This window comes from Phasianus colchicus, chromosome 9, assembly GCF_987193195.1.
Source record: "Phasianus colchicus chromosome 9, bPhaCol1.hap1.1, whole genome shotgun sequence".
Classification (NCBI taxonomy): domain Eukaryota; kingdom Metazoa; phylum Chordata; class Aves; order Galliformes; family Phasianidae; genus Phasianus; species Phasianus colchicus.
Window position 1 is genome coordinate 10498337 of NC_143444.1, and position 144179 is coordinate 10642515.

At 35.5% G+C, this 144179-nt stretch overlaps 2 long non-coding RNA genes across 5 annotated transcripts; one reads left to right on the forward strand and one right to left on the reverse strand.

Annotated features, from left to right (window-relative positions):
* The first annotated feature begins 5801 nt into the window (after positions 1 to 5801).
* LOC149916815 (uncharacterized) lies at positions 5802 to 119791 on the forward strand. Of its 3 annotated transcripts, none has more exons than XR_016468947.1 (3): positions 5802 to 5859; positions 56839 to 56982; positions 119654 to 119791. It is a non-coding gene; the product is annotated as an uncharacterized LOC149916815 (long non-coding RNA). The 3 variants fall into 3 exon arrangements; XR_016468948.1 differs by lacking the exons at positions 56839 to 56982; positions 119654 to 119791 and adding exons at positions 21526 to 21599; positions 22056 to 22146 and having other exon boundaries at positions 5811 to 5859; XR_016468946.1 differs by lacking the exons at positions 5802 to 5859; positions 56839 to 56982 and adding exons at positions 117138 to 117189; positions 117894 to 118063.
* On the reverse strand, positions 31756 to 38641 carry LOC149916816 (uncharacterized). 2 transcript variants are annotated; one of them, XR_016468944.1, is made up of 3 exons: positions 38558 to 38630; positions 32757 to 32800; positions 31756 to 31930 (listed from the first exon to the last, which is right to left on the reverse strand). It is a non-coding gene; the product is annotated as an uncharacterized LOC149916816 (long non-coding RNA). The 2 variants fall into 2 exon arrangements; XR_016468945.1 differs by lacking the exons at positions 31756 to 31930; positions 32757 to 32800 and adding an exon at positions 37216 to 37465 and having other exon boundaries at positions 38558 to 38641.
* Positions 119792 to 144179: the final 24388 nt, after the last annotated feature.

A 144179-nucleotide genomic window follows, 5' to 3' on the forward strand; every position in this document is an offset into this window, starting at 1 on the left:
AGCTAGAATTAATAATTAACTTATCTTGTTCAGCAAATCATAGAAGCTTGCTCAATGCTCTATTTTCAAAGTGATGTTTAAGAAAGGCTTAATATTGAAGCCACAGTATTTTTTTTGTCATTTAGTATTTGTACTCTATTTATCAAACAGTAACGCATGAGGAAACAGAAAATATCATGACAAGAAAGTTGTTGTAACTTAAGTAAAAACAACAAAAAAGAAACAACAGTTATCTCTGTAAATCTTACTTTAAAAAAAGTGATTTAGATATTTTTAAAAGGAATCCTGGTGTCACCAAAAATACATACTGAACTTTTAAATGCAATAAGTAATTATTATGCCTTAAACTTTTTTCCCCTGTTACTAGCTGATATACAGCACAGTGAATAACTGGATGTTAATTCATATCATGTCACATTGAAATTCCTGGGAGACTTCTTTGTGTGGTATATTTCAAACGCTTGCCAGCACCAAGAAGAGACTTATGATTAATATAATTCCATTTTTCATATGATGGGTCTAGCAATGACAAATGTTTCCACATGTAGCAATAGAAAGGTTCTGTGATAGTTTGAGCGCTGGTACCTGACACGTAATGCACAGCTACCTTCCCTTTGAAGGGGAACTCTGTGAGTGAACGCAAACGTTTGGGTATCGATATCTTCAAGGCTTAATTGCAGAATAGTTTTATTCTGTAGTAGAAATAATTTGGGAGAGATCAGTTTGGTTTTTTTTTTTTCCTGGTAGTAATAATTTGACATATAATCATTTTGCATGTACTGATGTGACAGGTTAACAAAAGCCTGGCACACTGGAAATGATGGCCTGTACAGAATCTTTTATCTCTGTTTAGTCTATGGTGAAGTTTTACAATGATGAATGGCTTTCAATTCCCACACTCTCCTTTCATGGCACTAACAAATTTTCATTCAGTGCCAAACTTTCAAGTCAGACAGATTGTACTTTTCAACCGAAAAACTTCCATTATGGGACTGTTTTAAAAACTATGCTGACAGTAGTAAACTTGCTAGATCGGTATTTGTAGCTTTTTTCATCTTTTTCTTTGCAATTAAACTCATGTAATTAACTCTTCTTCTGTAAGCAAGTCTGCAATAGCATTCCTGCTGCATTGTATACTCATATTCATGATATACTCTTGACCTGCTTTTTGTACTAACCAGTGTATTTTCTCTTAGAATAATAACCTCTAAAAATCTGCAGAGATACTTAAATCTAAACACCATGAAGGACTACAATTACTGTGGAAGCCTGGGGTACTTAAATACAGCCCTTATTGTTTAAGTACAAACTTGCACTGAATGTCTGTTAAATAATAGCATTAAAAATCCTTTAGGATAGAAGAAAAGATGGGGAAAATTAAGTATTGCCAAACTTCTGTTTTAGCAAATATTTGTAACAAGGGCATTAAATATTTTTGTGGGTCAAAATGGGAAGTGTTAAGAATAAAATACTTGAATGCAAAGATAATTTTGCAGCTACGTGTGAGGTTCTGTTTTTTTATTATTATTTTTGTTTAATCTGGAAAGTCTCATGTCTATCTTCTGTATAAAATGGTAGTATCACTATTTTTTTCTTATAGGAACAGATTCCTACTCTATTTATTCAGGCATATGTTATTTTCAAAGTTCTTTAGTCCATCCAATCACTAGTTAGTATCCTCTGTTGTTTTTCTGCCTCTTCAACTTATAATTATCAATTTACGTGATGTGGGTGTAGTATATAGCAAAGTTAGATGGGAGAGGGGAGGAGAAAATAGGAGGAAATAATTTGACAGACCCTAATTGTATTTTCTTCTCTCTTTTATTCTTCTTTAATAAAATCCTCAGAGTATTTTCTTTTTGAGGAGTCTCACAATGTGTGTGTGTGTGTGTGTATAATTTTTATTTCTTGAAAGCACGATAGGCCAGCAGCACAGTCTTGGTCACAATGTGAAAGTTGTTCTCTATAATATTCTGTTTCTAAAAGAAAAATCAATTGTTGTACAGTTGAGCACTTAAAAGTTAAGAAATGCTGACAGTGCAGTCTTATGCAGCATTAGGCCTTTAACTAGGACCACGTTTATCTACAGGGCTCCAGCATTATGAAGCAGAACTTTGCACCAGTAGCTGTATAATCAGTTTAGGCTCAGTGGATACAGAGGTTTAAAATGGTTTGAGAATTAACTCAGGCTTGTATAAATTGCCATTAGAGTAATGTTCTGATTTTTGCTCTTCTCTAACAAAATGTGATAAAATAATGAACGCCTTAATGTCTACTTTTTCTTTCAATCCCCCCCCCCCCCCGAGTTCTATTAGTGATGATGCTGTCTTATGTTATTTCCTTAACGTAACCAGGTAGGCATGAATAAAAAACATTCCTTCAGTGATTTGTTTGGCATTTTAGGTGTTACTGGGAGACATATAGGAAGCAATAAATGTTAGCTGATGATGTAGTTCAGTAGTTGCCCATGGTTTCACTCATTCTGAGGTGCCCAAAAGCAATGTCTATGCTATAAAGCCTGTCTGTTTGTCTGAGAACTTCTTCTGAGACTTCTATTCCAGTAACTTAGATTGATTCCTCTTCCTCCCAAGTTTTCTGTTGTGATTGACAAAGGCTGTGTATGCATCTATTCAGGATGCAGTATACTTATAAATCAACGTGTTGTCCAGAAAACAGGTCCAGATTGGCTAAAGTTACTTTTTCTGGTTTTTTTTGAAAGAGGAATAGTATAGTTGAAAATAAAATGATGAGATTTTTCATTGAGGTTTCCTTAAGAAATTGAAAGCACCATAAAGTGAAAGTAATCATAGAATGAATAAATAGCATTTGTCTTTTTCAAAAAATAAAATAAAATCCCAGATGAGATTTTTTTTTTTCCCCTGTTGGGGAACAAAGGGGAAAAAGCAGAGGAGGGGTGGTGGGTTGTTTGCAACCTTTTTTAACAGTCACAGGATTCAATTGCTATTGGAGGTTTTAACAACCCAGTAACGTGTTATAAGGAGATGGAGCAGAAAAAAAAAATATTGGATTTGTTGAATTTTCATACAAGGAATAATGCAATTAGACATAGGCTTTTGAAGATTTGACTGTGACTGATAAGATGAAATGTATTTAGGATGTCAAGGTTGAAGAGAATAATGAGAGCAAGTGTCTGGTAGCAAGTCACGATCCCTGAGATAGGAAGGAGGGAATAGCAGTGAAATAAAAACAATGATTTTAGTATGACATGCTCCATTAAACTCAGAATTGGTCAGTAAAGCCTCCTTAGAGGCTTCTTAAAGGCAGTAAAGAAAATGACACTCTCTCCAATTAATAATATTAAAAGCACAGATGCATACTCTCCCGTTACAGAAAAGAAGCATTAACTACATGAAATCACTCAAGCAAGGGTGATCTTGTTACCCATCTAATTCACTTCTCTTGAACCAATCTGCTGATTTGCTGCTCTAGTGAGCAAACTTGAGAACTTCTAATTTTATATATATGTGTGTGTATATACATATATATATATAGGGTCTGTGTATATATGTGTATAAATATATGCACGTATCCCTCTATGGACTTTTATGTTTGGAGGCAGCTATACCTGTTGAGATTTCATTTAACATCTGAATTTTCTTATCTGATTATCAGGCAAAACATAGGTCTTCACAGGGAGTGCACACTGGGTTATCTTGCTGTGGGTGGATAGAGCACCTTAGTATTAATAGCAAAAAGCAGCTAAGTGAAATTATTATGGTATAGAAGCAGTCAGGAAACTGTAAGTTCAGTGTTTTCATGAAAATTGCACGGAGATGCACTCACAGGTGCTTCAGCCTGCTCCCATTCTACATTTCCAAAAATGCTTTTAATGGTAGTTTAGATAGTCTCGAGAATTCTTGTAAGATATGCCGAGAATTCAAAATAGTCTTGTTACATTGTGGATATGAGTGGGGAGAGAAGGGGTTGGTAAATTGCTCGGTAGAAAAAAGTGCAGTTCATACTTCAGCCACAAAGGGAAGGTACGTGGTTACATGGGAAGGAACAGACAGCTAATTAGTCATTTTAGAAATAAAACTTGAAGCTGAGTTATCAATAAGACTTCTGAATGGGATAAATAAGTTGACCAGACTACATGTAAAATCAAACATAGGAATGTGTTAGCAGTCCTAAAGTACTTTACTGCTGCTGAGAAGCGGAGAAGGAGAAAACTTGCTGAGCATTATAGATGTCCTACTGTTTTCTTCAGGTTTCAACAAGGAAAAATGAGATTATATTTAAGAAAAAAAAGGGAGGGAGGGATTGTCAGAGGATCAAATAGTTAACTTCTCTATTGTTTTAAATACACTGTAGTAGCTTAAAAAGTGTGAATATAAAAATGCATAAGTATGTATTTTAAACAGCGTGCTATTACCATGGGATTGTCTTCAATTTAGTCCTGGTTCAATCAAAGTGAGCACAGCTGCATGTGTTTCAGTTCTGATAGGGAGCGTTGTGAATGCTAACAGAGGAAATGCAGAAAGTGAATTCTCATCCATCACTTTAACACACTTCACTATGGGCTGGACTGAGATAAGGAATTCTTGTCACACTGCAATTTCCAGCTTTCTGAAATACTCCTTTTGTGCTTTCTGCCTTCTGGGAGTTGGGGGGGCGGGGGGGAGTACAACATGAACATTTGTGGAAAGTTGAGTGAAATTGCTCTGAAGTTGCCTCTGATGTAGCTCCTTGATGTGTTTGTTTCATAAAGGATGAGCTTGGTTTAAAATCTGCTTTTAAAAGTTTGCCTTCCCATTTGAATTTTTTTTTTTTTAATTTGCTACTCGATGGTGGGATCTTCTCATTTCCAGTGACTTTGTATCATTTCACATATAAAAGAATTGTTGGAGTCCATTTGTGCTCCATTATGCAAAATCTTGTTTGCTTTTTACAGAAACTGTTAATAATAAGCCAAATAGCTGTACTGTCCCTTATTAGTACTTAGGTAATTTATGCTTGATTGTAGCAAGTGAAATTAGAGCACAGTATGTTAAAGACTTTGATGTGTCTGTATACTTAGAGGGTTGGGTTTTTTTTACTGATATTTCATGTAAGTAGTACCTGGAGGGCCTAAGTGGTTATCTACATTCAGTTACAGAAGGGATGAATCTGTGCTTTGTAAATACCTGATAGTCATCCTACTATTGTTCTGCATTAAAGCGAAACAAAGCTCACTCAATTTTCTATTACCAGGTCTTTATTTAAAACTGTAATACTTAATTTAAAGCAAGGCTAAGATTAGCAAGGTATTTTGTTGAAAGTTAATTACTTTGTTAAAAAGCTGCTTCTGTAAGCTTCAGATTACATGTAATGCAAAATATTTTAGGGAGCAAACATTATGCCCGAGAAAGAGAATCTTCTCTTAAATAAAATTTACCTATTGAGAAGGATCAACACTGTATGTGTTGTTATCCTTAACTAAATAGGATATTTGTCTCACATCCTGTAAAATATTTTCTAATCACGAGAACTGATCATTATGAAATAAATGTGTAATCCTCTTAATATCAAAGTGAAGTTCTGTTTTAAATATCCTTTAAAGATGGTCATGTTTCTCTAACCGCATTCAATTAGTATGAGTATTTTTCTTTTGCTTATTATATTTGTATAGGAACTGTTGAGTCATGGCCTCAAGCACTGATTGAGCACCTGGGGAAAGGACCTGGTCAGCCCTGGAAGCACAGGTGAAGGCAATTCAGCTGTGTGACCAGAAGGGGTGGGGCCTGGCTGTACCTCTCTTAAACCTCATTTAAGGGCTGACCCCCACTGGGGAAGGATTTGTGGTTGGAGATCCCTCCTTGGTGGAACTTTCTGCTGTGAACCTGGAATATTCTGATACAGGTGAGCAGTCTTCTTCCTTTCCTTAAAAGCACCTTTCTATTGTGCTGGTCCTTCTGTCATCGCGCCTTTGTTGTAACACCTTTCCCATTGTATTGATCTGTCCAATTGTTACAGTATTTTAAATGTAGTGCACTGCTGTAGCCATTCAGTTGAATTTGAGAAATGAAATCTTTTGCGAAATAAGTATTTTCTATACTTAAATGGATTTCTGAACATTACTTGATATTAAATCTGTCTACTTAAAAATAACAAAGCTTTGTCAGTGGCATAACTTTAGAAATATGAATGGTACTTTTGGGAAAAATAGGTCACTGTTGTATAATAGGCTAATAACATGCAAATATTTATTCAGGATTTTCTGGCTCTAAAAAAAAAAGAGATAAAAGCAATCAAAAACTAGTATTTGTTTATGAAGTGGTGTCTTCCATTGCAAGCTGGAACCTCTGCATATTAGGTATAGAAAGTATACAAGTATGTAAAAAAGTTCTGTTTATTTTTCAGGGTGAAATATGGTAATGTGATGAAATATAGTTTGGCCAAATTTTAAAAATGTAAAGCACTAAGATGAATTAAATTGTATAATATCCAGCCACGCAGTTTAGCAGCAAATTTTAATGTAACTATTAGTTTTTTGTTCTCCGCTTTGAAGGGTTTTTTTCCAGGAAGGATTTATTTTTTTTGTTTTAATAGGATTGTGGTCCTTTTCTATTTTCTTTTTTTTCAGTTTATGCCTTGTCTTCTTGTAGCCTTACAGCTCAACTCTATCATTGCAGAACCTTATGTGCGGAGATGCATGACATACATAGTAAAACGTGTTCAATATTGTAATAGGTAGCCATTGGCTGTTATCATCAAGGATGCTGTATGGCAGCAGGATTCAGGAATAATAACTTTATCAGTGTCCTTTAAGATAGAGCACCTGATAAAGAGGTTAAAACGTCAGTGGGTTTAATATAAATGGCACTGTGATACAAAGGGACAGAGAAATCTAAAATTAGGAGTACTATCCTGACATTAATTTTTCTGTTTTTATAAGTGCAAGCAACTACAGAGATTAAAAAGCTCTTTTTTTGAAAAATAAGAGGCAGAAGCACATTGATTTTCAAATTAATCTGGCTATGCCAGAATGGCATAGTGTTTATTCACTTGCTATTGTAGGATACATTTCATTTGTATAGTTTTCCCCATGGGCTTCTATTTCAAAGACATGTAGCTATAATGACAGCAATTTGTTATTCAGAAACTTTCCCACTAAACAATCAAGTCCTGATTTCCTTTCTTCTTTCTCGTTTGGCCAAAAGATCAGGTACTGTTTTCTTTCAATGAAAAAAGAAGAAATGTTGGAAGTAAAAGGAATGCAAACTTCCGTAGTTATTGGTAGAACTAATCTATTTTTTGTTTTCTTTCTTTGTTCTGCTCGTTTTCCACTTTTTCATTTCTTCCTTGATTAATTCAGTATTTTCACAGTAAGACCCTATGTTCTGTATAACTGCACTAAAATCACACAGGATAGATTTGGAGGCTTTCAGATTTCTGAAAGAATCATACAGAGCTGTATGTTGGCTGTTGTGAATGCCCTCTTTGCTTTTTGAATTTGTGTTCTTTAATTTCAGGATGAATGGCAGGCACTGTTTCGTCAGTATGAAACTAGATTGTTTCTGATAGGTGCATTAACACATTTCAAAACTTGAAGCGCATGTGATGATCTGTTAATAGAAAAATCTTAGGGACTTAATTCAAAGGTTCATTGCTAAAAAAGTAGAGAGAATTATCTGGAATTCAAAAATGTAGGATTTAAGCCAAGGAATTACAAGAGCACGTTACTATCTATTATCTGTTAATCTTGTGAAAGCTAACGAAGTGGTTGAGGTTGATAGGAATGTAAGAGGAGATGTATGTGAATCTGATTCTGCTCTTATTGTACTTTTTTAAGAACCTTGGCAGGGAATTAACATGACTTTACATTTCTATTAGATGGCATTACTAAAAAGCAAGTTGTCTTTCGTATTTTTCCATAGCTGAGCACTAGTGATGTGACTGTATAGCACAAATGCAACGAGCGTCCTCTCAGTTCGCCACTACAAAGTATTTCATCCATAATGAAATGATGATTATGTGCCCTGGGGTTCTCTGTCTTGCTACTTAATGCTCTTTCATGCCTGTAGGTTCTTTTAAAGAGGAGACAGTAACAGTGAAGCACCCTACTGCTAACTGCGTGGGAGTAGTTCAATAAATCTGTTTTTATAAACAAAACATCTGTCTGGAGAAAGGTGGGAAAGTTGCTTGAAAACATCTGTACTTCATCCTTTTAAAGAATGTAATGGGAATCTTCTGTAATATTTATGTAAGCAGCAACTGTGAGAGTGGATCAATAAGACTACAGATTTGCTACACAAGTTTGTGGTTTGCCACTAATTTAAAACGACTTAATCTTGCTCTGAATTTCATGGTTGTTACAAAGGATGGTATCTTTCTCTGTATTGTATGCTTACTGTTCATGCATAAACAGTTTTTTTTTTAATGGGAAACCTTGAGGCTTCTTAAATATTTTCTTGAGAATTGCACAGAACTCTAAATTTTTTACTTCCATCTATTCACTTTTTTACTTACACAGAAAAATCTTGAAGCTCTCTTCCAACCCCCACCCCTAACAGCTTAAGTGTTTGTTCTGAAAATCATTCTGATGAGCATTACTCCCGGAACCTCCTTGCATAAAGTAACTCTAAGTATACCTATGTTAGTAGCAGCAGTTTTAAAAAGTGTAGAGGATTGCAGAAATCTAATTTTTGTCAGTTTTAATCATGTATTTCCCTACTAGTACGTTGGGACTAGATGGCAAGTTTAACTGAGACAAATTTGTTCCTCTGTTAGATCTATAAGTTCATTAAATTAAACTGCATACACTTGTATGTAATTTAGTATTTCAGAATTAATGTCATCCCAACTGGTGTAAATGAGTAACTTGTGAATGATGTAGTTTGTAGACAATTGTAACTGTACGTAACTTTTGGGGAAAGTAATATCTTTACTACTCCAATAGTAAATGTAGTAAATGTGCTGAACATAGAGAAACACGCCTGAAATGATGCTAGATGCAATTGTGCTGGTTCTTTTAAACAATTGAGACCAGTGGTGCCTCCCAGTTTCAGCATGCTCAACTTTTGAAATTTGCCTCTGCCTCATCTGCAGGTATTAATTATCATCAATTTCCATTTACTACCTCTTCCATTGCCTGTCCTGCAGTATTGTGATCCATGTGAAAACTGCATCAACTGCTGTGCTTATGCTATCATCATCTTTACCCTGTCTTTCTTGCATCGGGAATCTACTTTTTTCTGTTCATGACCACCCCCACTACTGTGTTTATTCGGAAATGATGCTTATTTGGTCTGATTGGAAAACATCAACGTCCATAGAAATGCTTATTGGAATTGCATTTTAAACATAGACACGCTGACGCTGTTGTTTGGGAGAGCAAGTTTCTACCTCTACAAAAAAAAAAAAAAAAAAATTGCTGATGAGTGAAGTTCTTCATGCCAAAGCATTTCTTAAGAGGATAAGATACTTTAGTTACCAAGTCAGTCAGTTAGGTGAGTAGATGGTAGATAGCTTTTTTTGTTCACAGTTACCAGGATTGGTAGTTTTTTGTTTATTTTTCTCCTCTTGGATGTCTGGCTTATTCCTTTAGATTGTTATAGCAGGCAACTGGAATGATCTCTTCTATGAACACAGCCTGAAGCCAAAGCATATATTTAGATCACAGGTTAGGAAAACTGAAGATACAGGTATTCTGAGGAAAGGCAGTACATGATTTCCCTAGTGAAATGTATCTTTGGGCTGGTCTTCTCTGGAGATCTTTTCTGAAGGACTGGGCTTTGCAGCATTTCACTGTGCTTGTGTGACCACATGTTCTTATTAATTAACATTAATTAACACTTAGTGTTGTGGGCATATGACTGAACTGTATATTTGGTCTGCTGCCAGTTGAACCAAAACACTGGGTTACAGTTAGCCTTCCTACAGGCACACAGACCTTTCTGAACACGTGGGCTACAAGTTCTTCAACAAAACATGCTGCGAGAGGTGGGTTTAAATTGCTTTCTAAACCTTCACTCTGGATGCAAATAAATCATGCAGAAATATACCTCATCATGTACTTTCCTACATGCTCTAAAACCTGTTCTAGTATAGGAAGGCAGCTGACTTTGCAGAGTGTGGGCTGGGATATCTGTTCTTTCTTGATTCGTTCTTGAGTCTGCATATCTTCTCTAGTCTCTTCTTAGCTTTCAGCTGGTACGCTAAAACTACTTCTAAAGCTATCCAACAGTTAAGGAGAATGATTGTAGTCTTCAGTGCTGTGCCCAAGCAGGTGTGCATTCATATTTGAGGGCTGTTGTGAAAATAATGCCTCCTGCTTTATTATGCTGGCCCACGATGTCAGAGGTGAATGTTGGTGGTGTGGCAGTAGAGGTTAAACCTTCCTGCCAGTGTTCACAGGATCACAAAATCAGGAATTGGAAGGGACCTTGACAGATAATCTAGTTCAATCCCCCTGCTGGAGCAGAAATACCTCTCCCTTACATTTTGTTGCCATATGACAGATGGCAGCAGAGGGGCAATCTGACAGAATCACAGCTGACATGAATGTATGAAGCCAGGGTGTGTCATTTAATTCCTCCATGCGGAAAACATGGCACCCATTCATGTTCATGAATTCCAGATGAATGGTTATGGAGACCAAACAGTGTCTGTGAGCGCAGTGAGGCAGTGGGTGGTGTGTTTCAGCAGCAATGACAGTGGGTCACCTCTGCTGGTGCAGATTTTCATGAGCACAGCACTCAGGCTCTTGTTCATTGCTGGCAAAAATGGAGAGCTAATGGTGGTGACTGCTGTGAAAACTAGTGCTTTGTAGCCCTATCAAATGGTGTTATTGTGCCCTTCGTATCTATTGCGGTTTCCAGGAAAATAAATAGGAAGCATTACTTTCAGAGCAACCTATGCATGTAAATGATATTTCTAGTCTTAATTAAAACACAATGAAGTTTAACGTAGTCTTAAATTTTCTCCAGCACCCCTGATCACATTCTTTTGTTAACTATATGGAGCATATTACTGCTAAGTATTGTTGATAATTATGTTCCTAGAGATCATTTCTATAGAAGAGCCATATGGTGTGGTGTGTAATGTGCTTTTCAGTTGCCTGTGAGTGACTAATTTTGAAATGAAAGCGTCCTTATATTCATGCCTTGCATCGAGATTTCTTGGGTATGTAAAGAAATAACGGAAAACGATAGAAAGAAAATGCTTTTGTTTCTGTCACTTTCAGCAAAGAGAATCTATGGTTTGTTCAAACATGCACATGCGTCAGTTAGGAAATACTCAGTATTTAATGAAGTTCAACCAAAACGTCCTGTAGGTTGGATTGATAGAAATAAGTGTAAAAAGGAAAAAAGTGGAACAGTAACTCTTCTTCTGATTTATTCCTGCAGCTGTGGCAGGTAGTACATTTGATTGATTTTAATTTGGAGTTCATAAAAGTTTTGCCAGTAGCATACTTTCTTCTGTTTTTAGAAGCTGAGAGGGAATATTAGACTTCTGATAAGCTAGAAGGAAGGCTGCAGATGTGCCATCTTTGTTCACAAGAACATAACTTCAGTGTGAATGCTGAAGTGTAAACAGCTGAACAGTTATCGAAGCACCTTCGTGATCTATATTTTCCACTCATAAATAAGCAAAGCCACAACCCTTCAACTTTCTGATTTATTGTAATAGTCGCTCTTGTCTGTTTCCTGGATATTATTATTATAGCAACATACACAGGAAGTAAATGCTGCTATGAATTTCTTAGTCCAGTTTCTTTTTCTGCATTTCACTGTAATCTGTCTAGCCTAATGTGATGTATTCCAGATTAACTGAGCAGGAAGGTCATTCATTATAGCCAAAAAGGAGGGAGCTGAGTTAAAAGCCTCATTACTCAAGTAAATGAAAATTGTCTTTTTTTCTGATCACTTGCTGTTCGTGAAGCAGGGACAATTTCAGAGTCCCTTTTTAAAAAGAAAAGAAAATGGTTTCACTGTATCAATTAGAGTTGTTCAGGAAATACTAATTGTTGTCCTTTGCAGGAACAAACAAAAAAAGAGCACCTTCTTGTTGTTACCACGAACTTTGAATGGTGAAACTTCAAGTAGTAGTACTTAAGTTGCTTTCATATGGTATTCATAATACAACTAATTGGCAGCATTTAATAATTTACATTTGTTTAGTAACTTTAATATTTATTCAAATATTACTTCCAAAGCTGTCTTAGGCTCAGAAAAGGTCCAGTATAGCCATCTCTACAATGCAAGGATCACAGTGTCATTCTAGCTGGTTTTACTTGCTTGCCTTAACTGAAATCTTCCCACAAAATTAGTTTTCCAAATACAAGTTTTGAAGCGTGTGCCCTAATACTGGACTTCCCTTTCTCATTGGGAATGCTCATCTGAAATCTGAATAGAAATTAAGAACAAACCTTCACTGCATTCCTGTCATCTAGAAAGTAAAAGACAAATGTCGCTTGAATTTAGGCTTATTTATGCAAGAATTTAGTGGAAAGGAAACTGGCAACAGAGAAGCCTGGTCATGTTTTGGAAGTACACTGTATGTGTCAAATCCTTAGGAAAAATACTCCACAATCATGTTACCAGAAGTGATTTTTTTTTAAATTTACAAAGTAGATCTCTAACTCAGCAGAGTTCGGAACTGCTAATGAAAATGTGGGCACTCTTGGTACCTTCAGGAAGCAAATGGCACTTTTCTCAGCTTCAAAATTTGTTGTTACATGTTGAGATGACTGTAATTTTTAATGTATAGGTATATACTTTGCATCATTATGATAGAAATGTTACTGTTGAGATATAATTTCCAAGAACCTTCATGCTCACTGTGCATAACAAAAGCTGGCTTCAGTAAAATTAGCAAATCTCAGCAATGCTGAAGTTTGTTTAACTTAGGCAGTATAGCAAGAATGTTAGGATTGCAGCCACACCTGGCATGAAATAAGATCGCATGATCAAGATTTAAACATAAAGCGAATTAAGCTCTTCTGATCCCCACTTTCTTGAAAACATTACAGATTTCACCTGATTTTTTTTTTTTATTTCCTCAATACTTAGACTCTTGAATTTCTTTGTTTTCAAACTACATTTCTATCAATTTTTTTTTTTTAATACTTTGTATACAATAAAAGGAAAAATCATGTTAGGAACACTTGACTTCCAGAATTGGTGAAACGTAAAAACTCTGACTATTAGATAGGAAACAGTTGAAGCCACAGAGCAGCTTCTATTAGGAACAAGGGCTGTGGAAAACATAAGGGGAAGGAAAAGGGGAATTTCATGGGCTGTGAACCTGCAGTGAAGAGGAGAGGATTCATTTAGATAGCAGAGTCATTAGTAATGGCTCTGGCAGCTCCAGAGCACTTCTCGAAGCAGGGAGTTTTCCTTGTCACTTCTGTTATCCAGATTTTTTTGTTTTCCATTTTGCAAGTGCTGGTGGAATGGCAGAAAGACTTAAACAAAAGAGGAGAGGAGAAAGGAGGGTCTGCATCTGTGTTGGTGCAGATAAGCTCACTTAAAAAAACATTTGAGGTTTTCTTTGGAATTCTTTCCATTGTCTTAAATAATGCATGCTTAAATGTTGGTGTCAACAAAAAGGCTAATGTTCAGAAGAAGTAAAATAGACAGAAAAATCTGCAATTATGAGATTGTCTGTGATTAGATCCCTTTAACGTTCCCCTAAGATTAAAGTAAAAAGTGTTGGAAGAATAAATTATTCCCGTAGCTTATTTCTGCGTATGGTCATGGTTAAACACAGTCAGTAAGAACAGTAAACAGTGTTTGTTTCATTTTCTTTTTTCAGAGAAAAGTGTTCTTATAATCAGAATGAAAACTTGATCACCAGTGTTACTTTAATACATGACTGGTTTTTCAGAGTCTCTCCACTGCTTAAAATATATCATGTATGGTTCAGCAAAGTGAGCATCAGCTTTTTTGGTTGCTTTTTATTTTATTTTTTATTTTAATTACATATGCAAAGATTTGCAAACACAATCCAGTGTGTGAGTGTTCAGGATTTGGAGTGATACAGGTGACCTGTTCATATTTTCTGCTCCTTGGTATTCATTCAACGGAGAACTGACAGTAATTACGACTCGGTGTAAGATTACACATCCATTTATTCAGGTTTTTCAAAACAAGTTTAATTTGGAAACAATTACAGTAGTGACAGTGGTTGAATTGAAGAATAAAACTTGAACGGGATGAAGAAAAGCAGTAAGCCTCACTTTACAAATAAAGAGGGATGAGCAAAGTTTCCCAAACTTTTTAAACAGTTAAGTGATTGTTTTTTATTGGTAATTTTTCTGTGTAGATTTACCACTTTGCACCTCCCCACACTGTAATGAATTTGTGTTAAAAAGACCAATTTGTTACTTTTTAATCCTTGAGTTTATCAGGTAAAATAACAATGTCAAATACATTCTTTTAAAATAAATAACGCTACTTAAACATGAGCTTTTCCATCAGTATGTTACTTTAATGTTTGAACTGAGACCTGTGAATGAATCTGTCATACTGGCTATGCAAGTCTTAATACGTTAGCTTTCAGTTCAAACGAATACTAATAGCTAGTATAACTAATTCAGTTAAATAAGTTTGTTACTGAGAAATTGACAGTATGTGATTTATGCCAGTGATTCCTCACTCAGACATAAATGCGTGTCTTCATAAGGATGAAGTTTCACACGACATTTGTGCAACCTCTTTCTCTCTGGATTCTTGCACCAGCTTTCCTGCTCATTAGACTTGCTGATATTTAATTTCCTTACTGAGAGGGTTATGCACAGAAGGCAGCCAGCTTAGGAAAAGGTGTAGGATCACTTTGAGCTCAACGGTTTCACAGAAATTCACCAGGGGTTTGAAATAAAACTGAGTTGGTAGGGTACCTTGTGGCTCTAAGTTTGGGGCTGACTTCAGAAAGATTCTTTTCAAGTATGTATTTTACAGTGTGATGAAAAAGGCTCTTGTCTCAAAACATCGATCAGTGTCAGTTTTGAACTGTAAATTACTTGTAAACAACTGGCTGGAAAGGGTGATTTAACTAAAAAAACAAATAACTTAGATTTTCTTTTTTTCCTCCTAACTGCTAGTTTGTTATTGAATTAGGATTAATCACTTACTGAAACAGTTCAGTTATGCAAATCTCTTGATTGGTGTTCAATGGCACTGGACATCAGATTTGTCCCTAAGAATGAACATTACAGTTCTCCTTGTTTATATCCCAAACTCTTAGCACTTTGTACAAATGGGCAACTTTCATGAAGTCTTTTGATGGCTTCACTATTTATCAGCAATTTGATGTTTACTAAAAGAGCATTCACATGCTTCTGCCTCACGTTTTCTGTCCTCTTAGTTTAATTCAGCTTGTTTATGAACTGATCTGCAAAAGAAGTTTTTCTGTCTTTCTGTTGCAGTGGAAACTATGATTGTTTCAGGGTACATCAGGGACTCAGCTTGCCTTTTCCACTATTGCAGACTGTCAAAGCATATGTAGGTGCTCCACCTCCTGAATTTCTCTGACTATTTCAAAGGTGGCAGTGATGTTTTAGATGAAGGGCTGCAATAAATGTTTTTTTCTTTAGATATCTTGTGTTCTCTTTGATAAGCTTAGGAAAACTACCAAATGTTAGAACATCCAAGAAGTCATTGCATGAAAAACCAAGTACTTTTGTCTTCATAGAAATTAAATCCTTATTGCGCTGCTAGTGAAGGAATTCAGTGCAGCAGAAAGTGATCCAACACTATTAACTGACAAAATAAAAAGATATCAGTCCTGTCACTACATTTATTGTGAATAAGGTTTTCATTCACATGCATTATCTAATTATTACTGTGGGGAGAGTCGGTGAAACTACGAGCTACTAAGCCATCTAAACTGTAAACCAGTAGTGTTCTGAAAGTAGGTTCACTCAGCACTGTTGCTCTGCTATGTGCTTTTTCATTTTTAGTGATTTTGGTCACATAGGGGCTTGTCTTGGCTCAAGTACTTGTTCAGGACAGTTAGACTGAAGGAAGGACACGACTCAATCAGTAGCATTTCAAAGATGAACAGCAGTAGTTTTTTTTTACTGTAGTAAACTATTTAGAGTTAAATAAAGAAAATATTAGTTTTACATAACATACACAGCATAATTTTACATAACATACACAACAAAATTATGGACATTATATTGTTTATTGGAAGAATAGTAAAAATGCATCTAGGAAGTAATTGAAGGGAGTTAGTCCTACGATGGATCTGAAAGAAGTGTAAGTTTGTACATAAATTTCTATGTGTTCAGGGAGTTTTTATTTGGAGTTATATCTAAGTAGCGTATCTGTCAGCTATACAAACCTTGACTAAATCTAACATTTTCAAGGTTCTGAGCTCATTCCCTGCTGTTTAGTCTTAGGCTCATGTTGGCTTATTCTGTTGTTTGAATTTCTTTGGTGGTTTCAGATGGGTCTGAAAACCCAGTGCTCTCTGATCTTCCTCACCCGTTAAAATTGGGTTGAGTTTCCTCTGCTGAAACAAGAAGCAAAAAGAACAGGTTTTCTTGTTCTTTTATCTTGAGTGAGATCACTGAGGCTTCCAGCATGTCTTTTCTGTGAACATTGCAGGTAAAAAGCAAGTCTGTAGTAGTAGTAAGCCAAGGATTCTTTTTTTTTTTTTTTTTTTTCTGTAGGAGGAAGTAAAAATAGTTGTTATTCAAACTCATACTGAATTTCATTTCAGTTCGTGAGAGATGTGGAATTTAACAATTTTTCAAGTGAAAGATGCTTGTTTCCTAGGGAAATGAAATAAAATTATTCAGTAACTTTGAAAAACTAATTTCTGTACCGTGGGCTTCTTGTTTGTAAGGTCTGCACTGCAGTGTAAAACTGTAGACAAGCGCAGAACTGATGTTTATTCAAAGATCTTATTAATCTAAGTGAATTAGAGCATAGAGTAATTATTCTTACCCTTATGTAGAGATCACTGTAGCATCTGAACATAAATTGATAACAGGTGATAATAAGAAAACTTCAAGTATGTATGAAGTAAATGTCTGTATGAGTTTGAACTGCAATAAAGAGATTCAGAAAATCCAGAATGACTTGTGCATTTAAATAAAACAGAGCTGCAGGAATGCTCTGATTTTCTGAAATAAGTTCAGTTTTATGCAAAGTGAAAATATATCACAGAGAATGTTATGAGTAGTTGTTAGAATGACTTCCTTCTGGTAGTTGAACTGAGAGCTTCAGGTGACTTCAAGTTGGATGGAAATAGAGGGGATGGTGCTCTAAGGCAGATTTGTAGATATTCAAGACTTAGAATTTGGATCTGTTATAAACAAAACTGAAGTGGGATTTCATTGTCTCTAATGCCTTATTTGTATTGCATGCATTTTGATTTGCTAGGCTGCTAGTCTTGTTGGAAGTGTTCATGTTGCATTTTCTTTCATTTTTCTTAGAAACCATCCAGGTATCCGGTTATTGGAGGGCGGAGAGGAGAAATGAACTTGGACTTCAGTTTCTGAAATAAAAGCTTTGACTTAGGATAAAATGGAACAGTAGTATCTGTGTTGGCATGTTATTTATTTTTTCCTTTGCGTAGTTCACCATTGCCATTGGTGGTAGATTTCAATATTTAAATTTGAATTCTATTGATTTGGAACTGTCTTTTTCAAATCAAACTTTCTTAAGTAGTAGTATGAGGTTTTAACCTTGTAGTTAAATTGACTAAGTCAGAGCTCCTCCTGAAACCTGAAATGGCTATATTTACTATTCTCTTACTGAGAAGTTAATCGCTTCTTAATATGTTTATTTCCATGTGACCTTAATTCATGGTTTTCTACTGTCTTTTATATCACCTTAGTAAGATTATATGTACCCATGATTAGAAACCAGGCAGGTTTTGTATTCGGTTAGATGCTTCCGTCATCAGAAAGCTAATCTCATCTGAATAAGAGCTAAACTTCCCTAAACCCAAGAAATTCTGTGGATCTTGAAATGACACTTGTGACTTTACAGTAAGGCGCCATATGTGACGTCAAAGACAGATCTTTCAGTCAAGAGAAGGACTTAGGGCCTCACGTTTTGAACCTGTTATCTAATAGGAGTGAAGCTACTTACAGCAGTAACTGCCCGTGCATGAAAGGAAGCACAGTTTCTGTGATCCAAAAATGGATAGGCTGTCAGTGCCCATTGCTGCTATACCAAGGAAGCAAGCTACATGATGTTTTCTTTTCTCTACTTAGGCAAGTTGATTTGACAGCAATGAGGGTGCTATAAAGCTTAACTGCTTTTTCAGTTTCATAAGAAAATTGCATACCTTCTTGCGCTAATACAAAGTAGATAATGTATTTCCTATTTCAGAATCTTTTTTTTCTTCTGGTGTTTGTTTTGGTATTGATTTTTTTTTTTTTTTTCCCCAATCGTTATCAGAATTAACTCTAGTAATTCCATTTAGATGATGTATTTCTGGTAGAATTCTTGGAATCAAACTCATCAAATTGCTTTTTTAATGACAGTTTGCCTCCGAGGTATTAGTTGGTGAGGCTGTGCAATATGTTTTAGAAAATACATTACTTTCCCTGGGAAATGGTTTATTCATACAGTAATAACAAAAATGCATTTCATTGTCAGGGTCTGCATATAATTCAGATGTGGATCCTCTGCAAATCTTCTTTTGTACAAGCAGTGAGAATATGATCTACCAGCAAAATGACTCCTTGGCACTGGTAATTATGTAGCTTTTTTAGGTTTAAGCATTGAAAACATGCTCTGCTACTTGAAAACTGCATAGATAGAATTTTATCTCATGAGAATTTCAATAGATTAGGAAGATGATGGTAAAGGAATTGTGCTATATTTGTAGGTGTTGAGAAAATTCATAATTCTTTGTCCTGTTACTGGCCAATTTGTGTTTGTATTGGGTAACAGCTTTTCTGTTCCAAATATGAACAGGATAGAAGAGCAAAGAACTTACTTTGGTTATTGGTGCTTAGCAGGTCATGGCACAGCTATTAATGTACTTCTCAATAATGTGATGTACCGTACTAATTTTTGTTTCACACATTTTACGTATCCATTTGCAAAGGTCACTGGAAAAATCTGATTACTTTGATTATTTCATTAACAAAAAAGCTCATGTTATTACAGTATATATTTTTCTTTCTCTTTCACGCTTTGCTACATCCACAGAATGTAGCTTAACCTGATATCTTACAACTTGCCTTTATTCAAATGCAGTTATTTCAATTTGAAAATGCCATTGATGAATGAAATGTTATCTTATTATATTACCTGAATATTTTATATCTGTAGTGAGGATCCAGTAATAGTAATAAGTCTTAAGACTATTATGTATGACTCTCTTACTTTGATATATTCACTGGAATGTAAAATCAGTGGATGATTACTTCACTTGATGTGTGTGCATAGATCCTCTAGGGAAGGAACTTATGCTGTATTGTCTTAAATTTGCCCTTTAAGTTTTTGAGCTACGGATCTTCTTTAAGATATCCAGTGTGATTTGCATGTCAGTCTATGGACTTTTCCTCATATATTTGCAATCAAAACGAGCAGAGGGAAAATGATTGAACCATTTTTTTAAAAAAAGTGGGTTTTGTAGTTTGGTAGAACTTTTCAAGTTTGTTAGATAAGTTAAAAATGATTTTATTTGAAAAACAAACCCATTGCAACTATTGAATCTTGGAAATTTGAATCTTGGAAATTTGAATCTTGGAAATTTGAATCTTGGAAATTTGAATCTTGGAAATTTGAATCTTGGAAATTTGAATCTTGGAAATTTGAATCTTGGAAATTTGAATCTTGGAAATTTGAATCTTGGAAATTTGAATCTTGGAAATTTGAATCTTGGAAATTTGAATCTTGGAAATTTGAATCTTGGAAATTTGAATCTTGGAAATTTGAATCTTGGAAATTTTCAGAAGCACATTGGGTGAGGGGGTGTGGTTTTTCATGGATGTTTTTCTTTGTCAAATGTCCCAAAGACATGTGCAGATGTTGTGTAAGGGAACATGAGAGGAAGTCTAGAGTGCCCAGAACTGCTCAAGAGGTTAGAGGTCCAAAAAGTGATTTTCCTAAAGATAGCTGTCTTTTAAAGTAAAAAATAGGTGATTAAAAAGATACTTGAAACAAAGGTATCAGCTTTTAGAAGTTTGAAAAAAAAACATGAGAATGTGTAACTGCATCCAGCTGAAGGAGTGACAGGGCAGCAGGAACCTCATAGATATCTGTATGTGTCTCTGTGACAGCTTTTTTTAACAGTGCGTGAATAAGCAGGTTGCAGGAAGCAGCAGGCATGGCATAAAGCTGGAGTTTGTTCTTTTTATCTGTATCATCTGACTTCAGTGAAAGTTGCTGTCAAACTGAAACTCCCAAAATAAGCATTTGATATTGTCTTAATCTTAAAGAAAACAATAGGAATGTTCTGATTGATTGAGTTGATTTTTGACCATCTAAATCTGATTAAGTAGTCTGTAGTGGTACTATTTTAACTCTAATGCCAAGATGAGCATTTTTTTTTTTTCCAAGTCTGTAGTCTACTTAACTTTTAGTTTCAAGGTATCTCTGAGTGGCAAATCATATTTTTTTTTTAGTCTTTCTAAGGATCGTCTGTAACTTAACCCAAAGTACTTACAAAAAGTTAAGAAAAAATTTTGAGTTTTATTAGTTGGGATGGTTTTCCTTGTTACAAGGCTCTAACTGATAGAACAGGTTAGCTTCCTGGAAATGCTTCTTAGGGAGTTTTGTGGTTTAAAGCCATGATTTTTTCCTTTTATGAACAGCTGGTCTTATCATATCATCCTTACTATGGAGGATGAATTTCTTAGATTGAACATTGTTGCTATATAAATATTTGAATGAATCTTAGTTGAGGAGATATTATATGGTAGGTAGTCATATTTAAGATGCTAGAACAATAATTTTACATAGTCGTGTGCAGAATACATCTGTATCCAGAAAAAATAGAGCATGAATATTGTGTTTTTAATTAATTGCAAGTAAGAAATGAATGGAGTGCTGCAGTGGGTCTTTGTCAGTCCACTAAGAGATGGTCATTCCAGTCCTGAGTAATTTCTCTGGGGAGATATTATGTTGATTGGACAGGGATTAACCATCTGGCAGAGACGTAGTAAGAAAATTTGCTTCATAGATGTGTCTTTGTACTGATTAAACAAGTAACCCAATATACTTAAATTTGGAATTTTTTAGTGAAATATATTTTCATTTTTTTAAGATTACGCAGTATTATTCAAAGAAATTCTTATTTCAGACACACATATTTTTATCAAATTATGTTCAGTTTCTGGTCTGCAGAGACAAGAATAGAAAAAGGCTTGACTTGTAATTATCAATGTTCTGGGATGTGAGCTGTGTTCCCTTTCTTGCCCTTTTCCTTTTTGGAGGGGATGAATGCATGAAGAGAATGCATTGGGGGAAGCAGACTATTTCTGATATATCCATCCATCAAAAAATTGTCTTGTAATAATTTAGAATATATCTGCCCAAGTTGGCAAGAAACATTTGCCTTCTGCTGACTTAACTTTAAATTAGAGCTGCTATTGATTTTGATTTTCAGAAAATGTCTCTAATCAGCTGTACCGTTACAAATGTGATGGGGCAAAAAGTTTTAGGAATGGTGAGATAATGTTGGTGAGTTGACCCTTTTTGTGCATACACATCATTAGATTATTTTCTGAAATACAATTTTAAGGAATGTATAAGAAATAAGTTACTCAATATGCCAAGAACTTCTCCCAGTACTTTTTCCTTGTTTACCTGCTTCTTCTAACTCATAGTGAAACTCAGTTGTTTGGCTGCATACACAGAATGAGAAAATTGTTTCCTCATTTTGATGGACAGAACTATCAAAAGCAAGTTATTAATGTGGTATGTTTTCCCTAACAATTGCTTATAAAGTTATTGCTTTTCAATGAGTTATCTGTTGCTAGAATAGCTTTTAAATATGTACTAGAATGAAACTGCAATCTGATAAAAATTAGATAATAACTAGATTTTAAGTGCCTGTAAATTTGAAAGACAAATATTTTTAATTGTCTTTCACTGTGTTAGAAACAAATGCCAAATGAGTTGCATTTTTTTTTTCAGACTTGGAGATAATGGGGAGAGTATTTTCAGCGGAGAAGCAATTTCTCTAGAGAAAGAACTATCTGGAGGGTATGCTGCTTGGTTGATTTTTAAGTATGTAAGTTACAGTTTTGAGTCTAACAGCTGCTGACAGAATCAGGGATATTCAACTTTTTGTCAGTACAGCACATCAGCTAAAATTTCTCCAGGAGTGGAGGGGAGGGTTTGCATTGATTTTTTTTTTTTGTGTGTGTGTGCTGTCACAGTTAAATAGTAATTACTGATAGTAATAGTAATTGTGATCAAGTAAACAGGAGATAAAGCATTCTTGATTACTATTTTAAGAAGGTAGTACTTCCAGGAACTCTGGTAATGTTTTGTTACATTTTATTTTATTTGTTTTAATTTTTGTCATCTGTTGTGAAAGCAGAAGGTGTTTGAGTGTGCTGTTTGTTTGTTTGTTTTGTAACTGCTGAGTTGTTTACTTTTTTTGAGTTGTGTTGTTGGTATTAGTAAAAGTTCAAGGCCACGATCCACTGTTTTTTTTTAACACTGTGTAATTTATTGGCGATAATTGGGCTTCATCATTCTTCTTTTCTTCTTGGGACAGTCTATTTGTAAGGACACACCTTCCCAACATTCAGGACTCGTAATTCCTAATTACACAAACCTTTATATGCAGTGTTGTATCTCTGACACACAGAGAACTTGTCATGGTTATTTGAAGTGAAATTTCAGGAGCTGTTGTTGTATCAAACTTAGGACACTGTCATTAATGCAAGTGAGTCTACTGTACATGGTTGTTTTTTCACTGTAATTTGAATCTGAAATGCAAACCACAGTTGTTATTGAGACAGAAGCCTTAGTTTACATGCTTCAGTTAAATTGTTTTATATAAACAACAGAATTAAGAATAAACATTAGGAATGACAACAATCCTTTCATTTGTAGGAGACCATTAGTATTTACTGAAGATCTATGTAAGTTAAAATAGTGAATCGCAAATATATCTCTAATTTGGGAAACTTGAAACTGTTCTAAATTTAATTGATGGTGAATGAAATACGGCAACTAAGCAGTATTGCAAAAATTTAATGAGAACAAGATACAGCATTAAAAATAGTCTAGAAAAAAATAGCAAAGCTGTTTCTGTGCAACAATAGAATTTCAAAAAGAAATCCAAGTTGGCCAGCCATGCAGTAAATCAACATGAGATATGCATCTCGTTTGACACCAGTGAACACATACACTGTGGTACGGACTCCAGTCCGTGTGGCGAAAATGTAGACTGTAAACTTCTGTTTTTTAGCCCAATATTTAAAAATGTTTCACCCAAAAAGTATTATGGGTCAAATACTCAAGAACAACATAGAGATATTAATGGTTGTTTGATAGGAGTTTAGTCTAATTGCCAGAAAACACAGTTGAAATGAATATTTAGAGTATTATACAGCTTTTGGCTCTAAGCTGCAAGCTGTTGATAGCACTCCTGAGAATGTTCCAAGTTTTGCCAATTGGAGGTGCTCGTGCTGTCTCCAATGTTTGGCTCACCGAGGACTAGGATTCTCTAGGTGCACCAGCCCTGCCTTGGATGCTTCCCACTCTCACAGTCTGTCCCAGAAAAACCTTGAGCCATCTTACGTGGAAATTTCAGGCCCCTCTGCGTTTCTAGTCACTTCTGAAGTGAAAATAGTCTGCTCCCACATCTTCCTTGCTGAAGTCTTGTATATCTGTGATATGCTAAGCTAAAAGTAGCTAAGAAAATTGTCAGAACTTACTGTGTTAGGATAAATAATGGTTTGTTCTCTATGTTATGGAAAAGCATAGCTATTTATAGCACTTACGCTGTCCCAGAAAACTAGACTGCAAGCATCTGAATCTTATAAGCGGTTACACAAAATTGTGATGGAGACTGCACTTACTGTTAATCAGGTAATGAAGCAAGACAAATATTATTTTCTTATGATTTCTCAGGTTTAGAGAGAATGCAGAAATACTAATTTGACCATTCCCCAGGAGTGTTTTCAAGCCCTGTGTGCCCAAAGTGCTGTCAGGTAGAAATTTCTGAGAACAGTGCAGGAGAGCAGGGATTTGTTTGGCTGGAGGGATGAGAGTGCAGAGTTGGGTGGGGAAGGACAGAGACTGCATTGTACTGTGTACTGAGGGGCTGCTTAGTGGTGACCTGAGCTAGAACTGTAGCAGAAATATCATCCTTGGTTTAAATCTGCTAAGTTCCAGTTCTCTCTTATAGCTGAGCTGTGCATCTCTGTTTCACTCATGAGAAATCATTCTGTTGCATACATAAATCTGTTTGTTTGTTCTATTTTTTTTTTTGCATGCAGAGTATGACAACTTCAGCTCTCAAGAGAGAGGTTACCTTCAGAGGATCCTGAAAAAATGCATGTCAAAAACTTGTATGCTTTCCAAACTTTATTTTTGTTTAGTAACCGTAGTGTTGCTGTATGTTAGTTTGACTGTCATACTTAAATGTGGACTCCAAATCTTAATAAGCAATATGTAAAGACAAGTATGACATGACCGTAGCGCCTTGTGCCCCAAAGCACTTGAGAAATGAAGCACTAGCGCAAGGACAAGTGAACTCCATCATATTGTCTTGGTTTCAGAAAGCACTGAATCATAAATCACATGAGTCAGAGTTAAGGTGTGATCATGATTTATTTCAGATGATTCCTTGAACCTTTTGTTCATTTGCGCACGTAATTGAAAATCAGCCCTTTTTTTAAAATGACATTTTGAAGTGCTTGACATTAAGTCAAGGTGACCACAAGCAGCTAAATTCTCAAAAATCAATAATGCAAATAGTGGTCTGTTAGGAGAAATATCAGTGTGAGGTCATCTTTAAAAATGAAACTCACTTTACTTGCATCATTGCTTCTCCCTTTGTGAAAAGAGAAAAAGTCACTGGTTTAATTAATATCTATGCTATGTGACACTGAAGTGACTGCTTGTAGAGGCAGTCTGCCAGTAAGAGCTCGTTTTTTTTTTTTTTTAATATGGAGGAAAAATAGTCTAATTTTAAGCTTGCGTACTCATCTTCTGTTAGCAGCAAAGCAGTCAGCATAATAAATAAAAGCAAAGATGGCAGGCTTGAAACAAATGATATGAATTGTGTATCAGCAGGCGTAGTGTAATGTGGTCGAACTATTTAACAAGACTGTTTCTAGCATAGGAGAGTAAGAAAAATTCTTGTTTCCAGAAGTGAAAGTCTATATAGAAGGATTATGCTAAGGAAAAAAAGTACTGAGGACTGTGCAGTCCATAATTCTGGTTTTTTTTCCTGCTGAAAACTACTTTATCTTCAAATGTAACTTGCTTGGATTTTAGTTTGTGATAATTTTTCTAGTATTTATTAATGCTGCTGCAATAGTTTACACAAAAGCTTGTTGTATGCTATTAATTAAGCATCTATAAGAAGTTGCTTCCTGAAAGAGGGAAAACTTTTACAGAGTTTATGTGAGAGGATACGTGTACATTATATTATTTAGAAGCATCTGCTTTAGTTATGGTGAGAAAACGCAGAACTGAGAATCACCAAATACCCTGGGGATGAGCACAAAATGCAAAGTGTTTGAAGTGTTGTCAATTAAATCGTAGTATGACGAGTGGAGTGCTGGGGAAAATGAAATATCACATTTAATGTACGTGCGCTTTACATAAACTCTATGTTTAGATAAATGCAGGTAGATACTTAATAGAATCCCCCCCTTTTTTGAGGGATTTTTGAGGGAGCTTTAAGAAAATGAAACATCGCAGAGCCTTTAGCAGGCATTTGAAAACTGACAATTTTTATAGAGCTTTGACACATTTAAGTTGGTGAAGGCACATCTGCCTGGGAAGGCAGTGGAAAGATAACTGTTCGTAGTTTGTCTATTGAGTTATGTTGGTGTTTAAAAGTTTTAAAAGAACTTGCACAGTATCAGTCATTTTCTTAGTGCTGGTAAGCCAAAAGGTTAGGAAGAATAGATTAAATGCTAGTCTGTTAACAAAATATATGCATGGCACTGTGTTTTTTGCTGCACTCCTTGGTACTAACTTCCCAGAACTGTGCGTCTTTGTCAAGATTTCTAAAATGAATTGTCACTTGTGACCACTCAGCTGCTTTGTCGTAAAAGCCTTATTCAGTGAAGCTCTTGAACACCATTTAAGTACCTGCATAGCTTGTGGAAACTGAAGTTAGACTCAGACTGAAGCTCATCTGGCTCCAGAGAACGTAGGGGAAGCATTTACAGTAGATGTATTATGTTAGGAGAAATAGTCTGTACTCATATTTTCATCTGAAATAGTGAGTAGCTCTGCGGTAAAATTTCTCAGTCAGGAGTCTGGTTTCTGAAGCAAATATGATCGTCCTCATGAGCTGTGCTTTGCATTGCATCATGGACCCATGAGACAGAACTGGGCAGACATACAGTCAACGTCTCTCTCACAAGTGATGCTATTGAGTTGATTTCACTCCATGACAGCATATAACACTGAAACAGTTGAAGTGAAGTATACCATAGAACTGCTTTACGGAAAAGAGTTATCTCTTGTCAGGCCTGGGAATGATCCAATGGAGTAGTCAAAGAATTGTGAAAATGATTCCATAGCAATCATTCAATAGTAAATTCAATAGTGATTGTAAGTCTCATTCAGTGACGGTAGTTTCTTATGGTATTGGGAACAGCTCTATTTTCTTCCATTTTCATTTCTGAAGTTATCTCAGTAGTGGCTCAAGCAAAACTATATCTGTCAATACCTTGGCAATGTATGAAGCCTATGTGCTCCCCTGGTAGTGTTCCCAGCATCTCCAGAGCTGCTGAGACAGGTGAGCAGCTGTTCCTGCGAAGTGGTTGAGTGGTTAGCTGGCTCTGTGGTCTGCTAGCCACCAGCATGGCTGATGCCTTCTTGCAGGTTCTGCTGCTGAAGGAGGGCACATCCCACTATTGCCCATCTTATGTGACTTACTGCTGTTCGTATGAATAAAGCCAGGCATTATATGGTTCTGTGTCAAGAATCACAGAACCATTAAAACAAAACATCTTTTAGATAGAACACTCGAAAGCTTCATGGTGGCCCCAGTTTCAGTATCTTTTCCCAGAGGTTATGAAGACTAGAAATTTGTGTTTTTCTAACTACTACTTGAAAAAAAAATATCTGATATTCGCAACAGCTTACTGGTCTTCAAGGAGGAAAGAAAATCATGAGTTTTCTGATGTCCTTCATAAAACTGTAGGAGTTAGGATCATTGTGAATCAGGCTTGTGAATAAGTGATTTCTTCCATGTAGAACTGAAATGCATATAAAGGTGATTAAAGGTAGTCTGTTAGCATGGATGGACCATAGCAAGCGGGCTGTCACATATATGTGTGTGAAAGTGATGTTTTAAGACCTGCTTTGCAGTCCTGACTCAGGAATAATACCATGAGAAAGTCAGTCAACTAGATTTTGTAATGGCATGACTGAACAGTCTGCTCAAGTGCGCTGATATCTGCTGGGTAGTATTGTCACATTTCATAACAGCATTGGATAATATAGAATATGACTTCTTCAGTGGATGGACACCCTGGAGGTGGTTCAGCTTGTCATGCTAGATAAAATGTGTCCTTTGCCTCTGTATTAAAGTTCATCTGTATTTGCTCAAGTCTGATAAAATTAGACAAGGAAAGTTTAAAATAAAGAAGTCAAACAACTCAAATTAAATGAAAAACTATGTCATGTGACAAAATGAATAACATTTGATAATTGCATTAAAAACATTGAAATAATTGAATAAAAGTATATAAATATTATAAGCAATACATGACAAATGATGGACATTAAAAAGTTGATGGTAATTCCCTTTGTTCTTTGCTTTTTTTTTTAAATTGTTGCTATGAACAGTATTTAGGTTGAGGAGTTTAGTAAAGTTTTTGAATAGTAGATTTTTTTTTTCATTTTTCCACCTTATAGTGACAATTACGTTTGTCTAATGTTCTGTAGTTTTAATGGTCTTCTAATTTTCTCAACATTTGTCACTATTTTTAATCAGTCTCTATTAATTTTGGCATTCCTTTAGCCAGCCTTTGTCTTTCCAAGGCTTTATTTCATTGTCTATTAGAGTTCCATGTGATCGTACTGATGGCTTTCATTTATATAAGTGCTAGTGAGCTGTTCTCTCCAGCATTAACTATTGCTTTCTCTCTGTCTGCATGTGGTTTTCCTCATATTTTTTATTTGTATATGTATATGCCACAGTAAACATTCAGTACATAAGCAGAAGTGTTAAAATGCTGTGTTAATCCTAGGTTTTATGCCAGCTGTGTAGCTGCATGCTGTGGGTATTTTGAACAATTTAGCTTGATCAGTAATACAATTCTGACAGTTAGCACTAGGTGATTTTCTGAACAGGTAGAAAGCGTCTCCCTGATTATGTTACTTTATACTAGCCCTTGTAGGTTTTTTAGTGTTTTAAAAAAAGGTATAGTGTGTGTTATACACGTATTGATAGCTTTCATAGTCTTCAAAGCGTAGTTTATTCCAAATAATTTGTATGTGGCTTTCTAGGTGAACAAAACCATCACTTTCATAAATAACACACTGCTTGTGCTCAGCCTGGAATTCAGTGGCACTGCTTCTGATAGCTGGATTTGCAAACTCTGAATAACAATGTTTAGGCAAACTATCAAATGTGGGTTTGTATGTAATTCTCCATGTCCTCTTTTTAACCTGGTAGAGCTGAGGGCTACTGGGAGGGACACTGTTTACTGAATGTTTTCTCCTAAACATACTGTAATTATTTCTACGTTGACCCTTTGTCACAGTCTGTGATGTTTTGTAGTGTTCTGTCATTGGAAGAATCACCCTTCCTCCAGAAAGCCTGACATGAATGAAAGTGATTACTGTTTCCTAGAACACATTGCAGATAAGGGGAAATGTAATTGCTTCAGACTGGAAAGTTAACCATAACAAATGTTGTCATCTTTTATCAATGATAACAACAGGTGAAATAAGAACGACTAAGAAACATTTTCTAGAGATTATGCAGTGCGTATTGTAATTGTTTGTGACAGGCTGAACCTGAGGCTGGTACTGACCCTTTTTTATCTATGTGCTATGAGGAAACAAGAAAATAAAAGCCGTGACTTTCCATATTGGTAGCACATGCTTTGGGACAGTCCGGTTTTGTTTTGCTCATCTCATGAATAAATTTTCCTCATAAAGTAGCTCTATCAGGGTCAGACACAGACATTTATTTGCTAATCATCTAGCATGCTACTATATAAAAATCAACTCATTAATCTGTGGGTGAAAAGTGCTTCTATGGCGAAGTATTTACGGAATATCTAGTGAAGTAATTACGGTTGAGAGATACCATATAACAAGTCCTATTGGGTATGCTTTTTAAGGGGTAGATGTAGATATGGAAGAGATGATTTATAAGCTTGCAGCAAAAAGCAATGGCTTGAAGGTTTAAGATGGTAAATAATGCATAGAGGAGAAAAATATTTCTTTGGGGGGGGGGGGAATAAAAGAAATTACTTTACATTTTCATATAACCTGAAGTAACGCACTAATCTTGCTTTATAAATTACTTTCATTTACTATGGCTGTATAATCCCAGACAGATGAATTTTTCAAATATATAAATTGAAGAAACAACTTCAGAAATTCCATAATAGTATTGCATGGCTGTCTCCTTTTCTTCCTTGATAAAAACCTCTGTGTAAGATTTTATTGACTGGCTAATGGCATAGTTTAAGTTTTATGCAGTTGTCTTGTTTAGTGTCTGTTTAGAGAAATAACAAGACCTAGATACAACTACTACTTATGTAGTAAATCAGCATTATCACTTCTGAAATCAATACATATATTCTTAATGGCTTTAATTTTATATATAAAGTTTTCTTGCCTTTTCAACAATTTTCAGAAATGGGAAATACTTTGTAATTTCACTAACATTTCATGTCAAAAGTGAGGTCATTCCCAGATAGAATACATGGCTACCGTGTTTGTCATCAGCTAAGCTGTCCTGAAAGATTTCTGCATATTGATGATTACTAAAAACAATGCCAATATTATTTGATCACACCTCTCTTTTTTCTTTGGTTTCTCATGAAACAACATTTTTAACTGATCTGATTATGAGACCTGGCTTAATAGTTAAATAAGAGGGTCTGGCAAATCTCTTGACCTGTCTCGCCCACTTCAACTACATGCCAAATTTGGGCCGAAGTTTCTTGTAATCCATTCTTCTTATGAAGTCTGTAGAGGTATATCTCCAGATCTTTGTAAGGATTGGCAATGGCAAGTGATTTATTTACACAGGATTCTTGTTTATCTTCACTCATAAATACTAGTTTATCTGCAGCTGATGATTTGTACTAGAAAGTTCTACGTGGCAGTCAAATTCTGTGTATGTTAATCTAAAGTGAACCTTTGTACGAATCTAAAAGCTTTGGCAAATAAACCTCAGATATAATCTTGTTTATTCTTTATCATAAATTCTTTATATATAAAAGTGCATATAAATATATGTATACACATACACTTTTTTTTTTTTTTCATTGTTAGGGTATTACAACTAATGTGGCAGGAGAAATGCCCTGAACAGACATCTGGGAATAGATAAGAACAGCTAATTTATGTTTCTTGTTGTCAACACATTCCTCATGACCTTTAAGGATGCCATTTATTAAACTCATTGAGCAGAAGGCTTGTGATCTTTACGTTGGACGCTCTTTTAAAAGGTGTGACATAAACTCAAGAAAAATGTGTCACTGTGACACATTTAATTATTTTTATGATGGTTTGAGACTTCTTATGAATATTATAAGAATTATGTATAATAATTTGAATGATTATCATTACTGTGTAAAAAATCATACATAAAACTGAGATTTTTTTCCCACATCCCATCAAATCTCACGGCATCTTATCAGGCACTGTGTTACACTCGATGCGTAAGACTGTAAAAAGGGATGCAAATTCTTTATGTAAAATGACACAATTTATAAGAAAAGTAAATGTGAAGCAAGTACTTAACGTTGTGTTATCTACTCAGGGTTTTCTTGTGTTTATTTTAAGCCCAAAAACTCAGTTTTCCCAGTGAAAACTTTGGAAATGAAGATGAACTTGAATTTCATGGGAACAACAGAGCTCAGCATTAAATGCAATTCTATGTCCAGTTCAGTAGGTAAAAACTTTCCACCTAGGTCTCTAGTCCACTGCTATTGAAATGAGAGTACCAAGAATTGAGTTTTCTCAGACGTAACAGACAACTTCTGCAGTAGTTCCCCCCCCCTCCCCTTTTTTTCATTTTTAGTGAAAGATGTCTAACATAATATCCAAGCCTCCCCTCAAATTAATTCAGTGTTTTAGGATGTTGGTTGTTGGCACACTGCAGTGCCTTATCCGGTTGTAAGATGTATTATGCTTAATAGAGAACATATCCAATTTACGGGCCAACTGAAGCATTTTGTAGCATATTGGTTTTTGTTCAAATTCAGACAAAGATACAACTTAGAAAAATGATGAGACTATTTCATCTGGTTTTAGCTTGCTGTTCGTTTTACTGTTTGTTTTTGACAGAAACAGCATCATGCATAGTATATAATATGAAAAGTACTATAAATGCTTGTTCAGGCAGCAATTTAGGCAGTTGGAGAAAGTGCAGAGAGGAATGTAAATGAGGCAAACTTCCATTTTCAAGTTTATAACACTTTGATAAATTTGAACAGCATTCAAGTGATTTGCAGATTCTGCATTAAAATTCAAGCAAAGTTATATGTGAAGTTTTTTTGGGAAGACGAATTTGGATGCATCTGGATGAACTTGTAACACACAGTGTACCTGGCTGCAGGATTTTCTTAGAGGTCTGACACACCTACTGTCTCGCATCTTGCACTGTCCTTCTTTGACTGCGCAGTCGAGAAAGTAAGTTATTAATCATTGTTAATATTGGATCCTTACCAATTATTTCATACAAAGCTGATAATTGGCAAGCAAGACAGCGTGCTGATTTTGCTGCTTTCTGAATGCCTTTTTAGGATAGCCATTTATGTCTCACCAATGGGGAAGCACTAAGAAAAATCTGTACTACTTGTAGTTAGAAAGCATCAGGTATATGGTAAGGTAGTTGAGTGGGAATAAATAGTAGATCAAAGGAACAGAAGGGTCAAGCAGTTTTTCATTTGGATGTTGAGGCAGCAGGATCTCCAGGGCTCTATGCTCTTACTGCTGCTATTCAGTGAGGGAGGAAAGACTGAATGTTGTGGCAGACTATTCTGGCTATCTGAATGGTTTTTCTTGGTAATCAAAGCTAATCTATCTGCTAACAGTTGCACCACACCTCACTGTATGTGATGGATGATTAAATGGCAGAAAATTTAACTTTCACAAAGTCAGAGTAAGGCACAATCTGTGCAACAACACACTCTTAATTTAGCTATTAGAAAACAATTATGAAAATGTTTGCTCACTTGTCAGCACTAAAAATGTTAAATGAAATATTGAGCAGAAAAAGAGTGTTAGAAAAACCTTTAGATTCTGCACAGTGAAAATGGCCCTCTGTATGTGAGAAAGATTGTCTGAATATTATAAGTCTTAAGACCGCGTGTACGCAGAAGGATTATTTGTTTTGCTACTGTTACAAATGTAGAGAATATTTCTATTTCATTAGCTAAGCTTATATTCTCCACTATGAACTATGAAAATATTAGAGGGAATGTAACTCAAAATAAATACCGGAATCCAATGCTGGGTAACCATCTTTCTTGTTAGAGTAACACCTAAAATGGGAAAAAATACAGTAAAATGCCTGTAGTCAGCACATAAAACATTACTGCAACTGGATTGATACTGCAAGTAAAGAAGAAAAGTGATTTAAGTTAACAGGCGGTGAGGTGTTTTTCCATTCTTTAATGTTAAAGAAAATACTGCTTTAGGATTCCAGGAGGTCTGTCTGTCCTTTGCACAATACACTGAGATATTCATCTTGCGCACCAATGAATGCTGCTGGTAAAGCGGTTTCTAACATCACTTCCTTTACCATTACTATATATTTTGCACCTTCTTTTTTAAAATGAAAAATGAGAAAAATAAATAAGAAAAATAGGAAGCGAGTATAGCTCTAAGACTTCAGACGTAGCACACTGAGGAAGATGAAGTACTTCATGTATAATGAATAGAGTTGTTTGAAGTCTTGTTTTTCCTGCCCTTTTGTTTCCTGCCACGGATACTACACAGTATTTTGTTTTTAGCTCTAAACCCTCAAGCTAGAGATTTAGAAGATGGCTAATATCGTTAACGTTTCTTAAGCAATGAGTTTATGTAACGAAAAATTACTCGAAACTATATAAAAATGGAAAAGGAATGTCATAAAGAAAGAGCATATTTTTTTCCCTGAAAAATAGAGCTGCTACTTTTAAATGGTCTAAAGGTAGGCTTTAGAATGTATTAAGAAAATTAGTACTGAACTAAATATCTGTACAGCTAAAGCATTTGTAGGTATCTTGCACTAAAGCTTCAAAATCCTCAAGAAAAGCTCCAAGCTAATGACAGTACATGGAAATCTTGTCTCAGTAAAAGGCAGAAATTATCCACCCTGAATAGGCTAGTAAAATGAAGGTTAGATTGCAGATGAGACTGAGAATGTTGTCTCATTTTTCTGTGTGTGATGCACTGCACAGCTCATCTTCAGGGACCTGCTGTTTCTGCCACTCTTGATAATGGGCTGCTGGTGATATTGGATAATATTTCTAGAGACAGACCAATATTTGAATACAGTGCAGTAGGATCAGAGTTATCAGTAATTCAATGCATGTGTTTTTAATAGTAATGAAATGCAGTATTGAAATTAGTTTTAGTGCCATGGCTATGACCTTGCAGTTCTGATTATTGCTTCTCTGAGGCACTTCGCTAGTATTCCTGTCTTTTTTTACTATCTACTTTTTTTGTGTGCAGAAATAACCTTCCCTGCACACCTCCCCTTCTCCTCATTATATCACAGAGGCTACTCCATGACTTTAGTTGCACAAACCGGTGTGTGCAGAGTATGCAATGTAAGTAAAATTTTACTGCATACTTGCTGCATGGCAGCCAAAAAAAGGTGCAGAACCAAGTATACTGAAAAAGTGGATGTGCAGAAAGAATAAAAGTCAGAAAATCAACTGCTGCTGTGGGGGAAAAAAAAACATTCAGGTAGATAATACATAAGTCTCTTGTAAAATGAATTTAAGAAAACCTGTAGAGAACTGAGCTTACATATTCATGATTTCAGAAAACACTGAGTCTCCTGAGAAGTGAATATGAGCGGGATCCTTAGAAGAACATAATAAGGGTTGGATGTTCAGTGAATATCTGGTTATGCATTTCTATGTCTTTCAAGGCAAGGTCCTCTCTATAATTTTTAGCAGTGAGAGTTGGTTGATTTGATCTATAATTGCTTGAAGGTCTAAACAATCAGGGACAAGCAGAAAAAGACTGACCATGCTTAACAAACTGGTAAATATACCAGCAGGAGATGAGTGCAGAGTGCTTTAGACTCAGAAGTAAACAATTTATACAGCCTTTCCCACACACATCTTCAGTCCTCATTTAAAGCTCTTACATATTAGTCCTGTGAACAGCGTGACCAGATGGCAGTGATGTAGGACCAGTTTCCTTAAACTCAGATGATTGACTTTCCACAAACTATCTTGCATGGAATCACAGAATCACAGAATAGTTTGAGTTGGAAGGAACTAGAAGCTCATCCATTTCCACCTTCTGCCATGGGTGGGGACGCCTCCCACTACATTTGCTTGCCAAAGTCCATCCAGTCCTCGAACATCACCTTTCCTGGGTAGTCTGTGTGGGTGTCTTGCCAGTCTTATAGTGAAGAAAATACCCTTCCCTCAATAAAGACAGCAGGATCCTTCCCTCAGTAAAGAGAAAGATTTCAGTTATTTTTATCAGCATTTTAGTTGAATTTAAGACCTCGTAAGCAAGGAAAACTATATAGTTAACCCCTTCTACATGCACTGTTTAGACATGAAATCAGACCTGCAATATATGTTCATAGTGACTCTACACGTTTGGGCCTTTTATCTTCTTCTCGTTTAATTTGAGTGTCTTAATTACTCCTTGAGGCCAGTGATAGCAGGTAGATACACAGCATCTCCAGGCTTGAGTACTATGTTTCTTGGGACCTTACTCATTTGTAGTCCCACTCGTGCTGCTTATTAGATTCCTGGACTGTTCTGTTTATTGGTTTTTGATCAACTTAAGATAACTTTTTCCAAGTTATTTAGATGTGTAAATGGTAACTCTGGATTTTTAGAAGTATCTTAATTTCTTAACAGTCACAAATCCAATTAGGATTTGGATCTGTTTTGAAAAACTCAATACTTAATCTTGTTAATTTTTTTGAAAATTTGGCATTGTTACTCTTTATTTTGGGACTGTCTTGTGCATAACCGGAGGCATTTGAAAAGAGAATTTGTGAGCAGGCTGTTAAAAATATGAGGCAGTTAGATATTGATAAAGATATATGTGCAATAGATAACTAGGTTTTAATGATAGACTAATGTAAGGATTAGCATGCTCACTTCCCGTGATAAGATGACCAAAGAACTTTGGCTAGCAGGCTGATGCTAGGAGGAGGGAGGGAAATGTTAGCCTCTGCCCTGCCAGACCAGAATCATGATGTTGTTCACTTGACATCTAACAACAGCCTATTGCGTTGTTAGGATTGTATACCATCCCATGTCTGTGTGTTTCTGCTGAATAACAGAGTAGCCAGCAGTCCTGACTTCAGCAGTTCCTCCTGTGAAAGCCCTAGGGCTTTTGCTCACTGCTCAGTGCAGCTGTTTAGTAAACCATCTTGGTTATTGTATCGTGCCAAGGCCTTGAATCCCTGAAAGATGAATGGTATAGGGGAGGCATGGGGCTTACTGATTTGGAAGTTTTTCCTATCAGTAATAATCATAGCTACTACATGAACCGTAATATGTCATGGCATTAAAATATTCTAAAGGTTAGAGACAATCTGAAGCTTACTAAGTCAGTAGCCTAATGAGTTATGTTCACTTAACATATGGCCGTCGTACATTCTCACATTGTAGCAAACAGATGTGGATTTTTGGAGGAAGATTTCTTATTGCTGAGGTGCAGATGCATGAGCATCTCATCCTTCAGCTCATATTGAAGGTGCTGCTGGTCCTGTTTAAAATAAACAAACAAAGCCCTAGGGTTGCAAGGCTGAAAGCTGATGATTCAGAGCCTGGATGGCTAAGACCTTATGAAGAACTTAATTCAATAACTGTCTTCTGGCTAGAAAAAAAAATCCCAATTGTGTGATTGGAGAGGCCAGCCTCAGGTCTGAGGATGATACAGAATAATTTGCATGTTGGAGACTTAAAGAAGAAACTATTTAGACTTCTATCTTGCCTAGAGATTTTTTATTTCGCTTTATTATTTTTCATGCTACTCAGCTAGATGACTCATTGACTCCTAGCCAGTGCCAGCAGATTAGTGTTTTCAGTATCATGCTGCCTCTGACCCTGTCTTTGTTGCCTTTGTAAGTATTAAAAACTAGTAATTGCTCCTCTCTATTAATTTTATATTTATGCATCAAACTTACATTGTGTTTTAATGCATATAGTGTAAATTTAATAGTGACAGTTCCTAATCCAGAACTATTCAGATTACTAAGTAGAGGTTGTCTCAGATGTTTGCAATACTTTTTACAAGTAACTGACAGATACGTGGAGGGAGATGTAATCTAGTATGAGTTTCTAGTGGGCGAGTTGTGGCTGTTCCTGAGTAAGAAAATCATCCCTCTGACACAATTGTTGATTTCACTCAGCACTCTTTCGTTATTATGATTATAAAAAGGGTTGTGTTTTGAAAAAGTCTATTTCTCCACTGGAAAGGAGGGAACAAAATAGCACACAAAATAGTACAACCAAGCGCTTTGTGTTGGCTGACATGCATTTTTTCAGTGTTTCCTTGAGATGGTGTTTCTAGGTCTAAGGAAGACCTGTGAAGACTGAAACAGGAAATGAAGCATGGAGGAGCAGTTACAGTAAGAATCTGGAACCCAGAAAAATATTTTCTTGAGAATTGTTGAAAGTAGATCGGTAAAACGCTGCAATTAGAAGCACTGATGTGTGTTTTATGTTGTCTTCAGTATTTTCAATTGAGAAGCTATAACTGCAAGGAGTTAGCTTTTTATTTTTGCCCTGATTTCAAGTCATTATTATTGGTATAAGGTCCAGAGAGCTAATATTTAGCCAGCGTGTTTATAATTGTTGAATGCATATGTTGTTGATCCCATCAATATGGTGAGCTTATTAGCGTTTGCTCTCATCTCTTCTGTCTTCTGATGGCGGTGGTTTTTTGAGTTCAGTCGCTCCATGAGGAAGCACTGTTGTCTACTTGAGAACGTACTTCAGTCTTCGTTGTATATCAAACTACAATAAATCTCCTATTAAAGCATCTCTAATATTGATGTGTAACAGGCTTAGTGCAGGGGAGAGGGATGCAGGCAGAAAGATATTTTCAGAAGCACTTAAAAGCTTGCAGAAAATCCTCAAAAATGTTTTATTTGTTCTTGAACTCACACACATAACAGACTCCTGGATGTCTAACCCAGCAGTCCCAATGAGGCAGAATGTACAACAGCTCTGTCTGCCAGCTTGTGTTTCTACTTACAGATAATTAATAGACTAAGCTATAGAGAACATAAACTGTCAATGAAAAGTATAAAGGGACTCATGTTTCCTCAAACAAATAAGGACGGGCATGACTTTACAGGATGTTCCACATTAGAATAATCATTTGTAAATGAGCCTGAAACTTTAAGAAATCAGGGCAGACACTGAAGAAGGGGCAGCATGGCAGTGGCTGTTCTCTGTGCAGGTAATTAATCTTGCCGCAGGCATTCTGTGCCAGCCACAGTTTCCCCAGCATGTTCTGAAAGCAGTGGAGACTTATGCTGCAGTTCCTAAAGTGACAAACAGTCCCTGAAATGTCAGGCGTGGATGTGTACAACAATCTTCACAAGAGATAAATAGAAATGTATTTTTTTTTAAAGCTTCTGAATCTTGTTGCTGGGGTCTGTGATAAATGTGTTAACTACTTTGGACGGAGGGATATACAGACTGTTTAGAAAGGATTTTAGTTTTCTGGGATTAATAGCCATGGAGAAATTAATGAGGAATATGAATTTTCTAGGGAATGAACTTAATAGTGGAGCTGTTCCCTCCTGAGGATGGAAGTTGACTGTGCAAGGGCCAGTACCTGCTGTTCTGGGCTTCAAGCACACTGACAGCATTCCCAAATTCAGAGCCAATTCCCTCATTCCCCCACTCGAGCACCACACTGATCTGCTGATAACTTTGGATGGGTCTGGATGGGACCCAGAAGAAATGAGCAGAACTAGCAGGAAGCAGAGAAGCTTGGCTATTCGACAGGCATGCTAACTGAAAATTTTACATGCGATTTCACCTCCAATTAATAGCAACCGGTTCTGTCGGCAGAGCACCGGGAGCAGAGCAACTTACCTGCTCCCTGGGCTGCCCCATGGCTGTCGGATTGGGCTGCAGCCTTGGCACCGGGGTGGGCATCGCATGCGAGGTGACTGGGTGAGGCTGTTCCATCTGCTACGTTTCCTTTTGTGACAGCCTCCTCTGGCAGGTGGTGCCTTGTGACAATGAAGCGGTGTCACGTGAAATATTTATTTACAAGGAGCGTAAAAATCCTGAAATGCTTGACCAAAGTGATGTATATTGTTTGTCATTTCTTACAGCTTTGTTTAAGCTGCAGTAGATCAGAAATATATATAAAACGTTGTGTGTACATTATATACCTGAAAATTAACATTCTCAGTGGATGTGAAACTGGAATTGTGAATAGAAAGAATCCGCAGGATTTTACTGTGCATTTCCTGGAAGGATGCTAATGAAGTCCAGGAATTGAGCAGAGTTGTGAAATAGACTTTTCAGGTTTTATTTTTTCACCTTTGATGCAAAACCTGGTAGTACTTCTCTGTTTTGCTGTAGTTATTTCAGAATGCTTTGGAGCAGAACTCTGCAACAGTTTTCATTTGAGCCACACAAAAAGTAGTTCCTGCATAATTTTTTGCTTGGAGTCATGATTTTATAAATCTGAATATAAGCATATTTTAGAGTAGACAAAAATGAAATACTCCTGTTAACCACTAAAACATTTTTAACTGTAAATTCTATGCCTCGTGATTCAGTCTATTTGACTTTATCATGTCCAGACTTTCAATGAGTACAGGAGATGCTATTTCTAAAATTATGAGTAAGATAGAAAAAGGAAGTTCCTGATACCTGAGCTGCATCAGGTGAAACACACATGAAAGGCTTCCTGCAGCTCCACTTGAGGCCTTTCAAGAGCACCAAGTGGAAGTGCTCCCAGCCTCTGAAACACAGCAAAAAGAGCAATCACCAAGGATGCAGAGTTTCAGGTCTTCATTTGAAGTCTGGAGTGGAGTCATGCTTCTGGTCCTTTGGAGTGTGTTTGGTTCAGTTTTTCCTTAGAAAGAAATTGGTCACGCAGGAGACATTTGTACTCACAGTTGCTCTTGAAGCCACTTGAAACAATGTATCTTATATCTTTTTTTTTCACTTTAACAGGTAGTTCCTTTTTGTGGGGGGATTCATCTGCAAAGCAGGTAGTTGGTTTTACTGGTGCCATTTCTATGTGAATGAGGAAGTTATTTAGTCCCAAAATTTTGCTTATGCGTAGCCTAAAACACTAAGTAAGTTGGTTACAAACTTCTGGATTTAATGAGAGATTTTTTTTAAAAAAATCAAGTCGTACTTCAATCAATCCTATAAAAGAAAAACCCACATGAAATGTAAAAAGGTGAATAACTGTGTCAGCAACAGCTATTCTCAGGAAGTCCTGTGTGTTGGGAACTGTTAATTGGAAATTGAAGGTCAAGGAAGAAGAAACACTTCCCTTGATTTCTGCACATCCCACCACAACCTTGGTCTTTGGTCAGAGTCAAGGAGATGAATGAAGTACTTAGGGCTGCAATAATATTATTTAATAACATTTTGTGCAGTTAGAATTAAAGAGTATGTCACAACTATGATGAAATGGAGTTTGTAGAACAAACAAACGCCATAATATTAGAGGACATCTATAGTAACCTCTAAAAATGGTCTTTAAACTTTCTTCTATAGCCTTTTGGCTCAGCATTGCAGGTAGCTGCTGGAATCAGGGCTCAAGCAAACTCTGAGGTGGTGGTTTTGGCCTCAGCCCAACCTCTGTGCAGGTGTGCATGAGTGGGCTGGACAGGAAAGATTTCACAAGGAAAAGCTGTAAGTGAAGTTTATTAGAACAGTGTATATCCTCTAAACCTGAAGGATATATGGGAGACCCTGTGAAAAGACTTGAGCGTAGTAAATGAATGGCTGTATTTAGCAGTAGTCTAATTAGAGCAGCTTATGGGAAGTTATGAAATAGCTTGCTGCTGTGGTAATTGGGATGTAGGAAGTATAAATGAATTATTTGTGAGTTAGCTTAAGGAAAAAAAGCGAACCAAAAATCTCTTAAAATAAGCTTAAAAACTCTTAAAGAACAGCGTCTTTCAGAACAACCAGAAATGCATCAGGCTTTCAGATAAACAAGAAAGAAGCTTGCATGGAGAAATAAGGCCTGGATAAATGTGCCTGTGACAGTGAAAGCTGATGGCATTAATGGTGATTGCATTACCAGTACAGAACTGTGTGCTTTCATGTGCAAATTAAAAATGTGTTGGCTTGGCCTGAATACACTCTGTTTGGTCCAGCTTTCAGAGCACGTTTACACCTGCTGAGGAAGATATCTGTAACAAGCAAAATGGCAGAGGTCTTCTGCTTAACTTTGGCAATACAAAGAAACAAATGCCACAACATTAATTCTTTGGTAATGTAAGGAGAATTTTCTGATATTTTCTGATAAGTCCTTTTTTTAATTTTTCGATATAAGTAAACATGTTTTCACTGCAGACATAAATGTAAGGGTTTGGGCTTCTGATGCAGTTTAATGATTTGACAATGGTATCTGATTTTTGTCAAGAAAGAAAAAGACAAAATCCAGAACTACTTTCACCTGTTAGAAACTTTTTATAAATTTCAAATTAGGACATTGTTATATCTAATTTATATTTCTGCCTGCTTTTGTTCATGTGTTTTTGATTATGGGTGAATATATTGTAGGTTCTAAATTTAAAAGAAAAAAATGGTTTTGATTTTCCTGTAACAAAATTTAGTGCTGAAGTTCAGCTTCTATGATTTTCCTTGGCCCGCCCTTCATTTTTCAGCTTTCTGTCTCTGTCTGTCAAAAGATGCTTGCAGTTGAAAACTTCTGTTCTAGTACTCAGCTCGATTCAGTGCTTGTGCATTAGAAGTTGAACACCAGTTGTCAAAGACACACGGGTCAGTGAGTGTTACAACATGTCTGAAAGTAGGTAGTGTGTATCCCTCATGGATTAGTCTGTGTGCTGCCAATGATGGGTACCATTTCTAGAGTAAATAGTAAATACTAATTAAAAAAAATCTGGGTAACTGATAATACAGCATCTTTCACTTGAAACACAAGCACTTTGAGTACAGAATTCTGGATCTTTTGGGAAGACGTGGTGGATTGTATATAGGGAGGAAAGGTTTTCATACTCATGGCACTGCATACTTCCCTTCTGTCCTTTGCTTTCCTCAGCCTTGACCCATCTGCTCATGTATTTCTTCATAGCACAATTAGCATTTACTTTGTGTACAGTTGCTATTAATTTTGTTTTTCTGGTGAATTTACATAGGAAAAGTGCACTTTGGGAGACTCTACCCTTGACTAGAATGTAAATCTTCCTTTGGAGGAAAGAGTATTGACTGATGCAGAGGAATTTATGCAGAGGTGGTTGTGGTTCTTGTAGCTGTTATTTTGTCTGGATAGCTTGTGCAGCAAAACTCAAGTATATATGTTGAATAAATATGTAGATAAAGTAAAGGGAGGTTAGCATACAGAACAGTAAATACCTGATAAGTTTTACTGTGCACAAGAATTGTTCCTTCTGGTGTTAATACAGTTATGCTGATAATACATGTAGCTAAAGCTTGTTTTCAATTTTATTCTGATCAATGTTATTAAGCTATGGAGTGTTACTTCAGTCTTTAATGTCTCTTAGCAATTAGAGTTTATCTTCATAGAGTGAAATCTAGCAGTTACGTTTTCTGTAAACTTTGTTTTCTCTGTGAAGGTGTTGGACTGCAGCTTCTCTTGATCCATGTAGTAGCAAAAGATCTCAAATCTAAGTCTGAAGAGTCACTTTTATGCAAGTTTGAGCTGAGTCCCAGCTAATAGTGATTGAAGTAAGGTGTTCTCAGATAGCTTCCTGTTAACCTGGGGCCTGCAGACAGTACATGCGTGCTGCTGCTTTGTCAGCCCTTGCTAGGGGCCTTACTTGTGACCTTCAAATCCCCATTTCTAAAAAGGCTTAGGAATATGTCTGATCACCAACTTGTGAGATTGTTAACTCTGTGAGACTTTTCACCTTATTAAGGAGGTTATTTGTATGCTTAAGATTTGCCATTTTTGTCAAGATCTTTTGCTTAAGTTCTTGACATTTAAAAGAAGTAAAGTAAACCCAGAGATAGAGATAATGGCTACGAATGACTTATGGAGGACATATGGATACTAAAAAGAGCACCATCAAATGATTTGGCAAAATAAAAAGTAGAAAACCTTGTAATATTATAAAGTGTTACTTGTAGGAAAGAAATTTCTTGGACATCCAGGAATTTTTTTTTTGATTTTTAAAATTAATCGTTCATTGAAAAAAGACAGATTCACTTGATCTGTCCTTCAGTTTGACTCTCATTAATTTTATGGGCAATAAAAAAAACCTCTTCAGTTAATGCTTGCTATTATTTCTCTGTGTAGGGCATCTGAACGTAAATTTCTGCAATTAGAAATGCCATGACAAGCTTAATTCTTGTGCTTCGGTGATTCTTCAAGGTGCAGAAAAACTTCAGCTCTATAAACCAAATTTGCAGCCTTTGGAATTGAGCCCATTTATTGTCAAACATCTCTGGATAACCTGGAACCTCTTAAGAAAAGAAGTGAATGATCTGTCTTGTTTCGTGAAGTAATGACTAGGTAAAATTTAGAACAGGAACAATTCTAAGGATTTCAATGCAATTTTTATCCTTGATTGTAGTTCAGTTTTAGAAAACTGGTCAGAACTCTGAAAGATATAACCTCCTAATACAAGATTGCCTTGTAGTAAAACAAAAAGTCCTGCAGGACTTCTTGCAAAGCTTGAACTGGTTCGATATGTTACTTCTGTGGGTTATGTATTTTTTAAGCTTGCCTAATGAGTAGAAATGTAGGTTGTGAATGTATATATTATTTATGTATTTATATTAAAAAAAAAAAAATACAAATACAGAGCAGTAGCAAAGACTTGGGTTCTTTCTTTCCATTCTGCTCTATTTACCTTCTGTCTCCTCTTTCATGAAAAATAATGTAATTAGATGATGAGAATTACTTATGCTACCAGCTGTGGCTGTGACAATTTGGTGTTACTTGGTTGACAGAAGGTTGGCCAAAATGAGGCTCTATTTTCAATAGGCTTGCTTAGAGACATACTTGCGTGTGTTATTCTTTGAATAGACATTGACTTTTAGGAGGTTGAATATAGATTTGGAAATCTCAGCCATAGCAGTCATCCAGAGTTTTGTAACCAGTGTTGGAAGCTGTGATTGCCTTCTGAGTTCATACTGTCTCACGATTTCCACTTAATACAATTTTCTACTCCATAAAAAGGAATAAAATGTTTTTCTGAATGCCTATACTTAATATAAAAAGAAATGAAAAGTGTTCTTTGACTATTAGATAGCTGAAGCATTCATGAAATCAACACAAAGCCTTTCTTTGTATCCTTTCAGCTGTAGCAGTTGCAGTTAATTGCTTACACTTTTCCCAGAGGTGCATTGGCAGAAACACTCATTATGGTGGTGCATCAGCATTGGAGTGTGCTGAAATGTTTTCTTATATGCTGGTTAAAAAAAGAAAATAATAGGATTTTAAAGAAAAAATATGTTGCTGCTAACTAGATACGGCAGATGTGGAAACATAAAACCTTGTAGGTAAGTTAAATATTTGGCTTCAGGATTTCTATGAGAATATTATTATAGAAAAGGTAAAAAGGAATTTAATCACAGTTTAGTGAGGACTATGAAAAGTAATTCAGAAACAATTCTGGATGGTGAAGATGCAGAAATATGAACAAGTTTATGATAAATAGGAATTGTTATGTTAGTTTTCAGATGAAAGAGGTTACTTCAGATATAAGCAGATAAAGGCCAGTGCCCTGTACAAAGAACTTATAAATACTTAAAGACATAACATTACTTGGTTTCTGCTATCAATATAGGTGGAGCTACACTACTCTGTGATGTGTTATAGAATCATAGAATGGTCTGGGTTGAAAAGGCCCATAATGATCACTTAGTTTCAACCCCCCTGCTACGTGGAGGGTCGCTAATCACAATGGTGATTATACCTGGGAAGGAAGTTTGTGTTGAGTTTGTGTAAAATATATAATATAAACTGAATACCAGCACTGTGTCGTATAATGACACAGCATTTTATTACTTAATGCTCAGTATTTCATTATTTGTGATCGTTTAATATTCAGCAATGTATGTCATCAGATCTCAAAAATAAAGTTCAAGGCAATATTAACAATACAGGATTGCCTCCACTGAAAAGTACTTCCCCTTAAAGTCAACAAAATGGTCACACAATTTCAACATCTCCTTGTCCTGGGTTAAATTCTTCCCTTGAAGCATAATATAAAATAGAACGGATAGAAATATTATAATTATACTTACAAATGACACATGCTTTGCAGACTGTCTGTTTATTTAACCGATCTCAATGTCAATGTTCTTTTAAATATTATGAATTTAAAATTGTAGTAGGTTAAGGACAGGTGAAGAAAGAGGCAAGTACAGCCCAACAACTGCTGTGATAGAGTTTTCAAACTGTTTGCTTAATGCTTGAAACTTAGATTGAGTAAAGAGAAGTCTACTCTAAATGTATGACATCAGCTAAAAAGACTTTTGACATAAGTGACTGTTGAGAATTAGGCAGTGTCCAGATCAGTTACTCAGACTGCCACAGCAGGCTGGGATGAAGCTGCCTGTTCATTTGTTCAGGTAACCACTGATTTCCTTGTGTCTTTTCAGAAATTTATTTAGTATGAAATTTTATATCGTGGATATGGTACTCCAACGATGTAACTATACACAAGATGTATTTTCTTATGTGTATTTACTATCAATTAATGTGTTTGAGAATCGTATTTGGTTATGAATAGTCAACATAAATATGCAGTCACTGCTGTTAGGGGTTGTAGTTAGGGATATTGTTAGTAGTTGACTGATGCTATGAACTCAAATAGAAATATGGAAGTGTAATTAAAAAAGAGAAACTGTACCATCCGCTTGATACACGTGCAAGCATGCAGAGTGATTGTGTGTATTCTATATTAAGTTGCTTTCCTGGTTATATGAAGACTTGATCATTATGCATTGAAAAACAGTGCAGTGAGATGGAAGCATGTTAAGCTTCCTGAGCTTTCTGGCAGTGAATGCATTTGCTCCTGTCCTGCCTCAGGAGACCAGAAATTCAACTGCAGTGTCACTAAATACGGTGCTCCTGTTTTTCTGGTGCTGCTGCTCACTGCACTGGGCTAAGAATGGAAAGGGTCTGCTGTCATTTCAAATAATCATTTTAGACATCCAAACTTTAGCTCCCTTGTGCTCAGCGTCTGCAAGTGTATCTCCTCACCATGTGTTTCTCCTCATCTTAAAAAACCTTGTGCCCTGATGTAGGGTTTCCCCATTCTGGTAGCAACTGCATCAGAGTCTGATGGACCTGCCTCTTTTGCTCCCTCCTGTGCCAGCAATTGCAAGGAGTACAGTCAGTGAGTGATGGGCAGAATTAGTACCCTGTGCATCTTTGCAGTGATACAAGAATTCAGCGATGTGGACTGTGACAGAACATAGTTATACTCAGAGAAGTCATTGTATAAGTGTGTGACCTATATCTGTGAAAAGTTCTGATATCCTCTCTTTTTTCCTCACTTCTGGTTTGACCTTGAAAGTACTTTCTATTATTCAGTGTACTCAAAAATAGATTCCTCTTGGTCAGGTGTGGTTGTGGCAGAGCTCCTTGTTTCTGTTCAGTGATTCACTAAAGAATCCCTTGGATTTGATGTGGAAAAGCAGAAGAGCTAGTGAAGTATTCACTGGTCTGAAGTATTCAGCATGATGGATCAAATGAAGAGATGGTAGATTACAATCTTTATAAGGTTTTTGTCTTACTTTACAGGCTTAAGGGATAGCGTGTTGTTTAAAATGTTCTGAGGCCTTGATAGCAAGCCCCATAACACAGGGCAGGTAAATGTGAAACGTTTTTAAATATAACAGATGAGAAGTGCTTGGGTATTTACTTTTTATTATTATTATTTGAAGCATTGAAAATGAGAGGAAAAAAACATACAAACGCCATATTACAGGCCAGCTTCAAGAGGCAAGTTTTCTTCGAGTGTGCCTTGGGTTCTAATCTAGATGGGCTCCCCTCGACAAAAACGGTTTGAATAACTTCATTTTATCCATAAACTGGCAAGAAAAAGGCCTCCAAAAATAGCTGTGAATTTGAATTAAGTAGAAAATGCCCCAAACTTTTTCTGTTCTGCTGCTTGCTATTTCAATTCCAGTTTGTGTATTCTGAATTTCAGATTTGGCCACAGAACCAAAATCGTGAATCTTCTGCTGAGAGCTGGAAGCTTAATTTAGCTACCGCAAATTGCTGTTCAAAATTCATGATGTTTCTTGTTCATACTGCTAGGCTATTTTATTTTGAAGTTTACAGAAAAGTGATTGAAATCCCTAAAATTCTAGTTCCAAACATCTCACTTCTTTAAGCACATGGCCTTTGGTGTTAGATTACAGCCATCTGAATAATTTTGCTATGGAAACAAGATTGTGTTTTAAGAATCTTGAGAAGAGCATCACGCAAATATTTGAGCAAGAGAATGGATGTGATCTTCAGCAACTTTTTTTCAGTATTGTTCTATTTTGGTCCTAGAGAGTGTGTGGATTGTCATTTGCTTCTTTGAGTGCTAGAGCCTCCTGTCACGGATGTGTCAGTCCACATTGCATTCAGCAGCTCCAGTGGAACAGTGCTGCAGTAATGACTGTACATTAAGTTGTTTTCAGAAAATGTTCTGAAACCTAATGTGATTGTGTGTAAAATTCAGATTGTTAGTGTTCTTATGAGAAGAACCTGATTTTTGAAGTGGTGTTGCTCAGTTTTGTTTTTAATTGCTATTGACACTGTGTAATGTTTCCCTTCTCTAAGTGCTATAAGCAGGCTTCAGTCCTTTATTTTACTTCCTTTGTTCTACAGTGAACAATTAAACTTGCATAATAAGAAGAACATGTAAATTTTGGGTCCCCTGTGCCTTTTTTGGCACTGACTGGGCATCCTTCCCCTGAAATCTCTTCCTTTTCCTCCTCTCCTAAAAAAAAAAAAAAAAAAAAGCCTAATGATATTTGTTTTTTATTGGATTTTAATTGGATGTCCTTGAAATGTCAAAATACCATTGTTTAATCCACAAATGGAAGTTTATGCTCTTGAAACTAGTAACCAAATTCCTACTGATAGCTGAAATGTTTTGAATAGGGAATAAGAAGGGAAGGAGAAAGTGTTTTAACAGATCATAAGATGACTGAGACAGAAGTTTATTATCTATTCAGCCGGGGTACTTTCACAAAGAAAGAAGTGCAATTGTATAAAGAGTTGGTGAGAATGTCATGGGGTACTATGACTGTCTCTGGTTGCTCAAGATCAAGGCATACGAATTCAAAGAAGATTGAGTGTAAAGTGCTATTCCTGTGAGGTTAAGAGACAAATATGCAGCAGGGAAGATGGGGGAATGAAAAATGACAAAGAGAAGGGAGGTTTGGAGTGCTGATGCATCACCTAAGTGTGAATTGGGTTGTGCCTGTTCTTTGTGAAAATTAAAAGTGGGAACCTCTTGAAAAAAATGCATTGTTACATGAGATCTTTGAAGTGTGTGTGTGTGACTTGAATAGTATAACCATAACAGTGTAAAATATTCACATTAAATTTTCTGCTAATGAACCTCTGAAGTGACTTCATCTTTTGCAGATGTTTTTATACCTTTATATATTTTCATGTTTTGAATAAGTAGCCTTTGACATACTCATTTAATCATGAACTGCTTAATTTTGTTCACTTGCTATTTTACTGTATTGGATTGGTACTTAAGTAATATACTGTAGCTTCCACTAGCTTGGTAGTGTTCTCAATAGCAGTAGAATATAGCCAATATTTAAAATTATTTAAATCACGTATTTCTAATGTGAGATTATATCATCTAGAGGTACACTGAAAATGTGAATTATATCTTACTGCATTAATTACTACTTTATATTGGCGAAGCTTAACTGGATGCAAACAGAACAGAATAGAATTGTAAACAAGGTCAGACTATGAAACAATGTGAAAATCATTAATTTCCAGAGGAAAAAAGGAAGATGGCTTGTTATTCTCCTATAACATATTATTTAAAGGAAATTATTATTATGGAGCTGTGTTTCTTAAAAGGAATTTATGAATCAGAATACCCTAAACATGCAGAAGAATTGTTCCATTATATTTAAATATCAAGTCATCTAGATATCTATGCAGGTACCTGAAGATACCATTCAGTTTTCTTGCTGTCAAATGTCAAGACAGCTACTCTTGTTGTTTCCTTTTACACTTACTTTGACCTATTATTGTCCTTTATAGGTTTATTCCATTCTCAACATTTTAAGAAGCAGTTACATCTGCCTGAGCAGAGCTGGTTTCTCCAAGGAATCTGGCGATCTGTCTTGCTCCGATTTATAGGAGGGAAAAGAAGTTCTTTTTAATATATGTATACCCGGCGTGAGATTAAGAAACAACGGTTCAAATGTTGGTCCAACCAGTTTATTAGAGATCTCAATCAGGGAGATGGGGAAAGGGAGGATGGACACTATTATAAATTAGGTGATGGTAAAGGGAAGGAGGGTGATTAAAAAAAAAAAAAAAAAAAAAAAGATAGGAAAGAAGAAACAAAGAGGAAGCGAGAGGGAGATTGTCACCACTATGGATCCAGCATGATTCGTTGTTCAGTCATTGATCTTCAGTAGTGGTGGGTCATCAGGCATTGTTGTTCTATTGATGACGATGGTGACCACGGTGATGATGGCCACTTTTAAATGGTAGTACCAACTTATTTATAAGTCCAAAGTGGTAGAGTCAGCTCTCTTTGGAGTGGCATCTTCTAGCTCTGGGATCTCAGCAGAAACTCCTTAGTTCCCATCTTCTGGGCCGTGCCAGCAGATAAGAGGGAGCAGGGATGCCCACCTGCATCCTGTTTTTCACAGGACATGATGGTATCATTCCCCAGTTTTCCCATACCAAGCTGGAGCTGTTTAGTTATAGGCCAGATCTTCTGCCAGTAAATACTCCTGAGCACTCTCTTCCAGAGGCAAGCAGGAAGGAACAGTCAAGTAAGTAACTTCCCTACAGTCAGACATTATGGCAAGAAGAGCAGAAATGAGATGTCGCTATACCATGCACAGAGCTATGTGAAATGTATTCAAATATTATGCCCAATAGAGAATAGTGATCACTTAATTTTTTTTTTTTTTTTTAAAGATTTGTAATTGCATATTGTTTTTTTACTATTTTATTTCTGTTAAATCATTTATATTTATTCTCATCTAGCCATATTCCTTTATTGGTCTTCCTTTTAAGTAGCTACAAACAAGTTGTTTACTTCTGATAAAGGAGAGAATGAAAACAGCATGAAATTCAGAAAATATAACTTCAATAAAATTTGTGAACTTCTTTCTCTTAGCTAGAGGGGCTAACTAAAAGTATTGCAGTTCTTTGACTCTAATTGCAGTCCTGATAAGTTTTAACAGCGTTTTGCTGAGCCTTTTTATTTTTATTTGCTGTTTTTTGACTGTGAACTATGGCAGTGTTTGTATTTCACAGAGTACTTTAGGCTGATATACTGGGGTTTGTGCTGAAGTAGCTGTTAGTTTGGATCATTGTGGTTCAAGATCTGCCTGTAAGAAGATAATGTGGAAGAGTATATAAATAACTGCCTCTATATACATTATATGCGCGTTTCTGTGTTAGTGTGTGCATATATAGGTATATAATCATCTTTATCATAATGAAATTGAAATAAATTGTGAATGCCTTTTCTTGGAAGACAAATTTGTTATGGGAATGCATAGTACATATCCTAAAATCAATATAAGAGTGTTAGAAACTGATTTAAGTGCATTTCCGTTTTGGGGAAAAGCAAAGATTTGTTTGCCAGTTAGAGAGGGCAGAAGCTTATTACAATTGGTTCCTCAGATATATATGCAGTAGTAGTCCAAGTATCTCCATGACAATATTGACCATATCTGCACATCTCAATTCCAACTGATTTACATGCTTTGTATTTAGAATAATCTGTCAAGCTGACGCTGAGTGAAAGTTGTAAATGGATGACTTGGTGTGTGTATGAGGTGTTCATCTGTGTCGAAGATATTGACCTAAGTATTTTTTAGATCAGGGAACTTTCTATTCATATCACCTAACACACCTACTAAAGTTGATAACTAGAGGAACTTCAGTGCTGCAGCAAAAAAAAAAAAAGTCTTCTCATCTACAGGCTGCATCATATAAATTTGCAAGATTTTTCTTACAAATGAACTGAATATCAGTATAGAGTTGTCATGCATATCTCTTTCCTCTCAAAAGGAAAAGAATGACGTAAAGCTTTGTTCATTCTGTGAAAATGAAGTCATGGTAAATGGACTCTTGTGGTCACTATGGCACTTGTAACTTCTCTGTTTTGAGGTGTTAAAATTGAGCTCCAGGAAAAGGAGGAGGTGGAGAACACGAATCAGAAGTGAGAAATGATGTTCAGTGTTTTAAAAGAATGGGATAGTGGGGTGTCCTCATATGGTTGTTTATGGGTTTATGGCCAGGAACTCAGCATAATTTCACAGGTTGATGCCACGGTCCCATATTTTGATCTTCTCAGTTGTCTCATACAGGTTAAGGTATTGTAATGAGTCCTATTGAAAACTAACAGACTTGCTGATGAATTAATGTTATCAAATCCTGTTTTCATCCTTTTTTTTTTTTTTTCTTCAATTGATGTGAGTTTTGGTTGGAGAACTTCTAACGAAGTGAGCAAGAAAAGTTTAGGTTCTTGAGTAAAAAAAAGAATTTCAGTTTAATATCCTCTAGGCAATAATGATCATATTTTCAATGTTGATAATGAAAAGTATATGTGCTCCAAATAGAAGTTAAAGCTTGAGAATTTCGTTACCAGTACCACTGTGTAAATGTGTGTAAACTGACAGATAATGCAGTGCCGTTCATGGGAGTTAATGTAGTTAACTGTTGTGCTGGAAACCTTAAACCCAGAAGAGCATTGTAGTACCTTTCTAATCATTCCTTTCACTCGTGCTTTAGCTTGTCTACTAACTGTTCCTTGGTGATGGATGAAGTTGCAGCAAAAAATGGCTTTTAAATGAATGAGAAAAAATAGGATTTGAAAAAATAAAGGATCAGTTGCTGAATATCCTTCTCAGCTGTCCTTTGTTAGTCTGCATGCCTTTTAGACAGGGTGCCAGTGCAGAAATAATTTTATAATCCCTATTCTTAATTGATCCAAAGTAAGGGAAATTGAGGTAGATAAGGGAACTTGCCCAGTGATTACATGAAACAAATTTATTCAAGATGCTGGTTATCTGTTTACAGGATGTTGAACAGTAAATCCTGCTTAGTTTGTTTATGAAAAAGAAAATGTTTTGTAAGAAAACTGTTCATGAGATCCCAGAAGCTCCATAAAGCCTGTGGGATAATATAACCTGAAAGAAAATGAAGTACTTCAGTGTTCAAGTTGTTATATAGCTAAGAAAGTACTTCTGTCGTTTGTGTACACCCAAATTGTGATTTTCTTAATCAAGACCTTGCTGCTCTAAGCTGTGTTATTCTTAGAAGCAGTGTTTCCAGGAAGAGAAGAAGGGAAGGTTGAACATGCTCATCACCAGTGCTTGCCTGTTTTTTGTTTTAGGAAGGAAAGTTCTGAGAATACCAACATCAAATGAGCAGAAGTTTACTTAGCTGAGATACGAGAAAAGTGGAATGAATACTTTTGTCCTGCTGTGAATGTCTGTTTTCTTTTTATATGTTGCCGTTTTTATAAACAAAAAAACAGCAAAACAAGCACAAGAAACCTAAACAACTAAATAAACAAACAAACCAAAACCAACCCAAACCAGCCAAACAAAAGCCCTATCTTCTATGTAACTGTGAGGAAATACAAGCTGCAGCGAACTTGTTAAACCTTTTACTCTGTCTGGCTGTGGATGTGTGAGACAGTTACCATCTCTGTATGTCTTCTGCAGAGATGGTTGTGGGCTGCTGCATGTAGCTGCTATTAACTGTGTGAAAGGAATTGGAGTACTGAGGGTTAACTACACTTTCCTCGTTTGCAAAGATATTCTCTGCTCCATCTCCTGCATTTAAGCTATTAAGAGGTTAGTTTTATATTGATTATCAGTATTTTTATGTTTTGTTGCACTGTGTCTGTATTATATGTACTCTATATTTTTTTTTGCCCAGAATTAAGACTGGTAAATGTTATGACCTGAGTATGTTTTGTCCTTCAGTTGCTGTCATTCATCCTTTCTCATTTCCCTTTCTAATGAATCTAAAACAGTTGAAACTACCTCTTTCTTCATTGGTTGACATAGAAATCTCCTCAAACTCTGTTAAAGTGATTAGGAAAGTAGCTGCAGCCTTTTGGTTATGTATGTGAACATCTTACTTATCTCTTGGTCTCTGCTTTTTCTCTGATTTCTCTTTTACCAACTGATGAAACAGCTGAGAAATGTGTGTTCCCAAGCTGAGTGATTTGCCACCCACAAATCCACGACTGCTTGAATTTGATCTGTTTTCTGTGATGCAGGCACAGAAGTGGTGTTCTTATATGTTGTAATGGAGATCTTAGGGACATTTCTAGGAAGAAAATCAAAAGGCTTTCCACAATTTTCCTGAAGCAAGAAGTGCTGTCTTTTTAGGAGGTTCTCAGACTTGGTAATTTTCTTAAATGCCAAAATAAGCAATAAATGTTAAGTGGGATTTACTCAAAACAGTTGAAGTCCATCAGTTGCAGAATAACCTACAGTGAGGAATGCTGGGTATACCTGACTTGAAAATAACTCTGGAATTGCTGTATTTTTCAGCTTTTCAAAGAAATGCATTCAATTTTCTGTTGGAAATGACATGGAATATTAGCTGATGCTTTAATGTTATGAAAGAAACATTCACGTCTCTGGTTTAAAAGGGTTTCAAGTGTTGTAGGTTTTGTCCATTAACTGAACAGTCAGTGACTGTACCCATGCTTTCATGCTCTGATAAGTCCAGTTATTAATTGGCATGCTCACATAATATTAACATAATAGCTTAGTCATTGAAGTGCTTCTGGTTAATTAAATTGTGAGAAAATGCATGTTTTCATATGCTTTCAATGCAGCACGTTGTCCTTATGTGCATCTGCAGTCACTCATTTAGATATCTAAGTATGCAGCATTTTCCAAAGAAGAATCAAGACTCTTAAAACATAAAATAGTGAAAGAGGGTGCATTTTTAATGTCAGAAGTATAGATCACATTTCTGCGTTTTAGTTGATTTTTAATATTTGATATTTTAGGGTGATTATTCATCACGTTATCATCGTGTTTGTGGTACACTGAATTTTAACACAGTATTTTTAATCTGAATGCATTGGTTTTGGCAAGGTTTTTTTTTAATTTATTTTCAGTATATATAGAGATCTTCCTTGCTGCTTTGATTTAAGAAAAAAAAATAAAAATCAGGTAGGAGCAAGAAATGAGCTTGGAGTAGTTTGAAGGGTTTTTTTTTTTCCATTTCATAGAATGCTGTTTACACCCTATGCTGTTTTCTTCTTATATTTAGTTGATGAAAGGAATGATCTGAAAGCAGTTTTACCTCTGTTCCACGTTTGTTCCTGGCATGAAGCACCAAAGGAGGAGATAAGGGCATGAGGTGAAAAGCTAGAGATTGTACTGGGATGGCTCAGATATGGAATGGCAATTGCCTGGAGTGTAAAGTAAACATAAAATAAATGAAAATAATCATTTTCACTGGGAAGGAGGAGCTTCTCAGGGGAGTATTAAGTGACTTCAGAGTGAATGAGTTTGTGGTGGTATTTCTCATGTAAACCAAATACTGCTGTCTTCGAAAATAGGGTTTTGTAGTCTGTTTCACCTATTCTCTAACAATACTTAGGAATTTTAAATAAATTCTTTAAAATGCCTTTCAGATATAATATTTTTTAATTTCCCGATGGCAGGTCGACAACTTAAGGTATTGTGCAATATTAGCATAGACTTAGAAAAACCTTGATTGTACAATAAAGCAGAGAGAAATTCCCTTGGATGATTTTATTTAACTCGTCTGCATTATTAAAGATATCCAAAGCAAGGTGCTTAGATTGCAGAAATAATGCAAATGTTGCCCCCCTTACTTGTCCTGTACTTTTTCCTTTCATTTTTTCCTTTCTTTAACTTCAGTGTATGTGCCGTTAGTATCAAGCAGTACAGTTCTTTCAGATGTATGAAGCGAAATTGTTGAAATTGTTCTTCTGTATCACTCAGTATGGATGGAAGTAATTGGAATAGGATTTTTCAAATGAGTAAGGGTTGCAGAACTGAGCAATTTTCTAATCCTGAATCAAAATTGAGTGCTTATTTTTTTTTAATGTTCATTTAGATTTAGCTATGTGCAAATAAGACCAAAGCTTGGAAACACAAAACCAGAGACAAGTGTTAGACTATCTCTGCCCCTTCTGTGTCTGTGAGGTAGCATCATTCAGAGGTTTACACTTAATATCAGTTGTGGTGTCTCGCTCCGATTTATAGGAGGGCGACGAGGTTCTTTTAATATCCGTATACCTGGTGTGAGATTAGGAAACAACAGTTCATATGTTAGTCCAACCAGTTTATTATAAGTCCTAATTAGGGAGACGGGGAAGGGAAGGAGGGCGATAGAAAAGACAGGAAAAAAAGCAAGAATGCTGTAAAGCAGGGATAGTCACCACCAGGATCCAGCAGCGGTCCCGCTGCACGACGTTCCGAAGGTCTGAGGCAGAAGCAGCAGGGGGGAGAGCAGCAGCGTGGCCGGGCTTGGGCAGCAACAGGTAGCAGGAGGCAGTCGCAGAGCTAAGCCGGGGGGAAGCAGCAGGACTCAGCAGGCCCAGGAGAGTCCATCAGCATGCAGGCATTCCGTAGTGAGGAATCTGATGGCAGAAAACCTATCCTCATGGTTTTCGATTCCTCTTTTATCCTACTTCTTCACCTGCTTACGTGACATCCCTGGGCGCTTGAGCAGGAGTCCTGAGAGTGCTTCCTGAGATGGCCATCTTCCTTGAGATAAGCCCACACAAAAGACCGCTTCACAGCTATTAAGCTGCAGCTTATCTCTCTCTCGTTGCCCCCTGGCCTCGTCCACCTGTGACCCTCAGACAAAAGATTTCGCAATCCTTGCCCAGGCCTTGTCCATCAAACTTCTCCAGACAGAAGATCTCTCAACCCTGACCAGGACTTGCCTGAACTTGTTCGTCTCTGTCCTCAGCAAGCTTTGAGACAATGATGATGCAAAATAATAATCTCTTACACGTGGTAAATTCAAGTTTGGATTGGATATTATAGGTAAGGGAGATGTGTATGTCCTATTGCGAGTACGTAAACACAACTGAAAACGCAACATTCTGCAGTCATTTCTTATGCCCTTGTTAAGCTGATGCTCACTGAACATCCAGAAAATTATTCCTATGGCTGTATTTGATAGAGACTTTCAAAGGCCTCAGTTTGTGGACTGAAATAAGTAAATTTTTATTAGCTGGCTGTTCTGAAAAATGTTACCTGTTTTCTTAGGCATGATTTCATATTGCTGTCAAATCTGCTCATATGTATCATAATTTAATGTACGGAAAATAATTATGTTTGTGACAGGCAGTCTACATGTTTTTCTTCACATTTTTCCTTTTGACTTCTTGAGTGATGGTTCTAATTTCTTGGTTGTAAAAACTTAGTGATACATATACAAAAAAGGCAACATCAGAAATATATTTTATTCTAACAGTTCTGCAAACGAAATAGTTTTCTAGTATAAATATGCTGGGAATATTATTTTTACTTCTAATTTGCAAAATAATGCAAAATCATTCTGCGGGATCTGATTTCTATGCAGGCTACAGAAACCTTCCGTCTAGTTATCTGCAGATTTATTATTTAATACTGATCTTACTGCTTCTAACAGAAAAATGAGCCTAGAAAAAAGATGTGATCTTGAACAGAAGTAGAATGAGAACACTCAAGAACAAAGTAGAACTGAAAATAAAATAGCACTGCATTTTAGCCTCCATTACACTACTACCTATCTTACTTACAACTTGGAAAAAAAACAACCTGTAATGTGCAGACATTAGGCTTGTTTGCCTGACCTTCATGGGAATAATCTGTTCATGCTGATTTATCTGTGGCTAACAAAATGAGTAAAAACAAAACAGAAAAACCAACAAACAAGAAGAATTCCAACTTAACAGGAGCAAGCAGAAAATACATATTTTATCCTTCCAGTCTTTATTAACTGCATCCATTTTTTATAGGTATGGAGAGATGCAGCTTTAGAAGATGCTATTCACAAGAAAAAAAAACATATTTGTATGAAGTTTGCTCTAGTCACAAAGTGAAGGAGCTGAACACAAATGGCAACAGTAACCTCTCAAGACACTTTTGGCTGAAGTCTACATGTGAGTCATATTGAGTTTTATTTATTTATTTATCTATCCAAAACTCAAATGCATCATTTATAACTATACCTGATGAGACGTAGCAGGGAGAAAAAAATAGATGTCTGTAGAGCCACAGATTTTATTTATTTATTTATTTATTTTTACAAAAGCTTAGCAGTTATGATGGGGAAGGAGGTAATCGCAAAATTTGATCAGGATTCATGTTAGTCCGTTTTCTGGAAAGTCTTTGTCTCCACGATCCATAGCCTCAGGATAGCTGTAAGTAAATAAGTAATGTGTAAATATAATATAAATAAATAACTACCATACAAGTAAATATGTTGTGCATATTTACACTGATAAGCAAGAGAAAGAGAGATTCTTTTCCGAGAGAGCTTCAAGGAAAAACTTGTAGGACCGAGGATCTCATTCTCAGCAATAAAAATGTGAGAATTTTGTTGCTCCTTGGTAATGTCAATGAGGGAGAAAGCAATTGCTTGATTTTAATTTTCTGATGCTCATATGGACAAAGCTCTTTAAAAATGCCAAAGCTGCAGATAATGTAAAAGCTCCAAATCTTACTGCCAGGTAATTAATATCTGCTGTTGATTTATATGCAAGGTACACTTATTAGCTACAGAGTTGAGTTGCTTATCCTGTCATTGTGTAGTCTACATTGAAAAAAATGAGAAATCCTGTAAAAGGTCTTTTATTGAGTTTATAGGTCTTGGCAATAAATAATTTTATTGGACAATTGGACAGTTACGATGAGCATAGGTTAGCTTACCAATTTTCATTCCCAGAGAAAGGCTCTGATTACACAATTCTTTCTGTCTGTTGTATCATTGGAATATCGAACTGCCAATTGGCTCACTTTCAAAACCCATCTCATTTACAACGCCAGTGCTCTGGGACTGTGCTTCCTGCTTAGATCTCTGCTAGCTCTCTGTCAGGCTCACGCATCTGAAGTAGAAATCTCATGCATCTTTTCTGGTGCTGACTGTGATAAGAGACCATTATGGAAGATGACAGAGTTATATGATTTTCATGGTTGTGAAATGCTTAGTTTCAGTCAGCCTATTTAACAGTCTCTTTGTTTTTTTTCTAGAGATCTATATCTTTTTATTTGAAACTTGAGAATAAGTAGTTGAAGCTGTTTAGACTGTAAGAGACAAATGTGAGAAATGTGAAGAGCAGGTCAAAATAGGTGTATGCTCTTCACTTAGTTTCAGTTATGCTTTGGTTTAGAGGATTTTCTCAAGATTTTTTTTTTTTTTTTACTGCAAAAGTCTATGTTTGGAGAGCTGGAAAGAGCTTACAGCATTCCTACTAACCATACTTTAACCATTGAAAATACATGATCTGAACTATAGCACAAGTTTTGTTTGGAAATGTCTTGACCCAGTTTAGAGGAAGGCAAAGAAAAGGTGTACTGAAAAGAGTAGTGACCTTTTATGTGAGGGGGAAGACAAGGCTCAAGCTGTTCTTTGGCAAGCCAGCAGAAAGGCCAATCTTAATGCTGCAGTTGGCTGCCAGTGTATTCACCTAAATATGATTTATACTTTGTGATAATATAATTAATGCTAAATGGTTGAGAAAGGAAACATTTTGTGCTGTGTGCAGCTGTGATCTGAAATCACAAGTTTTTTCATCTTTCCATTACTTAAATAGTTTCGTTACACCAAAAGTTTGGCTCACAGTTGGCTCTCTACTTAAGAAATTAGATACTATTCATTATAATCAAGATGAAAGACTCTAAGTCTCCAGCTGACTTCTTAGAATAAATTTGGAGGCTAGACTGAGTTCTGGGCTCACTAATATATATAGCAAGTCTGGTTCTTAAGCAGCAAACTGGAAGGTGACTGTTGATGTTGTTTGCACGCGCAGCTTACACGTAAGCTAGTAGCAGTCTTCCCATTTGAGACCCTTATTACTTTCTAAAAGGTGATGACTAGGTTATATTCTGCTCCATGGTGAGGAATTTTTGAGACAATACAAATGTAAATAGTAGTCATAATGTTACTCAGTTAGATAAATAGTGTCTACTCTGCATTGGTGATCCTACATTTCAGCTGATTATGACTCAGTGTGCAGATCTCAGAAGCAAATCAACTGAACTATTTGTATTTAGGTAGAAAAAAGAAGTGTTCATTTGCTGTGTATAGATGAACAGGATGGATTATCTTGTGAATCCTATTAATTTTATCCTTAAAAAAATTCAAAACTGGATTTCAGTAAGCACATATTATAGGTATTTAACTAGCTTAAGGGATCTGGTAAATGAGAAATAAACTACCTTTTTCATCCTTTGAAGAAATTGTGAGTATATCACAAGCATAAAGACTAACAGAGTGCTGATGTTTGTGCCAAAATGTTTGTCTGAGCCAAGTATAGCTCAAACTTGTAATGAAAGCTTTCCAAGCTCCCCAACGTGTTCCTTTGCATACCTATTTGATGTTTTTCTGGCTCGACTTCATTTTTGCATGTAAGAATTCTGTGCTGTCTTCAGAATCAGCAATATTGGAAAGGTAAGTCTAATGCTTACAAAGCTAGTTAAATGTATGCTCAAGTATACACTCTTCTAAAATAGAAACTCAGAGGTTTACCAGCTGAATGTGAAAGAGCTGTTAAATCTCCAAAAGCAATGGCTCCTATTTATTTCCCTGGAAACTACAACGGATGCAAAGAACACAGTAAAACTATTAGAGTGAATTCTTAGCTGCAAAACACTCTTTTTCAACACAGTCACTGCCATTAGCTGTGCGTTTTCACCAGTGAAAGTAGTAAATGAAAGCAAAGCAAGTTCACCACTTGCTTCTAAATTTGCACCAGCAGAGGTAACACACTGTTGGCACTGCTAAAACGCACCACCCATCACTTCACAGCTGCTGTTTGGTATCCATAAAATGTTCAGCAGACATTAGTGAATGTCAATAGGTGCGATTTATGCTGCATGGAGGAATTCTGTGACACACCTTTGCTTCATACTCACTGGAATGTCCGGTCCCATTCTGTCGGTCTGCCCCTCTGCTGCCATTTCTCACACAGCAACAAACTGTGGCAGAATATTTGCAGGAAGATTCAGCCTCTATTGCCAACTCTTGCCATCGTGGGCCAAAATAATAAAAGAGGAGGGATTACATTCAGAGCAGCCTTCATGTTTCTCCCTTTTACTTCCACAGGATAAAAAATTGCTTGAACACATTGTGGTACTTTTTAATTCAAAACACCCCATCCCTTTTTTAAAGGAACAACTTAACAAAGAAAAGAACTTCATAACTAATTAGGAAGATAAATTTATTCTTCTAGTATTTGATTCTCTTCTTCACATGCATAAATTGCAAGGCACAGGGCTCAGTCTGAGCCATGAAGTCTTGGCATCTCTGAAGTTACTGGGAGTTTTGCCATTGAACAATGAGATCAAGATTTCAACCAGAGCATTCTAGCAGGCAAAAATCATGCCTGGGTGCTCCCTGTACAAAGCCAAAATCCTATCAGAGGACAGAATAGCATGCTATGAATCCTGAAATGTAGTGATTTTCAGAATATGGCACTGAAAAAATTACGAATTATTAATTTCTTGAAGAACTGCTTTTCATATGGAGAATGCACAGAAAATTCCTCTTACAGGAAGATAGTTGCTTAGGAAGGTGTGTATATATATATGTATAAATTGGAAGAACTGTTCTCTTAATAACTTTTAATGCTTTATAAATAGATCAGTTTTGTGTTATGTATCATGCTGACTGCTTGAGAGTTAACACTGATGATAGTGATGCTGCTGTGTAACTACTATGCTTTTTCTCAGTTTAACTCGGAAATGACTTTAATTGTATTTCACGTAATTTCTCCTTATTTTTCTTTAATATTCTGTAGCTTTTTTTTGCCTTTTTTTTTTCCAACTTCAATTTGAGAAGATACCTTTGAGGAAACTTATCTCCTAATAATGCTGTGAATAATAATAAAGATTTTTATCTCTGATCTATGTGGCAGACAGATGTTTGAAGAACTTCTTCGGGTACCGTCTAAGTTGTTGAATTGTTCTGCTATGGGTAGTGTGCATCTTAGAATGATTTGACTGCAGACTTGGGCTTGAGCTGCTGAGTATGAAACATTTAGTATGACCTTGCTGTATTGTCTTTGTACCTGTTGTTAATATTTGAAAGAGAAGTAAAAGGGAAGTTACTATTGAGGATGCTGATGCAAATCTTACACTTCGCAAAATGTAGTTCTGTAGGCAAGTCTTGTCACGTTACTTTCACTAACCTAAGTAAGTTCTGGCTAAGAAAGCTCTGGCTAAATTATGAAACTTAGTATTTAACAATCTTGGTCATCTTTTTCGATCTTTGGACTTCATTTACAAGGTGAATGAATTGGGGCTCCCGTTAATTGCTTATACCTCAAAATTTGTGATGGAAATTTGATGTTTTCTGACTTTTTTTTTCCTATTTATAATATTACAGAAATTGACTTAATATCATAGTGAGATTCAAGTGGGAAGTCCTTGATGTAAATGATCTGTCTAGAACCGCAGCTATTTGTAAACCTCAGTGATCCTTGCCTTGTTTACATAAACAAGGCAAATATGACTTGGGGGGAGGAGGGAGGGAATAAGTGATTTGGATTTGCACCTCCCTTATGCCTGCAGCAGCATAATATTTGTCACTCTTCATTGTGTCATGTTCCATTTCTTCCTGTTACCTGTTAAGTATTGTCATCAGTGTTTCCTGATTGTTTCCTTTTTTTGGATAATAATATAGGCAGACAGTTGATCTGGAAAGATGAAGCATACACAACCTCAGTAAATACTTGGCTGGTTTGCTACTGACTGATGTGAACTTGCTCACAGGACAAGTCTCATTCACTTCTCCCTTTCGCCACTACTTCTAGGATTCTGCTGTTCACTTTTTGAGTTTAGATCAGTACAGTAAATCAGTTACTATACAATCCTAAAACCATAGGGCTCAAACTGTTTTGTACAACCCACAAGATATTGAAACAGATGAGAACAGGAAGGAGAAAAACTAACAGCTTATTATATATTGCGCTTTTAATTGAATGTTTAAAAACAAAGCTACTGAAGTGAGTATTTTACGTTTAGTTATGAGATTAAACTTCAGAAGTCAACAGAAGAAAGACTTCCTCTTTCAGTATTAATAAGTGATTATTTATTTTCTGGCATTTGCAAAGAAACAAAGTTTTAGTCAAAATCCTCTTAGCTGAAAAGAATGAGAGGAATTGCAGATCTGAATCTTAATACTGCAGTTCAAAACCACATCTTTCATATAATAGTGAAACAGTTCTTTTTTACTTACGAGGAATTTGTGGAGCTTCTCCGTTCCACTCAATCCAAACTCAGAACAACTGAAAAAATATGTGAAAAAATCAAGAAAAAAAAAGAGGAAGAGTTTTTGTATGCAGCATAGTGTAAAAATCCCTACATTTTATGTAATTAGGTACTGTAACACCTATTGACTTTAGACTTGGATTATTTAGAAGGACTTTTGAATAGTTAAACATAAATTAAAAAATAGCTAATTGATAACAAACCTCACAGCATAGAGATTTAGTCTGGAAAGCTCAGCTCATGATTATTTATTTTGTGAGGTGCCAAAGCTTTCTGTAATTATCTTCTTGATTTCTGAAATAGTTCAGTGCATGTATTTCCTGTTATTGATTTCTATTCTTAATTTGAAGGATGACTCAAAATAATTTGAAGAGCTTTTGATTAATTGCAGTCTATTTGTGATATCCATTATGTATAAATAGACTGTCTTATTCCTCTATAGCTTTTCTTGAGATATGAAAAATGCCAATGAAGTGAAATGGAATTAAATTTCCTTATTTAATAGTGTTTAATGTAATCATAAAAAAATCCATGCAGGGTGATTGATTTATAGAAGTAAATTTGTTTGCCTGCAACTCTTATCTCCTATAACTACTTCAAAACCACCTGTAGTAAAGATTTGGGAATCAACACCATGATAAGAACATGTAGTTTTTGAAACACTGGGTGTTGAAGCCTAAAACTAGGATTTTCAGGTGTAGAAATTCAGCGTAGCTCTAATGACAGTAACAAATTTTCTGCTTCTGCTGAAGATTAAACCGGTATGCTGGAAGGTATATTATGTTTTGGATGCAAGTGTGTTTTTCCTACTGGAATCAATAATCTGTTAAAGTACACACAAGATCAAAATTAGACCTAATTTTGTACTTGAAGATATTCAGGTTAGGACAAGAGATTTTGATGCTATTTAATTTGCTTAGTGCAACTGAAGAAAATATCATGCGTCTGACACAGCGTGAGAGTTGGCTCCAATAGGAGGTGGGTCTACCATGGAGAAAACAGGGCCCTTCTAAGAGTAGTCCCAGAGTAATTGTTGTGGCTTTGACTTCTGTTAACATTATCATGTTGAGAGTTTCAAAATGATCACTGCAGGATCTACAGGATCCTTCTTTCTTTTATTTACCAATGCTGTGTATGTCAGTTATGCAAAATAGTTATTTATCATAAGATCTGGGACGCTGTTGGTGAGCTCCAAAACTTAATGGACACCAGTAAGGTGATGTCTGCTTCAAAAATGGTATTTTATTACTCTGTTCTGCAAATTGCTCTCATGGCACTGCACTCTGTACAGAGACTTCTGTATATTTTGACAGTCAGGAACACAATATTTTGATGGTTTACTGAATATGTAAATAATACTAAAGATATTTGATATAAGTTTTTATTGTTTGAACTCCTTCCCATCTAAGAATGTGGCAGATATAGTTTATCTTTTAGTATTAGAAATCAAGTGTTTCATGAGAACTGATAAACTGATAGTTATGAGCAGTGTGGATAGTTGTCTTTTTTTTTTTTTTTGCATAACACAGCTTCTGAAAGCAGCTTGTATGAATATTGTCTTTTATAGATGGCTGGATCTAGTAATAGCAAAGTATTGAATGCATTTGAAAAGTAAGTAGTTGAATAACAGTACTGTAACTCAGATTCCTTTCCCCGTCAAATTTATGTGTAGTAGTGAAATAATTTTATTATCCACTAGGCTTTGTTTAGAATACATTAAGTTGTTAATTTTTAGGAATTACTAATTCTAAATGTGTGATTCATAAGTGATTTTATACAATCTGCATCTGGTGGTATTCTCTTTCTATGTAATATGATTTAAAGCTACAGAGGACTTGCTTTGTAGAAATCTTAGTAATGCAATATGGAGTCCAGTATGGAATTCAGTACAGTAAAATGAAATCAGTAAGGGCTATGCACAGGTTTTGTCAGTGCTACAGACACGTTATAGTTTGGCAGCTTTATGAAGTTGTGATACAAAGTACAATGAGGCCCTCTTGAGCTGGAACCACTAAGCCAAAAACCAAAGCATGAGAGAGAATTGTGGAAGTTTGCAGTCTGTGAGATCAGAAATAAGCAACTGGCTCCTAGTATCATACTTAGTTTTTTAAAATGTGTTTGAATCCTGAGAGTTTTTTTTTTGTTTGTTTGTTTGTTTTTTGTATAGAAGCACTGTACCAAAGCAGATGAAGATGCTGTAAACTGGAGGGTTTGCTGTTATTTTACACTAAGTTGCAACATTTTCTTGGGCTTCTGTCAGTCCTAAAGAATATGGCACCCTCAATCTGAGACTGTATCAGAGGAATTGATGGTGTTAGTCTTCAAGGTAGAGAGAGGTGGACTTAGGCATCTCCTTGGCAAGGGAAGCCAGAAATGAAGTAAGCATCTCATCTCCACTGTGGTGTTTCTGGGGCTTATGTAGGCTTCTATGTGGACCAAAACCAGTTCTGTTTTTTCCAGGTGAGTGTAACCTGCTGGGTGCCATCCATTCTAGTTTATTCAGGCAGGTGTGAAGTATCTATGTGCTGCCTGTTAATTGTCTTACTTCACTCAGTAGTTGCAGACTGAACGTTGCCATATATGTTTTGTACACAATTTTGTACAGCTACAGACATTCATCACAAAATACTTTGCTTTGTCACCTTAACCAAAGGCTTAAAATATGGTTTAAGTACATGGCAAAGAGAGTAAAGTGACAGGTGGAACTTTTACAGAGGGGAGACCCTCTTCCTCAACGCTGTTACAGGGTGAAGCCTGTATGAAAGCACCACTCAGATGGTTGAGACCTTGGCTTGTAACTCTCTAGTTCTTAGGTGAGCTAGGAAAGCAAAGCACAGAAAACTGTTAGAGAAGGGGCTTACCTGAAAGCTCTGCCCTACATCTGTCTTGTTGCAATGTTTTGGATACGTGTGGGAAAGAGACAAAGAAGCACAGGTGAACTTGTAACAACTCTGCGTACTTTGTGCCAGATTGGGGAAGGAAGTCAAAACCTAGTAGTAGCATGCAGATTGATCAAAACCTTGCAGTAACCAACTGCAGATTGATCCCCAGTCACGGGCAGGAAAATCAAAGAGACTGATCTGCAACAGTGTGACTGGGAAAGCCATGGGCATATGCCAGCCTCCTAAGCCAGAAGACCTAAACCCTGACATATGCTGCAGGTGGATGAGCCAGCAAGGGAAGCACAGGGCATGGAGCTGGGCCTCCAGAGGTCCAAAATGTGCAGAGCAGTCATCAGTGTCCAGTTCCTGTTGCTCTTGGTCAATGGTATGCTGAATGGAAGGGGCAGAGAGTGTAGTTGGTGCAGAAATGATGCATGTGTGAAATCTTAAATGAGAATTCACTCTCTATTTCACACCTGTTTTGATTATTTTGTCATTATTGATAATAAAGAAATACCACCAGTACAGCACTAATTTTTATAGTAGTGCTTGATTCAACTCTGTGGAATTGCTTGTTGTATACTTCTAAATAGATACACTATTGGTATGACAATGTTATTCATAACTTTGAATAACATTTTAAGCCAGATACTCATCCAGATGACCTTAAAAAGTGAATTATTCTGTGATTTTTTTGTACAATTTTGTCTTTGGTAGATGTTCATTCAAACTTATGGTACAAATAAATAATGCAAATAATAGACCTAATGGAAAGCATTTGCTTTATGAAGACCATTGAGGAAAAAAAGGATGTTAACTGAAATGACTATGCATTTAGGAATTAATTTTTACTTTTTTCTTTTTTCCTTTTTTTTTTTTTTTTGGACACACTTTAGTGAACCTATTATGTGGACGGTAGCTGCTTTAATAACTGTAAAAGGCTCAGGCTAAGCTGTGTTAGAGGCACTTGGGAGATTCTCTTTTACTTCAAAGACTCGATTTTCTGTTTTTAAAGAAAAGGAAAAAAATAAAACAAGAAAAATAATATGCTACTTGGTCTTCAGTTTTATACTCATTAACCAAGAGTGAATCCCTCCCAAAGCAATTTATAAAGGATAATGAACCAAATTAATTTATCATCAAGATACTTCAACTTGTGTTCTCAATTGTGTTCAGTCTCATAAAATTGCATCATTATTTATTTCTAATTTTAATTCTTAAGCTAAATTGTTTACCAGAAGGAGTTTTTACTGTGTCTCTCTCCAACAACAATCTATTAAGCACAGAGTAAACAACGACAATAAATCAAAAGCAAATTGTGATGACTGCTGACTTAGTGAACTTGTTGTTTCTTCATGTAGCTTGTTAATGCAAGGCAGGCACTCAGTTATTTGCAGCTTCTTATATGTCACTAAAACACTGCAGCTCACTGTAAAACTCAGAGGGGAGGAACATAACATGGAGCACTTGTATGTGGTAGAACCTGCTTCAACGTGACTCCTTCACATGAGTTGTAATAAAATAAAATCTCTTAAATTAGTTTGAGCAGATTGAGTAGAGGACAAAACCAGTTTTGTGATGACACAATGGGTTCTAAAATGGCTATGGAAATTCATAGGGGCGGGTCAGCTTCTGTTTCTCTTCTTGTTCCCTGTTAAGGCAAATACCTTTTTTAAATCCAGCTATTTCTGTGACTGCACCTTAGCACTGCTGTTGTCATTGCCTAACTGCAAATTCAAGCATAGTAAATTCTTTTCACTCTGCATTTGACTAAGTAACGCTGTCAAGGAATATATAGACTGCTTTTTTCAATCTATTGCTATTGTGTGATTATGTATATCAGATATTAAACTTAAGCCAGAATGAGCTAAGTTGCTCTGCTAAGGAAAATTTTTGGATATGCAATAGCAACTGTACAGCTTTTCTGCTCTGCTAAGTGGTATATACCACAACCCCCTTTTAACTTGTACTATAATTCCAGCAATGGCTTGTCTTAATCTGAATTACTGATGTAGATTTATTGGGCAAAATACAGAACTGTTTGTAGAGTAATGCATCTAACGGTATGATTACACATTTAAAGTAAGTTAGAATATTAAGGTACTAGTGGCTGCAGATATCAAACTATAAAATCCTCACTTTGTTACATACTAAAAGGAAGCAAAACTTTTTTAGCAGTTAAGTGAAAGGAATAAATGGGTTAATGTTCTGATAACTGTGAAATGTGGGAGTCAGAGTAGGGCGTCTTCATATCTGCAGTAGATTCACTGTTTGTAAAAAATTGGATTTGTGCAGCACAGCAGTAGAGGAATCGCTGCTTTGGAATTATACATATTAAATACCAGTGCAAGATGAAATGCAGGGTGCTGACTGCCAAGGACTGCAGAGCTAATAGGAACTGTTGTATTTTTGAACTTGGCTGCATGAGGAATTTCTGCAGCTTCAAATTATGATGTTAAAAAAAAGATGAGGGAGGTAAAGTCTGGAATTTGCTGGGGCTGCGGGACTATTTCTAAAGGTTTGTATCACCTTTATTTAATTGACTTAATTGACAGGCTAGATGGTGGGAGCCATAATATGATATGATACTGATGTTTCGTTGGCATGAAATAATCTTTCTACAAAGATGGCAGCAATGAATAAATGTAAATAAATGGTAAATGATGTCTTCTAATAGTAAACATAATACACACTGAATAAATTTCTTAATTTTTCATTAGTCAGTTAATATAGCATCTTTTTTGCCTTCAGTATTATCCCTAAGAAAAAATAAACAGATTTATCTTCAAGATTAGAATTTAAACATACCTGTGATTCATGTGTATACAAACTTGTGTTAATGAAAATAAATACTTAATTTTTGCTGTCTTAAATGTTATGCAAAATAAGCACAGGTTAGATCTTAGAAAATAATTAGAAATATATTATTTTAAAATTTGATAACAGTAAGTCTAATTTTGCATTATTTTAAAACTCTCCAATCTACTTGCGTTGTCTTCATCTTTTCACTCTCAATTTATCTTTCTTTCTACACTAAGATTTGAAGAGAGAGGGGGAAAAATAACACATGCGTGCACACACAACTAAACTACTAGAAATCTGAAATTGTTTCAAGTGTAGAGAAAATAGGAATATTGCAAATATATTTTAAACCACCATAGGCATAGTGTTTCTAGAGCACAATTTCAGCGTGAGCTTGCTTTTGCATATGCAAAATCTATTAAAGTTTTTGTTGAGTTATAGATGTTTGTCCCTTTGGAACTACTTTTCCCTAAAGTAATAAAAATCATTATATTTAATGAAAGCAGTATAGGAAAGAAATCCTAAAGGATGTTTAATTTTAACCAGAACTTGAATAAGATGAAAGAATATATATAGAATATGAGGAAGTTAATTCTGCTGCTGCTGTAGATCAGGTATCAAGAAATGTTTTTGGTCATTAATCCCTTCTTTTAATCCCACTGAGAAGCTGAGCAGAATTTGTGTACTGTTCAGTTTTGCAAATGGTTATTTTAGGAGAGGTTGTTGCCCAGGATATCAGAGGTGTGTTACTGTTGATTTCTGAGAACAAATGCATTAGGTTGAGACAAATGAAGTTTGCTCAACTGAAACATACAGGGAAGGAAATTTTAGTAAAAGTCCTAGAAGAATAAGTGATTGAATCCCTATTTCAGGTAAATTGGAATACATTCCAGTTTTCCTGAATATTAGTTTAAAATTTAGGGGTTTTTTTTCTATATATTAAATTAAAACATATTATTCTTCAGTGCTCAGGTCAGGGTCCTAAAGGTCATTACATGTATAAGTTCAAGTATGTAGGCAGAAAAAAACATGTAGTTACACATGCGTGTGGAGACTCTGTTTATATGCACATTTTGGCACATAGTATGCATACAGATATGTCTGCTGTGCAACATGGACTTTGTTAAAAGAATGTGAAATTCTACAGAGAATAGTTACTGTTAAGTAATGGCATCTATTAGAGTGCAAGACAATAGGCTGTATCTCACTTGCACCGCTTTTCTTGGAAAGGTAAATGATTATTTAAAATTATCTGACTTCCATTGTCGTATCTTATTACTTGATCAATTTAATGATACACAGGGCAAATAAGCCACAAAGCCAAACTCTTAGTGTTAACTAGTCAGAAGTAGTTAAGGTATAGTGTAATTCGTGGCTAAAAGAATTTGTCTAAAAAGGAAGCAATTTTACCAAAAAAGACTATCTCTTATTTAGGAAATAATTGTTTTGTTTTTGTAATACAGGAAGTGCACTGAAATACCAAATAATAACTTAAAATGGATCTGTCCTTATAATGCTGTACTGCAACTTCTGTAGTAGTGGCTGCTCCGTCCCAGGAGATGTTCAAGGCTAAATTGGATGGGGCTTGTTCTAATGCGTAGAGCCAGTCCATGGCTGAGGGTTGGAATTAGGTGATTTTTAAGGTTCCAACCCAAGCCATTCTAAGATTCATCTGATAATGATTTGGTACTTTCTCATGGTAGTGAGAAAACAGCACAGTAGAACACGTGAATAGTAAACACGTGAATAGTACAGCAAAAGGAAAAGAAAGCGTGTTAGTACACTTCTGTGCATTTTTGTGACCTGTGATTGCCACCTTTATATTAGAGAGCATACTGCCTAGAGAGTTTCCTAATTTATTTAGAGGATAAAGATATTTCTAGGCAGTGATTCAGGCCACCTGAATGTTCACCTTTGCTTTAAGAGCTGTCTGCATAGTTTTTATTGGATCGTGTACTTGTGTTAGTATGCATATTTTCAGAACCTGATGTTTGCATGAAATCAAAATATTTAATTATGAATAATCTGCTCAAAAATGATTTGTTTCATTTCAAACCCATTTATATAATTACCTAGTGGTGACTAAACTGAACTTCTAAAGAGCAGGAGCAGTCCAACAAAAGCTCACCTGATTTTAATTTTCAAGGTGAATATGTTTTTAAAGAGTATTCTCATGAGCTTTCTTGCTTTTTTTTTCATTTTAAGCAGCTTGTCCTAAACAGGGTGAATGCCATCTTCATTTGCCTTGGGACTTATGTCAGATTGTTATTCATGTAGTAGGTGATAAATAGATATCCCATTCAATATCCTTATGTATATCATCTGTTGCCAAGGGCAGACTTCAGCTTTGGCTTCTGCAAGTAAGGCATTCACGTATTTCAGGCTGCTAAACACAAGTTTTTATGTAAATCATAGCAGTTCCAGAAAACCTCCTTTGATCTTAACTTGAATGTGCCAGATCAGGCCTCAATTCATTATGATATTTAAACAGGTGATTAACGGTAAACAGATGTTTGGGTCAAATGTTGGACAGAGAATATCAATGAGCAGTGGATGATGTTCTGTTTCATACAGAATCCAAAGTACTTTAGTAAAGCAGGGATTCAGTCATAAGTTTTTCTTTTTTACTTGAAAATTCCTTCCATCTCCGGAACTATTATTATAAATATGTGTTTGTTTAGGGAGAACACTCAGAGATCACAGAGTTCTCAATTTTATCCTGAAGTTTATTAGGTGAAATCAGAAATAACCTTAGGAGCAAGGTCAAGAGCTGAAATTTGTACCTGGTAGATGCTCTATCTGCTTAGCTGCAGCTGTAGTTTCTCTCATGTTCTCTTTCTCTCACTGGTCTTTACAGTTTGTTGGCTAGGGAAGGGTTTTGTGGACATAACATTTCTGAACCTTCCTGTTTCGTGGGTGATTACTGAAACAACTGGTCTTTCACAGAGATACAGCCTTCCTAGGTCAATAGAAGTAAAAGGCATAAGTTTACTGAATGTTAAGAAACTACTGGTGTAAAGCTCTCCTACTGACGCTTGTGACTGTATCTTGCAATATGCTAATGCTAGTCAGTGGTAATGTCCTGCTTTTAACATACATTTTGCTTCAAAATATCAGTTTTAAGTTTGCATCACTAAAGTACGAGTATAAGCACCTGTTTGTCTTTGCAAATGTGTTTGATATTTCCAAGATTTTGGAAACATTGGCAAATTTTATTTTAAGAGGCTATGACTTACCCTTACAGTTATGTTGTGAAACAATGATAATTAAGCCAGAATGTCTGCCATGGCGGGCACTCTGCTACCCATCCTAGGATTGTGGAAAGGGTGCCAACTTAAATGAACTGTCTTTTTATATCTTTGGGGAATTTAATGTTTATCTGTGGATTTAGGGGATTTAGTGTCAGAGGATCATATGACTGTACATGCGCAATCTCACAGAACAGGAGAGATTTGGGACAGAGATTAGAGAGAGAAGTCAAATTATTTTTTCAAACCATTGAAGAAGTGTAACTACCTCTCAAGCAAGATAGTTTAGGTACTCTGTTCTTAAATGTATTGAAATACAATCCATTTTTCTTGGTCTAAAATCTTATTAGGTGAGACAGTTGTTATCAAAGTGTATTAAAACATGAAAGAATGTTTTCACGTGAAAGTGAATTGACTTCAGAATAAATACTATGGAGATTGTAAATTTAAGTTCCTGTGCAGTGGCACTCCTGTGGTTTTAAGGTTTGTTAAGGAAGCAAAAAGAATGGCTATTAAAACAGACAAACAACAAAAAACACCTCTCCCCAAAAACAAACAAATCAACAGAAAAATTCACTGAATTAGTAATGATTGCAACAGAGGGCAGGGCAGGAATCCACCGAGTGTAACCAAGCACTGATGAAGGAGCGGAGAAGTGGTGGAGAAAGTGGCCTCCCATGACTTCAGATTTTTGTTGCAGAATTGCTTGCATTCTTGCCTTCTCCAAATAAAGATAAAACTAGAATGCACATGGTTGGCAGTGTCACTGCTGTACAAATTAATTAGTAATACCAAAGTTACTGCAGGAGTCACTTTTTTTCAAGTTGTTGAAGTTGTAGTATGTCTTCCTATTCAGAGAGCCATAAAAGTACTCTGAGCTTTAATGTATGCTTCATTGTAACTCTAATTAAAAATTAAATTTCTCTTATTAGCCACTAGCCAGTACATGTGCAAATATATATTTAATGTATTTGGATTTATTAAATGTATTTTGAATTTTTCTCCTCATGTCTCATGAAGTACTAGAACTAAGATGAGGGTAATGGGATTTCAGTGTGCTGAATCCAGCTGTGCTCTGACATAGTGGTGGCTGGTTCAGAAAGACACAGTTGATTCTTTTTACTTTATCTTAATAAATCTTGACCTATATCTTTTGATGCAGTAGTACCAGATTGCTTTCAATAATTTGGTAGGTTATTTAATTATTTCATTTCTGGAAATGAGAATATTGAACACATCTTTATACACTTACAAACACACCTGTGGGGGAGACTGATATTTTGGGTTTTACTTGGTTGTTTTTAAGCAAATTAACAAAGAAGTGCCTTTAAACAAGTCACAATATATTGACAGACTGGTACTATATTAAACAATGATGTATGCTCTCTGCAGTTTGGTATTCTTAGCTTTTTATATCAGATCTTTTAGGGAGGGGCTGGTTTTGTGCTAAGGAAAATAAATTGATTTGCAGTACGTAAGAAATGCCATCTGACAGCATATGAAGATGTGAAATGGAGCAGAAGCAAAAATACGTGATGAAGAATGACTTTGTTTCCACAGAGAAGTTACAAGCTGTGCCAAACCAAATATCTGTAGTCCCTAATAGGAATCTGATAAGAAGCCATACAACTATGTGTTGTGAAACTAAAAACTCAGGCTCAGGAAATGTTCTTTACTATGGTAAATAAATGAAGAGTTCTTTTCTTTTTACCATAGTTGCTTGACTGCCTTGAGAAATAATCACGTCTGCACTATCTCTTCCTATCTGTGAGGAAACCCTTTCAAGGGCATTATTTTAAATGCAAGTATAACACTATAATCTAGGGAAATATGCCAGCATATGATCAGAATAATTGTAGTTTTATTTGTTTTTCAGTGTATTATTTTAATAGTTTTATTACTCCCTGGCTGCCTATTTTATATTATTGAAAGTGATTTCAGTAAGTAATTATATCAACAGAATAGAATATCTTACTCGCTGACAGCCTTCCAGCTGAAAGGTACCAGGGAATTATTTAACATTTTACACTGACTTCTTCATTTTTTTCATGCTTTTGTTTATTATCTACATACTATGGTAATACTTTCCCGTTCTGGAAAGATATGCACTTGATAGTTATACAGATTCCTGTCCAAAGGCTGCAAATGTGGGTTGTTGTCTCTTAAATTCTTATGTTGCTTCCTGGTGCACCTTACCTTATTAGACACAAATACTGAAAATTATTATGTACCCTGGTCTCCTTATTGCATCTCTATAATAATAAAACATAATTGTATTTGACAGAGAGTAGTTGCTCATCTAAAGACTAATACAAATCGCACTGAATTGCCTCCCCATTAAATAGTCAGTGTAAATTTCTTTGTTCAGTTGTAAAATATCTTCAATCTGTAGAATTGTTTCTCAGATGGCTGTACTATCCTTGAAGCAAAAGCAGTCACATTCTAATGTTTATAATTGCACACCTTACTTGACCAGTAATTGATGAAGAATGAATTGTTATAATTCTGACAGTTTTCAATGTGATCATCTTTTAAAGACCTTTGCTGTTTATATTGCACTTAAACTGCAAATCAGAGCAGGAGACACCTGGTGTTAAACTCTAATTGACACAGCAAGATTTTACGACAAGTTGATAGCAAGCCTGCTGGGCCAGGACTGGGCTCTCATACAGTTAACATAAGGCACTGTTAACAGGAAGCCAGTGGCATCCTAATAGCAATGTCATGTTTCTCCTGCACCACTAGCTAGAGAATTTAGATTATGCTTATCTTTAGGTTCAAAACAAGCTGAAAGAAGTCTGGTTTTTTGTGCTTCTGATTTTGGAGTTGCAAGAGGTTCCAGCAGAAGAAAGTGATGGTTTTCTGAACACAAATTCTCAGAAAAGCATAATGGCAGAAAGAGGTAGTCCCAGCCTTGAGTGTTAAAACAGATGAGCATAAGAGACTATACAGATAACTTTATTTCAAAGATGACACCGGTTAGGACGTTAATGGAGCAGTACATCTAGTTCTGGTGCACTTTAGGAAAACTAGAGAAAAAAAGATGGAGAAAGTACCCTCTGGAGTTCATTTACTGATAAAGAGCCTTAGGTGAGATGCACCCTTTCGACAGGCTCTTTTTTCTATTTTCAGAAGAGTAGAGTAAGAGAGAAAAAAGTACCGTGTCCGAAAGAGAATGACACAGCTGTCAGTACTTGAGGTAAAACAAAAAGTCACATAAACCTTCTGTGTATTCATTTTGAATAAAAGTGAAGGTGATTAACCACTGGAATGTTTCCCTAAAGGAATGATTTTTTTCAGTTAAAGTTTAAACTATAAACCCCTGAAGAAATATTGCCCTTCAGGAACAAAATGTTGGGCTGAGTACAAGTAAATAAATTTAATGTAATAGCTCTTCATATAAGGTATGTTAGCCTTTCAGGCCTTCTGACTCATACTGTTAAATTAAAACGTGAGTACTTGATGCACTGGATGTAAATTGTTAAATGAGATATCTCTATCAGGAGTAAAATATTCTGAAAAAGTTAAATGCTCCAAATGCTTTATAACTGATGGAGGGAATATTTTGTTAAAATAAGAGGTTAACTATACAATCAGATAAAGAACTAAGAGAAATATTACACAAAATCTATCTGAAATATCATGAAGATATTACCAGATGATATCAGTAGTGACCTTGTCTGGCCTTAAGACTGTTGGGATAGATTGAAAAGCTGTGTCCATTGGTAAAACAGAGGCAAGGTAAATGGTAATTGCAGATAACAGGCTAAAGCCAAAATAAAACAGTCTGGATTTTGAATAAAATGTTTAAAACCCATGGAGAAAAGCAGTAATTGAAACAAAACCCATTTCCAACTTACACATTCAAATAGTGGAATAGAATTATGCTAATCTAACATATCTGCCTTATTGTGCTTTTCTGTTCATTATGCTGCATGCATAAGTATGAGATGGTTATTATCCCTTTGATAATAGTCCTTACTTATCTGCTTCAAATTGGTATGCTCTTTCTGAGTGCTGCAAATGCTGTCTTTTGAAGGATCTTGTTTACCAAATGAGCTTTCTCTGCTTGTTATATTGTATTTTAATTTAGTTTTGTTTACATCATGTAAAACGTAATTCTAATGATATTTACTAAGTTGTATTATAGGCTATTCGATGCCTACGTATTGGTGGGTATCTCTCACATGATCTCTGGAGGATTCCATGTCTATTTCCAAAGAATTATATTGCAGATATAAGTTGATAGTGACTGGCATCCTCTCTTTGGTTGAAAGGCTGGGCACTTTTCAAAGGAAGATGCAAGATATCTTTGTAGAGTGCCTGATAGTGATCCTGGGAGGTATATCTTTAGGAAACCTACCTGGTGACCACTTCATATGAGCAGCCTTACAGCTCTTCTGAGTTGTGCATTACTTATCGCTTTGTCTAATTTTTTTTTGTTGTAGTAAGATCTTTTTCTGTTAAATATTGCTGCTTTTCTGGAGTACTGCCTGAGTGTTTAGTGTTTTGCTAACACACATTAAATACTGGTCGCACAGTAAGATGTGACCTTGCATTTGCAGTGAGGTTCATGAGCACCCTAGAGCATTTCCTGTGAAATGCTTTTGTGCCCTGAATTTCAAAATCTGTTCATCAGTATAATGCTGAACTCCTGTTAAAATCTTGGCCTTAAAGTGCTGTTATGGTCATGTTTCAGTGTAACAGAACTAAAAATGTACAATTCTCTAAATCTTAAATGACCATTCTTATCGCTTCTTTCACTCCTGTGTTTAGTTTTTATGTTTCCTGAGAGGTTTTCTTTCTAGTAGCACAGTGTCAGTGTGAAGGCTGAAGAACACCTTTCTTTGTCTTTTATGTTAAACTACCAATAAAACAATTGCTCAGAATTCCTGCTTGGTATACAGGAATTTGAGCAATGTTGGGCAAAAAAATAGGCACTTCTTTTTTTTTTTTTTTTTTTTACCCCAATGATTATTGCAAAAACTAGACTGTTGCATTGGTTTTTTTCCAATTTTTGGAAAAAAAAAAAAGTCCAGGTAAACTATGTTTATATTGGATTCTGTTGGTATGATTTATTTGCACTCTGAAAAGCAGATGTATATGAATTTCTTTCGGTTTCAGATGTAAATTGGGATCTGTAATGCTGTAAGAAATCTGCCAGGAATGAAGTACCTCTGTGCATTTCCAAATTAAAATTTTCAGCCCTGGAGGGATGTTAGAATTTTAAAGACTTAAATTCAATATGTACATATTGTAGGCAGCACTAGGGAAGGAAACAGTTTAATGGGACATGGTGGCAAAAGCTTTCTGTTTCAGATATGATTGTAAGTTTATTTTAATTGCTGCAGAATGTATTTTGTAAATGATTCTTGAATGAATCACTGGAAGATTTGAATCCAATGCATGATGAAGTAATATATTTCTGTAGTTTGGGAAGGAAAATGATCCAGTGCGTTTCTTATGTGTATTCTCCTTTTATTGTAGTGATGGAGAGTTGCAGGGAAATCCTGTGTAAACTTTGGAATGGCCCATGACTATATTATAAATACTGAGGAACTCTTACTATGTGGTTGCAAAAATAAGGTACAGCAGGCACCTATGGAACAAGGATTGAGAGGAAGAAATTTGCTGATGAGATGTAGATAACAATAAAATCAGTCTTCAGTGAATCCTGAGGACAGGTTGTTCTATAAGACTGGATCTTGCAAGAGGCTATACTGAGACAGCATATTTACAAACAGCATGCTTGATAAGAGGATGCTAAGCTCAGAGAGTGGTGTCTCAAAATGTAAAGAGGAATTGAACTTTGAACTCCTGACCAAACTTTCTTAGGATGTGAAGTGGTTGATCCTTAGGTTTTGCATCTCACTTTTGGATATAGGAGATCTAAAATCTTCTTAAAATGCCCTTTAGGACATCGAAGATCCACTTCTTGGATCCCATCCCATTGTGCTAAAGCACAATAATAGTTATTTTCAGAGGCACTAATGTTTTCCCACAGATGACGCACAATCATTTTAATTCTTTAAATATCCAATCTCATTCTACTCTGAAAGTATGGTTAGGAATTTGGCAACAGTTATTTTAGTTATAGTTTATTAAATCTACAGATACAAGGTTTTAGTAATTTTTTTTTTTTGGAACTATATCAAAAAGTTTGCATGGTTTAAATGTACATAAAAGACTGATTCTGTTGGTATGATTGATTTATTTATTAATAAAAGACTTATTTCTATTCAATCAGTGATGCATAACTCAGATTTAATCATGGCTGGCTTTCTGCTACGTACAAACTCCTTTTTCAGAAGGCAATGAATGCTGAATCAAATACGTCTAGGACCTGATCTGGGGGAGGACAAATTAATCTTAAAATGGCATGAGAATCCTCTCATTTAAGCTGATAAGAGAGCTACATGTATTGAGTACTTATCTGTGTTGACCTCAAGCATTCTGAAAAACAGCAGACCTAGATTCCGTCTAAGGATGTTTATGATTGCTATTTGAAGTGCACAACTTTCATGTCCATCACTACTATAAATTGGTATCTTTTATTTAATAATGTATTTACCTTGTTACACTTCAGATTTATGATAGATGAAAAAAAGTTCAAAAGTTCCGAATGTTTTGATGATAGAAATTTTTTCAATAGGAAGTAAGTGATTAGAATGCAATCGTGAATAAAGAAGTGATTTCCAGACAAGCAGTCACAGCCTTATGCTGAATGTGAAATTAAAGGGATAGTCCTTATGTTTTCCAAACCTATTTTGAGTACTTAAACTTTGGTGTGACTGAGAGAATTATGTATTTATAAGTATTTATTTGTAGGATGGATTACTGTAAATTTTTTTTTTTTTTGCTGTTGAAGAAGACTTAAAATATCACAGTTCATATTGTAGCCTCTTGGTTTGCTCTAGCAGCAGATAAGTTGTTGACAGGGTTTCTGATATACTCAGAAGAAAAACAAAATATTTATGTTATTTCATGGTACTTTAAAGTAGTTAAGCATCTATATTTGTGGATTAGAGATTTTGACGTGACAGTGGGATCAATTAATATCAACTGTATACTTAAACCACTTGCCAAAACCCAAGTGTTTGGAATTGAAGCATCACATCGTGAATGTAGAGTAGTATGAATGTTTTTGAGCATAAACAAGAGCATGCTTACTAATTTCCAAGGACTTGTGTTTCACAACTTCCTAGGATTTCTTTTACAGTAGAGGGAAAATTTGAAAATCTGATCTATTCTGCAAAGTTCTCTTTGCCCAAAGATGTGTATATTCAGAATGGTCTTTATGGTATATATTTAGAAAGTTGTTAATTCTTTACTTTGGAAGTGTGCTAAAAGGATATAAAGTAGGTCTTGACAATTCTGTTCTGTGCTTTTACAGTGGCAAATAACTTTCTTGATTTCCTGGTGATAATGGGAATAAAAAATTTGAAGTAATTAACTGAAGGTTTCTGGTAGCATAAATCTTGAGCTTATTTAGATATCTTTTAATCAAATTTTGATCCAAAATATAATCCATCTTCTGTACTTATGTTGAAGGTAATTTTCTGTTGTGCTGCATTTAGTTTCACTTTCTGGGAAAATTACCGTGATTCATTAGTGAGCATTTCTATTTCAACTCATTGGTTCTGAGCTCAGTCGTGTGATGCTGACATCATCTGTATTCTCTAATGAATGCCTAGCGCTAAACTAGAAAAGGCAAAAAAAAAAAAAAAACAACAAGAATTATAAAATACTTTATGTAGCAAACCCTGATTGCTCTCAAAGATCCATTTAAAAGATAATTTCCCAGTGATAAACAACAGAGCAGCAGAACAGTAGAAGTAGTAGTATCACACAATACTTTATGCTGAAAGCTGCAGAGCTGAGCCAAGGTCAGGGTGAGGCCAAACCCCTACTCAAAGCAGAGGTTTTACCCTTGAGTGTGATGATTGGCTTTTTGCAGTCATCAGGAACCTCCCCTGTTCACCATAACATTCAGGAATGACAGCAAGTGATCTCAGTCATGTTGGTTACTGTATGTCCCACGAACAGACAAGATATCAATCAAAGAAATGCACAACGGAGTCTGGTTTTGTTTATTCACACAACATACGTTGTCAGTAGTACGCTCTAATGATTATGGCAGAGGGCTTCGGTAATGATTTTCCAGTTCACCAACTATTGCTTTAAAGAAAGGAAATACAGCGTAAACAAGGAATTGAAGACCACTTTTAATTTTAAATTTAAGCTTAAAAAAAAATCATACAATAATAAATATAATTTTAGCCTATAAAAAGCCATTGGTTCATCCCTACAGCCTCTTGATAACCTTTTTCTAAAGAAAAGATATCAACTGTTTTATTCCAGAGAGAAAAATACACGATGCATGATGCTGTTCTCTCCTATTGTGTCCTGACTTGAAGAATAGAATTTTTATAGTCTTTAGATGAAATGTTAAAGCTAATTAATAATTAAATTCCTCTTCACTTTTCTGTAGTTAAATCAGAAAATAGGAAGCTTAGCACCACTTAAATGGTTAACATTCTTAATATCCATCCAGTCCAGAATAGAGAGCTAACGCTGCACTGAGATGATGGGGATATTATCTACCTTGTCATGTGACTGTTTCCAGCCGTCTGCAGCCTTAGGCAGACATCCTATACATGCTACGTTTAAAGGTTAGCTCTGTATCTGGAATAATGTTTAGAGCCTTAGGCTCAAATTTGACTAAGTTTTGCTTGGTATCTACTATCACAAGGATATATAAAGTAACTATAAAACTGTCTAACCAGCCTGTTAATTCCAATTTATAGTTACTCTGCTGGTCCTGGATAATGTGAAGTTGTAGGAGCAAGCGAACAAGTCTGGCAGGTTTACATCGAATGGAAGTTTACATTTTGAAGCACAATTATGTAGAAATGAAAAATAAATAAATTGGCAATTACATAGCAATTTATATGCTTGCACAGTCAAATTATACACGAGACCCTGCTTGAACTTTCCTTTGAAAATATTCAGCAGGTGCACAGTCTAATCTTTTATACACAGATGCACGGATCCATTTCAGTGACACAAACCCTTGGAAAATGTAACTGGTGTTGTAGTACTTGTAATCTCTCATAATTTAAATGATCAAATATTAATAACAAGGATGGACAGAACATTTTTTCTGTATGTATTTGCATAACTAAAATACTGGGTTCATTTTTGGAGATTGAATTGAATTTATAGAGAGGAGGGGGAAAATGTTTCTGGTAATCTAAAAACATACTTCAGTGAGGTTTATTTTAAAAATTATGTGCCAATTTATTATAGATAGGTGCATGATAAACAGCTGCTTTATCTGAGTAGAGAAGAATCTGTTCATTATGAGAGAATTTTTGATAGAATGCAACTTCTGAAGTTTGTCTAATTAAATCTATTTTTAGTTCTTATCTTTCATATCACCAAGTAAGAGGATAAGCCAAAAAGAAATAATTTAATTAACAGAAAGAAATATAAAAAGAAAAAAATAAGTCAGCATTGAAGTCTGATGACTTATTTAGAATATTGTCTGAGGAATATAGCTTTTTTTTTTTATGCTTTTTTATTCTGTTTCTAGAGTTTACTTAAAAAAAAAATAATGAAAATTAAAGGCAGAAAAATATAACTTAATCCTGAGGAGTTTAGTTCTTCCCCAAATAAGTGTGACATCTTGAGTTGGAAGCAGATGAGAATATTCTGTGTACTTTAAGTGTATACATATCCCCTCAAACAACCTTAAGCTTTTTCAAAGAATTAGAATACATTTTGATGATTGATATATTGCCTTTTTGATAGGTAATTCTACTTACTCATCTGAATGCTAGGATTCAGTAATTGCTCACACTTGCTGAGGTCAATAGGAATAAAAAGCCCAAATTTCCGAAGAAGGCTTAGGGAATTATGTACTCTCTCAAAATTAGGCTTGCAAGCTCCTTGGAGACTTTACCATTACTTGAAAAATTCAAAGGTGGAAGGGGGGGCCTATCTTGTCTAATTGCAACTTTGTTACAGTTAGATGTCTTGTCTAAGTGAAATGTCTGGGCTGCCTAATGTCAACAGAAAATGATGATGATGATGATTAATCCCATGTATTTTAGCTATCCAAGAATAGCCTATGGTTACATCAAATAATTCTACCTTTCATACACATGCTAATAATAATTTCTTTGCAGTGTGCAGTTTGTATTCAAGATGCTATATTTTTATTTGCATAGCTGAAGAACTATGTTGTGGATCCAATATAATATAGCAGTAAATCTATGTGTTAAGATATAGATTCTGCTTATAAAACGGGATATATTTCTGTAATTAAGTATTCAGATTATTTCAAAATGGTTGTGTTATTGCATTTTTTTTCTTATTCTTGATAATTGTCTAAAAGATCTTCTAGAACTCATAGAAGTTTTTGAAGGGGAGAAAAACCACAAAATCTCGATTTCTATTACAAGTAAGAGACAATGTTATTTACCCCACAGTCTGAATTTGATAATCATCATAAGAAGGCAAAATCTCACTAGCAGTGAGATGTTTGGCCTCATACCTACTCCTCGAGTAACTACTTAAGTAGTTTCATTAAGCCAAAGCAACCATTAACTGCCAAGAATTCTTTTAGATGGTTAGGACATATCCATTGTTCTCTGAGAATAGTGACTACTTTTGCATATATAGTTAAACGTTAAATATAGGGAGAGATTTTAAAACTTAAATTCTTCCATTTGGAAGGTGGGGGGGAGGGAACTATTTTAAGTTCTAGTATATAGATTGTAAGAACTTTATTCATGTGTTAACAGTAGGCAATACAATGACTTTTTTTTTTCTCAAAAATAATGTGATTATGATATTCACTTCCAAGGGAATTTCACTGTTATTTGTCATCAGTTAACTTGACATAAAAATCATTTGTTGTAATTCCCATTTAAAGCAGAAATATTTATCTTAAGCAGCAAGTTACACTTAGCTCTTTTGATTTTTATGCTTATGTAATTTTATACCACTGTTACTAATTTAACATTAATTAATAACCAGATTAGCATTACAATGCTAATACATTAACATTGGGAATTGCTAGGATTCTGCTTTCATGCAATTTGGTTGACATGTAGTTGGAATCAAGGGAGAACTTGTTCTTGTTGGAAAGCTGATAGAACTGCCTTTGTCGTACTCTGTTCCTAAATAACGTAGTGAATGGGATTCTCTGTTTCTTCATTAATATGCTCTAGAAAAAAGGTGTGAAAGGATCCAGGAATTACTCCAGATTATGACTGTAGGAACTACATTCTGAGCTGTGGGATTAGCTTTCCTGCAGTGTACATCTCTCACTTTGTCTCTGAAGGGATCTGCAATCATTGTTTAATATCCTTCACAAATTAGCATTCAGTAAACTATATAAAGGCAAAAATAGTCAGTTTTTCTGTCTTATTCCACTAATCATAGGAATTCCATGGCAAGATTTTTATTTCCAAAAGAAGTTTTGTGTTTTCTTTCCTTATGCTGCAAATATAGGCCATTGCAGAGGGAAAGACCTGGGACATATTGTACTTGCCAGTAAAGAATAGTTAAAACTGTGTCTCCGCATAGTCCTTTTGTTCCACAGGTGCTTGAACATTCTGTGGTACCCAAATATCTTTGCCCTGCTGGTGAATCAGCTCTTTGTGTTAATTGTGAGTAGCCTGTGCATATGCTGCTGTGTTTGCTATTCAATGAATATTTCATGCAGACAACTTTTTTTGTCTCCAAATTGTTCAGTGCTTGCTCAAGGAAAGATTTAGTTTATAGGTAAATTCTCCTGGAAATTAGTCTCTTTAGTGAGTCACTGGACATGTATGAAAAGGTGGTGAATATGCAAACGAAAGCTTATGTAATCCTTGTTCATAATTCTTGTTCATACTACAGACCCTTTTAGACCTAATTCAGGAGCATCCCAAATTACATGATAAAAAAGTAATGTCCTCTACTTACATACACATGTGGCTGGCTGAAATGGCATGAATTCTGATTATGAATTACCAGAAAGGAATTTCATGTGAAAGGTAAGATATTTTCAAATTGTCAGTTTAAGGATCTTTCTAATTTTTCACAAAAATGGGTTAAAGGAGTTTTGCTGTACTCTGTACCAACTGTTTTGTGTTCTTTCATTTTTTGCAGCCACTGTCTTTGTAAGCCTTTCCTTCCTTCAACAGTATTCCAAGTGTCCAATTGTGCAGTAGCTGTTTGGCAGCTCATCTTTCTGTTGTCATCAGAACAGTGCCCATCTGATGACAGACCCAAGAAACCAGTTGACAACTTGGAAGCAATTACAAAGTAGGAGTTAATGACAAATGAACAGAGACAACTCAGTTGTGCAGAATTTTTTTTGTATTGTTATACAAATTTTGAGTTAACAGCAACACAGGTGAAAAAGAAAGTGGGCACATACACAGTAAGTGTGAGGTGTTAATAGAAGGAAATTAGAATGTCCTGGCAAGGTATACTGCACTGGTTTGGAAACTGCAGAGCGAATGTGGAGACTGTACAAAAAGAATTATATAAGGAACAGTGCTAAACATGATATATCATGAAAAAGTTGTTTGTGGAATAACATTTTTCCAGTCGTGAATAATAAAAAAACAAACAAACAAACAAACAAAAACTTGAAGAGAAAGGCATGAGTTCTCATTGTCTCTTCTATCTTGATTTAACTGCAGAAGTTGATACTCTTTGGTTCTACTGAATAGAAAATGCCACCATCTTAAAACATCAAAGCATGATCCCAGCAGTTGACTTAAGTAACTTATCTTTGAATAATGATGCTTTTGTTGGTTTGTTTCTTAGTAGTCTTTTTAAGTAATTAGAGAAACTTGGGGGGGGGAAGTATGTGCTATTGAAGAAGACTTTAAAAGAAAAAAAAAAAAAGTCCTGCCTTTTGATACCAAATTTTGAAATGGATATGGAGACCCAAACTTTGTCTTGTAGAAAATATTATTGGATGTGTTATTTGCCTGTGTTAAGAAGCATTTCAGTAAAGTCTGGTTGGTATGCTGAGACTATTCCTATCTCCACAATTTGGAGTTCAAACATCTACTCTATAAACTAGATCCCTCTATACAGTGCCACGATATCTGTAGTTGAAAATGGTTTAAAGCATTCTGAAGGGAAAAGGTGTTAGGCACGCAGTGGATGTCTCAGTTAGCATTAACCATGGGATTTCAAACTAAACCTGCTGGTTTAGTTTCTTGCAAAAGAAATCCTCCAATTGTGTATATACCAAAACTACTCTTAAAGGTACACGTGTGGCATGTAGAGACATTCAGAACTACAGTACTTCTCCATCTCCCTCAGATAGTCACAACTTGCATATTTATTCTTGATATTTTATTAGCTGCTAAACCTGTTGTCAGTCGTGTGTCAGCGCTGGTAACAGAACAAAGAACTTGGAGCCCAAAGAATAGGCAGAGCTAGTGACAAATGCTCTTGTGTATTATTTGCCCTGGATACAGGGATCTCACGTTTCCATTGTCCCTTAGTGGGATTTAGTAGATACTGCTTTGCTCCACCAGGTGCTATTCTGATGACTTCCTTGTTGGCTTAACTGCTGCATGCAAACCATTTCTTAAGAAATCAGAATACAGCCCTTTGGAGCTTTGTGCGTCCTGAGTTACTCTCCACTACTGTGGTACAACACACAGCCCTCAAAAGGTAAATCATTGTTATTCTTAGTGCTTTAGTGAGGTGCTGCACATACACTGGAGGAGATAGTTCTTTCAGCCCAAACAATGTGAAAGCAGTAGTATTTCATGAAGTTTTGAAAGAAAGTGTCAATACGAGGAAATAAAATCAGGACTACCATTTCTGATCCCTGCTGCCTTAATCACTAGCTAATACATCCAGACCTACAGCGCTGTATTTCATGTAGTTCAATTATAAGGTTGATACAAAAATATTTTTTTTGACAGCTGGATGTCTTGTCAGCCTCTGCAGCAGCAGAGATTTGGTTTGCATGCATGGGACTGCTCTGTCTTGATACCAGTGTTGTCACGTGTTAATGATATCTTTTGTGGTTGTGAGACAGTTTGAAGAGGAGGTAGTTTTTTCTTTGCTCAGTGTAATATACTATATTAGGAAATAAACAGCCCATGCAAGCTTTCTGCTGTAACCTGCTGAGAAGTAAATGGTATAGATAACCAAATACCAGATTTGTTAAATGGTCCTTTATTTACCTTGAAATGGGATCCATTTGAAATACAGGCCTTTTCAGGTAACCATCATTTAGCCTTTTGTGTGTTTTTTGATCTTTTTGTACGCAAAACTTTGCACTTCACCGCAAGATATGAGAGAGATATTGCAAATATATCAGAAGCCGCTCAGACTTTTTAAAATAGCACGAGACATTTAAAATTGCTCTGGAAGAAGTAGGACAAGCCAGCCAAACACTAGGGAATTCAACATGAAAGTTTGATTCAGATCACATGGATAAGTCATGGTTCACATTCCTTCTTCTTCTAGCTCAGGATAATTTGTGCTAAAATTCTAATCAGGAATGTACTTCCAAATGTTACCTCCTACCAGAAACAGCCTTGCGTTTCTCTGCACCTTATTCTTTTACCGTCTTTCTATAAGAACGTTCTCTAAACAGCTGAACAGTTCTCTGCATTGCTCACCTTTTGGGGTTGGGGTCTGGGAACTTTCACTGTTCTTGTCACTTAAAATTCTGAAATGCCTCTTTTTGTCCTATTGGAGAGAGTCACCAGTTTAGTTAATTGTTTTCATACCAGTTTGATGCCCTCCTGTCTTCCTTAAGAGTCAGTCTGTTCAAAATACTTTGAAGTCATTGGGAATAATCTCATTTTCACATTTCAGAATTTTTTTTTTTAAGTGTGTCTGAATCTCAGTTTATATAACTAGAATGCTTTTGGCATGAGAAGAAGGATTGGTCTCTGTTCCAGAATATTTATTTTCACTTGAGTAAAGTGAATTCAGTCTCCTCAGAGTTGTTTGATTAACTTCAAATAAATGTGAATATTTCCCTCTTCTTTACAGACAGAATTTGTTTTTAAAAGAATAACTCTTTGGTTTTTATACAGTGCTTTATATGAACACGTGGATCTGAGGTAGGCACAAAAGTAGAAAGATGTGAGTTTGTGTGGCTAGTTAACTATTCTGAGTAAACTCACTGTTTTTGTCTTTAAGGCGAAAAATGATACTAAAGTCTCCTGTGAAATATCTTGCACAGTTTATCTTCGATAATCAGCCAGTTTACAGATGACGTATGTGCAGTTATCAGTTTCTTGTCAGGTCCGTCCTCGGTATTTCAAAGTTAATGATGGCCTAATTGCTAATTCATAGGTTGAGTTGAATGGAGTGTCTATTCCTCACATTCCAATTAAGATATTGATTTCCTGCTTTAGTATGAAATCTGTATTGTAAAATATTTCACCATCTCTTAAAAAAAAAAGTTCAAAATGACTGTTTCCTGCATGTGTGTGTATGTATAAATATATAAATGTTTAGCAGAATGAATTTTCTGCATTCTCTAAGCAAGAAAGTTAGGTGAGTCAAACTCATCCTTAACTTGAGAATCAATGCACACAACAGACCACATGCAATAAAAAGCAGACTTAGCTATAAAAACACCTGGGAAATGAAAATTTGGTTTATTAAGTTCTGTCATTTCCCTTTCTACAATTTTCTGTGTTGTTTTTTGAGGAAATTCCTGTTATGCAGCATTATCTTCCTTGTCAGTTCTTGGGTGTCACTTTGCACTATTAACCTATCTCCTCTTTGTTTATTCTCATCAATTATTTTCTATTGATAGAAGAAACAGTTTTTTAGGAAAGTTGATAAAATTCTAAATAGACAATATGGAATTTCTTTCAGTACTTATAAAATAATTTTGTAGCCTAAGCAGTTCAATGCATTTTTTTCAGCAGTTCCATTTTTTTCTAAAAACTTCCATGTAATTATACTTAATATGTAAACCTTGATCACCTTATTGAATAAAATAGTGCTTGGAGAATGTCATTCAAATTGTGGGATTTCTGTAGAAAATTTATTGTTGGGACCTGTGATATTAATTCATAAAGTTGGCTTTGTAGTCACAATCTATAAGATATAGAATTTCAAGCATTTAAAAAAAAAAAATACATCTGGCAGTAAAAAATTGGATTTCATGTGTGTATAGGTATTGAGAGGATTGTGCATTGATGTCTCAGTTTCCAAAGCACATTCATCTCCTATATCTGAAATATTATATATTGATTATGGGATTAAGTTAAAGCCAATTTATATTTTATTCTCAGAGATGAGAAGGGAGTGGCAGTTTTCTCTTGTGAGCCAACTCCAGTCAAGGTTACACAAGAATTAAGGCTGAGGAAGGTTTATAGAGAAGCCAAAGGTTTATAGAGAGGATCTGCTCCTGTGCTGTTAGATTCTAGAGAGAGATATATACTCACATTAAACTATTGGGGAAAAAAAAAAACAAACAACACAACATTTTGTCTCATAGTGTGCAGCCTGAATTATCTACTTATTAAAAGCTATTTCTGAAGTGCACATGCAGACTTAATGAAATGTTCAGATACTACCTGATCTTAGAGTATACTTGAAAAATAGCAGTGTGTGTTTTATGGTACTCCTATTCAGTTGGTTTAAAGCTGTAATCAAACAAATAAGAAACTCTTTTATATAAGTGGAAATTAGGAAACGAGACGAGTTCACACAGACCAAGCACCTATTCTTGACTTCACTTGACCAGTTAACAAGTATGCTTCTCCTTTAGAAAATTCTTTTTAAGAAAGTCTACATGTTACCCATGCTAATTCAGATAGTCAAGATAATATGATGAAATATACGTTCATTTTAGTAGTTACTGTTGCCATACCGATCTGTTTATTCCTCTATTCATCAGCTTAGACTGGACATCTTTGAAATGTCCTTTTAAGTTTTTGTCTATGTATTTTGCCTTGTGTTTCTCATTTCACTTATGGAGGTCCATCAAACTGATATGGGGTGGAAGGATATATTGCCATAAATAAGAGGTGTTACATCAAAACTGCTTACTGTCAAAAGCTATCATTTATTGTCAGTAACACTGTAGGTGTTTCCTCTTTTAAAGCATTGCCTATAAATATTACTTGTATAGCTGGTATTTTCACATAACTGATAGGATAGCGACAACTGATTTTTGTGAAGAGAAATACTGTAATCATTTTGCTATGGTGTTTTGTGAAACTAAGCACCAAAGCAAAACAAACTGTTAAATTTCTGATGTTGCTAATCCTTTCAAAACTGGTGAACAAAAGTTCTTTCGTCTTGGCCTTATGTTATGGTCTTCCAAAGAAGTACCAGATATCACCAAATGTTACAGCACATCGTACCTGGCTGGTAGCATAAATGTAGATGACTACATAATAATTTCTTTCATTGCATCATGTATCTTGCTTTTTACTTTTTGTAAAAAGTATTGCATTAGATGTTTCTTATACATTAACTGGTATGTTATCATACTAAGTGTAATGAAGATGCTTGGTGAACTGATTTTGAGTATTATTATTTCACATGAATCTATCAGAAATGCATATTGATTAAGGTATGTAAGTCATTAAATAAAGGGAAGAAAAGTTATTTCTTGTAAGTAAGGAGTTTGATAATTCTGCTGGAATTCAGTTCCTTGAATGTCTGTATTGTTCAGATGGACATAGATCAATCTTAAAATTCTTAATTTTGCTAGTAAAACTTTACTATATTTCACTGTTAAAATGTATTGTGATTATGGGATCTGTTTCTCCTTAAATTTACTTCTGAAATATTTCGAATATACTTTATCACTTTCCTCTGGTTTAAGCCAAATGCAGAATACAAAGCCTATTTTCTAATCTTATACCCACTGGGAAATTCATTGATCAGCATAAAAACACAATTCTGATTTTATACATTTGTTGCTTTTATTTAGCAGTCAGGCCCTTACTAAACTCTGGAATATTTTCCATTGTTTGAACATGCCACTTCCTCAGGAAAGCTTTTTTAAAATTGTCAGGCTTGCCAACAGGTACATCTGAAATATTCTTTGTCTTCATGTAAGCTCATCAAAATGAATATGGATGACTTCAATCTAAGTGTGTTTGCACTAGGAGCAATATTTTATCAAAATAAATTTTCTGACTCAATAACTTTATGGGCAGTACAGTGTCCATAAGCACTGACAATGTCAGGCGTCAAACCTTTATAGCTAGAAAGCTGGCAGTGAAGTTTTATATAGTGTCCATTTTATGTAACTGCCTACTACTGTTTCAGTGGCAAGCCGTAGTCAGTGAAAAATATTTTCTCATATCTTCTGTGCAGATCTAGGAGGTGATTAGAGCTGGATCTTCAGCAAAGTCAAAAGTTGTATTCCAGATGTTTGCCTTAGTGAAACCACTGTGATATAAGACAGCTAAAGAAAGGGTGTTATGTATGATTTGGTTAACGTGAAATTTCAAGGTAAGAGCAAGTCAGAAGATGTCACTGCAATCTGCAATTGCTGTTAGACATGCAAGGTGTAAGTGCTTGTCCATGTGTGTTAAAAGTCTGATCAAGGACCGTACTTTCCCTTCCTTTATTCAGCCAGTGTTCAGTGTAATACTGTCCTGTTCTTGGATTAAATTTCCTAGGTATTATGACAACATAACTATGTTTTAGTAGTAAATGTGTTATGAAGTTCAATTTGCAAACTTGTTTGTAATAAGATTACTGCTAATTACAGGTGTAAATCTTTATTTAGAACCTTTGTTCTTTTAAGCTGATATCTAGACAAGTAAATCACATTGAGATTTGCCAAATCTGGGCACTCAGCTCACATTGGCAATGAAAATCACTTAAATGTTTATAGTTACAGATGCTTTCTGAATAATTTTCAATAATTTCTACATTTAAAACATCCTTAAATTATCTAGTACTTCCATTGCTTGATTATTCTATCTGCTGTACTTATAATTGCGCAAGCATAATTATAACTAGGTATAATTTCTCACTGGGGAAGTAATAAAAACAAGATCAGTCACAAAGCTGATTACTAAACTCAGCCAGCGGAATGCTGCCAGTGAATTAAAGCTGGGATTCATTCATTTCAGAGCTCATTCTAGTTCTTGATTCCATGCAGGTTGAATGACAGGTGGTGGAACCTATGTATTGAAATTAGAACCTCCTGTGTTTCCTATTCCTTGCAAAGCTTCATTGATGTTTCTTTGCTCGTCATTTTTCATCAAAACATAAATATGTATTTAGAGGGAAACAGATGAAGTATTCTTTGTTCTCAGTTACACTGAGTCTCTCTGATACTTTCTAAAAAAATGAATTTATATTTTGTCTTTAATTTACACCTACTTGGAATCTCTTCTTCAGAAATAAGATAGTCCTCAAAACTAAAATTGGAAGTGAACCAGAACTAAGTTATCTGAGATAAACATCTTGTTCTGTTATTTGGATTTGTGGCATGACAGTTTTTGGCCAGGTAACCAGTGAGCTGTTTTCGTTCAGATTTCACTGAGAAGTGATTGTGCTTGGCTTCTGCTAAGTGTTCATTGCTTTCCTTACAATCAAGCTGTTGATTCCTGACACTTTTTTCCCCCTAGAATTTAAGAGAGTTCCCTGTGTTTTTTACATTTGTGGGCATCAATCTGCCACTTGAAGGAAAGGAACAGTTACTTCCCTTGATTCTTCGGCAGTGTAGAAAATTTGCTTGCTTCTTTGCTATAACTGATTTTTTTTTTTTACTTGAAAAAAAAAAAAAAAACATATTTCTTTTTCTGTTGAAGTGTTTACTGAACTTCACTGTCTTCATTAGGTAGCAATTTACGGTTTATATTTAAGCAACTATATGTTGGATTTCTGGATGTCTAATAGCTTTGGGGGCCAAATGTGAAATTTTTGAGAAATATCTGCAGTACCTGTGAAGCTACTGTGAAGGGTACCATGTGGGGTGCATAGCAAGTAGAAACTTAAGATATGTCTGATACAGTGTCAATCTGCATCTAACATTGCTCTGAACAAAATGGCAGTGAAGGCTTGTTTATGTACTTGACCTACTAATTCCCTAGAGAACCAACCTGCAATTCATATTGAAATTCGTAACTGTGTGTATGAAGCTGGTTGTTGAAGAGGAACTGGTAGACATTCCTCTTCAATTATATTATTTCCGTAGTATGTCTGTCTCAAAAAAAGTAGAAATGCGTGTATAGTATGTTGTGCTATTTGTAACATAAATCAGTAGTAGGTTGATTGGTGAGACAAAACAGTTAAGCTTCTCTGATTTATTTGAAAATTATTTCAAACAGTGTGCAAACAAAGTTTAGTAAGTGGCATTTAAAACTCTCATTAAGATGGCTTTTGATTTCAGAATTCTGTGTGAATGTATGTGTTCTGTTTACCACGGAAGCAGATAGGAGTGCAATGCAGTACCTACCTCTGGTTAAGAGATACAGGATTAGTTGACCTCTATCATATTTCCATGTAGTAATTCACAACAGAGTAATGTGATGTACTAATTCTTAATTGGAATTGTTTTATAATAAAGAACTGGGTGATTCAGCCTTTAGCAGTACGCTTTTCCAAATGTTCTGTCAGCAATAAAGCTTTGTGGATATGTGACCTATGCAAGAATGATGTGTAGCAGTTGGATAAATGATGTCTGTGGACAACTCTAAGTGACCAATATCCACGTTATATTTACTGTGCTACATTATTTCCAGTCCCAAATATTTCAACTATGTGAATTGCTTCTCACTGTTGAACGTAATATTTTTTAAAAGGAAAGTTGTATTTCTTTTTTTCTTTCTGCTAACTCATGCATAATGTATTACGGAAAGGAGGAACTCCTTTTAATGAAAAGGACATATTAGAAGCTGAATCTAAAAATATCAAATTAAATTTCAGATATCACCAGAATTGCATTAAAATTGCAAAACCTAGCAACCCCAATCTAACAGTTAAGTAAGACTCTTATAAGTAGGAAATTAAAGATATGCTGATGAAGTTACAGCACAACTGTTCATTGTTTCTGCTTTTATTGAAGGAACTGCTAAGTTTAGAGTTTCATTTTTTTCCCCCTCAATAGTATTTAAACTGCCTAAGAGTATTTTAAAATTAGGATCCCTAAAATTAGAGATCTAAACAGAAAAGGTAAACTGAGTATTGCAGGATGGAGTTACAGGTTGACAGTTCATGGAGGTTTTCTATGTAGTTCAGTAGAATTCTTTAAGCATAGAATAATTAAGGCTGGAAGTTCTTTTTGTCACACATTTGGTCCAATTTTTAGGATTGCATAAGTTAAATATATTCTGATTTTTTTTCTATGCTCTGAATATATCCAAGGTTGCTGACTTCACATGTCTCTGAGCAGATAGTCGTGGGAACAGTCCAAGACCAATTAGGCTTGACTCCGTAGTTTTATGCAGGGATGCCAATCCTGCCTGAGCCTATGAGCAGTCTGCAAAATGTGACTGTATGATGCGTATCACAGTTCCTGACTCTGAGGTGTGTTTTAAACCATATCAGAGTTGGCCTCTTTTTCTCCCCACACTGCTTCATAGTGGGACAACTGGATAGATGGATACCAAAATAAGCCTATAGTCTTTTATACTAGAGTGGCTCTATTAGCTGCTGCTTTTTACAGCTGGTGTTTGCTTTATCCAGAGTGTAAATCTGTGCCAGCAAATTTGACTGATTTATGGTAGAACCTTGGTGCGAGACGGTAGTACTCAAACCATTCAAGAGCCAAGCAATCTCATTTGCTTTGCAGTCAAAGCAGCCACTACCAGGAAAGGAACCTATGTTTCAGTCATTAAATGACCTTAAAATTGGTAAACTACAAGAGTTTTTCCCCTTTGCCTGTCTTTCCTCAGTTTTTTTCCTCAGCTCTGTCATTTCCGATATCAGCCCTGATGGAGATATGACTGTGTGTATATGTATCTAACAAACTCTCATTTCTGATCCCCGGAAGTGGGAATTTAACATTTGACTACAGTAAGTGTAGCTGACAGAAAAAGCAACAAAACACCAAGCAAAGTTTAGAAGACACTGTGAAGAAAACGTGTCAAGTACAGTATTTATCTGGAAGTAAGTTGAAGCAAGTTGAAAGCATTTCAAATGTTAGGATGTGTATCTGTAGGGGGCAACAGAGAAGTTCCTCAGTCTGTTTCCCCAGGGTAACCAGGGTCAGTCACAGAGTTCTGTATTTTTACCACACTCTTCAGAGCTTTTAAATGAGATGCTAAGGACCATAATAATCATTGGGTATATTGTGTCCAACTGGTGCTTTAGAGCTATCCTTCTTTGCAATATAAAGAAATGAGCAATACACTTTGAATAAAATCCTAAACTCCCTTTCTCAAAAGAAAATAAATATAAAACACAATAGATTAAGATGAAAATGTATTTTGAAAACACAAGAGTTCTTTGCAGACGGGGTATACATCAAAAGAAAATAAGTTCATTATGATCTGGAAAAGGATTAATTATTTATATTTCTGAAAGTGTTTTGAGGCAGTTCTGAGGTTACCTTTTTATAGTGTTATTAGAAATAACGTGAAGAAAGAAAATTCTGTTAAAATGAGAGAAAATTAAAATGCACTTTGGTTTTGTATCTGACATATTTTGAGCTACCCTGCAGCTAAATACATATATATAAAATAACGTATATAAATATATATACAAATATATATATATATATATACATATGTAGGCTAAAACAGTTCATGAGAAAATGTTTGTGAATTTTAATGATAGCTTCCAGGGTTTTATGACCTACCAGCTCTGGAAATAACATTACTGACTTGTAAAGATATTCTATTAAATTCATATGACAATAATAACCGTGGGTTATTTGTAGAAAGATAAAATTGGTCAAAGACTGATGAATTGTTAAGCAGTGACCTTGGTAAAATTAAGACTCCTGGCCCTAGATGAGGAGATTTTCATTGATTCAGAGTGATGGATAAATATAGTGTATTTTATATCTGTGAATTGAAAACAGCATGTGGCAGATTGACATAAATTATGCCAGAGTATATTTTTATTGCATAACTCATTACTCTTTGCTGTAGGAGCCAAGAACATAATCAGCACAAAGAAACTACTGAAAATCCCAGTGGTTTCCATCACCCTTCCTAGATAGACGGACATCTTTGAAACTCTAAGACATTAGATGGAAAAGAAAATTTGGTTTGCTTATGAGCAGGAAAATACTATTTTCTTTTGGAGAGTGAGCGTTTATGTAAATGACAAATATGAACATGAAGGTTGAAGATTCTCTTAGGAGAGACTTCCTATTTTATGTCCATGTTTTTTTCTGCAAGGAGAATCATCTCTATCAACTTCTGTACTGGGCCTTGTAAATCTTAACAGCTATCCTTATTTTATGCGATCATGAAACGTAATCAGCGCAGTAAAAGGAAAGATGAAGCAATTAAACTTGGACTTGAAATGAGCTGCATAGTCAGATGTTTTCTTTGTCAGTTACTTAGGTAGTAGATAAAAAAAAAAAATGGTTCCACTGACAAATATACAACCTTGCTTAGTAATCAAAGATGTGAGAAAAGACTTTGCTACTCAGAAATGTAACAAATCTCTTCATAATATACTATGCAGTGCTGTCAACAAACAGCTGCAGCTCATTACATTGATGTATTCGTTAATGCTTTGCAGCATTTTCAAACAAAATCCAGTCAATTAGTGTAGATAGATTTATCGTAAATATGTGAAATATTCAACAAAATGTTCTTCTCTCAGATGAATGAACAAACTTTAATTGACTTCAAAATCTGTATTTCTGTCAGCAGAAAAGAACGATCAGGGTGATTTTCTTATGGAATGTTATCTGTTTAATTTCTCTTGTTATTAATAATAGACTCTTTGTGAACATAGTGATTTGAAAATCATGTTTGAAGTATTTAATAGGAACAAAATATAACCCTGATTTTATGACTGCAGTCACATTTGAAAGAATAAATTAATGTTTCCATAAAAAATGAATTTAATATGATGCTTTTAAAAGGCTGATGTATAGTAGAAATCCATCTATTCTCTCTAGAAAAAGTGGTTTAAGAGGTTTAATTTGCATATTCAACAAAGTGTAAGAAGCTAACGGCACAATTAGAACTGAACATGTATTCAGGCTAACTTATTCTTTAGCAATCCATTGTTTTCTCTAACAGGTGTCTGGTTGTTACTTTTTTTTTTTTTTTTGGCAGTTGTGCACGTAATGCTCCTGAATTTGAGCACAGAAAAGGTTTGATAACCAGATACACGTAGTCAATCTTGTTCTCTTTCATCGGAAGAACTCTTACATGCTTTAATAAATGAAACCGTGAGGCTGTGCTGACCAGTGCAGTCGTAGGAATCTGTATGCTTGTGTGCATACTCTGAAGAGAGTACGACGAAAGAAACAAGTTGATTGTGTTATTTGAAATTCTTAAAATTGCTGTTAATAGGACATTAAGATCATTAAAGTTATAATAATGTGGCAAAAGTTTGTTTGTTTGACAAGAAAAAGTTGCCTGGAACATGGCCTTAATCACCTTTTAACAGCAATAGATACATTGCATGTGAAAATCTACTGCAAATAATGTTTTTAAGAACTTAAACTGGGGAGCTATTGAGCTTTTAATTTTGAGCTATCATGTAGTACATACTATTTCTTTTCAGTAGCTAATAAATGAATGTGTGGCACCTAAGCCTGAAGGATGATTATTTGTTTTATCAGTTTCCCCTTGGAGTTTCTTTCTACTGGAAAGATATTGAGGCCCTGGAGTGTGTCCAAATTAGGGCAAAAAAAAAAAAACAACAAAAAAACAACAACAAAAAAACACCGGTGAACTGTCCAGAGCCCAAGTGGAGTGGCTGGGGGAACTGGAATTGTTTCTTCAAGAGAAGAAGAGAAGGGGCTCACAAGAGACTTTATCCCTCCCTACAATTTCCTGAATACTTATTTTTTCCAGGTAACTTGTGATAAGACAAGAGATAATAGCCTTAAGTTGTGTTGGAAGAGGTTAGATATTAGGAAGAATTCCTTGTCAGAAAGAGTGATGATGCATTGGAACATATTGCCCAGGGAGATGGTGGTTTGCTGTTTCTGGAGGTTTTCAAGAAAAGGGTAGATGTGGCACTGAGGAGCAAGGTTTTAGTGGGCATGGTGATGATGGATTGATGCTTGAACTAGATAATCTTAGGGGTCTTTTCTAACCTTCATGATTCTGTGATTCTATTCTACGATTCCCTCATTCTAAGCCTCAAATTCCAACAGTGACTGAATTGTAGACAAAACTGAAGCCCATTTTATGCGTTCTTACATTTTTTTAGCGGTGAAGCACTGCAAATATGGTTCTCTTCAGCTGCAGCAAAACCATTTAGGTATCACTGTACAATTTACAATTTCCTGGACTGCTTTGTTATCCTCTAGAAAGTACATGTCCTCAGCCTCATTTTATTTCTTTTCCATCGTAGACCTTTCTACGTGTAGGTATTTTTCAGATCTTTGGATAGAACTGTACTCATCACTGATACCAAATCAAGAAATCAACATTTTAGTATAGAACTAAATATTTGAAATTGTGTGTTGTCATATGAAAACTCATTCAAAGAGAAGAAAATGAATTTATGAACCAAGCCTATTTATATCTTTTATTCAGTTTTGTTATAATAGAAGCTTGAAATACCTCTTCTCCACTGTCAGAAGAACAAAGATTATATTTTTCCTCATTCTACTTTAATTTGTTGGTTTGTATCCATCAATCAGAGAAGATAACTTCAATATTTTGAGTTATCTCTCAGTTTGTTTGAAGACTATGATTGTCCCTAATGTTTTATAGTGTGTGACAAAACTAATCGACGGAATTGCTTTTGTGTTAGTACATTTATTATGGATGGGTCTGATGCTTTATGTCCCACTGAGCCAGGATTAGGGGCTTTAGGCATTTCTTGTTTCTCCTGAAAATAGAGTATTTTTATAGACTCTACTAAGAATTTACAAATATTTAGGCTTAGGGGTCGCTGTTATTTAAAGTACACTGACATTTGCATTTCTGAGGGGTTAATATTCCTAGAAATGTATTCTATTTGTTAATTAAAAATGTTTAGTTCTCTGATTTGAGTGACAGACTAAAGTAATGTAGCTCTGAAAAATGCATTATAAAGATTGCATGTAGCCATATCAACTACTTAAAGAGCCAGAAGACCACAAACTCACATTTGAACAACCTTACAGCAAATTCGAGTAGAAATCGAAAGCTCAGGCTAGCTACAGGAACAAATTCTATTTGGAGCATGCGCAAGGCAAGACAACTGCTAACCCAAACTGGTCTCAAATCTTGAGTGCTTTGCAAGTTGCTAAAATAACTTCTGTTTATTGTTGTTTTGATAGAGGCATGGGGAATTTTAAACTAAAGATTAAAACTAAATACTAGCTTTAAGTATTTAAATATTACTATTTTAAATATTAAAATGGCACCTTTTTCTTTTTTTCTATTAAGAAAAATATTTACCACATATATTTCTGCAAATAATTTTAACTTAATTTTGTCCATTTTCATAATGTGAGGTAATACCCTCGATTTCCATGTTTCCTGGTTTTCATGTGAATGTTGCAGTCTTCATTATATAATTCTAAACAAAATGGGCTTTTATGTTAATGGAATTATTTTAATGAAAAGTATCAGGACTACCAGGGGTGGGGGTTGGGGGGGGTGAGGGAGGGAAAGGAAGGAAAAGAAGCAACAACAAAACCCAAATGAAAACAAAGAAACTGTTATTTCTATTAATAACCTATTTACATTTTGGAAGAAGCATTTTTTGAATTAGCATGTAGCTAAACAATGTTTGTGTGCTTATTTTTCTTAGACTACTAACAGCAGTGATACCCATCTATAGTATTTCTTTCCTACCTGCTGCTTACCAAAGGTATGGCTAAACATTGCTCATTCCTCCTGTGACAAAATAAAAAATGCTCGAGTACTTTTTAAATTTCTTTAATTTATTATCTAAAAGAGGAACCTCCTCAATTTGATTAAGCCTATTTTAGACAGCTATCCTTTTTCAGGTTCAAAGTTGGTGTCTTAAGAAATGTCCTAATAAATTTCGTAATTTATTAATGCATTTTCAAAAACAACTGCACTAATTTTAAGGGCTTTCTTTTTGCTATGGAACTCAATAGGCTTGAAATTTCTTAATTCTCAATAAATTGAAATACTCATGTATTTCAGTTGAATTTATTTAGTGCCGCTTATGTGCTACTTATTTAGTGTCTGCTACATACAGAATGCTTGAATTTGTACAGACGAGAGGAAAGTAAGACCTTTCTCTGCTATTTTCCTATAAATATGCTTCCTAATACTAAAAGAATGGATAAAATGAATGAAAGTGGTTTATGAAGCTTTAAGCAAAGGTAACAAAATCTTGTAATTCTTTTCCACTTTTCTTGGAATCCAGCATGGGGAAAAAAATAGAAGTAAAACAAGGGTTACTTGAAAGAAAAAGATAGAAGAATAAGAGGAAATCTATATTTAATACTTGCATTTAGAACACAGTTTAACAAAATGAGATGACATTCTGTGTCTTAAAGTTTTTGAAGTGTTGGATAAAACCAAAAGTGTTGTCTGGAACTGTCAATGTAAACTATCTGGAAAGCACATATTTTAATAGTCAGTAAAAATAGAGTGGTTATATTCAGTTAGGTGTCCCAAGATTTTCAGATGCCCTAGAGCAGTGTCAGGAAGCAGAATAAATACAAAATATTGCTCGTTTCAGTCAGGGACTGGCCTCTATTAAATTGAATGTACATAATCAGAAATATTCCAGCTCTTCAGAGCCTTGGACTCCCTTGTTGGAATTTACAGCACACCCACGTCTGTTTTTGAGGTTTCTGTTCTCCTGTTTGAGAAAAGTCAACTAACATTGATGATCTATTTTGAAAATATAAGTTGTTTATAAATGTAGATCTGTCAGATCTCTTTCCTGAGTAGATGCTGATGGAGAAAAACATTTTCTATTGCTTTTTAAATGTAATCTACCCATCTGATAGAGCTCTTCTTGGAAAGTGTTAGGTTTGAACTACTGACTTAGTGAAACCCTACAGTATGTTAAGTAACAGTATGTTATAATCTTACTGAAATAGCAATTTTATGTAGTCGTTTTACCATGAAATCATACAAATTATATATACTCCAAGTCCTTAAGTTTGTCTCGAGTGACAGGATCCACATCTTGAAGATTAGTAATCTTCATTAATTAATATTAGTAAGAATATTTCCCTTTCCATTAATGTTCATAGATGTCAACAATGAAAAGATATGGCAGAGTGACCTGAAGCAAATAAAGCATCAGTGACTGAAGTATATTTCACTTGCATTCTTTTCTAAAGAGTAAGAAGATGGACATTTGCCTTGGTTTAGTGCAGAGGATTAATATGTACAAGACAAAATGGCAAATAATTATGTAAAACCCCAAACCTGAAAACAATGCCACTGTTACAGTATATGTCAGGTCTTAAGATGCATCTATTGTACAAATAACTAAAGAAAGTGATTTTTTTCTTTTTTTTTTTGGGGGGGGGGGGGGGAGATGGGAGGGTGAGGTTTGTTGTTTTGCCTCACCTCTTGCATTTAATTTTACAAATCACTGACATTAAATGTGTTTTTGAGTTAACTTTATATAAATAATTGTTCAAAATGCGCAGTCAGTAATTGAAGTTGTTCCTGTAAAAAGGATTCTTTTTAGTGGATGAAATAGTGTTGCACAGTCCTGATAATCTCTGATAGCTCCTTTGCAAGCTGGTCTGCTGCTTATACCATCGGTCTTATCCATGGTAACCTAATTCCAGTTCTGCCATGGAGCTGCATTGTGCAGCTTATTTTGAATAGTATGACTCTTGGAAAGCCTCTGGATGCCTATAAAGACTGTTGACTTCTTTTCCTCTCCAACTTTTGGTTTTGTTGTTCTGAAAACATGCTGTGCCATCAGTGTTTCTGAAACTTCTTAAAACTAGCATCATCTTCTGTACCAGTGGCTGAAGATTCATTGCTGGCCATTAGCCATGTGCAGGTAGTAGGGCCTCCACAAGCCCAACGCTGACCTCTAGTGAGGGAAGCCCTAAGTTACAAGTTCAACATAAATCTCCAGAGACTTTAGGAACTCCTGAGGTTGGAAAAAGAAGGGGAAAAAAACACCAGCATATTAGGCAACATCGAAAAAGAAAACAAGCTCAAAATATTTTCTCTTAATTAACATCTTTTCTTTGAGCATAGGATAGTGCTTTAGCATATTTTCACTGCTTGTGGTTTAAATTATGTAGAGAGCAGGAGACTGTGATGCAATATTTAAAGCACTTTTTTAGGATTGCATAAGAAGGCATGATTGCTCGGTTCTCATTCCCTTCTTCAGTGCTGACCTATGGTTGTTTCTTTCTGAAGACACAGGTAGCTGTGGGTAGCTGAAATTATAACACAAGGTTTTGTTCATTGCTCCATATTCTGCATCCCTGAAATCAATTTTATATAAATTGCTGATCTAATCTACTTAATTTTTACTTTAAAAATAAATATTATTAGTCAAAAGAAAGCAGCTTTATTTACTGTAATGCTTCATAAGAACCGAATATGTACCATTTAAGACCCAAACTTTATATTAAACTCAAAGCAGTGTTACCAACTGCTTTGTAATAACCCTCAATTACATATTCACCAAGAACTAATCCTGTATAGATATATGTATATGTAGACAAAAAAAAAGGGCACACAGGCATTTTCCTTCAGCAGATGCACCCTCATTGTTAAATCTCTTCCCCGAATTTCTAAGTAGACCTAGATGACACAGCAAGAAGTGCAAAATAGATGCCCACTGTGTATTGGTAATTCTTTAGTTTCTTGCCAAAGAAAAAGCCTTAGAACTTAACAATAGCTGTTCTGTGGGGGCTTTGTTGTAATGTCGTTTGCATCGCTGTAACAGAAAATAGATTTGGAAGCTCAAATATTTTCCTTAGTATTGTAAAATGTATTTTGATTGATGAACATCATTTAGAAAGCCTTTTGCATATATACTTTCTTGGCTTTGGAGATACATTATTTTTTCTGATCTTTAAAATTGATGCAAGTCCAAAATGCTTCCATTAAAGGAATTTATTTTTCCTCTTGAATGTGAATGGCAACTGCTCACAGTGTTTCTAAACAGACTGTGTAAGTCAACAGAAAAAGGAAAACGAACTGTCCTGGAACTGATCAATGACAAACCTATCAGGAAAAAAAATATATATGTATGTATGTATTTGCTCTGTTTTGAGTAACGTTGTATTCAGAGCATTACTAGTGACTTCTTCATATCCTATGGCCTGGCCTTACTGTTTCTCTCTGTAAATAATGTGTCAGTAACATTAATGGAAATCTGATCTTATTAACTGAAGGAGCATGTATCTTCCGCATTTAAGAATGTGCCTTCCCTGTCAAATGATAGACTTATTCTGGTCAGAAATTGCTGTGTGCAAAGATGTCTTTGGAGAAGGCTGTGGTTATAAGACCTTTCTTTTCCTTCTAGGGCAACTAATTCAAGCTGCTTTTTTTTTTTTTTCTTTGTCTGGTCCTTACTAACATCTGAGAGAACCTTCGGGGATGAACTCCATGAGTCATTCTAGCACCTGCAATAATCTGCATTCGTATCTCATCATGCTCTCCAAGCAGTTGGGTGCTATACAAATCTATTCAGAAGGAACATAATGAAATACAGTTTAGTGGTCAAAGTCTTAATGTACTCTGTACTTGAGGTGCATTGGCTCTTCTAGGTCTGTTACTGAATATGCTTCAGTTATACACTCTTGAGATCTCAGATGTCATCTTGAAACTTTCTGACATCTCAAGCAAGAAACTTTCCATGACAGGCGCTGTTCACTTCCAGCACTGTGTAGTCTCTTTGAGAATCTATTAGTGATTTCAGAGTGGCTCATTTCCTTCTTTTTGGGTAAATGACTGAGAGGCGAGAGCTGTGCCATGAGTATCTGTTGCATGTCTTATGCCAGGTTGCTGAGCACAGTTGGTGGTTGGTGGTGGTGTTGTTGTTGTTGTTTTTTGTGAAACCACTTTGCAGGCATCTAATTTCCTATTCATGATTCTGAGCATAGATACATAACAAAGGAATAGGGATTGCAGCAGGCAGACAGCAGGGTCATATATGTCTTCCAAAAATCAGGATTCCAGTACTTTTGTTGTTTTAGGCAGAGCTTTTAAGCCCCAAAACTTATTTTTGAAAGTAATGAAAGCATTTAGGAATGTAAATCACAATGGCACCTAGTAGAATTTAGGTTAAATATCATATGTTTTTTAAAGTGTGCTTAGTTTTCTAGTTCACTATGAAAGTTGGTTAAGTTAACTGTTAAAATATTTTCTATGTGCTGTTCTGAAAATAGTTTCCCTTAGTAGCTCTAAATTACTCCGTATTTTGTGTGTTTGTGTTAATTTAACTACAGCTTTTATTTTCTATTTATTTATTTATTTATTTATTTATTTATTTATTTATTTATTTATTTTGCATTTCTGGTATATGATAGTGTTAAGTTAAAATGTAGATACTGTTTCGTCACTTCTTATCTAACTGGCAGACCTCTATGAGAGGGTGAGAGGGCACTTTGCTAACTTATACTAGGAGGATATCTGGGCAGGGTTAGTGAACTAATCTTGATTCTGCTCTAAAATTTTATTTACTTGAAGTTATTTATATTAGATATGCTTATATGATAATATTTCTCCAATAAAGCACTACCAAAAACTCAAAACACCACTATAAATAGCCTAGCTACTTTTGTCATCTTTTATTATGGCAGAAATCCTGATTCAATCACTGAAGAACTACCTTCTAAAAGATAACATTTATAGAAGGATATAAATACAAATCTTGGCAAGTCCTTTATTTAGTGCAACTTACCAGATGTAATAGAGGAATGTCTTCAGTCACCTAATTGGATGCTGTAAAAGAAAAAATACTTTTTTTTTTTAGGAGAATCAGTCTTTGTATTTTTTTTTGTTCTTCACTCCTAAATGTAGTAAAAAATATTTGAACATGCAAAAGCACTAGTCTGTGTTTCCTAGAGGAATACAGGTTCACAATTTTATCTGTATACCAAGGCAGAGCAAGTATTAGATATCCTAGCCTGCCCAGGCTCTTCATCTAGGGAAAATCCCTGATGGAAAGGAAAGAAGATAAATGATAAATTCATCATTTTGCATTTGTTTTTAGTAGAATATTTTCAGGAAAGCTGAAATAGTAATGATCGAGCAGCAGTTCAAATCCTCTTAAATATAATCAAGGTCAACACAGGACACTCATATAAAAAGGTATAGATCAGATATTTTGAACATAAAATCCAGTTGATAATGAATTAAAATAAAACCTTTTCTGTGTTGTGTAATGCCAACATGACATCTTGATGTCCGTATAACCTTTTGCTTTTCTGTCAATATTATTGGGCTGCACTGATTGCAGAGATGGCATTAAGGACTGTCAGAATGAAAGACATGTTTTAATAATAAGGCAATTATTATCTGCTTATGATGTATGAATGTAATAGTTTTTTAATGTACTGAATTAAACTCTATCTGCTTCAATCGATGTGTCGCTAAAACTATGATCTATAATTTATTAAGAATGGAAGAATATTCGATGTTGCGAATGTATTCTAAGCAACAAACGCTTGCTGCTGAGGCACAGATACTCAACAAATGGACCAAATGTCCGATTGTTAGCATCAGACTGAGCTTTAATGGTTGGTTTAATTTAAGAGGAAAGACTTCAGATTTATTAAAGCTAACTGATCAAACAGTAGCAGTAGAATCTGCGTATCAGTGATTGCATAAGCATTATTTATGAAAGTCATTATTTTCAACAAACTCATAGGGCTGCCTTTGTTTGTTAAACAAACAAACAAAAGCACTAAGTTTCCGTTTCAAATTCAGGGCATGGACTCTGAGGAATTAAAACAAATCTTTTTCAGGGTTCAATCCTGTGTTGTTGCTTTCCTTTTTTAAATTTTTATCCTTGATTCCAATACATAATTAGTGTGTTGATTTTTTTTTTTTAAAGAATATTCAATCATTTTTTAAGTTTCATGCATAACTTTACCTAAGCATATATTTGTTACTACACCTTCTAGTTTTCAGAATTATGGGAGTGCTTATACTTCCAATTGTATTGTACAACTTGTCTAAACTGTTTTTAGTTTTGTTAAAAACATGATTGATACCAAGAATAAAATTGTCTTGCAGTTTTAGAGACTTAAGAAATTTTGCTTCTGTGTTGCTGATGCTTCAGTTAAACTCTGCAAGTATAGTAATACAAAATGTGGTATATGCAAAATGGACTGAATTGCAATGATTAGAGGAGTCAGAAGTTTAGATAACCATATATTTGTGCAGAACAAACATCAGCTGTGCTATAAAGCTAACATAAAGGGGGGGCTTTGTGTTCATGAAACTATCCTGGTAGAACACAATTCCTTGTGGAAGTGGAGCCAGACTTTGCAGTGACATGAAACTTTTGCATTGCAGAGAAATTGGAGCGATTTTTGGCCCAGGTTAATGAAAGGAAAGAGTAGTAAGGCATTGCATTTAAAAAATACATGCTTTGTACTGAATTTCAGTAGTGAAGAAAATAGTCCACAAATGATCCAGCAGATATTAGAGTAATGCACCAAATCAAGAGTAAATTCACAACAGAAGGCCCTCTCCCACCGAGTGCTCTGGTATCAGTAAGAGTCATGTAAAAAGCAGTGGAAAGGAAAATGCTTCAGGGGTTTGACCCAAGTTTCATTTTGGGAAGTTTGTGTAACCTTGCTACATAAAGCTACAGTGGCTACTATTAACATAAACTTATATTCCTGTTGTTCATGTGAATAGAATGGACAACAAACAACTTGAAGAACACGCAAGAATAGGTCCTGGCTTTGTCAGCTAAGCTGTATATATATAGGAATCTGTCTGGGTACAACATCTTGCAAGATGAATCCATGTGACAACCTTCTATGGGAGTGTCTGCACTGTAATGTATGTGAAAGAAAACCAAATTTCTAATAAAAAATGGTCTAGCCATGGCAGGGTGATAAATTATCCTCACAAGGAGCTAGGCTATTACAGTAGACTTCTGCTACCAAAACTGTTGATTTTCTGCACAGTCACAGCATTGTGCAGCGCAGGTGGGAAGGAGGCCTTGCTGTTGCTGCTGGTCTGGATCCAGGCTGCAATGGGAGAACATCTTGTTGTCAGCCACTTTGGAACAGCCTAAGGAAACCCTGACCTTGTGATCCATAGCCTTAGATTTAGAGAATCTTTCCTGTTCAGGTTTATTAAAATAAATGTTTTGAATTTTTGTGCTGATGAAAAATCATGCACTTATTTTAGGTCGGTTTGAAAGGTATCATTATTTTGATTCATCAATTAGCTATCTTTTTGAAGCAGATAGGAAGATGAGCAAAGTACTTACGAGAGATTCCTCAGTGCTCCTGAGTGCCAGTTATTCACCTCTGTAATTAACAACTTCTGTTACCTCAAAGTTCGTATTAAGACAAACAGACCTTTCCGGTTCTGTGACTTGGTTCCCAAAGCATTCTAATCCTCCCGGCACAGGCTGTAGGCTGTACCAGTTGCCTGTATGAAATTCATTTTTAAACTAACCTGGCAGCTGGGCTTCAAATCTACAAAAACAGATGTTATAAAGGGGAAAAATAAAAAAAAAAAAAGTGAAAGCAATTTTCTAGAACCATGTACCAGTGGATTAGTAAAAAAAAAAAAAAAAAAAAAAAAAGATTTAAAAAATTATTACCAATGACTTGATCTCAGAAAGCCTATTCTTTCTACTTACAGTGAGAGCTGCATTGGAAATTTCAGTGCAATCAAGTATGTTGGATTTGCTTGAACACTAATTATACCTCAAACTATAATGATTATCTTCTCTATAAAATTACTGATACGAAGTGGGAACATTTCAGAGGAAACACAAGGAATGCATTCATAAACCTGTTAATTGCAATTCACTTAGGATGTAAACTTCTAACAAATTGGTCATGCTCATTTATTTTGTTGTTTCTGAGAGGAGTTTTGTTAAATCAGATAAGAGTATGCACCTTAAGTCTTAATTCTGCAAGATGCTGCAGTAGCGTGTGCCGTGACATTGTTAATTCTGGTATTTTAGCCTTGTGGAAGTCATGAGATGTGCTTGTATTCATTACCAGACAGTAAAGCTTGCTTTTCATCAGGAAGATTATTTGCTTCTACTCTGTGGTGGCTTTTACTATAAGTAGTCTGTAATAGCTAATTCAGCTTTATCTCTATGAATAATTTTTATAATTGCTGTTATGTGCACCCTGATAAAATGCTTTGTTGGTCCTTGCAAATAACCTTTTAAAACCCGTGAATATTCTCTCTTCTAAAAAGTGAACTGTCCTTCCTTGCTTTAATTGGCATCTTTGGCTATGTTTCGCTCTAGAATTGAGGTGGCGCCCTAAGTATTCTCATTCCTTAGTTAAACGCTAAGATAAAGAATTTTAGGAAAAGCAATCTGAAATACTTTTCAGAAAAGGAAGGATTTATAGCCTCCTTAAAATGAGATAGCAGCACAAAGTCCAAGGATTCACAGTAAAACTTTTCCTAAATATGAATAGAGGAAATTCATATTCAGATGATTAAATGGTTAGAGGTGAAGAAAGTTTCCATATTGAAAATACCAAAATTACTGACTTTGGAGAGAAAATGCAGATGATTGTATACATATAGATATACACACACACACACGTATATAGACACACACAACTTTATATTAAAAAAGTAATATCATAGAGAAGGTAATTACCTATGTTATGTACCTTTGATCTTGACTTGCAGAATAGAATAAGGATTTAATATCAGTGTGAATACTTAGGTTTCAAGTGAAAAAAAAACACAGAACGGCTGCAGAATAATAGTTTTTAGAGTTGCCATATACTTGCTAGATGTAAGTGGGCGTCAGAATCCCTGCAAGGCTGAAACATGTCATTTGTGAATGATTCCATTTTTTTGTTTGTTTGTTTTTCATCTGGGATATTCACTCTAAGATTTAAAGATACAAATCAACCATTTGCTGGTGTAGCTTTTTTCACTGAAGTGTCACCGTTGGAGGCAAAGTCACAGCATGCTGTTTTGTTCTGGAAAAATAATCTTTGTGTTCCAAGATATCCCTGTGGCATCCCTGCCAAGAAATGATTTCTCTGTGAGAATACAGCTTGATTGGTTAGCGAATAAAAGGAAAGATGCAAAGGACATATCACAGCCCTTTTTCATCTTAAAATTTTCACTTGTTCGTGAGCTTATGATCTAAGCATCCCTACTGATTTTTGTCTGTTCTTTGATATTTATTTACTATGCATCTTGGATCCAAGCACGTGTACAGTAAATCACTCTGCAGATGCTTATTCCAAGGTCAACTGAAGGTAGTAGAGTGAGATTTAACTGCATGGTGTGAGTTCTAGAGACAAAACCTGAGCAGCAATAACTTTTATCTGTAATTCAGTCAAATTAAAAGCAATATGCCTCAGAAAAATCAAAGAAATTATTCCCAACTGACAGCTACAGCTATGGCAAACTTGAACTTCAAGTTTGTTTGTTTCATCTGTGGTGCTTCAAAAAAAAAGCAAAACAGAATATCATAATAAAGGTGCATTTTCCCCCACCTTGAAGATTTAATTTTTTATCAAACTAGTACTCGCCTTCAAACTCAGACTGATCATAAAAAATATCATGTCTATTAATCAGAAGTCAAACAAACAAACAAAGATTTCTCCAATCTCAACTACAGTGGCTGCTGTTACTCCCTCTATAATTAAATGCAGACTTCTGTCAGAAACATAGGAATTAGGTTTACAAATGAAGGCATAATAGTAAGAGCTTAAATGGCTCAGGCTTTAAAATAAATGGATATACTCAAAAGATGATATGTAATTAAAGCTACTACAATTCCATTTGTTAGCACAAACATTAAGGAACTTTATATAGCCAAACTGAACACAAGTTTCGTGTAATCACATGCATACTTACAGAATACAATCAGATTCACACATTAAACACTGGAGCGTTGTACACTTTGTGTGCTGAGGAGAAGTGAAGCAAAGCACAAGAGCCCTCTTTTGCTTTAGAAGCAAAACTTAGGGAACGTTCTGAGACTGCAGACACTGCAACAATTCTAAATATGACAGAGGAGAAGGAGTTGTGCAGGGAGGCGGCTTTGGCCTATGTGACTCAGGTGCTTTGCTGTCCTCCCTCATACTTTTGAGTGAATAACTAAGCGTTCTTAATATGTTTGTTTCCCTTCCTAGGTAGAACTCATTTAAAATATTTTTTTTCTTCAGTGAGTAGAAAGAAGCATCTAAAATAAAACAAGTTAGATTTGAAGTACTCCAGACATGCCTAGTAGGGTTCATTAGTGTTCAATGTTTATTATAATTAAAAAAAAGAAACAAAAAAAAACCAACCCACATTATTTTCTAACACTAGGCTTTCTACAGCCTAAGAAAGGCTAAAATTTCTTGCTGCATCTATTACATTGCAGAATTTGAAATTTTGATTGAAGTAGGGTTTTTATGGTTTTTGGTTTTTTTTTTTTTCAGAACAGGGGAACATTTTTTTGACCCTTAGAACTTTTGCAAGGAAATGAATTTAGTGTTTTGAAATTCTTTCAAGAAACTGAGGTTTATAGTTTGGTCCTGATGTCCAGCTCCGGAGCTAGCAGACAGATGAAAGCAACAAGGTGTTATAGACGTGGCTGGTCTGAAAGTTGTATAACTTTGGAATATTTTCAACTGTTCATCCAAGAATGGGACGTGCAAATCTTTAGTGTAACTGGGACCGTGAGATTTAATGAGCTTGCATGTGCAGCAGAGCTAATAGATACTAGGAATTATTTCAGAGCCTTGCTTCTCTAAAACCTTGTATAAAACTCCTAGGTCTTCTAGGTAGCATGAAAGTTTTGAAGTCTTGTGGTCTGTAATCTAAAGACTGGGACAAAGGAGTTGCACTGTGTCACGGATTTTTGAATGATGTCCCTGAATTTAGAAGTGTCATTTTGTCGGGGCCATACAGTATCTCAGGTTTGTACTCAAATGTGCTCCTACCCCTTCTGGAAGCATAAGGCACTGAAACAGTGATTGGTCTTTGATTCAACACAGGAGGAGGGAGTTTCAGTCACAGTTAACAATTACTCATCACACTCTCGTTACTGTGTCTGTCATGTATAGGTCTAATTTTGATGTATATGCAATTGTTCCCTTTGTTTAACCAGTTTACATGAAAATAAGTTTTCAGATATTCTGAGCATTACCAGAGTGCTTCTAATTACTAGTAGCTTAGCAACATTACACTGAAACAAATTTATAAAATTGAATAATGTTTTTTCTTGTTTAAATGTCAGTTTTCATAGGTAGAGAAGCTGCTTAGACTCTCAAATCCTTGCAGTGCTGTTTTTTAAAAAGGTAATCAGATGAGCTTCAAGGCTACATGAACCGAAAGCACTTTAAAATGCTTACAAAATGAATATTATTTATGAAATCAGTTGTGGTACAATAGCTGTTACAAATCTCATTTAAATATCTTTGAGGTTGATAGGATTTGCATATACATTTATATTCTTAAAAAGTAGTGTGAGAGCTGATTTTAGAACTCTATATATTGCAATAATACTTAAGGTGTCCTCTGTACGTTGTTGGGGACACAATGAAAAATTCGTTTCTAGATATGTTAGTCTCTGGCGTTAAGTAAGTACAGTGAAAGTATTAATAATTTTTAGTGCAGTTCTTGCCTGTGAGGATGCAGTTTTTTTTCTTATGTTTCCTTTTTTTATTCACTTTAGTCATTACCATACAAGAGGAGTTAAATGTTTCATACTCAGTATATGACTGCTAAAATATTCACCTTATAACCTAAGTTTATGCCCCAGAATTTGCCAATCGTGTCACAAATGTTCTCTCTGAGCAAAAAGGTAGCAATTAAATTTGAAAAGTAATCCTGTCTATACAGTCCACTTAATCCCCATTATAGGTAGAGCTAGAGGCGCTCCTTGGGCCTGTAATTACCTAATGGGTGTGAAATGGTGAGCCTAAAATCAATATAGAAATGTTGTAATCTTCAAAGGTAATAGTCCCAAACACTGTAATTTAGTATTGTGAATGGTATTGTCCTGGGACATTACTTTCTCCCAGGGGGCACTGAATGTAATAGCACTGAATGGAGATGGGAGCGTTGACTACAACAGCTTTTCAATGAGCATACATTTACGGGACCCATCAGGCTTGTTTTGCTTTCTCCTTGTTCCAAGAGGTGGAGGTGACTTTCCCCTGGAGCTCCATGCCCCTCTGCAAATAAACATTTGCTATGTGGATTCTTCAGCACCCGCAAGGCAATCTATCTTTTCTGCACAATGTGGCACCTTAATTTTGCAGCTGTTAATACTGCATTAAGTCATATTTTCTGCAGATACTCATTTTTAGCATACTCTTTTATGAGTCACTTTGCTCAGTATTTTACATCTCAACAGTAGCTGTCTATTTATAGTTGAATTCCCCGAAGACATTAACTGTTTCTAAAGACCTTTTTCACTCTTACACCATTTGTACATTTTACAGAAATACATTTTTCTTTGTATTTCTATTTGAAAAGAGTTCCATGCTAGCATACAGAACAACGAAAATACCAAAAACCATTCATTTTGATGAATACTTCTGCAAATTGAAAACCATGGTGATACAAGATCTTATATTTTACTCTTTCCTTCCTCTAGTCATGTTCTTTTAGGTGCAAATTTATAAAATCTCCAAGCTACTCAGTAGTTAGCTCTTATCTGTTCTTGTACATTTATTAACTCTTGCATGTTAGGAACTCTTGCTTGAGAACTAGTATTTGCTGTCGTCATTAGGCGGCAACTTTAGCCTGACAAGAATATTTATCTAAAGGTGTGCTAGCAGATGAAATATAAATTGGCCTGACTCATGCTTTGTCACCCTCAGCTTGACCCTTATTTTATCATTCCACATGAGAAAATATATTAGATAGGATTGTGTGTTAAGAATAATAAATTAGCTGAATAGTCTTTAATAGATGTAGCTGTCTTCAGGGGGCTGGGTGAATGTGAATGGTAAAAATCAGAGAAGATATATATGGAATATAAGTAAATCATTCTTTGAAATGACGTGTATTATTATAAAATATCTTCCTCAATCAAGCAAAAACCTAGGAAAACCAACAGGCAGCTATCTATGATCTCAGAGAGTTAATCAAATTAGTATTGTTTAAAAATGTAACAACCTTTCCTTGTCTTTTTGAAGACACTTGTCCCAGGATACATCCTTAATTTCTTAGCCACAAAGGCAGCTGTATTCTTGTGCAATGATGACAGAAAATACATCTATAAACAAACAAACTTCTGTCTTGCTATTTGAAGAGTCAGTGCAGGGAGAAAACAAACAATAAAATGACGGAAATTAGCTTTTGTTTTCCTAATGCCCTTAATATTTTCCTGTGAAATACATTCTAAAACCAATTCTAGAACAATCTTGAATTGGAAAACAGAGTTTTTATATAAACTAATGCATGTCTATGACAAGGAAAAAAAAAAAACCTTTGAACTTATTTACAAAAAATGGAAGGGGCATTGTGCCAGGCTGTAAAATAAATAAATCATTCTGAATTCACGCTGTTCCAATGTGCATTCACTTGATTTTAAGTGTCCAAACTTGTTTAAGAAGGCGCTGCCCATAAATGACTGCAGCTCCTAAGGCTTACTGTTGCCCAATAGACGTGATGTTAGCAGAGTTAAATCAATGACAAGGGAATAGGAGAGGGATACAATTAATAAGTGTGCCTGCTGGTAGGCAGGAGAAGTGGGAACATGAATGCAAGCTGGAGATTTCAACTTGTTCCTTTCAATTAGGTTAGTTGTTTCTTTTCAATTGAATTAAGAAACGCATACAATCTGTTAGAACATCTCTGTTGAGAGTGTAATAAGATGAAGTGCAGTAATTTGATCACTTGTGGTCATCTGAACATCCCTATGATTTTCCCTTAGGCGACTCCATTGCTTTCAGTGGAAGTACTGCAGGGATGAATTAAGCCCTGTGTTCCGGGAAATAAAACAATGCCTTCTACATAGATCTGCTCAAACAGTGTTGAAAAGAGTACATTTTTAATATTAGAAAACCAACTTCTAAAGTTTTCTTCTGAGTTAAGTTACAACGTAGTTTATTGATGGGTCATTTATACATTTCATTGACTTCATACATATCCTATTTTTGAATATCATAAAGAGAAGGAACTGAAAAAGGTCTTTTCTCAAATAAACATAGTACATTTTTTAAAAAATTGGAACATTATTGTATAATGCAATTCTTACACAGTAAGACATTTAATTTCACTTATTAAAGGAACAACTTATTAAAGGACATTATATTAAATGTCACATAATGTAGAAGGTTTGGTTTTCTTTTCAGATTGACATCACTGTGTTAAATTAAAAAATCATGTCATATTAGGATATGCATGTTTAGATTTTCTTGTATTTGAATGAATTAAATAACATCACATTTTATAAATAGCCAATTGAAATAAGTTCAGATTTTGATGCTCCTTACTGAGAGAAAGTGGCAGTGTGAGAAATAAAATTGAGAGTCTAGATGTGAAATTTAGATGCTTTTAATGAAGAAGATTAATATTGCATTAGCAGGCTCCCTGAAGGCAAAATGGACAAAACAACACTGCTTGCATTTCAACAATTAAATTAACTGCCTTACTGTTTCCTTTCAGAAGCAGTGTTTCATTTTAAAATTGAGGAATTTGAGAAAATGTGGGTTCTCCTGCAACATTTGGGCTGTTCAAGAGACTACTAGAGAAGTCAGCCACTGTCATTCTGTTGACACAAGGAATAGATGCAAATTCAGCTTTGAATGTGAAGCATCTAGCTTTGGAAATTAAATCTCAGAGTATGCAAATTGCTTTGAAAAATGATCTATTTGCTGTAATATTTAATAATAAATAAGATAATATTTTACTGAAAAAGTGTAGATGATACCACTGTTATCCTCACCTAAATAGGTTTCTAGACATTGAAGAGCCCACAGGATTCCCATTTTAACTACTGTTCTCCTTCTTGCTGCTCATACTGCTGGTTTTGAAATCTGGAGAAAGCTATGCAAAACTAAGAACAGTAATCTGATATGGAGAAGAAGTGAGACATGGGTCTGTTACTTGTTCAAGTTTTAGTCTTGAGTCAGGCTGCCCTTATGGTGTTCACCGGTCAGATATCATGTCATTTCACTAATGGCAATTTCAGAGAGGCAGAATTGGAATATGTGATCTGCAGGCTCTGGGGAGACCTCATTATGGCCTTTCAGTATTTGAAAGAAGCGTATAAACAGGAGAAAGAATGGCTGTTTACAAGGGTGGGTAGTAATAGCACAAGGATAAATGGTTTTGGACTGAAACAGGGGAGGTTTAGGTTAGATATTAGGAGGAAGTTTTTCACACAGGGTGGTGATGCACTGGAACAGGTTGCCCAAGGAGGTTGTGGATGCCCCATCCCTGGACGCATTGAACACCAGGCTGGATGTGGCTCTGGGCAGCCTGGGCTGGTCGTTGGTGACCCTGCAGATAGCAGGGCATTGAAACTAGATGATCATTGTGGTCCTTTTCAACCTAGGCCGTTCTATGATTTTATGATATGATTCTTTGAAGTTCATGTATTGCAAGAGTACACACAGTTCAAACAATAGCTTCAGAAATTGCATGCTTTTTCAACTGCTGACAACGTTTTCTTATGCCAGTCTCTTTCTTAACTGGATTTGATTATTGTTTTCTTGCTGGACAAAACTAATAATTATTAAAATTATTGTGATCTTTTGATAAAGATTTTCTTTCGGCTGCAAAGCATTTGCATAGACAAGACCAGTTCTGAAAATGTGAGGAGCTGCTCTAAGTTGCATGCTATCAAACTGAGAAACAAGACTGCTGGAGGAATAGAGCAGTGCTGGGTATGAAGTTGTAAAGGTAAGAACAGCAGTGCTGTGAGATATACATTCACTAGCAGCAGCATTAGAGGTTGGAGGCCACCAGAAGAAATTACAAAATGATAGGCTTGGAATTAAAAACATCTACTCTGAGGTTTTCTGGGTAGTTTTCCATATAACATTTAAACCTAAATCTTTTTAAAAATGGTGACAACTTACTTGTTTATGCTTTAGTATTTAGCTTGTCCTATTCTATCACATGAAGATTGAGATAAGCAAAAGTCTCTTCAGACTTCTGAAATACTAGTTCATTAAAAAAACATGTTGCTATGTACTAATGATATTAAGTTTATCATAGGTAATAGTCAGTGAGAGGGAACATCTCAAGATATATCTACATTGAAACTGTAAGATTCAAATTGTATGTGTGAGGTTTTAATTAAAGAAAGAGCAGAACTGGCAGAAAATGTCCTGAGAGGAGAGTAGCAAAGTAGTGGCACGAACAGGTGGGCTGAATCTTTCAGCCATCTCCATAAAACGCTTCAGGGACAGATGTGCGAGGAATCAGTGCAGCGTTCTCAGGGAGCAGCTTTTGGAATGTGCTCCATTTCATCTGACCTAGCAGATGAAACTTTTGATGTGGAAATAGTAAGAAAATTTACATTTTCCTGTGAGAATGAACGTTTACGTTGGGAAATACAGTCTTAATACTTCATAGACTGAATTCAGTCTTTTTGGTGTCCAAAGTACTGATTGGTGGAAATTTAGTGAGATGTTGGACTGTGGCTAAACAATTCCAATTATTCAATTCCTATCCTAACAAACAGTCTTGCTAAAAATCTGCTCTTTTAAATAGCCTGTGAAGGTAATGCAAGTGACTGAAGCCTTACTGTTCCAGGAGAGTGTTAATGAGCCTTATAAAAATTTAGTGGACAGCCCTTGATAGAAAAGACCATGTAAATGTTGGTTTCATAAAACTTATTAAAAATAATTCATAGAATAAAGCAATGGTTAGGGCCTCTTTATGATTGTAAGACAAAGTCAAGTAGCATTATATCAACATAAAGAATATTGATTGTTTACCAAGTGATTAAGCAGAATCAGGTTTTAAAAATGGAGGTTAGTGTACGACATGCCAATCAATGTTACTAGCAGTGCAATAGTTTTCTGTCTCATGGATTTCTATTAACTAGGAAAACTGTGCTTCACACAGCAGGACATGCAGGTTGTACTGTAAATGTAACTCCATATTTGGAAGATGACTGTAATAGGCAAAGGTGCCACAGCACATTGACTACTGGAGAATCTGACAGCTGATCAACTTATTCCACTCAGAATTTAGTTATTATAAGTCCTTCTAAGCTGTGTTATTATGAGAAGGATATACATTTTGGAATTATTAAAGAAAGTATTGGTTATTGTAGAGCAGGAATGATTCTGCCATGGAGCTTTGAAAGGCAAGGTAACAGATGCCGTTGCATTCAGCTAAGTGAACTGAAGACTTACTGTGTATGCATGAAAACAACTGAATTGTTAAGCAGAGCAAAAGCAAGTACTGTTGTGTATATTGAGATCAATTACCCAAGCTGATTTTTATAGGAGAGAAAGGAAGGGAGCAGGCTGTCTGTGTTGAAGGTGAAAAACTGGAAACTTTTTATGCACTTGGTAGTGCATAGAAAATAATTTGTTTGGTTTATTCTGAAAAGGCACCTGAGGTGCATTGTATCTCAGGCAGTTATAAAATGCTTCCCAAAGAGATTCCACCAAACGAGCCAATTGTATAGACTAAGACAACAAATGTGCAACAACCATCCATAACACAAGTAGCTGCAGAGTGATAAGACAACACCATTACTCTGCAAAATTCACTACGCTATATTTTTTGTTCTTACAATCTTACTGTTTTCTTTACAACATTCCAGGTATAGTACTAAATATTTAATTTTTCACTTGGTATGTTTATGAGCAGCAGCATCTTTGGCATCTCCTTACGTAGCTGCTGAACAATATTTAATTCTGTTGCTTCTGCCTCCTGTTTCCCAATGGACTGAACGCAGGACCTATGTTCTTTTATTTCCAGCTCTTGAAAAAGCCAATCTTGCCACATCAGTGCACTAAGTACATCATAATAGAAGGGAAAAATTCTTTGCGAGAATGAGAGCGTAGCAACTTGCTAGGCCTCAAGTTCTTAGTAATCCCATTCTGAGAAACTCCATATGGCTTGATGATATTCCTAAAAAATGGAAAAATACTTGATATTTACTCCTTGATTCTAACATGATAAGCAAACACCAAAAACTTCAAAGGAAGAACACAACAAAAAAAGCTAACAGGAATGCTGAAGAAATATAAATTCTAAGTATTTCATTTATTCAAAGCAGGCTTTACTCTTCCTTTGAAACATCATCATTTATCATAGAATGCTTTCATGTAAAGCAGAAAAAAAATCCTTTTTTAAACTTTTCCTCTTATTTTTCTTTTTTATGTAGGTCTCACAGCCTAATATGCAGAAAAATATAACCACTTCATTTGAAACTATTGGAAAAATTTGTTTACGTATTCTACTTCCTCCCAAATACTTTTCTGATCTTACTTGGATTATAATTGCAATGGGAAGTAACCCTTGTATCTCTTAATTCTCTGCAGTAAAGTGTTCAATACTGGTCTGGTTGACCTGCATGTAGTGAAACTGCTTCAGTTATCAAGCTATAGGAAATTCTGTGGTTTGTGAGTGTATGGGAACTGCTGAATCACAGCCTGAACATCTGATTGATCACCTGAGGCAAGCAATGAGTCAGCCACAGGAGCACAGGTGAAGGCACCTGTGGAGCCTGTCTCCACCTCTCCTAGACCCATTTAAGGGCTGACTACCAGTGGGGCAGGATCTCTTCTGGAGATCCACTCCACTGGAATTTTCTAAGTGAGCCCAGGGTGCAGGTAGGCGTCCCTATCTTTTCTGTTTTGGTGTAATAACTACGTAGCCAAGCTCTCTGCTATGCTATAACATCTACATATTCATTGATTGTACAGTGAGAAATATTTTTTCAAGACAAGTTAATTCCTGTAAGATTCAAATGGAGAAGAGTAACTGAGATATGCAAGGATCCAGAGGACCTATGCTTTGGCTTACATACCAGCTTACAAGAGAATATATATATAATTTTTTTTTGTGAATTGAAGTTTAATGAGTTAGAAATTCAAGTACTAATTTTCCTGCTAGAGAACTAGGAGCCTAAATCCTCCTTATCTGAAAAGAAAATTAGGAAGTGAGTTTTACCGAAGATGGTACTTGCATATCTAAGCTGCTTCATATTTGTGTAATAGTCTATGTGCATAAAATTTATTTAAAGTAAATTTCTTGTCTATGCATGACACTAGAAAAGATGTGCAATGATGGTAACTTGGAATGCTTGAGAGCTTGACAGTAGTTAATGGATTTTAAGACACAGTATGTGTCTTAAACATAGGTTTCATTAAAATTTATTCAAATCTCTGCTGTCATAAAACAATAATAAATTGTGAGCATCTGGATATTTATTTAGAAGAGGTTTTGCTGCTGTTGTGCATGAAAATCTATGAGAAAAAAAGTGTGCAGGCACATTCACCTAGCATTTTAATAGTCAGTGCTCTTGGCTGTAAAGGTAGAGGCGATGAAATACTATGATTTCATATGAAGGCTTGGCGTCACTTCAAGTGAAGGACACGTACCTGTTCAGGAGTTTGGGAATGCGAGAAAGAAACCTGTAACTGAAGCTCAGAAGGCGTCGCCATATTGTCATGGTGAAGGAGGTTAAGGAAGCTATACTCACTGGTATTCAAAGCTGCTATTTGTCTTTTGCATTTCAAAGCTCACAGTATCTGGGGTAGTGGCAATATAGACTGTCCTACTATAAACTAAGTAAATATAAGGACATTTTTCACTGTGTATGTTTTGCTGTTGGAAATTGTCTCAGTCAACTGTGTACTGTTTATTTCAGAAGTTTGACAAGTTGTTAGGTCTAAATGCAGTGAAATATGACAAAGGTGCTTCATTTCATGAAGCATCAAATGGAGCAGTGAAACTTCTTTTTTTTTTTTTTTTTCATACCATTAACCAAACAATCTCACTTAAGTTAGTAGAAAACTTCAATTTATTTGGTTCTTTTTTTTTTTCCTTTTTCTTTTGGTACAAAAAACCACAGCTGTATATATTGTCATAACAAACAAATCCTTTGGCTAGTGGTTTTTAAATAGACTGAGAGTTCCTGGGACTTGTGCTGTTATCTGAAAAGGAAGCCCATGGCCTGTTACAAGCGGTAGAAGGAGTGGTGACGTTGTGTTTACTGAGTTATGAGGTTATCCAAGGGTAGAAGTTAAAAGTTTTGCTTTGTGCCTGGGGTTGCAAAATATTGGCTTTGCTTGTTGTAACTCAGCCGTTTGTAGAATGACACAGTTCTCACTTTCACGGAGGAGAAGAGGCAGTTTTCTTTCCTTTACACACTCAGCCAGTTTGGAAAATGCTCAATAATTTGAAATTCTGAATTTGGCACAAGGGAAGCTAAGCTGAGACAAACTAGTATAATGAGTAAGTGTGTCAGGCAAGGTATTTTTTACAGGCTCTGAAGAGATTGTTTTTCTACTCTTTTGTTCTGACCTGGGAAAGTGTATGGCTTTACTGTTAAAAGCTCTCACAAAAATGAGTAAAGATTAATATTATAAACTGTCCAAACCTTCACGCGAAGCTTGAGGAAATTTTAGTGCACTTATAGGGCTTTTTAAATTGTAAATCTGCTTGGAAAGATTCTTGAGCGAGTCTAATAGAGGTGAGGAAGAGTCTAGACTTTTGAAAATGATACAATGTGACCAATAAATGAAAGACAGTAAATCCTTAGAACTTTAATTTAAAATGTGAAGTTTTACTTTGAATTCTTTCAGTGCTCTTTAGTGTAATAATTTCATTTATTTTGCATTTCTGGTTTTTATTTTAATTACAGTTGGGGGTTTTTTTTGGTGTGTTTTGTAACTATTCATGACTTAGACTTAGAAATGAAACACAAAGTTTGGTTGATTAATTTTGGAAAATAGAAGATGAGAAATTCTTCTCTGATCTACTTTCTCATAAGTACATTCTAATGGATATGTCTGAGATACAGTAGTCCAGTTGGATGAGACCTTAAAAAATCATTTAGTCCTACTGCATGAGCATTTCAGGACCACCCAGAGCTTACACACACACACACAGAATATGTACACACATATATTCCTAATGATCAATCTGAACCTCCCCTTGTGCAGCTTTGTGCTGTTCCTGTGAATCCTGCCATTGTTTCTGAGGGAGCAGAGTGTGGCATCTCTCTTTGCTTCCCCTCCTCAGGACATTGCAGAGCATAAAGAAGTCAGCTCTTGGTCTCCTTCCCTCCAGACTAGATAACCAAGTGTCCTCGGCCTCTCCATAGAGGAAGTACCTTTTGGCCCTTTATCCATTTTGCTGCCTACATCTACATGCTTTCAAGGACCCAAACATCATTTTTAATTGTGGATTCCGGAACTGCATGCAGTATTCGAGGTAAGGCTGCACCAAGACAGTGTTTTATTCATCCCGAGTAATTTGTACTGAGATTGCACCATGTGTTTCACTAGTAACATTTTACTCTGGTTTAAGGAATAGATTCACCGAGGGGGAGGGATTACGCAGTCTCTCTCTTCCTCCCACATGTACCCACATAGATATATTCCCTATCACAAAATACAGCTGCACACTTCTGCAGTTTTCCTTTTCTTTAGCCTTTGTACCTCTCGCATTGTGGCTGCATCTGTCTGTAGACTGCAATCTTAAAGCACTATTAATAACTTCTTGCTGAATGATAGTTTTTAAAATCGGTGTATTCTATCTGTATTCCATCTACAGTCAAAGAATGGTCTTGGAGTTCTCTGGGGAGAACTATCGCTGTCAGCTTCAGCACTGGTGGTAAGGTCACTGAGGAGGTGATCTTAAATGACAATGTCATGAACTTGCCAACTGATTCTTGCCAGCTTGCTGGGATTGTAGCCAAACCCTTCAATGTGATGGACAGGACAAGTACAGATGAAGCCTTTGCCTTGTTTGCAGCTAGAGAATAGCCATGATGAATAGAAATTACTCCCAATACAATGCATTACATTATGTTTTATAAGCACAGTTGAGCTGTCTCTGACTTATTTGTAGGCTTGAATAACTTTGCTTTAAACAGATGTTGTTAACAGGCATTCATCCTGATGAACGTATATTTTATGCCCATATACCCAGTACGGAGTTTGTCTTTTCTTTGCTTTAATGGTTCTTTTCCCCTTTGTTTTACCTCAGTATTTGTGGTGACTTCAACTTTTGTGCATTTAGATCTATTGGTTTATCTGTTTGCATAGTAGCAATATAGATTCCTCTTATTATTATATATAGAGAAAAATCCAATTAAGAGAGGCCATTCAAAGATATACTTACTCAGGCCAAACAGTTTGAAAATTGAGTCACGCGTTTTCAAAATAAATCCTATTCTCATTTGAAATATGTTAGGTGAATAAACACAGAGAAACAGACCCAGGCTCTAGGGTGGCATTAAAAAAAAAAAAAATTGTAAAAAAAAAAAAAAAAAAAATTGTAGTTTTATAGTACATCCTGAACTCCATTTCACTGAAGTAATTTACTGGGGAAAATTATGAACATACTCAGGAGATTTATTTACAGAGTATCAAATTTAATACAATGCTGGGGTTCAAGCTACCCTCTCTTACTCCGGGCTTGTAATTTTCATTTATATTAAGGAGCTGTGTCTGTGCATGAACTGAAAATGTTTGTATCCCTAAACACTTATCTGCTGTATTCAGAAGAGTTCTTCTCTTTATGAATGATTTAATATTGAGATTATTCAGAATTACACGTGGCTTGACTTTAGCAAATAATGCTTGTAATTATTTGATCGTTATTGAGAAAACTAAAGTTAGAAGTTGAATAACTAAATGACAGTCATTATGCATGTAGGATCCTTGTTATCTTCCTTCTTACCTTGCAATGTTTTGTTTTCTTATGCTGTGGAAGTCAGTTTACCTCTATGGTGTTTCAATTCTTACAGGAATTAACGTTTTAGGGATTATTTATTATTTTTCTATACTGAGAAGTCATAAGACATTACATGTCAGAAAGGATATAGAGGTCTCTTGTCCAAGCCATTGCTCAAAGAAAGGTGGTTATGAGCTCAGGCTATGTTGCTTGGGGCTTTATCCAGATAGATTTAGAAAGCCTCCAAAGGTGGAGACTGCAACTGTATAGGTGAATATTCTAGTGACAGTAATTTCATCATGATAAATTCATACACTGATTCCTACAGGCTCCCTGGAAATGTGCATCTCAGGCCCTACCTTAAAGGTTCTTGACTGCTCTAAGGCAAGTCAGTGTGCAAGTGTTTGGAATTTACATCCATCAGTATTTCCCAGGTGTTACAGGTTATCTGTGTGAAATACTGGCTACTTTGCTGGATCCTCTTGGCTGTACTGAAATTAGAGGAATTAGACATCTTTATGCCCATTAAAGATCAGGTCAATTACCATACGATAAGACTTTTAGGTGAAGTACGTGTAATATACTAAAGAGCTAAGTGATTGAATTGATTGGGTTTGGCACTTAAAAGCCAGGAGGAAGAAATGACTTTCTGATGTGCTTGATAAGGGCATATGGGGCATATTATACTTGACAAGAAAATGTCAGTAATATAATTACCAAATCAGTCCTCACACAGAAGATGTTTATAAAATAAATGCACATTGCTTCTTATAACATCAAAAATGAGGCCAGTAATGACTACAAGCTCTGTCAGTAACTGTAACACAGCAACTATATAAGCTGTCTTCATATGTTTTATTCCTGCCAGAAGCAGCCTTGGTAGAAATATTTACATTTTTGCAAAAGATAACATTAAGTTCCCACTTTTCTGGGAACTCTGTGGTAGCTTTTGTTCCCACTGAATTGAGTAGCAACAGAAATTATTACTTGCTCATTTCTAGAAAGTAAAAGCCTGATTACATAGCAAAAATTGTAAGCATTCATTTGGGTAAGTTTCAAAGCTAAATGTTTCAGTACCAGGTCTGCAAATCTTAGTCTATATATTTTCATTCTCATACTGCTTAATCTGATAGAGATACAGGTCAAACATTTGCCCTATATACAGTAAAGGAGTTCACGACTATTTGTTTTATAGGAAACTAAAAAAATCCTAGTAACAAAGAATGTTATTTATTTGGAAATAATAAAGATGAAAAAGGTCACTTTGTGCCTCACTGGAAAGATACAGAGCAGTGATATAACATTCTAACTGTATTATCAGTACTAGACTTTATAGTGCATTGTTAGACTGGTCCTTGAAGTAAGCATGGATTTTCCAAATCTCTTTTTACTTTGAATTTTTGTAAGCATAACGTTTAGCTCTTACATATTCATAAAGGAAACCGCAGTCTTCCTGAAAGTAAATAAAATTATGGAAAAAAAAAAAAATTACAAGGAGAAGAAAGCAGGAAGGTAATCACTGTTATCTGAAACACATACTCTATGTTTCTCAGCAGGTCTATTACTGAATAGAGTGGTCAGACATTAGCATTTTTAATGTCTCCTAACAGCGTATGACAAATGTGTCATGAATAATTAGATAATACTAACTACCGAATAGTGCTTAATTCACTTACCTGCTGGTACATTTGCCCTTTCTATCTGACAGCTCAAGCTGAATAAATGCTATCTTTGGGCTCTGAACCACCAGCTGCGCAGGGCAGCAAGGTCGGTTTCTCATATCACGGAGTGAAAGCTCTTTATGCTGAATAGCAATGCAGTTCTTGAGTCTACTATTTGAATGGAACTGCTTAGTGTTGTGGACTGGTACAGGACTTTGCACCCTGAATGGATGCTATACTTAAAATCATGATTTCAATATAGGTGACACATGAATTAATATCAGTGAAAAGTTGAAAGAAAAAGAGTTTCTTGAAATAGACATCTGTGTCTATATATATGTCAAGAATTTTTTTTTCTCATATGTTAAACAAAATAAACAGTGGCCAAGTCCTCAGCTAATGAAAACCTTAACACAAAAAAAATTCTGCTATTTTCTACTACCGATAGACTAATGATTTGGAAATTGACTTTATGGTTCGGTTTGAACTTCAGATCATTAAGCATAAAATCATAGAATCACCAAGGTTGGAAAAGACCTCCAAAATCATCTAGTCCAACTGTCCACCTACCACCAATATTTCCCCACTAAACAATGTCCCTCAGTACATCTAAATGTTTCTTGAACACCTCCAGGGATGGTGACTCAGTCACCTCCCTGGGCAGCCTGTTCCAGAACCCAATCGCTCGGGGAAGAAATGCTTCCTAATATCCAACTTAAGCTTCACCTGGCACAATCTGAGCCATTCCCTCTCAATCTATTGCTATTACCTGGGAGAAAAGACCAAACTCCATCTCACTGCAACCTCCTTTCAAGAAGTTGTAGAAAGCTTTAATGTCTCCCCTGAGCCGCCTCCTCTTCAGACTGAACAACCCCAGTTCCCTCACTCTCTCCTTTAAGACTTGTGCTCCGCACCCCTCACCAGCTAAGTTGTCCTTCTCTGGTCATGCTTCAGGGCCTCAATGTCCTTCTTGTAGTAAGGGGCCCAAAACTGAACATGGTACTCACCCTGATGCCTCATCAGAGCTGAGTACAGGGCTATATTAAAGCCAACAAACTCCTTTAAAAATGTTGATGGGCCTATAGTGGATGTGTCTGTATTTTTAGGGATTTCACTGCATTTGTTTCAATTTGTAAAGTTAGATTTACAATATTATGCTGGCTAAAGTATTCACACACATTTAAGCCATTTTATTGGCTAGAGCCAACAAAATCAAATTTACAATAGCAAGAAAATTGATTACATTGGCAACCTTTGCCAATGTTACCAACAATTAACATTTTAACAGAAAATGGTATTACGTGGAGGGCCAAGACCCTACTCTAAATTCCACTGAAATCAATGGAAGCTTTCACACTGACTGCAGTGTACCTAACGGTCCCACTTTAAAGCTCAAGTTTTCATGCTGGAGAAAGCTGCCCAGTGCTTATGGTTGACCACTGAACAAATGAAAATGGAAAGAAACCTCTATCTTCTAATGGGCAATAACATTTTTATTATTAGGAGGTGGAAACATTTTGCTGTAAACAGAATAAAGATGAGAGAAAAAGATTTTTATACAAATAAATAAATTTGATGGTATTTAAATAAAAAAACAAAAACAGTGTCTAAGTATTACTCCTATCTGGATCACCCATGCTTAAGCAGAAAACCAATTAGCATTGCTTTTATCTATTTTTACCCTAGTTTTCATAAAATGGCTTCTTTTTTTAATTTTAACATCAACTCTTAAGCATGGAAAAGGATGCATGGAAAGCAACATTACTGACGTGAACAAATAGCAGTTGGATAAGAAAAGGAACAATTACATTTTTCTATGATTCCATTTGTTTGCCATAATTAAATAGGAAAAAAGGGGAAAAAGCAGCTAGAGAGAAAGAAATGAAAATACTAATGAGAATATAGATGTTTTCGACAGCAGAATGTTAGAATGAATAGCTCAAACGAGGCTGAATGGAAACGAAGTCTGATAAATAAGGGAAAACGGAGAGAAATTAGATGTCAGAGTCTTCTGCATAAAGATGGTGATAGAGGTTTTATGATGTCTTTTCACATTTTCCAAATTTGTGAGAAAGTATTTCATAATCATTCCTGAAGTTAAAGTCTAATTTAAAGCCCAGTGATGCTGATCCAGTTTTAGGTCATTTTTCTTTTATAAAGCTGAATGTTAAATTCTGCCCTTCTCAGCTTGTACTATCTAAGTCAGTTCATTGCTTATTAGTGTATCTGCTTTGTGTATCTGCTTGAAAGATGCATTTTGAAGATGAGATGTGAGATTTTGCATCTAAACTGAGCAAGAGGGAACTGGGGGATTTAAGAATCTCTGAAATATGCCTCTCCACTGTGCTTTTTGCTATTGAGATCCAGTACAGTTGTTTCTCTTTGTAGGAGGAGGCTGCATTTTCTTTAATTATGCACGTCTTTGGTGAAATGGATATTGATGCATCATGGGAAGAGGCAATTGTTGGGGAGGAATGAACAATCTGTTACATTAAGTTCTCTTGGTCGCATTGGTGTCTTTTTGTTGGGAGACAAATGGTAGAAAATGGTGAGTTTAAAGAAGTTCAGGAAGATACTTCAACATCAGGTTCAACATATTTGTTTAAAAGACTACTAAATCAGAAAAAAATAATGATCTGTAGGTAATGGTGGACATGTGGGTATCTATATTGATGGTTTTATACTGTATATGTGTGTGTGTGTATACATATATATACACTTAATTAGTTTTTGTCATTTTCTCTCTGTTTATCTTGAACCTTATTGTTGTAAAAGACAGTTCTTTATTTTGCGCTAATTTCATGGTGATCATACCTGAATACTTAATCCAAATTTGTAGTGCCCAGAGCAATAGAGCATGGTCACTATCTTGCTGCATGTATGGACTAATACCTAAAGCAATGATCACATAATCAAAGCCAGTACATACTACTGTAACCCTGAGGGGATATTAGTAAGTACAGAAGGATCTGGCCCGTTGTAAATCAAGTTCTGATCCAGACTGTGATTGCTCGTAGTTTTCATTGTCATTATCTGGAACATAACTTTTAATGTATGTTCTAACCACTGTGAATGCTTCAAAATTGTACAGTCCAGTAACCATTAGATTGGGTAGTTTATATGAACCAACTATTCCTTTTTCACATAGGACCAAGCTGGATGGTGTGTGGGCAATCATTTCATTAAAGGTTATTAGTAGGAGTACTTCATGTGAAGTTAAAGATACATTGCCTACGCTACTTACAGAATATATAACTGGAAGGCAAGATTTCTTTCTTTTTTCTGTTGCTCTTTTCTATTCAGATACGTGCCTGCTAGTCAACTTGCTATGTTGTTTTTCATATCCCTGAATCTTTTGTAGGGTTTCATTATCATTTGGATTTCCAGAATCCTCTCTGCCTCTTGTGATTGGCAGCAACCATGTTATTTTCTATTCACTGTGTAGAGATATTCTTCCTTTTTTTGGTAGTGCAAAATGATGAAAGAGTTTTCAGACTGTGTGATCAGTATCATAAATACCTAAACATATTTGTTTTATTTACCAAGCAAGTACTGAGTTCTTACCAGATTTATCTTTTGTTTGTTTGTTTTCTGACACATTGTGCTATTGTTAAAACTTCCTGGCAGTAGGAAAGAACTCATGCCTGTAGCTAAATGGAAAGGTGATGTGGTCTTTTCACTGTATTCACAATACATTTGCTATGCTGTTCACCTCACAGCTCTTAGTATTGAGTGAAATGCACTCTTTAATCAAACATGATACCTCATTGTAATTGTAGATCTGCAGCCAAAAAAAAAAAAAAAAAGCCTGAAGAATACTTGTAATATAACTGTAATATGTTCCAAGATGAACAATGATGGCTCAGTATTTAAGTTATTATGGAGTGGAGAGATTCCATACCTGCACCGCACAGAATCTCAAACTTTGCAGTTGGAATGGAAATACTAATGTGGAATCTCTTGCAAGTTTTGAAGATCACCAGTTCCTTTTCTGTATATATGCATTATACACTGTACATGGACAATCATGCATATTAGTTCAAATAAGATGAATGTATCCTAAATGTATTGCATAAAAAATATATTTTGGGCCTCCAAAATTAATTTTAGTAAGCAGTTTTAAATGTGAGAAGTTTGGCTTGTCAAGTGGCCGAGTCACCAAATTTCAATCCTTTCTGTAAAATGGTCTGGGTGAACAAAAGCAAGGTATTTGGATTTTGAGTGAGTTGAGATTTGAGGAAAAAAAGGCTGGCTAGTAGTTAAGAAAATATACTTTGTCTTCTATATTTGAGTACTGTACAGAGAAGTTTCTTAGAATTATGGAACTGCTACATGTACAAAATCTATTATTTAGGAAGTAGATATTGATTTTTTCATAATTGTTGCATTCTGTTACTAAGATTGTTAGTTATAGTTAACCTATAACTTTTTGTTTAGAACAACATAGATCAAATATACTTCTCTCAGAGCATGGGAACTGCAGTTGAAGGCAAACAGAAGAACAAACAATTGTTCAGTTTTTATTTTGCTGTGAATAATCACAGTTGCATTTTGGCACAAGATTAGATCATGAATACATAAAGAATACGTGTTTCTATGCCAGGATAAAACATAACTCAAGATCACAAGCATCCAACTTTTTTTTAATGAATTAATGTTCCTCATTTGTTTTCATTATTTAGAGAACATTGAGGTTATGACCAGGCAGACATTTAGGTAATGACAGTTGTATCTTAATTTTACTAATGTCTTAAACACAAGCGTACACTACCTATAAGCAAAGAAAACAGGCGTTGAACCCCCCTTAATAAAATTGTGTTGTTGGTATTTCCAAACCACTGTTAATTCCAAGGCTATGCAAACCTACTGTCATCAGTGTTATCATTCTCCTTGGGAAATTATTTTGGGAGAAACACAAATTCACAGCAACCATTTTGCTTTGTATTCTGCTATCCATCTCAGATTTTATTTTCAGTGCAGTGTCCATTTGAATAAATGGACAGATGTCTCTTGGGCAAGAAATCAGAGAAAGGGAGTAGGAAAACGTAAACATTGAAACTGTCAATGAGGTGGAGGGGAGGATGCACAGAGAGCTTGGGAAAAGGAAAATGAGAAGAAATAATTCCTCTATTCTTGGCTCGGTGATGCTATTTTAATAAAAGTTCACTATAGAAGTACATTTCCCATGTCTAAAAAGACTCTTCTAAGATAAGGAGCATTTGAAGACACAGTTGGTGTTGCTTGAATATTGCTGACTATATCATTTCTCCCAAAAATGAGAGCAGTAGGCACTGACGTTTTCCAAGAACTGAAAAATTAGCCATTGTTTAACTAAAATCTATCTTGTTTGATCTGAGCTTTTCCTTGAACTGACTGATAATTCAAAACCCTGTCATTATTCATAACTGAATGGTGATGATATATATACAAACTTCAGCTCACTGTGGTCAGTTAATCATAGAAGGAATTTGAATACTTGGAGGGGAGGGGTTCTAACTTGATTTTTACTTTAAGTATTTCCTTACCTTTAATTCTTCTATGAACGTACTTTGAATTTTGAAATGAAGTTGAAAAGGGTGGCTTAGCTGACATGATAGTTTATGAGAGCAGAACGGTTTTAAAAATTGCTTTGTAGAGGATCTTTTAGTGAAATCACATGATCAAACATCACGGAGATTCATTGTCAGTATTTCTTGGAGAGCAGTGCTGCCATGCTTTTGCAGATACACCTGCAGAAGTTAATGGTGCATTTATAGCATTACATTAAAGTGCTGTAGATTTTTATTATGAACGTCGCAGAAAATGAACAAACCTTGATTAATATGGGCACATTTGCTGACAACCTTGTGCACTCCTAATGAAATAATGATCTGTTGCTTACTGACCTGTTTCCTGCACCTTCTCTCTTATCTGTTGCTGTGTGGCATTGAGTGTGGTTTGCTCTGTGGACTTACTAGTTGCTTCTCTAAGAAGTGTAGTGGTCAAGCTCTAGCTTTGTACTTCTTTCCCATTATTTTATTATTTAAAAGATCAGTTGTGCCATTTATACTATGCAGTTCACGTTTCTTTTCTTTACTCAACTTGCCCTGTTTTTATTATGTTTACAATAATCCAACAAAAAGCACTGATTGCTCAAACTCAGAAGGTCCTCCGTGACATTGATTTGGCACCTGAAGTTTTGTGCTGATATTTTAAATGAATAAAATACATAGATAACAGAACAAATAATAGCTGGTCTGTGAAGGAGTATATGCAGCACAGAGAATATAGCTCAGATAAACCCCTAAATCTCTCTTGCTGGGACCAACAACAGTGAAATCCAAGAGTCCTTAAGTTCATACAGCACTAATCTCTCACTGATCTTGAAGCACAGTGGGATACGTTTTTCTTGACTGTTCTGAATACTAGTTAAATAGTTGAAAAAGGGAAAACTTCCTTATTGCAACAGGCAACACAGCCCTAAAACTTGAGTTAGAGACAAAGAACTCTTAGGACAAAAAAGTATATTTTAGTTTTGCAGAAATATGTTTGGTCCACAGAGTCCAGGTTGGAGGAGATCCAGCCCAAAGGGACAACAAAAAGGTGAATAACTTCACAAGGTAAGTCTGAATGAAATCACTAATAGATTTAGTTTTCAGTCCATTTGAAAACCTCTCATAAAAAATTAAGTATTGAAGCAAGTATCTTCAGACCTTAAAGTCCAACTAGTCATAGCTATGAGACTGTATATGACAGCTGTTTCTCCTAGTAATTCATATCAGGTGCCCACAAATAAAGAATAAGATCTTATGTAAGAGTTCTTATTTCACGTTGTTGTTAGACTTTCAATCTATTATTGATATGAGGCAAGATGATTTAAAATCCGCATTAAAATGCATGTAAAGAGTAAAACATGTCTAAGCACATTAGCTAGAACTAGGCACTGAAGATAAAATTTGACTGTCTGATGTATTTCGGTCCGTATGTTCTGTGTTTGGATCCCATAGCACATTATGGTGTTGTTTTATGTAAAATAAAAACAGACTACATGTGCATTGTAGTGTTAAGATCAGAAATTATCTGTAGATCTGATGACTTTTCAAAACTTAGGACAGTATAATGCTAGTTCTAATTGCTTTGCAATTAAGTAGTTTCTTTGAAAGCTTCTTCCCTCTTAATAAATCTGTAGCACAGCTCTCAGAGGCTCAAGAAAAAGTGCTTCATGGCCTTTTCCTTGTCCTCAGAATCTTCATGCGTAGATGTACGTCTGCATCAATTGTATAATCTCCAGTCTAATTACCACATTTACATATTTCATGCTTACTGCTCAGAATGCTCCATGGGACACTGATGATTTAAATTGTGTGCTGTCAGACACAACCAGTTAAGGGGGATGCATTTTTATTTTATTATGTATTATTAAGATTTGCACAGCATATTTGCTATTAAGCAAATAATGCGTAGTGCTTCATACAAAGTAGTATGTTTAAGAGTAGTTGCAAAACCAGGCTTTTAGAATTTAAAATTTGCTGAAGTTAGGGTGCTAGTATCATCTGTTCTCCTCTCCCTGTTCTATTGCTCTTTACTGCATTTTGGGAGCCTTGGATTAATGAACTCTTTTTTTTTTTTTTTTCTCCCCATTTCAGTTTGGGTAATAGACTCTCCTATCAGTTACATTTTTGAGATGACGCATCATAGAACTAAAAAATTGCTCGCAATAAAATAGCACATAAGCTATAAAACAGTGAACTGGTGGAGAATATTACCAGTGTGCAAGTAATACAGTGAGTTCTCATAGTTATAGGTGAGTCATACCTAATTAAAGATGTAACTTGGGCACCCTTCACTTCTTAAGTCAGTTGCTTAAGGAGATAGAATACTTGAAGTTTGACTCAGCATATAAATTTCAGTGTGAATTTGGGACCCTTGATAGCATCTAGATACCTGGTACAAATCTCCCTTTAAAAGAAAGTGACTTCTTGAAGTTTCCAGATAAGCAGGCACTTAACTATGCCTGCTTAAGATTAAGCATCTTTGTGCCCTGAGGGCAAGTAGCTGCTTTCTTGCAGTTCCTGTGTTGCAAGGCAGAAACTCTGGTAATCTGCTCCTTGCAGGCAATGTCAGTCTTGCACATTCTGCTTTACAGGCTTCTGTTGAGTGAGTTATTTTACATGCAGAATGCAGAAATGTCATGGTTCACTGACTAATGGCTTGTAGCCCACTTGCTTGTGTAGCAAGATTAATTTGCTATAGGATGAACCAAATGAGTGCTCCAGACAGGCAGGATGTGTGTCCTTTCAGTGGCTGAAATGAATAGTTATCCTAGTTAGTACTGACCTTATTCCTACTGAAGGGCAGCTTAGTATTGTTCTTTCATTTGAGGAAAGATATTGCCACTCTTGCTCTCCTAAGTACTGCTAAAGAATAGCAGAATATGGCTTGTAATAAAGTGTAGAGCTCCACAGAAATGTAATCCTTTCAGGTCCTGTTCTCTCCTGAATTGTATCTTCAGTCATTTTGAGTACGAACTTTCTTTATAGTTTACTCCTGCCCTGTAAAAAATACTTTAAGTGAACAAGACATTTCTGAGACCGCCTGTCTACAGATACCACACGTGGATTGCTGTCCGTAAAAAGAAATGCCCAAATTCACACATAAGGCTGAGATCTGTATGCACAGCTTTGAAATCAATAGGCAGATATCTGAAGCCACTGTACATAAGAGGCCTGCTGTTAGAGTGCATATTTTGTCTGCAGCCTGAAGAGTTGTACAAAATAGCACCAGTCTGAACAGTAGAGGTAATTTAAAAAAAAAAAAAAGGCAGGAGAAGATTTTCTAAAATGTAATTCATAAAAATTTTGGAAACTTTTCTCCTTTACTCTTGTCAGCAGTACGTAATGCTTTATACAGCTCTAGAAGACAGAGAGAGCACTTGACTTCTTTTTAGTGCCCTCAAGATTCGAGGTGTGTGGAGTTTTTCACTGTAGTGCTCATTTATGGGACTTTTGGATACAGCAGTTTTTTTACGTCAAGCAAAAACAGTGATGAAATACAAATATCAAATACCTCAAAGCAACATTACTATAATCAACGAGTTAATAAAATCACAATATGATGTTTACTACCTCAGCTATTGAACTCTGTGCTCGTACCCTTCCACACGCAGAGGAGCTGATATCGTGTTCATCCCCAGCCAAATGAAAACATAAAATATGAAGTCTGCTAACTCTAATCTAGGCATGTTTCTTTTAACATACATAGGGTCTTAATAGCTACATCATGCATTACTTCTGGTGTTCACTGTTCCAGCAGTTCTGCCCACACACACCCATTTTCTCCATCTGCATTTTAACCTCACAGTTGTTTTATTCAGGCTTCCGTGATCAGTAATTTTTGTCAAGAAAGAAACGAGTTGCCAGAGCCTAATGGCTTTGACTTTAAATGTCCTGTTTAATTACAGTGTCCTAGGCAGTTATGCTGCTCTCTGAGCGGTTTTGGCAACATTAAGACAGAAAAATTCATCTAGGAATAGCAGTAAAAGGGTAACTGTTTTCAAATAGAATTTTGTAAATTTAATTATTTAAATCTACGAAAGGTTCTCACTATCCTGATAAATTCAAATTTCTATATTTTAGTTGCTAGCTTTCACTTACAAAAATAATTCCGCTTTCTGTAGGATATTTTTCTAAAAGAGAGTATGAGCAATGTTGACAGAGGATTTTTATGAGCATAATTAGGTGTAAATCTTAAATGCCAGTGTAAACATTTTTTGGAAATTATTTGACATGTTTTTGGATACTGTGAAGCACGCCAAGATTCCATCTGTAGTCCTAGGTATACAGGAAATTACATTCATGACACTGCTTCCAAACAGCAAAGCAATTCTTTTCCTTCTTGTTTTTGTTGTTGTTGTTGTTTGTTTGTTTGCTTGTTTGTTTTCTTTTTTTTTCAATCAAGGTGTCAAATCTCCAGATCCTTAATAAATTCATAAAATATTCAGACAGTTACCATTTAAGTGAGTGGAAATTAAGTATTGATGATGATGTTAAATTTGGCCTGGTACTGTCTACCCTTCTCCCAGAGGAGGCGAATACCGAATCCCTATTATGGTTTTGAAGGGGCAAACTCAAAATTGCTTGCCATTAACTCAGACTTCTTAGAAGTTAATAGTAAATCTTATATTGATTTTGCATGGTCTAATTAGGTCACTTCTGAAACTCCAAGAATCTAAACTGGGTAATTCATAGTTACTCTAAAATGCCCTTCAATATGTTCCAAAATAAGCATGAAATGCATCATAGTTTCCCAAAATTATTCCTGAAGCAGGATCTGCTTAGCTTTGTTAAAAAATTTTGGTAATCCACAGTTTTGTTGTTGGTTCAAAGTTAGGGATCCCTGAAGTGAATGTAGAAAAGAGAGATTTAGATTAGTCCTGAGGTACTATGCTCTGCTAGCTTTGAAGAAAATTATAATTACTTCCATTTTAAAAGAGCATATTCTTATCATACTGAGCAATTGAGTAAAATTACATTGCTTTCAAGAAGAGCTTTCTAAAATAGCTGCTGAGATACCATAGTAATGATGAGCTTAGTAAAAATGCTTAGACAAAACGTGATCTGATAAAACAAAATGTGGCACGAGACTAATTGATAAAACTTCCTCGTTAACTGAAACTATTTGTAGCTTGTCAAGTATAAAGCTGCTCAGATCAATTCTTTGTAATTGAATTTCAGAGGAATATTAACTTAGTCTGTTGTAGTAATGAATTTAGTAGATTGTCTGCATGTTTTGTATATGTCCTCCAAATTAAAATTAAGTAAATATATAGCTAAGGCATTTCACAAATGTTGCTTTAGTTATTATATTAAAAAATGGAACTTTTCTCTAATTTGTTTCCTACTTAAAAGTCATTTAAAAGCTTAAGTGAGCTTGAAAATCTAGGAATTACCAGCTGCTGTGAAGGAGATGTGTGGAGAAGGACCTGAGTGTTCTGGTGGGATAACTGGTTGGCCATAAGCCAGCAGTGTGCCCTTGTGGCAAAGAAGGCCAATGGTATTTTGGGGTACATTAAAAAGTGCATGGCCAGCAGGTCTAGGGAGGTTCTCCTTCCCCTCTTCTCTGCCATGGTGAGACCACATCTGTCCAGTTCTGGGCTCCTCAGTTCAAGACAGTGAACTTCTAGTGAGAGCCCAGCAGAGGGATACAAAAATGATAAGGGTCCAGAGGCATCTTATGGAGACAGAGACCTGGGGCTTTTAACCCAGACAGGAGAAGTCTGAGAGAGGATCTCAGTGCTATTTATAAATATCTAAAGTGCAAGAGACAAGTGGATGGGTCCAGTCTCTTTTCAGTGGTACAGTGAGTGAGCAAGGGGCAACAGGCAAAAATTGGAACAAAGGAAGTTCCTTGCAAACATGAGAAAGAACTTCGTTACCTTGAGAGTAGCAGAGCCCTGAATCAGGCTTCCCAGAGAGATTATGGAGTCTACGTCTTGGAGATACTGAAAACCCACCTTCATGCTTTCCTGTGCAACCTGCTGTAGGGAACCTGCTTCAGCAAGAGGTTAGACTAGATGGCCTCTTCAGGCCCCTGTGATTTCTACTATTCACTTGGAGGGTTTTTTAATGATATTTACTCAATTTTTTCAAACTTAAATGAATCTACACATTTAGTTTGTACCTGAAATACAGAACTTGTATAAATGAAAGAAACCTAACATTATTGCGTTCCTGTAAAACAATCTTCAGTAAATTTTATTATAACTCTGTGGCAAAAATGATGGCTTGTTATAGGGCTGCTCCTAATAAAGACTCCAATGTGTAGTGAGTGCATAAGGGATTTTTAATGAGCATTCAAGATTCTAATACTTGCTAATGTCCTTACTTGCTATTAATTCATAAATATCCCCTTGCAAATGATAGCTGTTTCTCATACATGCATTAAACATTGCTTCTAGGTGTGTATATGAGCAAATTCACTTCTCTATGATGTCTAAGAAAATAGTGTTTGTGAGATTTGTACCTTTTTAAGATGTCCCTGGAGTTCCTGTAATGATTTTGCCTCCCTTATAATATCTGCTGCAGAGCCAAAATATGGCAAACAAATTTCCGACATCCATTGGAACAAGCATATCACAGTGTCTGAATTAAGGAGCTTTTTTATATTAAGAGCATCTTTTATATAAAAATAATATGAAAGCCAAGGGATGGAAATTGAGGAATTTGATTTTTTTTCCCTGTGTAAGAATTTGTTATAAAGGATATTTTGTCTCTTATTATTGTCTCTTACTACTGACAGCATTTTTACCACTAATAATACCAGTAATAGTATCATAAATAATGCTTATTCTTCTTTGACTTCTGTAGTATAAGATTTATCTGTAAAATCTAATCTTGTTCAAATATTGCTATGTCTAGACTACTATCAGTACCACTAGAACAGGAAGGAAAAAAAAGAAACACAACAAAAAAGCACCTAAATAATTCATGTGACATAAGAAAAGACAAAAGGTAATTGAAATTGATGTTTAGTTGTCTGGGTGATGAAGTGGAACAAATTTCTCGTCAGTATTAACACTGAGAGGAACCTGGGGCCTTTGTGGTTAACCACCTGTCCTGCATGAGGCACATGTGGCTCCTTCAGAAAGGTTCTAATGGCTGAGCAGGTATCCTCCCGGATGTTCCTCTCTCCTTAATTGCATTGTGGGTGACATTTGTGGTCTGTGAGCCTTGATAGAAACCTCATTTTAACTCTCTAGAGGTAAAATCAATACAATTTGTTTTGCAGCAGTTGATTCAGTTCTTTGCTGTTACGCACTGCAGTGTAGGGTTCAATTTTGGAGAATTTTTTTAAGTTGAAGTTCTACCTAGTAGAATGTAGTAGATCTACTATGCTTGCTGACTCCATGACAGCATCCTCATGTTGTTGTACACAAAGTTGTTAGGCTTTTTAAGCATTTGGCAAAAGGCAAAAGCTGCTCTCATATTTTGCAGCACTATTTCTCTAATTGTGCTCTTGCCTGAGTAGCTGTGAAAGATGTCTGTGATTGTTTTTCTAAGTAAATAAAATATGCTTAAGTAATAACTATAAGCAAGAGAGGGGAGATTTTGTCATCCATAACTGCTGTTACTTTAAGAATTTACAGTGTGAAATTTAGACTGTTTTTGTTCCCAAGTGCAAGTGTCCAGTCATATTTTAGGACTTCTCTGTGCTGTGTGCAGTAAGGCAAAACTGAGTTGTGTGGTGCTTAATCACAAGTGGGCAGTGCCCGAGCCCTTGGAAAGAGGCAGAGGGTGAAGGCAGGCTGTGCAGGGAAGGGCTTCAAGTCCTCAGACAGTATTAAGAAGGCAAACAGGAAAGCTTTGATTTAAAAAAAAAAAAAAAAAAAAAAAAAAAAAAAAAAAGCCTACTTGCTCTGCTGCTTTGAGACTGTTCTCAGCAGCCTTGCTGTTACCTCGGTGGAATTTGAATAACGTGGAAATAGAACTTTTCATGTTTTAATATTTCATGTGGAGTTTCTTCAGTACTTCATTGTGAAATATAGACTATAGAATTATAGAAGTAATAGGAAAAATATGTCCAGACTTACAACCTTCAAAGAAAAATATTTCAAAACCTATCAAAATCATTTTAGATCAGCTGAAAATTCGTGCGTGTGTAAGTAAATAGTGTTACTGAACTGTATGGATTTTTTTTCTTTTTCTTGGGGGGTGTCAGGAAAAGGTTCTGCACCAGAGGGCAATGGGCATGAAACAGTCTGCCCAGGGCAGTGACCACAGCACCAAGCTGCTGGAGGTTTAACAGTGTTCTCAGATGGTATGGATTTTGGGTGGCCCTGTATGCAGCCTAGGCTGGATTATCCTTGTGGATCCCTTCCAACTTGGGATATTCTATGATCCCGTGATTACATATACAATCAATTCTAGTTTTGCCAAGTGAACGTGTACTTGACATGCATTATTTCAGACAATTTTGGCAACAGTTAACATTTCCTATATGCTTTGCTGCAGGAAAATGGGCTAAATCACTAATCTAAAAATGGTAGGTACCACATTTGAATGAAATAAAATCCTTTAACAGATTTTTAATGAACTAGCAAGGTTAGGTTGTAGCAGCAACAATTTTGCAGTTTGTTACAGGCCTCCAGTGTCTGCCTGGGTAACTGAGTAAAAAGAGTTGTGCCTCCACACATGGATCTGTTGCATGTACCCATGGCATCTCAGCCCATTCTACTCCTGCATGTCTTTGCCATGCCAGTGTCTGAATCTTTCCAGTTGAAATGGTTCTGTAGTTTATAACAAAAAATAAAGGGCTGAATATTTGCTGGGTAAAATGTTTGGCAAACAAAAGCAAAGGATAATTCTGAGCAGGACAGAAGTGTCTCTCTCTGTTGGATAGCCTGGTCAGAATTTGTCACCAGTGCAAATAATGCTACCACTTCTCTATACCACTCTGAACAAGAGGAAATGCCCTCTAGAGTGAAATGCCACTATTCTGAATTCTGCAATCTGTCAGCCTCTGCTAGCTATCTGTAAGCAATTATCACAGTCCCACTGAGAACACACGGGATCTGTGGTGTAGCAGTAGAAACAGAGATAAGATGACGATGTGCTGTTGATTTGATAGACTAACCTGCATAGAGTTTCTAAGAGGAGGGTCAAGCAGCTGTTTCTTTGTAGATATTACATAAAGTGCTGCAGCAATAACTTCTGAATTTTTATCCTTCACTTCTCATTGTACTGCTCACAGAAAATTCGAGAAAAACAAAACCAGTTTCTCACTGGCTATCCATTTATTGCAAATCCTTATGGCTCACCAAGATTTTGTAATAATAATTATTCACCATGAGATTTTTTTCCCCTCGGCTGTATTTCAGTTTTCTGCATTAGACTAAAATGATATTACATGACACAAGTGATTGAATTCACTGATAATTTACCTCTGAAAGCAGGATCGTGGGGATTACAAATGAACTGAACAATCACACTGTTATAGGAATGAATGAAGTATTTTATAACATCATTTGTATGAGATGAAAATTCTGGAAGTGAAAGTATTTCACTGCAAATTAAAAAGCTATTATCAGGGTAGGAACTGGTACTAAATTAAATAGTTTGCATTTTGGAGGGACATGAAGTGATCTGGAATGTGTGACTTGAAGTCACAACTTTTGAACAGTTTCACATCATGCAGTTTCCCACTTTTATCACAGAACACAAGCACGTACACTTAATGTAGATTTAATAAAACAGAGAACAGTGACTAAAGAAATATATTGTCATTAGTATTAATGAAAAAAAGAAGTAGAGGGCTTCAGGTTAAGCAAGGATTCTATTTTATGTTGTTCACATCATCTATTTTTACTGCAATAACTCAGCTGATATGTCAGAGCTCTGCAGTCTGTCTGATGGGAGAAATGCACAGATGGAACTACAGTTATAAGTACCATCTAAGTGATATTTAGTCTTGACAGCGTCCTGTTGTCAAACAGCGCATAGGGAAACTCAACACACCCCCTTAAATTGCTGACTACTGGTGGCCCTTGGCCCTGATTTCTGAGTACCCACGTTAAAATAGCTAAGAAGAAATAAAAACTCAGAAACATGAAAATTTCTCAGAAGATCTTTTCAGTTTAAACATTTAATAGAACTGTATCTCTGATTGTTGTAAAGATGGATGGACCATACTAACGTATTCTTCACTTGCTAATGTGTGTTGTCATAGTGTATTGACCTTCTGCTGTCTCGGGCAAAGCTTTCACTGGGGACATTAATGAACATTATTGCCAAGATTGTATCCACAGCAGTCTAGTTTTGAGGTCAGTGTTTATAAAGCAGGATAGCAGAAAGGGGAAAAAAATAATCATTTTTTCATCACATAAACATTTCAGTAAGCATGAATAAATAGTGGTTGAACATTCTTCATTAGGAGAAGGTGAAATAGATGAATCAAAGAAGTTGAGAATTTTAAGCTGCAAATTGTGAAGTTTGCTATTTTATCTGTCTTTCAAATCTAGATGGAAAATGGAGTATAATTGGGAATAGTTCTTTTTGCCCATATTGAGAGTTCATGCCGATGTTGCAAAGAGCATGGTCATGCAAATCTAACTACATGTAATGGTTCTGTTTCATATAATTCAAAGGTATTTTGATTAAATAGCGCTGGATAAATCATTTAATTTTTCTTGTGTAGAACATGGGAAAAGTAGGATATATTTTGTGAAATGTCCTATTTTTAGATTAGCTTAGAATTCTCTGCAACTGGATTTTTTTTTCTCTATGATCTTTCATATGAATCATAGCACTTGCCATTTTGGATACGCCACTTCCATGCGCTTTTGATCGTGTCTGTGAATATTTTAAGCTCTCTTCAAATGTCACATATTACCGAGAACCTTGTCTAAGCAGATACTGCCAATGCGTATCTGGAAAAGAACGAAATGCTTTCAAACAAAATATTTATGTATTTATATTCTGTAAAGCGATGGCTGTTTCTGCTCAGATGCATCATCTAAGTTGTGCTTTGCTTACAGGCGTTTCACAAGCAACAGTTTGAAGTTTACACTTAACCAATTGCCTAATACAGGAAATACGTTACATTTGTATTTGACAGAAAGAAATAGAGCACGGGGTGTTTATTTTATCATTCCTTTGGCTCCATATGGTTGTAGAGCTGTGGATTGTCAAGAGCTTGTAGAATATTTACTTCTGTCGCAACTGTTATTCCCTGTGCTGACCTCTGCTTTTTTAAATGCTTTCCTGATCCTGCTTATTTTTCTGGGGAAGCTCTTTAAAATTATTCAAGCAAGATAACAGTCTCTCAAGAATGTTATATTTCATGTTTTCAGTTTTCTTTTTGCTACTTTTCTTTTTCATAATCAGATGAGACACATTTTTGCATTACTTTGACAAACTTCATTTTGCCATTTAATAAACAAGTAGAGAATTGTCTCCATTAAGTATCACATATTTATTGCTTTCCTAGATATCTACTTTTACTTGATCTTTGTGCAGCGTAATGGGCATGTTAATCCTATGGCTTGTCCTCTTTTTTTTTCTTTTCTAATTTGCTTTTTAATATTTAAAATATTTTTAAGTTTATTAATTAGCCTTCCCTTTGACAATAAATATTGGTGTAAAACAAATGTACGTATATTACTTTAATGAAGCATTCAATATAGGCTCCCTAGAAGAAATAACAACTATTATACATCAATAACTGGAAGCCAGATTTCGAGAACTTTCTGTTACAGATACGTAGCTGTACTCTGGGTGGTAGCCAGGAAGGGAAATTAGGATCACATAAGGATTAAATAAGGAAGGAATATTCACTGTGGAAAAGATCTGGCTGAGGTGTCCAAAATTTCTCTTCTGCCTGTTATACAGGTTTTACCTGTACATATTGTGTGACAAAAATACCTTGAAAGCATATAGTCTGAAATTCAGGAAAAAGCTGCTTTTTGCTGCTTACTCAAATTACTTCAGAAAGTGGATCTGTATAACCACTCAATAGTCTTTTTCTAATGCTAATCCTAGTAATTAAGCAACATGAAAATTTTTGGAAAAAAACATTGAAATCTGGACAAAAATTAATAAAGCTCTACCTTCATCTTGTAACTTTTTCACTTAGCCTGGGAGCTATACTACATGGCATAGCAAGGAAATGCTTAGATAATGAAGAAAACATAGCAAGTGAGGCATGTGGAGATTCAGTGCATCACAGTAGAAATGTGTGATCATTCCTAATTCTTAGCTGAGGGTCAGTAGCTTATCAAAACAGTGTAATATCAAAAACATCACAAGTGAGTATCTGGTAATACCCTTGGAACAGTTACGAGCTAAATGTCTGCTGGCCAGCAGCGATTTCTGTATCCTACTGATGATCTGAAAGAATACAGGGTAATTTCCTGTCTGGCAGAGACTACTCATAGCAAGATGTAGTGAAACAGGTAAATCAAAAAAGAGTATGTTTCTCTACTTACAGATCCTTAAATAGAAAGGCATAATTTGCGAGGGAATAATCTGGTTCACATAAGACTCAAGAATAAGTGTAGTAGTAAATATCTTCACCCACTGTGAAGATATTTATTTCTGTGATCTGTGGGAAGCAGGTTGTTTTTTTCAAGCTCAGACTTCTTTATTGACTATCATTAACTCAGGAGCTGAAACAGTTGAAATATAATTTCCCTCACAAATTAAATAGTGATTCCTTTTCTTGTTGCTTGATGTTTTGTGTACTGAGTTGTCAATTTTGGTGTCCAGTGAATAAAAATCCTATCAGTATGAGCTATACCTCTTCTATACAGAGTTTATCAAGACAGCCTATCTAAGTTATAGACAATCTACAGCAAGGAAGAAAAGGAGTGGTGTTTTTACTGTATTTAGTGTTATTCTTAAATGAATTATTTAGTGTTGCTCTTCAATGCTGCTTGCCGTTGAGATCCTTCAAAAGCTTTAGTTACATAAAATACTTGAGCTCTAAAAAATAGCAATACCTGTTTAAGCTAAAGAAGAGAGAATCCAAGTCATTGTTAATTTGTAGAACCTCTACAACATGATTCTATAAGTTCAACATTTTTTGATTTTGAAGAAAATCTTGATCGTGTAACATCAGGTCTAAGGGTAAATGAGAAAAATCTTGGACATTATATATCAAAACCATTCTCAATATAAAAGTAATTGGAGTTTTAGAAAGCTTTGGGGAAGCTGATGTCACTTTTGGCTGTTAGATCTTTGAAAAATCTAACTACACATCTATGACTTTTGTTGCTGTTTCTCCTTATCAAAACATAGCATGAATCAGACAATAATGAGGGTGATTTTCAAAATGAATTTTCTGCATTATAAAAGTAAATGTACCATGTAGGCCAACTTCTTATAAACAGAAAGAAAATACTAATCTGTTAATCTGGGGAGCTGTAAGTAAACTGCTGTCAAATGTGACTAAATTGATGTGGTAGTGCAGAAGTGATCCCTTCCTCCATCTGTTTTGAGGAGCAAGATTATAAACGTAGTTAATAGAACCCCAATTGTAAGTCTTGTCCCAATTTCATTCTGTTCTCATTAACAATGAAGCGCTGATTCTGATTTCTGCAGAACACAAAATTCATCAAGAAAAATGCAAAACAGTAATAGAGGTAAGTACAGCCAGTTACAAGTAAATATATTGCAAATTGCATAGAATTTGTAAGACAGGAGATGGCGAAAGATCAATGCATCTAATTCTTTTTCTGCTCACGTATGTGTCCTTTCACTGGGAGTCAAAACAATATTGCAGTTGATACTGTATTAGCATTTGCAGCTTAGTTCTTGGGTCATATATTTTCATTTCTTTTATCCCTTTATAAAATGAGTGAGTTTAGATGATTTTAATAAACATTACAAAGAACTATGCAAAGGAAATAAAACTAAAAAATAAGAATAAATATTAAAGTACCAAGACCCAGGTAATCAAAACTCTATGTTGATGTGAAATGATGGCAGCTATGTATTTGAAATGCTGCTAGATCAGCTGTCTTTAAGAGTCTATTTAAAAGTTTTAGAAATTAAATGATTTAAAATTAGAAATTATATTTAATTAACTTTGTTACAGGCATGAAAATGAAACGGCACTCCATTAGAACAAAAATATATAAAATAAAGAAACAACGAAAAACCTGCGGCAGTTTTTCAGCTATTCAGTTTTAAAGCTCATATAATGTGCTAAATCACTGCTGTCTTCATTTTATTATCTTGTAGAAACATTCAATTGGAACATCCAGTCATAATCATTTTTCATTCAAATTGATCACAGCTTTGAAATTTGTGCTATGAAAGTAATCGCATCATAAGAAAGACAAGAAATTAGGTCACTTGAATAAAAGGAAAATTATCACACAACTAGAACACATTCATATCTCCTCTTGCATATAGCCTGTCAGGCAAAGTTGCACATACAGCAATTTCATATTCACTCAAATGTTTTAAGTTTTAATGAATTATGAATGATATTATTGCTGCTATTGCCTTACACAGCAGTTCAAAAAATGTTTCTAATTACAGTGTCCTGTGACAGTTCTCATTAGTTTGTCACTCTGAATATTCTCTTGAAACTAGGCATGTGACAGATATCAAATAAAAAATATTAGCAATTGATAATAGAAAGTATTTGTCGTCATAATGAACTAAAATTATCTTTTCTAAGTGATTAATTTATTTCCATGAGAAGGAAAAGAAAGATAGCTTCTCTGGAAATCAAAATTTAAAAATAATGAAATTACTAAGCAGGATTCTAGTAATAGAAGTGCTCAGGTCCCAAGCAGATTTGCCTTTGTCAGCCCCTAGGAGGAGTGTATAGAAAGAATGATGTCAAAAAAATGCTGCTGCTTTCATTCTGTGTAAAACTCTTCCTTGAGAGCTGGCATGAAGGAGAGCTCCTCTGAAGAATACCAGATGACTGAAGGGGGAGATCCCAACAGCCCAGTCCTTTAGTAAAATGAGATGACAAAGCCATAGGTAAAAATATGGAGCAATTTATACATATAGGAATACAATAAAAAGAGTAGATTTCTAGTGTTGCTGTGCTCTTTTTATTTTCTGAAGTTTTCATGGAAATAAATAGGCATTATTTTCACAGTGACCTATTTACCTTTTCTTCAAACTATGTAAAAACATTTTAATCTGGCAATACAGTGCATATGTTTCATAAAAGAGCCATAGACTTCTTCTGTCTGACTCCACGATGTCTGTGTAAATGGGGAAATCCTTTGTAATTGGGGGGGACATGCCCCAAAGCATCTCTTTCAAGAGATCTTATACTGGGCACATTTCCGCTATAGAAATCATGTGCAGCTTAGCTTGAATTTGAGTTGAGCCATCTGGAGAATACAACCCTTTTATTTTTCAGTCTTCTACATCGAGAGCTGGTATGAGAAAGAGATCAAATGCATATGATTCTTAACTTTCTCATGTTCCTTTCTCTCAAATCCCCGAAACCTTTTTTCTTGCTTTCAGACCAAAAAGGAAATTGCTTTTTTATTTAATCCCCCATGTACCTAAAGTAGCCAAGAGAAGTTCATCTGAAAAATTATGAAAGGACTATTTGCCTTCAGTAAGAAACTTACAAAGACAGATGGGGTAACGCTTAAATTCCTGCTGAGGGCAGCTTTTAGAGCACTCCCTTCTAGTTGCATGTAAATAATACTCTATTTGGAAAAATGTTTTACTTTTGAGGTAATAATGGTTGCTTTTTACAGGTCTAACTTGAGGGCAGGTTGGTATCTATAATTCTGAGAACAG